We start from the raw sequence: 144,179 nt of genomic DNA, 5'->3' as shown, positions 1-144,179 counted from the left end.
TCAAATACCCCCAAACCACTGCAGAGAGGGACAACAGCAAAGAAAAATATGTTCATTAACTCTAGTGTCTTAAGCTCATGGGCAACCCATCTTTCTCCTATTCCCTCCATTTCTGGCTCCATATCATGCATGAAATTGGTCTTTCAGAACAGAGACTAAAGAAAAGGTCTTATGGTACCATCTCCATAAGAGGCTTGGTGGGAAATGAAATACCACCAAATAAAAGTATAAAGTATAAAATAAAAGTATAACAGCAGAGAAGGGAGCAGACAAATGGGCATAAGCGAAATAGGGGGTAAGGACCAGGGAGAAAATGCACAGAAGAATCTTTCTGTCTTTCAGATACAAGGAATAAGAAGTTAAATTTCAATGCTCCTCTACAGTAACATTTACATAGATACCTTCAAGGCAGATATGGAAATATCTACAAAAAGGTAGCTCCGAGGTGTGGTGCCTCTTTTGTAACAGTGCCTTAATAGATAGTGGATGTGTAAGATAGGAGTTGGCTCCGCTGCCTAAACTAGAGACATTAATTGTTTTGCAACACAGTAAAACACACATGGAGATGAAAGTGAACTGGAAGACAGAAATGAAATTTGGGGTCAGAAAACCGAAGGGCCTCTGTACCTGGGAGGAGGAAGGGTACATTAAACTCGGCCAAGAGCCTGGAGTCACCATGAGAGCCCACGCCACAAAGAGGCTGCTTTGCCAGTGAAATTCTCTCAGTTGTGGGTCTACCTGCTGACTCCACAACTGCATTAATAAAAGCAAACCGAGACAATTTAATAAGCTCACTCCTGCTGCCAATTCCTTTTCCTCCATTAAAAGAAATAACCCATCCCTCTGGTTCCAGTCTGCTAACCAGCTGGCATAAAGCCCAAGTGGGGCTCAGCTCTCCGGCCCTGAAAGGCAAGAGGTGAAATCCAGTCCTTGCTTAATACCAACAGTGTAAAGCCAATTTAAAAGTCTTTAAAAATCTATCTTTGATCGAAAAGAAGATGTTGTTTAATTGAAAAGTCTCCTTTTCTGGAACAGATGGATTTTCCTCAAGCAGCAGGCACTTCAAAAGGATTCCCAGTAATGTCAGAGCTTCTTAGGTTTAAACTGTCAGCATCGGAAGGGCTGCTACAGGCTTTCGTCTCCTGCAGGTTCCTAAAGACCTCTGGCGTATAAAGATCCATTTTAAGTAATATAAATGCTTTAAAAATACAGTAGGGAGGGAAAATACCAAGAAAAAAATTCCATCCAAATAAAAAGTTATCATGGTTTCTGCTGGGGACTAATTTCCACAGTAGTTAGGTATTTTTGTAACACTTTTGCTTTTTGTTCCTTCATTTGCATAATATAAACAGTAATGAGGTACCCATTGCTGTAGACACACAAAACCATGTTTTGGAATTGCTGCTTTACTTCAAATGCATTGCATTTAAATGAAGATGGAAAATGCACTTAGGCAGGCATTATTATTCAATAAAGTGTGCCCTGTCATGTCTCATCATGCTTGACTAAAACTTTGTAACTCTGGCATAGCTGGCATTAAAATAGGGATATGCCAGTATCTGGATGGAGACATAACATTCTCCTCCAGGGAGAGCAGACAGCAGTTTAACTGAATTGATGCCATACCCAAACTCCACTGAGCTCTCAAAGTAAGATGGACTGGTTTTTTCTTAAATTTCAGAACTGCCTTCTGCACCTTAACTTTCATGATCCATATGAGGATTTACCTTTTCAGCATATATAGCTTTAAATTCCTGGCACACACTTTCTTTAGAGATCAGCAAAAAACATAGGCAATTTGTTTTAAAAACAATTCCTCCACACAGACAATGGCAAGGTCTATTCAAAATTAAAGTAGATGAACATAGATACCCCTGATTCTCAAATCCACAGGCTGCTGAGGTTTAAGGACAAAAGATCTGAGAACACTTCAGTGTTGGACTGGGGAGAGATGTGCTCTGGAGAATGACAAGCACCAAGCAAGTTCAGTCCCCCAGTTCCCTCAACGCTGCCTGGACTCACACAAACCATATTCAGCTGACACGGATTCTACCACATCTCCATGCCCTGCTTTTCCTGCACCGGGGCTCTAAGATACTTTCATGTAAGTTCATGTAAGTTCATGTAAGCTTTGGGACTTTCCCTCCCTGCACTTAGCATCTTTAAGGTGAGGTCCTCTGTGAACCTCATCTTGCTGTTTCATTATGCTCAAATTTCTCACTTGCACAGTAAGAGCCACAGGACTTCAAGGGGTATTTTGTGAGGGAAAATAGGGCTGCGCAGAGTCTGTAGGAATGAAAGTCAGACACTGCAAAACATATGACAGGAAAATCTTCTAAAACATATGCACATATACAACTAATTTTTGGGTTACCCGTGCATCAGGACCCATAAGTAATCTTCCGTCATGTCACATCTTATTAGTTATAGCAGTGTATTCCCTTCACAGCAACAGAGTTGGCTGGTTTTCTGAACACTCATGTTTGCTATCAGTAAATTTGGGAGTGAGAGACAAGGGGTTAGATTAGGGCAATTAAAAGCTTATTTTGTTACCAATTACTCCTATTGCTATTGTACTCCTGTGCTATCTCTGGTGTAATTCTATTAAATTTTTGGAGTGGCAACAGGGACAAATTTGGCTCAGTGTACTTAATTTTTTTTTTTTTTGTATTTGATACTCGTCGCTGTATTTATATCCAAAGCAATATGTCTCTTATTACAAACATAAGTCTTTGTAATGGCATAAGCACTAAATGCATAGGACATTTAGCCCATAAAAATAACGAAGGTCTGATTCAGTCTGCATTGAAATCATCTAAAAAACTCTCATAATTTCTAATGGAAACAGAATCAGGCCCCAGCTTTTTTTGCCCTTTAGAGGGGAGAGTTGCATTACGAGTTAGTGGTAATATCCCCATATTGATGAGTCACTCACTTTGCAGTACATAACATTTTATGAAGTAGAGAATCACTTTCCCTAAGCAATTACAATTTTGAGACAGGATCTCAGGCACTGGCAAGTTCCTTTGTTTCGCAGCCCACTTTTGTGTGGTGCTACAGCCATTCTTAACATGCCTGCCTGGCTATTTGCTAGGGTAAATAATTTGTAAAATGTGGCTTCTGTGATAAGAAGAGATCCCAGCTGGGTATTAAAGTGTGGGTTAAGATCTCAATGAATGATGGTTTCCTTTAAACTTCTCACCCCATTTCTTCAGCTTCTCAGTTAGGGGCCTGTCAGTAAGAACAAGAACATCCACCTCTGAACCGTATCAGCCATCCTGAAAGGACTCCCCTTTAACCCTTTTCCAGTGTTGAGTGTGAACAACAAAAGCTTATCACATATGTAATAACACGAGCAAATGCAACTACTACAGAGATCTTTAAAAACCTATGCATGTTACCTCAGCATTGGCAGAAATATAGACATTCCTTCCACCACGTTTTGGGAAAAATTGCAGACATCTAGAAAAATCCTCACATCTCTCCAGCAAGACTGCTAAGAGTTACAGTGAGCTCTGCCCACAAGAACAATGGGCTGCACTAAGAGCATTGCAACAACTGAAATTTATGGCTCCAGCAGTGGGAAAAGTATGTATTGATATCAATAGCTTAACTTTGGTCATTGAAATAGGAAGATTTAGTTATTTGGAATGAAGGCTCCAAGCCACACCACTGTATTAAGAAAGAGAAAAGATGTGAAAATGGACAGACCATCTAACGGTGCTTGATAGGCTGCTCCGAGGGATGGCTGTGTTCTTTTCAACGCAGAAATATTTTGCAAGACTTAAGCAAAGCATTACGTTGGCCACTCGCGCTCTCTCGTGGCCACTGGGGAGAATAACCTGAGCCGTCAGCAGCATGTACAACGCTTCAAACGTTTCTCAAGGAGAAGCAGCTCCAGCAAAGAAACGCAAACTACTAGTTTTAAACAGAGAGCATTAAACACTTGATCTTCCACTCGGCCCTTTGTCTCCCACGATCACGCTGGGGAAGATGTAGGAAACAGGCCTGATTTTCTTCTAACAAACCTCCTTGAACTGCTCACTGAACTATCTGCTTCAGTTTCTGACATGGTCAAGGTGTCCTTGAGACGCACTGCTAACGCACATGCAAAGAAAGAATGACTTTCAATGGGAGAGAGGTGTGATTCACACAGGGGAGATCCCAGTTGTGGTGAGCTTTTACATGGAATCTTAGAATACAGAATAGAATCTGCTTGAAGTCCAAGAGCAGCAAAAATGTTGCTCCTAGAAATTAAATTGCTATGGGCTATGCAAAAATGTTCTTTTTTCTTTTTTTCTTTTTTTCCTTTTTTTCTTTTTCTTTCTTTCTCTTTTTTTTTTTTTTTTTTTTTTTTTTTTTTTTTAAGGTAAAGGCAATTATTATAATCCAACACAATCTTTTCAGCCAGGCTTTCTGATACGAAGTATCTTCTTCCTCTTCCACTACAGCTTCTGCTCTTACAAACTTCAGATTGCTCAGCAGCACTGTAAGTCCACTTCTAACATTTCCCAAGGAAGGGCTGTTGCCCTTTGGATTATATTCCTCCAAAACTGGAGAAGAAGACTTTTAAAATGCAAAGAAAAAACAGAATTTATAGATTAGAGTTTAAAACAAGCAGGAAAATAGATGCAAATTAAATGATTTACTGCATAGGAGTAATGGAAAAGACAGTGCCAAGGCTTTGGTTTTAAATGGAATACTTTCATTCCACGTAATTTTCTTAATCCAGAGATTGAAGTTACAAGGCACTACCTCAGTCTATTGTTTAATGACATTTATAACTCTATAATAGTATTTTGCAAAAATAACTGCTCAGGCTTAACATTTCTGACTATGGAATAGACAATACAGTGATGTCATGAATACAAAGTTAGTAAATTATAATCTGTCATTTGGCTTTAAATGTGTATTTCTTCAGACAATAGGTATGATGAACATAAGAACAAATGAACCATGAATCTCTTCAATTACTCTTATTTAGATTCATTTTCCTGTGAGTTTTCATTTAATTCCTATCACAATCTCTTTACCATAAATCAAAGGCAGGTTGGTCTTGTGGCAACATTTCTACTTAGTATAATGAAGAAACACCTACAGACATTAAAAATAGCGTTTCCGTGATCCAAGGTTCTTTTATAGCAGCAGAGTCTTGTGTTTCAGGCTATATTCTGGAGTTTGCAATAACGTCCCTTCTTCTCTACCATTAGATTGTTACTATCAACCACAGAAACTACATTTAAAGCCTTTTACCTTTAATACTAAACTCAGGTGACCTGGAGTAATAAGGATATGATTCTCCTAGTGCTAGAACCTCAGCTGATCTACCTATCAGCACCCACCTCTTGCCCTGACAGGGAATGAGTGGTATTATCAAAAGAGCCCATTCTGACTCTTGGAATCAAGCCTAAGGCCTATGAGATTCCAGATCCCGGTTTTCAGTTTAGGCAGATCCTCAGGGGACAACTCGAGCCTTTAACTGCATCAGTACTAATAAAGTTACTTAGTTTTTAGCTGTCCTACTCGAGTCCACAGTCCCCCTGAACCTGACAAGCAGCTGGTCTGAAGTTTCCCAGCCAGAATCCTTGTGCTCCATCTGGCTCATGCTGTCCTTTGAGTAGCAAACTGCACATTTGCAGCAGGATTCCCATGCTGCTCATGACACCGTAAAAACTTACTTCTGGATGTCATGATCTCAGCTGAGTTCATGACCAGTTGTGAGAGTACGTAAATGCATCCAAAAGACTCCTGTCATGCCCTCTGTTGGGAACCACTGATTTAAAGTCCCACACAAAGCCCCAGGGTCACACGGTGCAAAAACTGTGCCACAGTTCCTTTATGTTGCTTCTCCCTCACCTGTTTGCCTCCTAGTACCATATCAGGTTTTAATCTTCTGTTTTCCTAACCTTTGTAACACACAGTTGATCAGCTTCAGCCCACTTCCCAAGGTGATCCTGTTCATCCATGGAGCCTCCTGAGCCTCTCTCCTGACACTCTCCTATTGTAAGCCAGCAGAATAGGCAGAAGGCAAGGAGATAATCAGGCAGCCAATTTGGTCTGAATACGAGTCTCGTTATCTCTTTATGCATTCTCTCCTCAAATTGTATGACCTGCATTTCAGGCACCCTTGGGCTTGGGATTTACATTTTTAATATCAGGGGCTTGTGACGCTGTCCTCTTGTTGGTTAATTGGTATCAGAGAGCAAGTGTTTTCCCTTCCACTGAAATAAATCTCCCCTAAAGCTGCAATTGCTCATTCTTTTGTTCCATCCTCATTTGAAATGGGTTCTGCAAAGCCTCCATACCATGCTAAATAATCTTCAACTCTCACTTTTTAAAATCTGTTGGTTTATGCCTTAATGGCTTTGATGGGCTTTGCTATTCAGTCTTGCTACTTAAACCACTTTCCTCATATTCCTAAACTCTGTGTTTTCATTCATCCTTACCACAGTGGACTCTTTGAAGCTGAAAGGATTTATTTATTATCCAGAATACTTTTCCCCCTTGATTTTGGAAACATACCTTTTTAAAAGACAATGTGACATAGTTCAGGGTATTTTCTAGTTCTAGAATATTGAGTCTAAAACAAATGTATTTTGTGTTCCGATTTGCTGAAAAATCCATCCGTACCTCTCAGGGAATAATTTTTCCACTGGATCTGTGTCAGCTCCAAACAATAGAAATGTTGCACTCACCATCAGTTTAATGTGATCTGAAATAACATTCTGTCTGAATTCAGTAGTTAGTGGCGTTAATAAAAGCTAATCAGTAGCAATGGTGAATTTCTGGAAGATTACTGCACATGAGCTGTAATTCTCTGTCTTCAGTATGCATTGCAACTTTAAATTAAACTAATTTGGACACACATAGGAAATGTCAGTCTGGGTAACACTGTGTAAACAGACTGAAGTATCACAGAGGAGGATCAGGAACAAATAAAATTGTCTGTGTGACTTTGTTCTTAAATCAATGTTGACACTTTTGCTGCTCCTACAATGATAGTGTAACTTTCAGCTCTTTCTTCGTGTGCTGTCCTTATTGTGCAACCATGGAAATATTGAAAAGAGTAATCATCATTTTGTCAGTCATTTATTTTAATATTGTTCTCCAAATATTTGAAAATATCTAAAAACAAGGGCAGAATTTCCAAAGCTCATCTATCAGTCGGAGGCAGTCTGCTCTCCTTCCAACCCACACACAGCTTCTTCGAAAACTGGAAAGACATCCATGTATTTGAAAAACCGCCAGTTGCTTCCAGGCCAGACAGCTGATGTGCCCAGATTCCTCTACTCTCTGGGGGGAAAAAAATTAATCGGGAGCCGAAGTTGTTCTGTTTTCTCTTATATTTTACACTGATTACAGAAAGAAATGGTGTCACTGAAACATTTCAGTCAAAAACAGTTTTTCTAATGACTGAAACCATGATTCAGCCCCAAAAGACATAGACATTGAGCCAGCCTGAAACCAGAGCTGTCACTTCATCTGGCTTCTATGGGAAAAGAACTGAATCCACACTGAGCCCAAATTTCTGGGCCAATATGTAATAGCATTTGCCTAATTAGAGTCCAGCTGGAGGCTTATTATATAGCAGGATATAGTAGGCTTTTACTTCTTCAAATCAGTCATGGATACAGGCTTGGCTGAAGAACTTTCTTTCCTGTGATCTAACCAGGACATGATGGTATTTAATAGGACTGTGACTTTTTATTACAAGCTGGCCCCTGCAGAACTTTGACTTTCCCTGCAGCCGTGGTCTCTCACCTGCAGTCCTGAAATGCTTCAAGCTTCAGGCTGAAATACCAGTTTTAAGGGTGTGGTTAAACAGAGAGGCAAGAATCAAGGTTTGTATCTGCATTGGGTGGCCTGGAGTTAACCCACTTAACTACATGAAGGTCATCTTCCTAGTTTTACATGTAGAATTATACCACCTACTTTAGTATCTCACAGCAGGAGGGGGCACTTCCAGGTTTAGCTGGTGCTTGCAAAGTGCTCTTGAGGTTGTAAAGAATTTTAAGTGCCATTTTGTAAAGTTGTGTGCAGAACGTGACAGCACAGACCACTCTTTGCCTGGTCCAAGATGGATTTCTACAGCATCATATTTCCAAGTGATAAAGTTCCCTGCTCATACTGTGGCTTAGGTTTCACCACTGAAGAAATTGAAGGGATTCTGCTCGTGGGCACATAGGAAATTTAAAATCCCATGAGAGAAACTCTTCCAGAAGTCCTTCCAGATTAGAAACAGGTTTATGCATTATTGGTTAGGCAGGGGAGAGTTGTCACTAGGACTTGTGTCCTTGCACGGTGAAATGTTCCACAAGGATGAGAAGTATACCCTTGCTCTGCAAAATGCACCAGGGACTAGATGGTTTTGATGGCCATGGATCTCTGTGCTTCCAGGAGAACAGTAACTGGAATTCCAAAGTGCTGGCTCCATCCTCCAGTGATACCAACCAGTATCCATTAGGACTGAGGACTTAAGATTTGCTATTAAGTACAGCAAAAAGACAGCTTGCCTGCCACAGGTTTTTCCCAATTTTTGTATGATGAGTGAGTCTCGGACATCAAAAACATTTTCAAGACCTTGAGCATCAGCTCAGCAGTGCTAATTACCCACGCACAGATACAGAGTCTGAGGCAGGACTTCAACTCCTCTGAATTAGATTCATTATCAACAACAGAAATTAGCTATGTTCCAAGTACAGCTCAGGGACTAAGTGCTTGTGTACACGCATATTTACCACAGGTCAGACAACATGATTAAATGTATTATTCTCAAACCTGGTTGACACACTTTGTCTTAATTTCTTTAGATGTGGGATTTATTTCATAACCTAACAAAAGTAAAATCTACACACACCGTTAATGCTGACTCTTTATAGAAGAGCAATGGGTACAACTGCTACTGTTTTCCTATACCCTCTTCTGATCACAGAAGGCCTACTTCAGTTACTGCCCACCCTTCTACCTCTCACAGAAGACAGTAAGAGTGTAGGTCACGCCACATTAAGTTCCATTTTAAACAAGTCAGGCTAAATAATCCAACAGCAAACCCTAGTAAAAAATGACCCAAGTTAGAGGGATGAGCCTTGTTAACAATTGCTTAACTGAACAGTGAAGACTAAATCTAAGTGGGCTTGCTTGGACTTACACCAGTTCAGGCCGTGACCACACATACACTTCTGGCAGCAGATGGGATGGAAAAGGAAAAGGAAAAGGAAAAGGAAAAGGAAAAGGAAAAGGAAAAGGAAAAGGAAAAGGAAAAGGAAAAGGAAAAGGAAAAGGAAAAAGAAAAAGGAGAGGGAGAAGGAGAGGGAGAGGGAGAGGGAGAGGGAGAGGGAGAGGGAGAGGGAGTTAGACCCCTGTCATTGTGCCCACAGGTATCAAACTGATGGGAAGCTGAGAGAGGAGACTCCTTCAGGCAGCACAACTGTGTACCTTGCAAAGGGACGCCTGGCACAGCGCATTTCTTAACTGGGAGTCTCAGCAGCTCTACCTGGAATCTGCACAGGTCACACACCTCACTCCACAATTCCTGCAGCCACGGCCTTCCAGTGTTTAGAGGCCAGGTACAGGGAGCTGACTCTCAGCTATGACACTTCAGCTGCTGACTGTTCCTTGCACACCTCCTCTGCCCCAGCACCATAAGTCCAGCATTCAACTCAGGAAGTCTGAATCCAGAAAGAAAACAAGTCTATACCACCTAGGAGAGACAACATCTCTCTCCCTTTACTCACTGATTAGTACTTTTTAGCTGCTTCTATTCCCTCTTAAAACTTGCAATTCAAGAAGTGGAGAAAATAAGTCTTCTAATTAGCAATAACAGGCATGTGAAAAGAAAAAACAACTTGTCTCACTAATTATAGGCATTGTGTTCGCAGTCCATTTGCTCTTGATCACTTCTTTTCAGTTACTCCTTGTACTCTGCTTCATCTTGCTCAGTGAGTAGGACAGCAGCACAAGGAGAATATAGTAGCTCTTTCTGCTCAGCTTCTTCATTTTTGCAAACCGGAGGGAGGCCTTTTCAGCTCTCTCTCTCAGAAGATAATTAGGTATAGTGAGGGTTAATATCAGAAGTTCAGTAACAGCAAGTCCTGTATAATATTATTCTTTACAGCCATAGCATATCCTAAAACAGGCGAGCCAGCAGTAGTTTTCCTAGTACTACAGTCCACTCCACTTCCCAGGGAGTTTTCTCTGTCCCAAAATAAAAAGAAACCAATAACCTAAATCTAACAAGTCCCTTAAACAGATATTATTTCCCTGGTCATCCAAAGGAATGAGTGAAGACAAGATACCTCTGTGCTTAAGAAATTAAGTTAGAATAAGAGATGAGCTCAGCATCCCAAACTGGATAGGCAAAAAAAAAAAAAAGGACAATTCCAAACTGCTTTCTGTTCGTGTTGTTTGCAGCCAGACAAACCTCATTAGAGCTGAATTTCTGCAGAGCATCATAGTGACATTCAATGGACCACTTGCAAAGTATGCATTTCCTTCAAGTGTCCAGAACAAACTATCTGAGTCTGGAGCTGGGGCCAGACGTTTGTTAAAAAGCCAAGCTCTGGGCAAAACAACCATCCAAGCTTCCACACTTGCTCCAATTTGCCAATTAAACATACAAAACAAATAATGGGAAAGGGGAAGAAGGAGGAGCAACACCCTGTTGCTTTGCCAGAAAATGTCAAAATAAGCCGGAGATAAGAGCCAGTAGAGCTACTTACACCACATTATAACATGCAGAGCATTGCCTGCCTCCTGATCCCAATAGTAATTTGTCATTGTACTGAAGTCTCACTATGTTTGTTTCCTTTAAGAGAGACAGAAGTCTCATATGCCATCTTTGAGGGAGTGTGGTCAGGCTGCCCAGCAAGACATTTCAAGGGAAGGCTGTTATCCCCACCTTGGAAAACCTACACTGTCTCTGTCTGTGTGAAAACCTAACCAACACACCATAGCATGGAACAGTCTGTCCCAGCAAAGGGCTCAACTACTAATCCTCTCTGGTACTCACTCAAAGCAGCAAATGCTCCTGCTCTGGAAGCACAGCGAGGAATAGCTCTCAGCCAGGTCTCACAAGGAGTAAACACTGCAAAGAATGCCTTGCGATGCCTCTCCAAGTTTCAGTATCCGCCTTCTTCCTGCACCCAGAGGCAGGTAGCCACACATAGACTAAAGACAGGCTTGCGTAACACCTTCTATATTACACTCCTCTTGAGCTCCAATTTTGTTAGTGCGCCAAGAACACAGCAGCTGGACACCACTTACAAAAGAGCAACCCTGAAATCCTCTCATTTTGTCCATCTTTCTGGCACTCTCTGGGTTGTTTCTGGCTGGGAACTGTCACCTGCACAGATTCACTGGACATAAACACAAAAGGGGGGAAACATCATTGGGTCTCTGAAACCTGATGAGATTTGTTCAAGTCCTGAATGAATTGACTGGTGTAGTTGCCAAGCCACTCTCCATAATATTTGAAAAGCCATGGCAGACAGGTGAAATCCCTGGTGATTGGCAAAGGGGAAGATTGTACCTATCTTTAAAAAGGGTAGACTGGAGGACCCTAAGAATTACCAACCTGTCAGCCTCACCTTTGTGCCTGGGAAGATCATGGAACAGATCCTCTGAGAAACTCTGCTAAGGCACATGAAGAACAGGGAGGTGATTCAGAACAGCCAGAACAGCTTCACCAAGGGCAAGTCTTGCCCAACCAACTCAGTGGCCTTCCATGATGAAGTGACTACATCAATGGACAAGGGAAGGATTACAGGTGTCATTTATCTGGACTTCTGTAAAGCCTTTGAATTGGTCTCCCACAGCATCCTTCTCTCTAAATTGGAGAGAGACGGATTTGATGAGTGGACTGGTGGATGGATAAGAAAGTGGTTGGATGTTTGCATCCAGAGGGTAGTGGTCAATGGCTCAGAGTTGTGACAGACATCAGTGGTGAGTGGTGTCTCTCAGGGGTCCATATTGGGATCAGTGTGATTTAATATCTTCATTAATGACATGGACAAAGGGTTCAAGTGCACTCTCAGCAGATGACACCAAGCTGAGTGGTGCGGCCCAGAGGGACCTGGACAAGCTTGAGAACTGGGACCACTGGAATCTCGTGCGATTCAGTAAGACCAAGTGCAAGGTGCTGTACCTTGGTCAGGGCAAGCCCCGGTGTCAATCCAGGCTGGGGGCTGGATGGATGGAAAGCAGCCTTGGGAAGAAGGACTTGGGGGTGCTGGTGGATAAGAGGCTTGACATGATCCAGCCGTGTGCATTGGCAGCTCAGAAAGCCAAATCTGCTGTGGGCTGAATCCAAGGCAGTGTGGGTGGCAGATGAGGAGGGATTCTGCTGCTCTGCTTCACTCTGGTGAGATCCCACCTGCAGTGCTGCATCCAGACCTGGGGTTCCCAGAACAGGAAGGACATCAACCTGTTGGAACCAGTCCAGAGCAGGCCACCAAGATGATTATAGCATGGAGAACCTTTGCTATGAGAGAACTGGAATTAGGACTGGGGTTGGGATTTGAGATTGTTCAACCTGGAAAATAAAAGGCTTTGGAGTGACTTAAGTGTGGCCTTCCAATACCTGAAGGGCGTCCACAAAAAAGATGGAGAGAGACTATTTAAAAGAGCATGTAGTGACAAGGCAAAATGGCATAAAACTGAGAGTAGGTTTAGATATTAGGAAGAAATTCTTTACTATGGGGGTGGTGAGGCACTGGAACAAGTTCCCCAGAGAAGTTGTGGATGATCCCTCCCTGGACATGTTCAAGGTCAGGCTGGATGGAGCTCTGAGCAACCTGGTCTGGTGGAAGGTGTCCCTGTCCATACCAGTTGGGTTGGAATGAGATGATCTTTAGGGTCCCTCCCAAATCTTACCATTCCATGATTATGATTCTATAATTCTATGATTTTTTTCCACGGGGAAGATGCAACAAAGCAGTATGGACCTAGTACAGTAGAGCAGACCCCAGAGGCAGTGGCCAGGTGAGAAGTGAACCTGATACTTGCTAAGCCCAGGAAGTATAACTGTGTCAGGTGATGGGTCACAGCTTAACAAGATGGGGGATGGACAGAAGGGAGGAGAGTCCCAGGGTGACTCCAGCAAGCCGTGTGTACCTAAGGCCAGCTCTCAGCTCTGCACTACACTGTAGTTCTGCAGTACAGACATACATATTCCCTGATCTCAGAGATGACAAGAAAAACCATCAGTGACTGTGATTCATCTGTAATTTCCCTTTCTAGCTCCAAATGTGAAACTGCTTGGGAGTCTTTCTGTGTATGAATTAAGAATTGTACATACTTTGCTTCATTCATATATTTCTTTAATTATCAGGTGCCCAGCTTGTTCTAAGAAAGCATCCAATTGTCCTTAAAATATAGTTCATACCCATCCTTTATCAGAAGAAAAGCTGCAACCCTTACAAAAGACAAATTATTCCAACCCACCATCCTGTCACTGAAAAAATGTCATTGATAACTTGCCAATCAGTTCATTTTGTACACTAAAAGGGAAATCAGATAATTGCTTTGGCAAGACTGTACACTGCTTATTACACGTGGCTATTGCACAACCTTCAGCAAAAATGTATTTTAAAAAAAAGTTTTCAGAGACTCTTAAGCCTATCCTCTTGAGACCAGCACCCTCTTTTTCCTGCTCCAAAATCTCACAGCTTTACTTTATCCTTGACCGCAAAATCAGCATAAAAAGTGAAACTTGACGTGAATTGGGGGAGCAGTTTTTAAGTAAAGATGAAACAAATCTTAGAAGTATTTTAGTCATTTTTAAATATTTAAAGACTGCAACCACAAAATCTAAGTTTTGTGTTTCAGATACTTTTATGCACTGGTCTAACTAAAACCAGCTTCACATAAAATCACAGTTTTGCAAGTCAGCTCACTTCCATAAAGAGAACCATTCCCTTAAGCTACTGCTAAAAGGTCATTTGGTCTGCAGAGTCTTGCCCCCTTCTCTAGTACACTCCTCTTAGCAGAATGGGAATGACCCAGCATCCCATAAACCTCTAAGCCCTTGAAATACCAGAGGCACCCAAGTCAAAGAGTAAGAAAAACCATTAATTTGGCATTCATTCCCTTTTTAGATTCTTGGTGTAAGTCATTTCTGGACCTGGATCCTGCAAAGGTTCAAACACAGGTTTAAACTTTACACACTGCATGGGGTTCCATTTACTTCAACAATTGCAAACACTGGGAAGCTTAGGGAATTATAAACTGAAAACTGGGCTTCACTATCTCTTTAAAAAGGATCCCACCTATCTGGAAAGCCCATTTGTGGGGGGAGGGGGGCATGGGGAGAGGGGGTGGGTGTTGGGGTTGTTAACTTATTACAGTTACATTACACCACGCATTACACCGTGATTAGTCCACTGAAAGAAAACAGCAGGAAGGAAAAAAAAAATAGCTCCTACTTCCTCTCCACTCCCAAGTTAGTTTATTATGTGTATTTGATGGCCCTTCATGAAGACGCAGTAAGAACCTGAACCTGCAATGACCCCTGTTTCCACACAGAACATATGGACTTCAGTGCAGGGGTTTGCCTGGACAGGGCTCATTGTCAACTGAGACTCAAACATCCCTGAGCAAGCAGAAAAACTAAAGCATATTTTAATATTCCTCTTAAAAAAAAAAAGTCCAGCGGGGTTTTATTCTTCTGCTTCCATGAGACACTTCCTATCGTGTTGTTTTACAACTGAACACATCCCTATAGGAGTCGGATGCTCGGCAGAGACTGCACTATTTATACGTAAGGCACCATTCTGCAGCGCCTTGAGCTGTGTTATTCAGCACCTTCAACTCTTTCTGAACTCTGATTGAGATGGGGGCACTCAGCCCCTCTCTGCATGGCACACAAAACTAGCCTACTTTGATCTTAAGTGCTAGAATTGTTTGTGATTAAATCTAATTTCATTAAATCCTCAAATTTACTCATTCCCCTAATATTTGCAACTTCACTGAAAACAATACATGTACAAATCACTAGCATGACACATCCTAGTGAAGATGAAGTTAATTTACAGGATCTAGCCTTTAAAATACAGGGATTTCACAACAAATCTGTTGCTATAGAAACAGAGTAAGCTTATGTGAACTTCAGGCATTCATATTCATAGAAACTCCTGAAGCAAGACTGACTGTTGGCCATAACATCCCTATTCTTGCCAAGTTTCAAATAGTGCATGAATTATGCCAAAAATAAATGGGTGTGACTAATACAAGCACACAGAACACCAAGGGAAAAAGAAACACCCAAGCTTTTGCCTCTAAGGCAACATTTGTTGATAGAAAAAATGGGCATTTGGAGAGTATGCCTTTTGCTTTGCTGTATCTTTTTTCTTTACTTGCACATCATAAAAGCCCTACATGCACATTTGCCTGCCATAAATTGTACGACTGCTAGTAATCGCACATCTTTGCAGTCTATAGAACAAATCTTTTTTTAAAGACTTGCTCCCTTTGTACTCCCCTGGTATTTAAGGAGCACGTGTGTGCTGGAGGAGGAAAGTCAATCTGTTTTAACTCATACCTTTCTCTGTCACATAGCTGCAAGCAATTCTTTTTGCAGCCTCTGAAAAAAGCATGTCCAGCCTTAGCCTGTGACAAGCTCTGTGACATTAAATTCATCTCTCTCACATCCTCTCCTGCCCATCTCATCTCTGCACCCCAACCCAGCCTGCCCACTCTCATTTAGCAAGGTCAGATTTTTCCAAGGGCCAGACTGCATTTAATGTGCTGTATCCAGATCCAGAGACTTCCTGCTAATTACTGTGGTCACACTTCCTAATCCAACAAGCATCAAACTGCACAGCAGTCTCTGAAGTGGAATAGGTCACCTGGTGATGTGCTGCAGGTCATTCAGTTGGCAGATTTTTCTTGATGAAAGACAGTTGTGTAAGGTAGCTGTCCCAACATGAACAGCTATGTAGAGCAATTACATGTGATACACCCACTCTGACTCATGAGATAGCACAGAAGTAAGGGACAGAGGAAGGGGAAGAAGATGAAGAGAAAAAGGAAGAGGAACCACAGTAAGTTCTTAACTCACCCAAAGAAAAAATGAAACTTTCACACTTACCATTCTTCCCTAAGGCACAGAAAAGTTCTGCAAATTTTGGATTCCAAGATCTTGTTCAAACCAAGATGCAACCTCTCTTTTTCTGTCCCAGCTCCTCTGCTGTACAGCAGCTCCATTTCCCATTGCAATTCAGTCCAAATCACACTTCCTTCTCAGAACTCAGTAACTTCTTTTGGGTCTGATGGACTCTATAAAGGCTGAGCACATTGAAAACAAACAAGAAAGCAGTAGAGGCATCTCTCTGGCTTTCATTTCAGCCCATGCTCCCACAGATGACTTTACAGCCTTTCATTTTGCCCAAATCCTGATTTTTGCTTAATGATGGAATTAGCCCAAACATATGTTGAGAGAAGAATGTGTAGACATGGGAAGGCTCAGGAGACTAAGGCAGACCACCACGGACCAGGGGTTTTGCAGTAGGAAAACATAAATCCCTCTAAAAACTGATCTTGAAATTCAGAGTGGGGGATACAGAATAAGGGTTTCTTCTTTGCATGCATCATCTCAACACTTAGTCCACCTTTTCAGATCAAGTGTTAGGCCCTGAACCCACGATCTTTCCCAGCATGTTTTTGACAGAATGGTGACCTCCAACATGCCTCCTGTTAGGCATGTCAACGTGTTTTCCCTCTTTTCAGGTGTGATGACATCCCCAAAACTTCAACTCAGCAACAGAATTTTAGCCAGGCCTCAGGATGATCCCCTCACCTTCCCTGTGAGTTTATTAGCATAGTTATTTTCATTTATCTTGACAGTTAGTTAAGTTCAATTTGTTTGAATAGTGTTCATTAGAGAATCTCAAGATAAACTATTTGATAAAAGTTAGCCAGGTCAACAACTGAAAGCAAGGACATGCCATCTCCTCAGAACAAAAGAGTTGGCCCAATGGAGTAGATTAAGTAAGACACAACTTGTTGCAACAAGGTTGCTTCAGGAATGATGACACTTGGCTGGGTTTCCGTGCATGTGACCTGTTCTTGGGGGAGGTTTTACTGATCTAGTTACTAAGTTGCAAATGAAACAACTTAAGTGTTGCTTACTAGTTATAGTATCTTCTGTTAGCATGGAAGGAATTCTCAAGAATGGAAAGCTGTGAAATACGGTACATCGGTATGAATAAGGATGATGAGAACACAACTTGCTGATCCATTTTGACAGTCCACTTGTGCATGATAAAGAAGGCTGCTTTCAGTTTCCAGGATTTAGGCCTGGAAGCTGGGAGACCTTGTATGAACACAACAGAAAAACAAGGGGGAGGGGAAGAAGGTGAAAAATCACAAAAGCTACTCATGGTCCATGGATTATTTAAGAATACCTGTGTTACCTGAATGCTTGACCTTGCTTTGCCCTGGATTATTCATAATGCTGGCATCAAGTCACCACTTGCCAGGAAAATCGTACTGGGTTACTCACCATCACATGAGACGGGCCTGCCTCCAAACAGAGCAGATTCAACCAATGCTAAAAATTGCACGTATCCATAACCCTTTGCCAGTTGACTGCCTATTTCCCAGCCATAAGGGTTTTGGTAGTTTGGCCTCCAGCCCTGTTGCTAACAGCACTCAACTGAACAAAACAACATCTCTTCTGAGCATGCTGGGGCACTAGCAGACACCACAAAGCCAAGTATGCCCCTGAGGACTTGCTCAGAGCTCCCAGAAAGGCTTACTTTGGCTAAAATATGCCTTGGGTCAAACTCTGCTGCCTTATATCAGGATACAACGGCCAGGAGAGGAACCAAGAAGTGGAATCACCCACTAGATTTTACACCACCAGAAGCCATTGACTTACACTAAATTTGTGTTAGAAGTCGCTCAAATCTAACTCAGTCCTCCCTGTCATCTCATTCTGAAATGCTGGCTATGGATTTTGTCTTCTTGTTTCATAACTACATTTCAGACTCATTTGATGGCTTCTTGAACTCTCCTGCAGCACTTTGACTCTGACTTGGTCACAGCATAGTACGGTATCCCATGAATACAATTTCCTCTTGGAGTTTTTAGTGAAGGACTTCTGGAGCACGCAAGCCTGCCCTCACTCAGGCTCTAAACCATCCATCCTTTCAGGACTATAATGCCAGCACCCTGGGGCAGTAGAGACAGTCCCTGGAAAGGACTAGCAAGAAGATCTGAAACTTGCTTTCAGTTCTACCCATTACACATTTTTGATGACCAACACCCTTTGGGAGAAACACTAACTACTGGAAAGCAGAAGCAAATTCCTACAGCTTCACTCTAACAGTAGCCAAGGCTGTGTTGGTGGGCCAAGTAGTGGCCATTCCCTTTAAATGTATTAATTCTGCTTTTTAGAGAAACATGAGTCTTGGCAGAACAGGTGGTAAGATTTCAGAACAGTTATGTTATAATTCTATAAGCTTAGCTTATAGAATTACAGCTGTTCCAGATGTGGGTCACTATGTTCAAAGTGGTATTCTTAATACCAGTTCCCAGAACTGCTCAGGACTTGGAGCTTAATTTTCTTCAAGTTGAGATTAGTTGACTCCAGTGGAAACCTTAGTTTTTGTCCCAGTCAAGCTCTCATTTCCATTTCTGTCCTCTAGAACAGCTAAATTTATCTCAACCTGTTTGAACCTATTGCACTTCTTACTCTTTTCTTCCAGAAAGATGTTGGTTGTTTATAGCCTGCAGTTTTTTGGAGGGAAAGAGGTTTCAGGCCAAAAAAAAGCATGTAAGTGAGATGGTGGCATTTATAGCCAGGAAGACATTGTTCTGTGAACAATGAAAGGGCAGCCTCTGCAAAAGAGCAGGATCCTGGGCACCCCTACCAAACTGCCCACCATCTACACAGCCATGTCAGAGACTGCCTATATAAGCCAGCCAGGAGCACCAGCAGGCCTAACTACCTCTAGAAGAGGGAGGTTTGCTCTTAAGTGCCTCAAGGCTGCCCTTTCCTAGACATACAGGCAATATCCAAAGGTCCTTTGATACTTTGCTCCCAGGCAAATGCCTAAATTCTTCTGGGAATTGAGAAGTCCTCTGCTAATTTACAGTGTCAGAAGTTTGAGTGACACAGGCCATGCTATGTCTTAAGGCTTCCTGTTTTCCAGCTCAGGGGATTAAAAAGGCCACGTACTAAAATTTAGTAAAGACCACACCGACTTCAAGATGAACTATTAAGGGGCCAATAGAACAGACTGCCACAAATACTCCTAGATGTGAAACGGAGCCACTGATAAGGTTTTGTTGATGAGTTCTATTACTCGCCATAAAGGACCTTAACTACATCTAGAAGACAGGAAAGAAACTGCATTCCTAAGCACCGTTTTTAAAAACTCCAATGCTTTAAGTAAGAGCACTAAATATATATTGAAGCGTCAAATTCAGAATGACTCTGCTCTTGGTAAATGAAGGCTTTGGTTTTCCTGGTAGCAAGATGGAGATCTGGTACATAGAGATGAGAAACATTTCCCTCATTAATCTCTATGGGTCTGCCTGGAGACCCAAACCTTAAGCACATGCTTATATACTTGATTGAACACAGAAAAAACTTAAGCACACGTTTGAGTATTTTGATGAGTGTTGCCATATGAATTTCAACATGGCTTTACAGATCTATAGTTTGACTGACAGACTCAACCCTTTCAAACATATATTATCTAATTAGTGCCTGAAGGGAAAGGCCTAGATATAGAACATTTGTCTTTTAGCACACAACTCACACAGCATTTCATGATGTCTTGACAATTATTAATTGCATTCAGTTTGAATATAAACACTGTCACATGATCCTTAATCGAGCATTGGCTGAAATACCATAAACAAAGGATTACAAGCATAGAGCAGGGAGGATGTGTCTCAGGGGATGCCATGGGGAATTTTGGTTGTGTCCAGTCTTGTTCTCACACAATAAGGAAAACAGAATTATAAACAAGCCAAAATTTGTAGATGGTAGAAAACAGACATGAGAACAGCCAGAAAAACAGGTAACCTGGAAATGTTTGAAATTTGGTGGATAGAGAGAAAGAAAGAAAGAGTTGTAATGGAAAGGAAGTAAGAAATTTCTATCTTCTTCTCAGCTGGAACAAAGAAAATATTTTCAACACTTTCTGTCCAAAGAGTTAAAAAAACCTCCAAGGATTATCCAAAGTATGCACAGGACTCTAGTAGAGACAGTATCCCAGTATCATACACATCAATAAGACTGGGTTACTCTCTCCAGGAAGAAAGGCAGAAGTAGAAAGGTTCTGTAAAACTACCATGTCTTCTAAAAATCTCTAGCAGCAGGAATGGCACCAGCATAAACCCCCTTCCTGCCTCCCCTCCATCTGCCAAGATTCTTCCCTGAGGCTGCTCCAGCTTTGCCATCTCCAAATCTATGGACTACAGACTTCATTCATCCCAGCTCCCGTTACAGGATGGGACTTGTTACAGAGGCAAGACAAACTTATTTTCCTGGCTTGGTCATGATATCTGGGAAATTCCTTCCTTGCTCAAGCAATCAGAGCCTGGGACCCCAGGATGTGACTGCCACCAACAGGCAGTGGAAGAAGTGGATGATACAAAAGCACTCCAGGGTCTGAGACTCTCCTACAAGTGTGTATGACTTTGAAGGTGTTCACAAGAACATGGAAGGTCCTGTGGGATTGAAGGACAAGAGCCTAAACTTGCAAAGAAAACTAAAAGGACCACAAACTTTGGCAACCTCTTTCTGAATAAAATACACTCTACCCTTCAGCTAAGACGAAGCCAAGTGCTGGAGCCTCCATTGTGTGTTTGTAGAGCTGCAAGAAGCTAGTCTAAACACATTTTTTCACATTAGTTTGGCATTTGCTAAAAGCCACTACAGCTGCATTTATAGCAATACATTTTTTCAGATGACCAGAAGACTTATTTTCATCTGCCTATCAATTAATTCATTTATCATTTTGACCTTTCCTTTAAGTAAAAGTGTTCTCTCGTAACTTTCATACCATTGTAAATTTTTACCATGAGGGGGAATCAAGTAAAATTCACCAGAGCTTTCAATCAGTGTGAGAGAGAAAGAGATGAAGAAAAGTGCAGCAACAGTGTATTTCAGAGCAAAATAATTTATTCTGCCTAACAATAAAGCTCCTATCTAGAAACAAGACTGATTATTCATAATGCTACCCACTGCTATTACCAGAACTCTCAACAGCCCCAATAAGCTTCTATCCATGTTTAACAAGTCAAAGTCAATTTGCCTTTCCACGTGTGTATTTCATAGCATTACTTCAGCATACAACCAGCCACCCAAGTAACAAATCGAGTACACATTTGTTTGTATGTATTTAATATTACCCTAGCTCCTGACAGCTTTAAAAGAACACACAGATTAGAAATAACTGAGCTTTCTTTAGGAAAAGATCTGCCATGAAAAGTTCATTTTTCTCTAAGCAGCCTAATGGTAGAGGGTTACTATTTTAAAGTACAGATTGTGTAATTGTAATATACATATTGCAATAAACAGCATGATTTATAGCAAGAGTAACAAAGGACAGGGATATCTCCCCTAACAAACACCCTGCAATGGCAAACTCCAGATAACAGGAAAAATAAGGGATACACCAAAGAGCACACAGCAAGCAAACTGACCATACAGATTCAGCTCAGATCCATCAGGCCTCCTAACCCTTGCAACATCACCCACCCCAAGCCAGCTACTGGAATCATTGATAGCTCAAGTAAAGCAACAGTACATAGACATAGATCAGGTCCATACAGTCAGAATCAGAATTTTCAGCCCCAGTGACACAGGACCAGGCTGTCTCTGCCTGTACTCCCACTTCTAGGGGCACCAGCTCTTTCAGCTAACTGCTCAAGAGCTGTTTAACAGCAATGCCACCACTTCTGGCATCAAGCTACTCTTGAAAGATACGTAACTATTCTTGCTCCTGCATCTCAGCCAACACCCACCATATCTCTGCTCAGTTTGCCCCACGTCCGGACAGCCACTCACAGAAGTCTGACAACATCCTGCAAACAGTTTCATCTGCCCAAGAAGCACCCCAGCTTCAGCTGGAGTACCTGAGGGTATAAAATCCACCATGTCCTCCTCAGCCCCATGACTGCCCCCCAGCAAGCACATCCCCATCAGCTCCCACACAACCAGGGGAATTAACAAGGGTTCACTCACCCTTCAGAGAACAGCTTCTGCTGCCTGGTAGCCTCAGGATCCTGCTGCACCTCAAACACAGGGCCCAGTCTCCAGAACCCTCACAGCTCTCCCATTCCACTCCAACTGAGTATCTTTTTATAGCCCAGCCTCCTCACACTGCATAAGACTCCTAGGCTGACTGAGAGCCTCTAATGCTCCTCTGCCTGGTAGAGGGTGGGAATGTGCCTCCCCACATGGCTTTACAAATACTGAACAACTTCACATAGTCTCTGCAAAGACAGAGAAATTGTCGTGTCCCCAGTCAGGGAAACCAAGGCAGCAGTTTCAGCATCACCCCTGCTGCCTGTCAGCACCAAACCTGTGCCTTTCTTACATGAGCACAGGCAGCCAGGAACAGCTGTGCAGGCCATAAGCAGATCAGCTCCTCACGCACTGAAAAGCTTGTCTGAAGTGCCCAGTGCCAATGAGCTCTGAAGCCGATTTCCACACAGTACTAGCAGGGCTCCCTTTTGGATGAATCACCTTCACAGCCAAAAAATGAAAGCCTCAGGAAAGCTTATTATCCATGAAATGCAGACTTGCCAAAAAATACAAAGCCCCCAGCATTGTGAATTTAGCTTACCTTGGAGCATCCCTGCTATTTTAATGGAAAGACACCTAAGCATGCAAACACTGAAGTACAGGTTAAGAAAAGCTAGCTGAAATCTCTGGCCCAATTTTCTTCCTGCTCACATTTCTGAAACAAGCCCATTTGGGTCTGGGATATTCCTCTGCTTTCATATAACCAAAATCAGGACAATCTAAACTATCCCTGGACATTCAGCTTTAAAATACATGTATCCCTCCTTCACACTGCACACTGCATGTACCTGCTACCACAAGAGAATAACAAAAATCAATGGTTTTGTGTGCTCACTTGTGTTCTTCTGAATAAATACACAAAATACTGAAGATTTTCCTCTAAGTTACTTTGGGAGAGCTCCTGCAGTCATTCTTTTTGTCTCGTGAGCATTTCCTCTAATAAACGCAACACCCAGAAATATTGAGTTTGTGTCACAGAGACACTTCCTTACAGCTGAGAATCATCAGGCTTTGAATCCAGCTAAAAAGAGATGAATTAGCAAATACGGATGACATGTTACTATTTCCTTTAAGAGAAGGCCTCACCAGCACACATGATGAATTCTGAGACCCATACATGATATAAATAAATAGCAATGATTTTTTTTTAATTATTATTTGGAGCATCAGGCAAGCTTTCTCCATTTGAGATTTGAACAAAAGGTATCACACTTTTTTCCGTTTACAGCATATACCTTGGACAGCGCTGACAACAATTAAAATGAGGTAAAAAAGCTTCCCAAATACTTTGGCATTGTCTGGATGACCACTGAATTTTAATAACAATTTCAATTAATTAAGACAGGAGAACACCAGAATCATAACAACAGTGCTATTTTATTGGCAGGCTGTTGTGGGAAAGAGTATTCATCTGTTGGCCAGCAATAAAAATCAAAATAACTGCAAGTAGCCCTGGGGCTAGAATCTGCTCTTATTTACACCATCCAGGTAATTCCATTTATTGCAGTGGGACTTCTCCAGACAGATATTGTGGTTGTGCAGCTGTTTAACACCTCGTGCAAAATAGAGCCCTCCAAGGAAAATCTGGCTCTGTACATTTATGCTTTCTATCAGGCATATACTCATATGGGGCTGTAATGAAATGTTAAAAAATAAAGTAAAATAAAATTGGGAACTTCTGAATCAGGTTTTAACTCTTCCCTCCTGCACAAGGTTCCAACTGAATTACCAAGTTCATATTGTGCCTGGGAGGCACAAGAAAGTATAAGGGGTAAAGAGCTCATTTCTCCATTACTAATTCCAATTATTGTTAACTGGAGTGAAAAATAAGGTGGATCAGAGTGAAGATGTCAGAAGAAAAAAAGATCAAATAACTAGAACAGGCAATAATAGTACATTGACTAGCTATAGCAGCTGGATTACAGGTGTTAGTTTTTCCTCCCAAAGAACAGCTGGCATAGGAAACAATTTCTAAGGTGAAACAGAGGACACTAGTCACGAGAGCAAGAGAACTACAGTCTTTCAATGAACCCACCACTGCAGCAACACGGAAGTAAGACATCCTTCTGGAAGGAGGAAGGTAGACTTGGCATTCTCACGTGCCCTTATGTTTCCTCCTGCTCCCTTGTGTTTCTCAGGAGCTGTGGCAGAAGTGCCAGATCAAATGCATCACTGGAAGCGAGTGAGTGAGATGGCTGGGGGGTCCGTCCCCTGCAAAGGGCCTTGCTATCAGGCTATACATGAAGATGATGACTTTGGTTGAGGACAATGCACCAGGAAATATTGCCTTACAAGATTTCTCACATACCTGGAATAATGTACCTGCTTAAGTTTGAAAGCAGTAACTGTTTTGTACCTACACGACCCACTGAAGGCCAGGCAGACAAGCTTGTCTTTTGTGGACATGAAGGTGCAGAAAAGTCTCAGGTAAACAGCTTAGCAGAGAGAAAACAGTGTGTTCTTTGCACAATAAAGATGACATTTTTCTTTACAAAACACTTCAGATTGGTGGCAGGGTATTGGTACAGAGAAGTTACCTGTACTCGGTGACTAATTCACCTTTGCAAGATACCGCTTCTACAGCTGATAACAGACTCAGACAGGAGTCCTGCCCCTGAAATCATTTCCCATTAATTTCAATCACTCTGAAAGGTTCAGCCACCAAAAGTTTCCAAGTCAGCTGGCATGCAAATGTCTAGGCCCTGCCAATATTTTGTGATCCACTTACTGTAAACACATAGCTAATGAATGTTCATTCCCTTGATGATTATTTTGGAAAGTGGAGACATGTCTAAGAGTATTTACAAGGTATGTGGTCCTCCAAAAAATTGGTAAATAATCTGACACATCTTAAAACAGAGGCACCAATGCCTTCAGCCAAAGAAATAATGCTAATCATGTATAAAGACATGAGTTATCTCAGGAGCCTCAATATATTAATTTCATTACCTCTGAATATTGCAGTTGTTGAATATGCTGACCCCATAACTTGGAAAAGGACAGGAACAAGATTAATGCAGACGAAAATTGTTAGCTGTTGTGGAAACCTTTGCATAATTGTGATGGCAGTTTTGCGTCAGTCTGTGGATTACATACTTCCACCATCAGCAATGGCCATTGCTAACTCATAATGTCCACTTAGCAGGACCTGAGACTGCAGCTCTTCCAGCACACAGGATGCTCCAGCTCTGGGAGAAAAGCAGACCTGCAAGTCAAAATGAGATGTGCCAGGGCTCCTGTCCCCCTTTCCACAGAGGTAAGCTAGAATTTGGCAATGCACTAGCAATAGCCTACAAGAAAACTTGAATCCTTGATGCCCAGAGGGGCTGATCTTCTAAATATCTAGGCACAAGATAAAAATTGTTTTATAAATGCACTCCTGTGCAAACATACATGCATACCCTTAAACAGAAAGTTGAAAAATATGTTTTAACAATATTGTGTTAAGAACCACCAAGAAAAATAAAATTGAGGGTTTTTTTCACTACAACTCTCTAAAGGCAGATGATGAGACCCTCTGAAGACACTGAGAATTTAGCAATATGAAGTAACTTGCAGATGTTGTGTCTGACATAGCACATCTCCTGTAAGGCTGTACTCACTGACTGCCATCTTAAAAAGCTTCGAGGCGTCCAGGAAGTTGAATGCAATCTTCCGGTCCTCGGTCCTGCCACAAGATCTTGTGTTTTCCAAGGAAGGGAACAGGAAACGTGCCTCTGTGTGTGATCATGTTGCCATCTAGTGACCACAGCCCAAAGACCGCTCAAGCCCTGACACTCTTCCACAAGCACAGACAATGCCGTGTGTGAAGCAACTGGGTCTTGTATAACTGAGACCTCGGGGGAAATCGGAGCTGTTGCCAAGATATACAGGATTATTCCTCCTAAAGTTGCAAGTCTCACTTAGGCAGAAACAGCAAGTTCCTTGAGTAGGGCGATAAGGAGCTAAAAGCTCATAGAGGTTGCAGCTCTTGCAGTATCATTTTCGTGCCACCCTTAAGCTCCAGAGCCAACAGGGGAGTTCCCTTTCCTGAATTCACATGGAGAGTTGGCAAGACCATCCGCAACAATCAGTCGTGGCCAGCTGGTCTCTGCCATTCCTGTGAGATTCACTCAACTTGCCCTGTTAAGCACAAAGAAGAACAAAACATTCCAGCCTGGGTATTAAGAGTGCAAGGCCTCTTCTACTGCTCTTGCACCTGGATTCAATGGCAGATTTTCTGGGACGGGAAAATACAGTTATTTTCTGCAGCCCAAAGGATGTAGGTACCCAGCATTCTTTTGCATTACCAAAATATGTAGGCAAATAAAATATCAGTATTACACATGCAGGCACTTCTGAAATCCAACTCTCACATGCTCTTTAGGCACTTTTTACCAATCCTGGCCCACAACACTCAGTTTCCATCAATTATGATGGAAAACTTCTTTTTTGGCAGTTTGAGAAGGCCAACTTTCTTTCATAAACATGTCCATTCATGTTAGTAAGTATACATATGTGTGTGTGTGTGCATTTGTGTGTTTATAAATATATGTACACACAGAGCACCTTCCCCAGGGCCCAGTCTTTTTATTCTTTTCCTTATATACACATTGCTACAAAATAAGCTGTAAAAAGCTGAAAAAATATGTTGAGATGCCCTTATATGTGACTTCCTGAAGTATCTTTTGAGAGTTTTTCACCCTGCCTAATCACTACACATTACCACCCCAAAGTCTCTGGATCCTGAAAATTTCTTCTCCCCACAGTATCAGGGTTTGTGGCATTTATCCTTGTTTTTCCCCTCATTGAAAGAAGACCTTCTGTTTCCACCTTAACAGAGTCACACATCAATATGGATCAGTATCATCTGGATGGTTCTCACTATAAACACACACACACACAAAAATAGCTCAAGTGTCTTATTCCTATTACTATCAGTATTATCTCTTGCTTTTTCTTTAGGATCTGAAAAGCCACCAATTTGTTTTGTTAAAATATAAATAAATTTTAGGCCATGTATTTCCTGATCAAATACAGACAGTGAAAGACTAATTTCAGCATACTTTTGTCCTTAAACTGTTATAGAAGTTTCAGTGTGGTTTCCTGAGAGATATGATACACACAAGAATTGCTAGCAGATATTATTTACTGGCTCAAATTTATTAGAGATCAAAGAATGGGGAAAATAAGCCTCATCTTTCTTGTTCTTCTTGGCAGTGGAACTTTTGTACCACTGAGAAAACCAAAAGGCAAGAGGAAAAAAAAAAACATGAGGATATACAATTGCACTGGGGAGAAAAACATGATCACACTGAAATACCTAAGGGATCTAAGGACAGCTTCCAAAAGCTATCATAATAATTAAATGAATAAACCAAGTCAGATGCTGATTACCAAGCACAGTGGCCCCTATCGCCAACAGGCATAAAAGAATCTTGATGTAGCAATGCCATTGTGAAACAGCTGAAGATCTTCCTGCACTGTGGCAGTGCTCTAGGATTTTGGATGGGATAGTTTCTACAGAAAATGGAGGACAGAATGCAGCCCCATACATCCCTCTCTGGGAATTAAGGGAATCACATTTCTTAAAATGAACTCAGTGATGAAGCTAAGCTCTGCCGCTCCTGTTAAGTCTGCTCAGGATTTCCTGTTAAGCACGAAGAAAAAAAAAAAACATAAAGAAGAATGAAGAATAGCCATGTGCAGGATTCCTATTTTTGCGCTATTAGGCTATATATGATTCATGTAGCCAGTTAATTTTCCCCAAAATAACTTACTAGCTGAGACTAGAGACTGAAATTTTGTTCTATTCTTTCCTATGGGAACTTATATTCCTCAGGCAATCCCTTAAAATCAGGTTTTCTTTTAGTCTCTAGCAAAGTGTTTCCTTTCCAGAGAGAGACCACCCAGAAGAAAACAGGAAGTCCCATAGTTTCATATTCTTCAAGGAGCAGAATGTTGAGTTCCAGCCCCATATTTACCCAGTCACCAAGGAGTTAATGTGTTGAGCAGCTACTTCATGTTCTGCAGATATGTATGCACTGATTAGCAGTGGTTGGAATAAAAGACTACAGCCCAAGGAAGGCAGAGCATTCTCAGAAACAGCAGTCTGGCAAGAAGCTGTCAAGGGAATAGATCCAGAACCCCCAAGAAGAATGAGACGGACTGACTGGGAACAATTAAGGAAAATAATTTCATTCTCTATAAAGGAGAGAACAGAGCATCCTTCTGAATTTTTGGAGTCCCTGGAAATTCCCATTAACATGGGATACAGAAGGGAGTAAAAGACCAACAGACTGGACCACTCATAACCTATCGGATGATACCAGTAAAACCTCTCACGAGGGGAGTGGAAAGTCTTCCTTGGCATTACCTCCCTATCAAACATGCTAATGATGGCAACACTGCTTTTAGAGCAGTTTTCATCCCAGTGCAAACCATGCAGCTGCTGGCTGCTTGTTCTGGGGGTCAGTCACACATTACTACCTGGCTACACAACATTTTGCAGAGCAAAGCAGAATGCTCCACTTTCTCCATGCAAACCCTTATCTGACCAGAAGCTGCACAATGCTGCTAGAGAAAGCCATTCAAAAGGCAAAAGAGTCCATCCCCAAGCCCATTAGTTCTTTGATTACTGACAGTGTTAATGATTAGCAGTGTTAATGATTATTGAGAGATTTAGGATTGAATTGGCTGATTGACTGACAATACCAGCTCCTTTTATGCAGACATTGGAACAACCAAACCCCAGACCAACCTAATAATTTTATTACCAAATCTTACCTAATTCCAGCTAGGGAAGCAGACAATAGTAGTCATTTTGGAGAAAGATACAGAATTCTAGAAATAAACAATACTCTGTCCCCCATCCTTGTATTTGTACCCCACCTTCATTCCATCAGGTTTTGTATCTTATTCAAAAAAACATGTTATGCATAATGTATTATGAAACTGGTTATCCTAAACAAGCAGAAAAAGAGGTTTTCTTCTCTCTGTCTCTTGCAAAGTTTTGGTCCCAATGTAACCTAGCAGCAATGAGTTTCATAGACTAATTCCACAGTATGTGGAGGTCCCGGGGGCAGGTGCAATCCTTTCTACAAATCAGCCAGTTTGAATTTTTTTTTGTTACAGTGAGCATCACCTCTGTGGTTCTCTCTGCTTCTTTCTTCCTTCTGTGTGACCTCAGAGGGCATGGGCATGTTCCTGGCTGGACCTTTTAGTCACAGGGTGACAATCATGACACAAAAATAGCCCCCTTGCAAATCTATGTATTAAAACTAATAAATGATCCAGAAGGAAAAGTCCCCTTAAAGATCAGAGACCCAACTGGACCCACATTTCCAGCTGGAATGATGGGAGGTTTACAGACCCAGCTGATCAGCACTCTCTCTCACAAAACAGGGGTGAATGGGGGGCTGAGTCATGGAAGTCAGAGGCAGAGATATGTGAAAGGCGAGTGCAATGTGCATGGACTCAAAGGTAGGAGTCCCACTGCTGATGCAAAAGATGTGCCAGCAGGTTGTATTCCACAGATGATGGATCAAGGAGAAAATTCCTTTCACCATTCCTACACTATTCCTTCTTTGGGGAACTTTATCGCATGCCATCTCCTTGATCCTCGTAAGGCAAAGTAATCCATTTTATAGCAGTGACTCCCTTCTGGTCCATGGGGCCTGCACAAGATGAACGCCTTACATGACCTCAGCACTTTTGTCAAGTCCCTGTGGGCCCCTGTGGCTCTCTGAGGATGAGACAGGAGCAAAGCTTGTGACTTGCATCTTGTCAGTCACAGGTATTCTCAAATTCCCCTGGGAGTAGCATGCCTGGGGAGAGCACAAAGATAGTCCTGTTTTCCCAGATTAACACTCTCAGCCCCAGAGTGGAAAAGGCAAGCAAATCCATGGCCTGACTGTCAGAGGTGTCACAGAATCACATAATGGTTGAGGTGGCAAGGGACCTACGGAGGTGAACTTGTCCAACCCCTCTGTTCAAGTAGGGTCACCTAGAGCAGGCTGCCCACAACCATTAGTCTTGCTGTCATTGTTTTTGGTGAGAAGCACCTTGCAGGACAGTTCTCTTGCCTTAGGCATTCATTTTATTATGTAACAATATATAGACATGAAAAGCAACTGATAATATTTCACAGGAAGCAGTGCTGTGTGGAATGGTGATGGACTCTGATACAAAAGACTGTTTGCAAAGCAACTATTTCTACATACACAAAAAAAAAAAAAACAGAAACGTTTAAAATATTTCTGTTCAGGATTAATTCATAGCCAATAAAACTCTGCCTGCAATCATATATCAGAATAAGTCATCTTCCTATTTATTCATCTTAGTAAACCGGAAATATACAAAATAGCAAGCCACTCCCTCCCTTGAAAGAAAATAGGTGTTACTATCTCAGCATTGGAACAGAAAGAAAAGCAATCATCTTTGCAAATTAATTATTTAATTGAAATTCTTAAAGAACCAGTAGGAAACAGTTGTCTTAAAATAAGGCTTCGTAGGCCATGGAACAATTTAGTAAAGAGAAATCCTATTATTCTCTTTGAAAGGCCTTGAAGTGCTTTGTAAGGGAGTGCTATTAACATTACAGATGGGAAAGCCAAGGCCTTATAAGGTGGTAGGATTTATCCAAGGTCATTTTACAACCAAACAGTAGAAAGAGGAATATAAACTAAATTTCTTAATTCCCAGACCACTGCTAGTTTCCCTTAGCCTTAAGTCTATCACATGCATGACTGGAACAGCAGTTGATAACTAATCTGTTTACTCATGGGCCCTCACATTGAGGTTTTGTGAGAATCCATGTGGAAACCGGGTGGGATGCAACAACACTTAATGACGCTCAACCACAAATCACTCTCCCTTATGCAACTACAGGCAGCAAGATGCAACAGGGGCCCACTTCTGAAAAGTGAGGGCGATTTCATCCTAGACTCGAGTGAGATGACTCGCAGGACTCAGTATTGCTGCTCCCTACTTCTCAGTATTGCGGATGGTCCTGTTTAACATCTTTGTCGATGATTTGGGTTGAGTGCATCCTCAGTAAGTTTGCAGAGGACACATGTTGGGCGGGAGTGCTGATCTGCTAGAGGGCAGGAAGGCTCTGCAGAGGCTGGATCAATGGGCTGAGAACGGCTGGATAAGCTTCAACAAGGCCAAATGCCCTGCCCTGCATTTGGGTCACAACAACCCCACCCAGCGAGACAGGCTGGGGGAAGAGCGGCTTGAGAGCTCCTCAGGAGAAAGGGACTTGGGGGTGCTGGTTGACAGGTGGCTGAATATGAGCCAGAAGTGTACTCAGGTGGCCAAAAAGGCCAATAGCATCCTGGCCTGTATCAGGAAGAGTGTGACCAGCAGGACCAGGGCAGTGATTGCCCTGCTGTACTTTGCACTGGTGAGGCCACACTTAGAGCTCTGTGTCCAGTTCTAGGCCCCTCAATTCAGGAAGGACATTGAGGTGCTGGAAGGAAATCAGAAAAGGGCAAAGGACCTGGTAAAGGTTCTGAAAAAAAACCCTAAGTCCTAAGAGGAGCAGCTGAGGGAACAGGGTTTGTTCAGAAAACGAGGTTCAGGGGTGACCTTATTCCTCTATACAGCTCCCTGAAGGGAGGCTGTAGTGAGGTGATGGTTCATCTCTTTTGCCATGTCTCAAGTGAGAGGGTGAGAGGAAAAGGCCTTAAATTAAGGAAGGGGAGAGTCAGATTAGATATTAGAAAAAAAAACCCCACTGAAAGAGTGATTTGGCATTGGAATAAGTTGCCTGGGGAGGTGGTGGACTCACCCTCTCTGGAAATGTTCAAGAGGCATCTAGATATGGCACTTGGGGATACAGTTTAGAGGTGATTATGGTGGTGCTACATTGACTGTTAGACTTGACGATCTTGAAGGTCTCTTCCAACCTTGTGACTCTGTGATTTCCACCAGCGGCTCAGAGTTACCTGTGGGGAGCCACGGCAGAAAACCCCGAGGCAGAGGCGGGAGCTGCAATGGCGGCCGCACCCTCAGCCCGACCCGGGGCTGCCCCGACGGCCGCGCCACGCGCCACAAGATGTCGCCCTCCCCTCAGGCAGGGCCGGGCCGGGCCCGCCGGAGACCCCCAGGGGGCCGGGGCCGGGGCTGGGGCTGCCAGCGCGCCCGCGGCGAGAGCCAAGAGAACCGGGAGCAGAGAGTCGAGAGCGGCGAGAGCCGAGAGCGGCGGAGGGCAGCTCTCCGAGGCCGCCCGGGAGCTGCTGGGTCCCGCCTGCCGGCGGCTGGCGCGGGAAGGCGCCGCAGGGCCGCGGCCGCCATGTCGCGGAGCAGCTCGAGGGCCGCGGCCGGCCGTGGCCGAGGGGGAGGCGGCGGCCGCTTCTCCGCCCCGCAGATCCACGACCTCATGGAATCATAGAGTCGTTTAGGTTGGAAAAGACCTCTAAGGTCATCAAGTCGAACCATTAATACTGTCAAGTCCACCACTAAACCATGTCCCCAAGTGTCACATCTACAGTACTCACAGGGATGGTGACTGCCACTTCCTTGGACAGTCTGTACAAGTGATGGACAACCTTTTTGGTGAAGAAATTTTTCCTAATATCCAATCTAAACCTCCCCTGGTGCAACTTCAGGCCCTTTCCTCTCATCCTGTTACTTGTTACCTGGGAGAAGAGACCAACCCCCACCTTGCTGGAGCCTCCTATCAGGTTGTCAATAAAGATACTAACTAAACAGGAATGGCCCCAGAACTAAGCCGTGAAGACCACCTCACCACCTCCACAGCTGGTTCATTCTGCTCTATTCCTGTGACACCAATGTCCTTAAGCCCAACTTATTTTGCACTGTATCTTCTGTACAGTGAAAAACTCCCAAATCCAGCAGTCTAAGAGGATTCCTGGTATTTCCTGTTGCTAGGAGAGTGCAGCAGCATCTTGTGGTGACTAGGTGAATACCCTATCTCTACTGAATACCCCATATGGGCCAAGCAAGCAACCCTCCAAAAGTGACTAAATCACAGAAATCACAAAATATTTTGAGTTGGAAAGGACCCAGAAGGATCACCAAGTCCAACTCTTAAGTGAATGGTCCATATAGACATAAAACCCATGACCTTGGCATTGTTGGCACCATGCTCTAACCAACTGAGAATGCAAAGATTTACTCCTAAAACGGGTCTCTTGCAAGGCTCAGCAGACCCTGCTCCTTTTCACTTGACCCTTGGATGACAGTTGCAAGTTAGGAGTAAAAGACCTGGCTGGGAAGGCAACAGCTGCTCTGCTGGGAGATGTGTCCACCTCCCACTTACTTGTCAGCTCCCATCTGCTAGAGGGTTATCAGCTTCCCGACTTTATAGGTGGGATCACCTTATGTAAGTGCTGCCTACTCCACTTCAGGCACAGACAGCCTGGCCCAAGCAGTCTGAATTAGTGGGCTGAGCTCATTCAGTGGATGTTCCTTGAAGCCCTTTAATGGACAACTCCATTAAATTAATAGCAATGTTATCTTTCTGTAGATCCAACAGGGTGGAGAAAAGAATGAGTGTCCTTCTAGGCTGTCACTCTCCAGTGGCTTCCCAAACTGAATGACCCTTTTCAAATGTACCACTACCCTTTCTCTAAAGATGTTTTTGTGATCCTGGAGGACATCTCCTGTCCCAGCCACACATGACATCTAGATCCAGCCCAGCCCACACACACTGGTGTTCAGGTTCTGAGACTGAGAGCTACGCAAATGTGACCATAAGTGTGCAGGAGATGGGAAGAAAGAGGTCACCCACAGCAGCCTCTGAGCAATCCTGAAATGATGGTATGTATGTAAATGACATAGGAGGGTTCAGAGCAGGAATCTGCTCTCACAAAAATATTTGCCCTCTGTGACATGAGGAGTCCTGCTGATGTCAATGAAACAGGAGTGGCAAGCCCTGGTCCTCAGTAAGGAGTCAGATTTCCCTATTTTTTTATACTCACAGGATTATTATGAACATCTGGTAAACAAATTCTTTCCTAATGGTTGACAAGATTTTGACCATTTCCTTTTAGACAGCTGGCTTAGAGTAGGAAGACACAGACTCTAGGGTTTAGATTCACTCTTTTTTTCATAAGTAGCTTCTTCCACACAAGATCCAAGCAAAGATTCTGCTTACACATGATTGTATTCACCACCAAAACATAACTGCAGAGGGGGAAAGTTTTCCCTAAGGATCTATTTAAATCCATGAATCCCCCTTCCTTTACAAGACAGACGCAATGATACTAGCTTTGTATGTTCCAATGTTTGTTTGATACCTCTGGAAAATAAGATTTAACAATCCCAAAATCTGTGCAGGAAGTTAAAGAGTAGAGTTACATAGTGATTCAATGCACAACAACGAGATAATTAAACCTGGCACACAGGAGGATTCTTTCTAATTGACTTCCTGGATCAGATTTTGCTGGCAAACATTGGAAGTGGAGATTAAAAGAGTTTAACAGCTTCCATCTTCAAAAGGTGATTTTTAAGAGGAAAATATCATACTTCATTAAGAATTTCATTGGAGCTGCCATGAATTATGTTCTAAACAAAACATACTTCAATACTATCTTTGCTTACATTGGTTCTGTAGGTCCAAGTGCATTCTAGGGGAGCTTATGTTTTGTTACCATGGTGAAAATTATTTTAACTGTATGTGATCACCATTGCCCCCTCTGTTTGCTCATAATCTCTTCTACTCCTCCACTTTCCCCTTCCAAATATATAAGAATCAAGATTTTTTCCTTCTTCCTTTCACTCACACAGGTAACAGAAAAATGTTCTCTCAAGCAGTCATGACAGCTGTTTATTTACTTGTTTGGATAAAAAACAGCTCTCTTTGTATTCCAGTATTGAAGACAAATCAAAGAAATGTAATAACTAGATGCTAAACTCTCTTTTTTTTTTAGCCCGCTGAGATGAGGCTTATGTGATCCTTCTGTCTGTTTTCCTGTCCTTTCCCACCCTCCTCCTCCATTCAAATGCTTTTAAACCTGTTGGCCAATTCCAGCTAAATTTGGCAGAGAAGTAGAAAAATAATATCTTTGCAGTCTCACCAAGCCTAATGAGAATCAGAAGTGAGCTGAGAAGAGATGACTGCCTTGGTTTAGGAAAGACACTGTAACTCCAGAGTCACCCATTTGGCTGATAGGGTGACCCAGCAGCAAGCACACACTAGCCAGCCTCCACACTGGTTACTGGAGCTTTCCCACTACCAGTGTCTGCTGCCTGGCCAGCTGGCACTGTCGCATAGGAAAGCAGGTGGGACTCATATGATGGAGGAACAGAAGGTGCTGTGGGACTGTGCAAGTCACTGCATGAAGCTGTATTTAAAGGGTTGTGTGTACAGAGGCATGGGATAAAGATGCATAGGAAGCAGCTTTCACTGCATCATCTGCTCCCAGAACAACTACTCACAGTGACTGATACTACCCACTTGGTAATAGCCACCTTCAAATAGCACAGCAATCCAAACAGGCACGATTCTTTCCCCATGATACATTTTGCTGTTCTACATAAGCAATTTGGGTAGGATACATACAAGAAGGTTTCCTGTACAAAATGATAAACAGAATATTCCTTATCATTCATAGCCACTGCCTACAACCTATATTATGCCCTTTGCATCCTGGGTGGGAGCCAGGACTGCTAGAGTGATGAATCAATAGCATCCATAAGGAAAATGAAATGGAGGAAGCTCTTATTCAGTAGATTTTGCTTTTGTTAATTGTTGCTATATTTCATTCCAGCCCCACATCCTTTCAAATGGCTGGGACTGTGACTCAGCTTCAGCGACTTACATCCCCAGAAGAGAGAGGAGTCACCCTCCTGGGGCTGATTTCACTATTGCTTCATAGCTCCATTGCTTGGCAGGCTTGTCCATCACACAGATCCCTTTGCAGATCTCACATATCCCACATCCCACATCCCTGTCTTGTCTGAGGCAGCTGACTACAATGAGCAAGGACAGGGACAGCCACAGCATCAGGAGCCAGTAAGATAATCCTGCTAGCAAGACAGCTGCATAGGGAAATGCTGGCTTTGCTCACTTGGTATCATTGTCCTACCCTCAGCAGATACATCGTCTAAATGACAGAGCTTGAACTTGGCCTAGAGACAGAGGAGCAAGACCAACTCTCCAACCCTGCCAGCACCTGGTAGACAGGCAATCCAAATTAACAAGGGCAATTATGTCTTTGGCTGTGGCACTTCAATCCAGTAGATTTGGTTTGTCAGTCCATGAGTCAGCTCTGAAGTAAGCTTGTGCCTTCAAGGTATGGTATAGATGCTTCCGAGTTGACACCTCATAAGTCTCTCTGCATGTATAGAAAGCTTAACATTGCTGTTCCTAGGTAGCAATTACACTAGACAGCAGGTTGGGAGGAGGGGTTCACATAACTGGCAACCAGAAAGAAGGAGTCAAAATAAAGCTAATGAGATTTCTTTTTACAATAACTGCTGTGTCCTCTTTAAAATAGATCAAGGCCCCTTAGTTGAAAACTGAGGGAAAAGCATAATGAAAGCAAACCGAAAAAGCAATTAATAGCAGCAGGAAAATAAACTAGAAACATATGTAAAACAAAGACAGAGGCAAAACCAACAGGCCTTTCCAAGTCTCACCCTTTAAGCCCCAGGTCCTGGAACCAGGAGATTGCATATGGTGCCCAGTGTCATTAAAGAAAGTTATTTTCTTCTTCTTGCCATCCTCTCCAAAGAAGACTTCAAAAACCTGACATAGATGTGCTTTAAAGAAAATCCAGACAAGGCACCCAGATTTGGCCAGCAAGTACGGAGTCTTTAAAACCAGATCAATCTCATAATTCTTTGAGATTTGCCCCACAGTTTTTAAACAGCAAGGAAGTGTTCAAAATGCTGATAATACTTCATGGATTGGATTAATTAATAATAGTTTGGGCCCTGGCAACACTATACAATTATGCTGGTTTCTAGACATAATGAGACCATTTTAATTTTTTTTTTAAGTGCTTATAAAAGGTGTTTATGTGCAAACTTGTAACTTTCAGGTCAAGTTGAAGTCCAGTACCAGAAGGTAAACCACAAGGACTCAGATGTGGACAGACAAACTGAAACCTGTAAGCTCCGTATTGTAAGCCCAATGTTTCCCAGTGCTTCTGGAGACTGTACATTTATGTTGCTAAAAGCCCCAGCTCACACCACAATGACAATGGGACACTATAATGAGATTGGTGGGACACAATAATGATATTGGGAGCTGCCTGCAAGTCTTCTACTCCTAATGTTTTAGAATAGGTCAGACACCACAACCCATATTTAGAGCATGCTTTTCAGAGACCTTGGCCACCCACAATTCCTACAGCGCTGGGCACAGACACCAAGCCAGCAGCTGTAAAGTTCTTATTTCAAATGTTGTGTTTCCAGTCAACACACAAAGCTTAGGTAGGGAACATATTGTTAGGAATGCCTTCTGGGTTTGTCTTTTTTTCTTTTTTCAGCCTGTTTCCCACATAGTTTTACTGAGGAACAAGAAAATCAAATGACTTGCATGGAGGTCACAGACTGAGTCATCAGCTCAGCCCAGTGACGGTCAAATAATGCTTATTTGTAAGACTATAATTTTATAGTGCTCTACTGCATAGCTTTAAAAATGAATGTATGGGAAAAATACACCCACGTATGACAAATGTACTTATACTTTCTCTGCTTTGGGTGGACATTCTGTTAGTCACAGGGAAGCATCTGTGTAAAGCTTTTTTTGTTGCTGCTTTTTGCTTTTCTAGACATTTCATCAAATGGTCCCTGAGTCAGAAGAAGTGGGTTTTGCTATTAAAGTCTGTGTGGAGGCTGCATTCCAAAGCTGTTGGAGGATTCAAAGATAAATATTCCTACTTTGGGGAAAAATTTAAAAAAAAAAAAACCCTAACATCTTTGATTTAAACACAACAACAACAACAATCCAAAGTGAATGTAATGTTTATAAAGACAGCAGAAAACCAATGATCCTTCCTGATAGTCTCTGGAACCAAAACCCAAGAGGAGTTTCATTAAAGCACAAGTTCCTTTAAAATTGCTTTCAATTGTATAGCATATGCGCCTACTGCGCTAAAAAAATGGTATTGATTCATATTGAAACTAATTCCAACAGCAACAAAATATTAGCCAGCAACCTCACACAGCCACTGTGCAATGAACAAAGCTCCTTGGAGCAGGAGCCATCTCTGTTCAGTGGTTTGTATTTTGTGTGGTGAGGGTCGAATGCAAGCCTGTAATAATCTGTCTCAAGAAAATATTTGGGGGTGAGCATATATGCTATGGCTCCTTTGGCTGGCAATTTTGGAACCCTCATGTATCCATCCTTGCAGATACATATCGAGAAAGTGAGGGAGAGCTGAGCAGTGGAAGACAGTGGAATCACCCCATCCTGTTGAAAGTGTTTCCCATATACATATGCTGCACAGCACACTGGAGGTGTAACACAAGGAGGTCAGACTTCAACTTAAATCTAGGTATGTTGCTCACAGTAGCACCCCCCCTTAGTTCAGGGCAGCTGCTGAGCAGTACCTTCAAACCCACAGTTCTCCCTGCTCTGGTCTCCCATGAGCAGCAGAAATGACAAGGAAAGTCTGTGCTCTCTGTACATAGTATCTGTTATCATCCCTTCCATGTGGCACCTAAGTCTAGATGGGCTTGGAAAGATTTTTCCCTCCCACCTGAGCACATAGAAGGTGTTTTCTCTTTTGCCTGGGGTGTGCTGATGTGCAGGATGGAGGGACTGATTTGTTCAAGGACAGAGAAGCCCACAGCAAAGCTGGGCACAGAGGCTGAGTGCAGATTTGTCTTCTTACCCCATCCAAATTTGCCCATGTCCAGCAGTATCCCAATATCTGTTTTACAGTAAATTAATGTTCTGGATGATGGGAGGGAGTTTAAGGAATTCATCCAGCCTCCCCCACTCCTGTAGCTTTAACTCTTTCTTGCCTGGCTCAGCAGTGACTGACTGCAGAGCTTTGCCTTACCAGCTGCTCAGGGTGGAGCTGGACACAAGGGGAGGAGGTCTTCAAAAGTGGAGCTTTGCATAAGAAAAGATGTTGAGTGAGACTGCACAGGAAAAGGGGACAATTTTGTTTGAGCTGGCCTGTCCCAGCCTCATATTGCCACTGTGATCACAGTCTAGGGAAAAACAGTCCTAAAGCCACATCGATCACAAAATCACAGAATCACAGAATATCCTGAGCTGGAAGGGACCCACAAGAATCAAATTTCAACTCTTTGGCTTGCACAGGACAGTCCCAAGAATGACACCACATGCCTGAGAGAATCATCCAAATGCTTCTTGAACACAGACAGGGTCAGTGCTGTGACCACTTCCCCAGGGAGCCTGTTCCAATGCTCAACCCTTTGGGTGAAGAACCTTTTTCTCTAATATCCAACTTAAACTTTGCCCAACTCAGCTTCATGCTGTTCCCTGGGATTCTGTCATTGGCACTGTCCATCTGCTGCCCCTCACAAGGAACTTGTAGATTTCAATGAGCTCTCCCCTCAGTCTCTTCTCCAGGCTGAACAGACCAAGTGACCTCAGCCACTCCTCATATGGCTTCCCCTCCAGACCCTTCACCATTTTGGTAGCCCTCCTTTGGACACTCTTTCTTATATTGTGGTGCCCAAAACTGTCCCCAGGATTCAAGGTGAGGTTGCCCCAGGGCAGAGCAGAGCGGGACAATCCCCTCCCTTGCCCCCCAGGACAGGGGTGGCCCTCCTGACTTCCAGGGCACTGCTGACCCATATCCAACTTGCCATGGACCAGGACCCCCAGGTCCCTTTCCATGGCACTGCTCCCTAGCCTCTCATTCCCCAGTCTGTACATCCAGGGCTGCAGCATCCCAGGTGCAGAATCTGGCATTTGCCCTTTATAAATTTCATATGGTTGGTGATTGCCCAGTTCTCTCTGCAGGGTCTCCTTGCCTTGGAGGGAGTCAACAGCGCATTCCAATTCTGTGTCATCTACAGACTTGCTCAGTATCCCTCCCAGTCCTGCATCCAAGTCATTTATGGAGATGTTGAAGAGCACAGGGGCGAGAATGGAGCCCTGCAGAGCCCTGCTAGTGACAGGTCCCCAGTCTGATGTCACCCTGCTCACTGTAACCCTTTGTGCCCCACCCATGAGCTCACCCATCAGAGGACGTGTTTGTCCAGCTGGGGGATGGACATTTTGTCCAGAAGGATCTTGTGAGAGACAGTTTCAAAAGCTTTACTGAAATCCAAAAGGGTGACATCAACTGGCTTCCCTTGATAGCTGGGTGGGCTACCCTGTCATAAAATGAAATCAGGTTTGATAAGCAGGACGTTCCTGTCATGAAGCTCTGCTGGCTGTGACCAAGGAGTGAATTGTCCTTCAGGTGTTCTTCAGTTTCCCCCTCAATAATCTTCTCCATAGTTTGCCAGGCAGTGAAGTGAGACTGACAGGCCTGCAGGTTCCAGGGTCATCTTTCTTGCACTTTTTGAAAATTGGGACAATATTAGCCAGCTTCCAGTCAAGCAGGACCTCTCTAGCCTGGTGCATCTCATCTCCAATAGCCAGACCACCAAGGCAATTATAGCTCACATCCAAGAAAAACTAGGAAGATGAATGAATGAATGAATAAAAATGTTGAAATATTAGATCATCATCAGAACAATGAAAACCCTAAACAGATACAAACAATGTTATTGCCTTTTTTCTTTTTTTTTTCAACTTCAAGCTGAAAACCTGTTTGGGCTAGAATTCTTTGGAATCGTGCTACTGAATGTGCCTATAGTTAGGAGATAAAAAAAAGAGGCGTTAAAGCTGTTAGGAGATGCGATCATCACAATGAGGGACTGGTTGCAGCCTGCAGGAACCTGAAAAGAAACTGGTGAGTGCAGGAGTTAGAAGGCATTGCTATGACAACAAAGCAAACCACCTCTGAAGAGAATAGAAAATATGTACAGCCATGCCAAGATCATAAGCAAAGAAAAGTATATTCTAAGAGGAGGCAAATGAAACATTGGCTTGGAAAACAAAATTATGCCTTTAGCATGATTTCTTCTTTATGCATGGCACCTCTTCAGGAAAAGCATGCTTTTAGCAGAGGGAAAGAAACTTTCACTAAACCACCTTTTTGCCCAGTCCTTATGCTTTGAGGAGGTAGCAGAAAGATCTGTGCTCTGTTTGCACTCTCAGATTTTGGTTATCTGTGGTTAAGTTATCCATAAGACGGTCTCTATGCTTTTTTCCAACCAATACTTACTGTACTTTTGAATAAATTTAACTTTCTTACCTTTTCCCTCCTAATAAAATTAATCACATTTACCAGAAGACGCCTTTTTATTCACTTTCAAAGCTCAGAATACTCCATGGAGGGTTAAACCCAGAAATTCCTCTAGCATTCTGGCAGAGAAGGTTTCCATGTTCTTCTACAGCTGCACATAAGTCATTAGCAAGATCGGTCCAAGGAGTTTTCTGGACCATACCTAACAGAAAGCTCCCTGGTGACACTGATGCTTGATGACAGTCAACTCTTGAAATCAGAGCCAGCATGGATGTTGACAAAATGGTCCACACGTTGTGTGCTCAGCCAGGAGGGAGAAAATCCTCCATTCCCCAAAGTGAAGGAGCAAATGAGCAAGCCAGAGGAATACACTATAGCAAGAGCCTGCTGAAGAGGTGATGAGCAGCATCCAGGGTTTGTGGCAGAGAGCAGAGCTGGGCAGCTTTGTGCGCAGGATTGTTCTGCCGAAGGGATGTCCTATACTGGGGAATTGAACAGATACTGCTTGAAACAGAGCAGTATCAGGCCCTACCTAGACAGTCTTACGGTGACTTTTGAGACTTATCTTCTAATTTAGCTCTGGAGTGATAGGACAGAGAGCGTCTTATACACAGGCTCAAGTGAGCTGCCCTCTGTCTCTACAAGAGCCTCATGATGCAGCCCCCTGCCCCCCTCCTGAGCAGTTCTGCATTACTTTCTGGCATAAATACTTTCCTGCTTCAGCCTCAGAGCCTTCATTCCCTAGCCAGAGCCTGAAACACAGAGCTCTACTGTTAAAAACATGTGCTGTACCCCGTAATACATCTAGAACATCAGCAAACCAATGCATGAAAAACATTGTCCTGGGCTAGGAGGTATCTTGCACTAACAACTGCAACAACAACATAAGTGAAACTGTCCTTGCCTGTACTACTGCTGTGGAGGGCCGTGGGTTGAATTCCCTAATAGAGACCCGGCCTGTGCCACCAAAGGGAATTTCAGCCTACGGCAACGCCACCAACGTACCCAGACATGCTAAACTGTCAGAAACACTTATCTGTCAGCACAGCTCTGTCTACACCAGCACCTTGCCAGCAGTGGGGGAGTTCATTTCTTTCCACACCCTAGAATTACACTGGCAAACTCTGTAGGTTACACTAAGCCACAGAGTGCAGGCCACGTGTGCGTGCACTTTATTGGCCTTCATTTGATCCTGTGCATTAAAGGCAGCTGGGCTTCCTCTCTTTACAACTAAATAATAATTACACCCATTGTTCCCAGTGGGCAAAGAGACCCTGTTCACACATATCCAGAAAGACAAGACATATAATTAACACCTTGCTGGGATAGAGAGCTTTTGTTCAGATTAGTCATTATGTGTCTTGCAGCCCGAAAACAGTGCTTCTTACATTCATTTCAACTCACTTCCTCTGTGCCTCAGAGCTTAACTCCTTGCCTCTTCCCAGGTCATTGTACATGCATGTGTCCAGCAGCACTACTTAGTAATCTGAAGCCAACAGCTTCATCCCAATATCCAGAGCAGGGGGTCCTGAGCTGCCATGTGCATCCCATGTTCTGCACATTGGCGGGTGCCATGGCTGTTGCTGCTGCTACCAAACCCATTTGCAAAAAAATGGCAAAGGTTTCTGCCAAAGACATAAGGCAGAGGACAAGTCTCCTGCCTTGAGACTTGGGCTACAGGAAGAAAGTGAGGTTGCATGCAGTGGATGGGCTTAAATAACAGTTCATTGTTCTCCTCTTCCTCCTTCCTCTTGATTTGTTTTTCCTTATCCCATTTCCATTCTCACTGAACATCCCATTTTCACTCTGCATTCTGTCCCATCCCTTGTGCTGGACTCCACTCTCTTCTGATCAGTGTGGTCCAAAAATCTTCTTTTTGTGAGTGTGTGGATTTAGTTTTTTCTTTTTCACTTCAGGTTTCACTTTTATCAAGCCCTTGGTTCAATGCTTTCAACTGAAGGATCCCAAACAGGCTAAAGAATGGCACAAAAGGGGAGCAGAATAGCCACAGTTTAGGGCAGAAGGGGGGTGCACAGAGAAAGAGGGGTTGCACTCCCCTCTTCTAGCAGCAATGTGCCATTAGATCAGCTCAAGCTCTCTTCAGTAACTTTGACATTTGTTTTGCCAACACAGCGATTTGGGTGGCAGTGCTATGAGCACGTAGGGAAGGCTGAACTACAACATTTTGTCAGTAATAATGGTGCATAGGTACAATTACTGCGGCAAAGAATCACTTTGTTTTGGGGCCAAAATTGCATAGCTAAAAGCCAGAGCAGGGTCTGTCTTTATGACATGAGCTTCCCAGGAAGAGAGCAGGAGCTGAAGAGCAGAAGCTGCATTGAGGAACCAGAGCAAGTTTGTCACAATCAATACAAGTTTGGGCCACTGACTGTCAAAGGAGCAGCTGTGGCTACTGCCTTCCAGCAATAGGTCCTGGCAAGCAGCAGGGCTACCAACACCCAACCCACAGGCATTTGCATGTAGCCAGCATGTCATCATTTCACTTCAAGCTCGGTCCAGCTGGTACTACTTGATTTGGCAAGGTCTTTGCAAGCCCACGGTGAGGTTTTGCCCAATGACAGCTTTAACCATAAATACCCAAAGCACCATACCAGTACAACCTGAGTGAGAAGGAGCACTTACATCAGCTTAAAGACACCTAAATACCAAGTTCCTTTGAGGATGCCAGTGTCTGCTGCCTGTCATCAACACGAAGCTAGAGGTCAGCTCTGCATAAGAGCACTAACAAATCAGTTGGATTAACTTAAAACCCCTTTGTCAGCTCCATAAACTAACATGGTGCACAGCTGGGTTGGTAGCATATAATATTTTCACTGCCTCAACACAGATAAAGCAGCACTGCTTCTTTGAGGAGTAAATGTCTAAAAGAGACCATTTCACATCTGTACTAACTTAATAAAAAGAAAAATAGCTTTGTTTTGTAAAAGGAAAGTGCAGCCACACTCATGCAAGCCTGGCAAACTAAAAACTCCTGTAGCACACTGTTCTGTCTTCTTTTGCAGCCTCTAAATCCAATGGTGTCTAATTGCCTTGGGGTTTCAGCCCTTCCAATTAACTAAAGAGTTTTATCTGCCACTGGTGCAACTGAAAGGTGATTCTGTGATCACAAGAAGCATTGATTGCTCTTTTGCCCCCCTTTCCCTAATTTAAATAACATCCAGTCCCACCCTACCAAAGAGCCAGGTGTCAGGAGCTTTACGGAGGTCTGTACTTAGCACAAGGAGATTGCAGCAGACAGGTAAGCAATCGGGCAAAATAAGCCCCAAGTTCTTCTGATACAACAGCCATGCAAAGGTACTGTTTGCTTTATTTGACAGCTGCAGTATCTAGATGATGTAAGATGTTTAAATGGATTTGACATGTAACATTTTGTTAATGATCCCTGGTTTCAGGCCTCAGGTGCTATGGAGTAACATGAAGGCCCTTTGTGTACATACCCCACCAAAACTGGTAGGACCTAGACAAGCATCTAAAACCACCATGACATCAATATCCCTAAAACACGTAGTGGTGTTATTGAACTATGATTTGAAATGTTATTGTTAGAACTAACAGCTTAAAGCCTGATGTAGCAAAAACCCCAAACCATAACAAACCAAAACAAACAAACAAAAAAAACCCCCAGCTTCAGTTCTCCTTGTTTTCCAGTGCTATGCTTAACAATATTTCAGCAGCTGCCTCTGGAGAGGCTAAAATATCTCTGCAGGAGTCAGGCACTGCCAGGAGAAGGACACAGAGTACTGAAGATGCACACTTCTTCATTTCATGAAGAGAGCCAGGGCAGCAGCCAAAAGAGTGTTATTTTGGATCCTTCTGTAGCAGCAAGTAAAGAAAGTTCAGCAATGCCCAATGGGACAAGCAGAGGCAGAAAATATTTGTCCCAACTGCTCTGGACACTCCTTTCCTACTTTCTGAGGAAAGCATGGGAGGTCCCTAATCGGCTTTTGCTGCTAGTGGCTGGAGATAACAGTAGCTGTACTGCCTGAGGCATTTTCCTCCAAGATCTCATCTGCTCCTTTGAGTGAGGGCAGCAGATGCACTTCTCTAGGTCCTCTGTCCATTCCCTGGATGAAAAGTTACCTACCTTCCCAGTTATCTCAAAAAGACAGCTCTGGGAAGCATGGATTAACCCTGGAAAAGGCCCCGCTGTGAGGAGACAGGGAAAGTATGATTAAAGACAAAAGCAGCAGCAAAGCTGGACTACAAAATCTGATTGAAATCTCAGGTTTTACTCACAGTTTACTGAAACTTTCCCCCACTTCCGAATTTTCTCATGACAGAATGAATTGCTCTATCAACAAGTGTAAAAGGAAATGATTAATTTACCCCTCCCATCCAAACTGATTAGCAAGACTTCCATATCTTCAGGACCTGCGTAATGAATGAGCTTCCTGTGATTATAACCAGGCACACCGAGAGGACTTTGGTGTTGGCGTTAACGCCACTGGATCAAAAGCTGAGGACCACACAGCATATCTGTGCTCATCAGAGACAGCAGCAACTTCTTAGCATGGCGAATGGTAACCCCTGTAGTCTTTGACCTTGTAGACATTAGTAATCTGGACTAAAAAACAATTTAAAGAATCCCTGTTTCACACCACAAGATGCACTAGATTAATGGGAAAATGCTGGAGTCCTGGATTCTCTCATGCAGACCAGAGCAAGGGGAGCAACGCCAGCTAGGTCTTTCTTTACAAAATGTGAGGTACAGCTTACTGGGAGAAACACAAGAGGAATCAGAAGCTTCTATCTCTCAGAAAGACAAAATGCTGCCAGCAATTAATGGATGGTATCTTGCTTTCTTACACAACAAGCCTCACTCCCAGTGAGACGGGAATTCAGCGTGAGCTGGAAGCTGCAATTTCTGACAGCTCCTTCTCTTGTGGTGGCATGGTTCCCAGTTGCTGATCTTACCATGTGCCAGGCAAAAATCTGTCCTCCTGCTATCTTTGGCCTCCATGCTATCAAATGCTGACCTTGATTCAGAGCTGCTCTGGTCTGAGTTAAGTGGCATCACAGCCAGACAGTAGGGCTTCTGTACATTAATGTATTCCCTGTTGCTAACAGGGATGGGAAAACCAGGCTGGAGATCCAAGCAGGGACGTGATGGTCACCCTCCTCTGTTTTGTCCTTCAAATCAGATGTTGAGCCAAAGCCTCTTCTCCAGCTGCTTTAAAGGTAGAAAATACAAGCTGTCACTGTCACTCTCAAAAGAATAAAAAACGAAGCTCAGCCTTAGCACACAGGCCAGCATCCCCCCTTCCCCCTGGAGGAAAATGGTTTCTGTGTTAAACTTTCACAACTAAACCCGAAACCCAGAGATGTTTGTTTTAGGTTTTGTTACAAAGCTAGAACACAGGCCAAGTTTGGGAAAAAGAAAAAAAAAAGAAAAAAAATCCGGGCAAAGTTTCAAGCATATCAAGACCGATTTATGGTTTTGAGTGGAAACCCTACTCAATTCACTACTTTCACAGAGGTTTGATCTGAAACCAGGCACAGTCTGGCAGTCTCAAGCTGACTTTTGCTTCAGGTTACACTGAAAATCAAACCCAGCACATCTTCCCAAGTATCCAAGCCTGTAGGGTCCTTGTAAGAAGGAATCACCAGTGCTCTAGAGATCCCATAATTGCACAGCAGTACCAGTGTGTCACTCCAGTCTCACATGAGCAATGGATCTGCCATCAAAACAATACTGGAATATACAGTGAGAGTTTTTAGTATAGCAAGTGTTATACAATTCAAATTCTAGTCTGTAATTTTTCATTTGTTGGAGTTTTCCCCCCTCCATTTCCTTTAATTGTTTGTTTTGCTTTTAATCTCTGCTGCTTTGGTATAGTTGGCTTTTTATCAGATTGCAGACCAAAATTCTGGTGGTCTTGTGTCAAAGGTGGTAAGTTGTTTCAGTAAATGAGAACACTGTTTTGGCACTGATAGTAATTCACCAATTTTACTGAGCGATAAGGTGCATACCTTACTATGTGCACATACTACATTATCTCCGAGCTTTCTCTCCCTCTGCCTAACACTGATACTTGTGGATATGTCAAGCCTGCTTTCAAAATATTAAAGGAAAAGGTCCATTTGGAAAAAGTGATGGCAACTGTGCCGTTTCTAGATGGACAGCGCAGGAGTCAGCATTTCACAGAGGCAGAAGGAAGGCTAAAGTAAATAATGAACAACCAAAGCCATTATTTAATGATCCTGTGCCTGGCTTCTACCATTATTTCACATCATTAAATGTAACTTCTTGCTTCTCCGTTTCAGCCCTCCATTTTCCAAGTCCCACTTAACACCTTGTAGATCCAGACAGTGAGGGTTCAGGCATCCCTGAGTCTGAGGATACACTCCAGACATGGGAACATTCACAGCTGACAGCTCTAAGTCAGCACATCAGTGTTAGGGCCGTGCAGTCCGTGCCTTATACAGATGTATGTGTGTGCTTGAATACACACTGGGAGTAGACTTTCATGGGATTAGCCACTGGGAACACTAAATGCATGCTTAAGATTTTGTGGGACTGGCAGGCCTATCTATTAACAAAAGAAACAGATACATAAATATTACTTTGCACATATCCAGTCCCCCATCCTAATTCTTTGTATTTTAATCAGATTAGACTTTGCAGAAACATATTATTTCATGACAAAAACACCATAAGGAACAATCCTTTGTACAAGGTATCAAAGAACCATCTTGAGACATGGCTCCAGTTGAGTTGGCATGGAAGAGGTAAAGCATCCCAGCCACGAATCCTCCCCAAGCCGGCAGGAAGCCACAAGGAAGTTTGCTTGCTGAAGCCAGGCTCCTGGAAATGTGCTGCTCTCTGTAGTGGTTTTGACAACAAAAAAACAACAAAAAATATGACAGCAAGTATGATGGGCTTAGCATATGAGTCGTTCTCCATGCAGCCTGCTTGCTTTGCTTCAATAGATGCAGGCAAAATGTTTTGTAGCCCCCTTTTTCACAGGTCCCTGCTGAGCTGAGCTTTGCCTCCCAGGCAGCCCTTTCCCAGCGGGAGGATACGGGTGGGGCTGCACATCCTCCTCCAGCTGCAGCTGTGCTGGTTGAGTTGCTCCTAGTGCCAGGCCCCATAGGTCCCTTGATCTGCTCTCTTTAAAATCTGCTCTTTAAGCCACTTATCGTGTCCATTTTCACCTTTCTGTGACAAGGAACTGCAGAGAGGCTGGGAGCAGCAAACATCCGCCTAGACCATCACAGCCACACCTCCCAGTGGCCAGGGGAGCCGGATGCTTTGGCATCCTTCTCTGGGACACCTTGAGCCATGACAGCCACCTCTGGGCAGTCTTCTGAGCTGGGGGACCAGCCAGTGGATTTTGTCTACAATTCTTCACCTCTACATGGACTTTGTAGGGGGTTAAACTGAATTAGTGAATAGCCCAGCACTGCCAAGAAATCTGAGTAACCCCAGCCCTTGCCAGCCAGAGGGCAGTTTGTGTTGCTAGTCCTTTATGTATCCTTCCCAAATTTACCAGTCTGTGTGATCTTTTCAAGTGCAAATCACCTGAGGTGACTAAGGTTAGGAATGAGTTTCTAGATTTTAATAACAACGACTAGCTTGTGCATGGAGCTGCCAAGGAGCAGACCAAATTCCTTCCTAATATAATCTCAATGAAAGGAAGGTTATTCCAGCAGGGGTAATTCTTACTTCTTCATGCTAGGCACATGCCATTTCTTAAAACAAGTTTTCTATTTACATTTTAAGTATCCTCCTCAGAAGACAAGTGAGTCAGGCAGCCGTGCTGTCGACTAAGACTGACTGAAAAAATGAAAAGAGAAAAGTAGTCCAGCTGAAGCACAGCTGGACAACTTTTCTTGTTCTTATTGTTTGGTGCCCTTCAGGATATAAAGAAAGTCTGTGCTCCATTGTTCCAGTGACAGAATAAGGCCTGCTGAGACCCCACCACTTCATTACAAAGCATCTCATGATGGAGCAAACACAGAAGGCCACAGCTGGTCAGCTCTGGGAAAATCAGAAAAAGGGGTTTCTAACTTAAAATGGCTTGAATTCAGAATGTCTGTCCCCTGCTAGTCAAAGCACACAGCATTATTTCTTGGTTGGGAAGGAAATGCCTGTCACCTAAGCTGCCAGTTACCCTATGTCTGGTTTTAAAGGGCTACTGCCTCCACAGTGGATGTTATGGGTGGAAAGAGAAGCTCTAGGACTTGACTGTCCACTGAACATCACAGTGCAGCGCAGTACCCCTGGACCAGCTTCCACCTGTCCCTGCCTCACAGTGCCAACCAGTCAGGCAAACACTTGAGGTGCCAACCACATTCTGCTTCAGTCAGTTGCTTGGGTTGTTTCCCTCATGCCTATCAGCATCACCTCTCTTATCTGGAGTGAGCACAAGGCATTTTGTTCCTCCATAGATCCTGAGCCTGCCTGGAGAGTGAGCAAGCCCACATCTAGAGCAGAGGGGTAGCAGCTCTGAGAGCACCTCCAGATCCATAGCCCTAACAGGGCAAACCTATCAAAGGAGAGAGCCCTGCAGATCCCCCCCAGGGGATGGGGTGCACAAGAACAAAACTAGCCCTCAACATCCCTCGCATGACCCGACACATCTGCCTCTCTAGGGCCTGCCAGCAAATTGAGAAAGCTCGGGATGCAAGGCTTTGTGGTGGTGATCTGGTTGATGGAAAATCAGCCCTCCAGCAGCACAGACACTTAAAACTGAGCTCCGTAAAGCTGCACACATCCATCCCCTGTTGCCTCAACTCTTTCCTCACTGCTGCTTCTTCAGTAGCTTTGCTGGGAAAGAAGAGAGCGCTCCTCATGCTTTTGCCTTCAGCCATACACTGGCCTCTGCCCCAGGTGATGCTGTGAGCCCTGTCCTGTTCCCTGAAATCTCCCATTCCTCAGGTTACACATCTCCCTTTTGTTGTTTCTGCAGAAGCAATTCCTTCAGCAGGAATTGAGTAAGGCCAAAAAAAACCCCCTAAAATATCTAGGAAAAAAAAGACAAACCCAAACCATGCAATTTTGGAGTTTCCAAAATGAATGAAATGTGGCAAACATTTTCATTTGTACCCAAAATTTATGGAGGAAATACATACATATCTACATTTCTTGAAAGAAATTGTTTGTTTTGAAAATGCCACAGCATTTTATTTCACTGCCTCTTAAGCCCAACCCTCTGATTTGCTATTTTGAAGTGGCGTTTTCCACTCAAAAGAGACCTGAAATAAAAGAAAGTGTTAGAAACAAGAGGGGTTACTAACCTCAAAACAAAATGTTGCATTCAAAATGCCATTCGGGTTGACCCAAAATAACACATGGGGTTTTTTTCTTGTTTCTCCCAAGCAAAAACAAGTAAAAAAAAAATAAAAATTGCCATTTCTTTTGCTTTGACCCAATCTAGTTCTTTTTCTCTCTGTTTTCCAGCTCAGCCCCTGAACTGAGGCAGTTATTATTTCCCCAGGTCTTTCAGAGGTTATATTCTCTGCTTTGTGCCTTCCTGAACTACAGTGCATGGACAGACATGGAGCGAGCAACAAACCTTTGCTCCTTCAGGCCAAGCTGAGCCCTCAAGTGCCTCATTTTTACTCCATCCTTAACTTCTACATAAGAGTGTGTGAAGCAGGCAGGGTAAGGGCAACCTGTTCATATTTAATCTTTCCACCTCTGTCACATTTACAGTGTGGCTTTGGCGAGTTGATTTGCTCCCATGGCTCAGTTTACCTAACTCCAGAGCAGAAATGAGCTTTATCAGCACAGCAAGCTGCAGTGCCTACTCACGGGTGAACTCTCCTGAAAACATCACGTTAACCACTGCACTGGTGTGCAGCGAAGTTTCTTTCCCTCTACTTCACCATCTACAGAACACCAAAAGGATTTAATGGACTAAACCTGCCTAGCCATGTGTCTCTTTTGTGATGTTACTGTGCTTGCAAGGGCAACCAAGCTTTGAGAAAAACAGCTTCTTCCCTCCCCGCCTTTCCCCTTTTTTTTTTTTTTTTTTTTGCATCTTCCTCCGTGGGTTTCCGGCAGTTCCTTACAGCCCCACAACAGACAGCTGTGCTCACTGTACCTGTGTGTGTGTGTCTGACTTTTCCCCCCAGGAGATTTGTCTGCAAGATAAGCACCAGCTTGCGGAAATCCTGTGTCACCGACCTCAGGGCAGCTTTTCGTAGTGGGGATCCCAGTGACATTTTGTCCTTCTGGAAGTCCCGCTGACAGACACATCCATGTGTTTTGCACCCCTTGAAAATCTGAAGTAAAGGTTTGAGTGCTTTAGACCATCTCCACAAACACGGGAGGCTTCGCCACTGCTCTGTGGTTTTGCTGTGGCCAAGCTTTACTTTCATTTTCACATGGTGGAGGGGAATGTGGTGTCTGGGTTTTGGCCAGGGAATCCTGGATTGAGGTTCTGCATGATGTACCCTAAAGTCCCTGCACACACAAGAATGATCCCTCTGGGTGGGATTGACAGGGAACTTATCCCTTGAGATCTGGGAGAGCAGGGGTACAAATGCACCAGTTACAAAGCTCTTAGTTGGGTGATGACTCTGAAGAGAGAAAGGAGCAGTGAAGGGAGGATGAGTTGGGAAGGGTGGTGAGGTGGGTGAGGCACAATTCTCCTGCATGGAAGACTCCTGTCTTCTTGACATGGAAGAAGATCGGATCACTGCAGATGAAGAAGGGATTGCTGGGAGAAAAACCTTATCCAGAAAAAAAAATTGGAACTAAACAATATCACAAAGATGCATGTTAGGATTCCAGAATGGACCTGGGCATTGGACATCTGGTTGTCCTGAGTCAGAAAGAAGTGGGGTGCAGAGTCCCTGTGGTTTTAGAGGAGTTCATGGGCACCTAAGAGCACCTAAGGAGCCACCTTAGTGCCTGGAATTGCAGCCTTCTCCTTAACTTTACAGCAAAACTTCCCAAGACTGACTCCTAAATATTGATAACAAAGAAATGCAAATACGCACAAGAAGACAAAGCCAGGCTCTCCTTTTCCTGAAGCTGGCACTGCATATGAGACAAAGCTTTTCCAATTCCACTCCAACTGAACGGGTAAACATATGCATTTCTTTTCCTAGTTTAGAAAAGCAGAAAGTATTTCCTTGGCTTTTGTTTCAAAAATCACTATGCTGTGACATTTTTCAGCAAAATGTTTCAATTATGGTTTTATTGTTCTTTCTTTAATTTTTTTTTCCCAAGTAAGATGGTAGTATCTTGTTCCACAGACTCAGAAAGAGAGTAAATTAGAATTTCTAGGAAACTGGGAAGTCTCAAGTGGAAATACCTAAGTACAAAGCAAAGATTTAAGATTGGGGACATGGAGATAAAAACAACATTTCCTTTGGGAGAAGCAGCTCTTGTATTCATGGCTTCCAGTTTAAACAGAAATGTCTTCCCTCAGCAATTTTGCATTGCTGGCAACCTGAGAGTTGTAGCACAACTAAAAGAGGGAAATCCCTAGGACTCGATGACAACATTAAGGAATTCCAGAGACCCTCCTACAGGAAACAAAAGTCAAAAAATGAAAAGGAAAGAGGCCAACAACACCTTCCAGTTCAAAACTCTCTTTGTTTTACAGACAAAAATGTCAAGGGAGACAGTGTCTTCTGCTGGCAAATATTCCCATATTTCCTCTTCCTTGTGAGTTTGCCTAAGACATTTGTGTTGAGCCCAGTAACCCCGCAGGAGGCTGAGTAACAACATTTACTGAAATGTCTAGACACAGGAGAGTCTTGCGCCTCCAAAATTATCCCAGGATACTCTCCAACCACAGCACTGCAGGCGAGGGATTGCCAATATCCGATACTTGAAAGAGACTGCAAAAAAAAAAAATCTTTCCCTTGAACAGTTACAAGTGAAACTGACATTGAATAGAGGCAAGAAGGGAAGTCTCACTCAGGCTGACGTTTGGGGGTTCCCTCTGTATACCTGCAGGCTAATGAAGCTGATGGCTCTCTGAAGCTACTGTTTGGTTCCTGGGAGCCATGGATGTGGAGAACGAATTTGGCATTAAACCCATGTGAACCCCAAAAGGAGGTCTCTGGTTCTGCAGGAGTGCACAGTCTGTGGCAAGGTTTCCATAGCTGCAGGGAGAAAAGCTAAAGACCAGCTGCTGGTCTCACCATGAAACATCCAAAATAAAGGTGCAGTAGCCTTAATCCTGGTCTATACCACCATACCAGAGAGGAAAAAATTTTCTCCAATAGCCTTAATTAGGAGAAAGACACCTAGAGCTAATCAATTAATTCTTTACATAAGGCATGAGCAGCCCTTCTCAGCCTGCAAACCACTAAGCAAAGTTTTCATGCCATGGGGAGCCACCAGGTCCTGATCCCTGAGCCTGAATAACATGTGGAGGAGGAGCTGGGAGGGAGAAAGTGAGAGCTGCCCCATCCTTGAGTTCTGCGTCTCCCGGGGTCACACTGGGTGTTGGACCACAGGGGTTCCTGCACAGGCTCACATCCACCAGGCAGTCGACCACCCCCGATCCAGCACTGGGCTTAATTTTCACAGTCACATACATCGTCAAACATCTCTAATTCAGTGGGAATTAGAGGCTTTTAGATCCGACTTCCATGATTCAGGAGCTTAAAATTTTGTGGGACGTGGGTGCGCTTCCCTCACGTGGGACATCTGAAAGGCCAAGGCTTGCTCATCTTCAAAATTACATGTAGTGTTTGGATATCTTTCATGTCGCAGTGCAATTTCCAGGATGAATGCATGTGCTGCACCCCTTTATGGTAAGTGTGTTTTAATTTAGGCCTCTGTGATGTAAGACCCTGAAAAGTACATTAAAATTGAAAAGGCAGCTGGTCCTCAACACTAAAGGCACAAATATGATACCACAAAACATCTTCTGAAGGGTGTGACTTCTTCAAACACACCTTCATTAGAAAGGTTAAAATTCAGAAGAGAGACGGCACATGTCTTACAGTCATTATTAAAAAAAACAAAACCAAAAAAAGTCAGTGGGAGCATTATAACTAAGAATCTAAGTTTAGTTCTTTATCCAAGTTTCATGTTGGCACAAGTGCAAAGGAAAGGCTCTTGTTTAGGCAGCAAGTATTTGTAGGTGAAAACACTACTTTGAAGGGTGAAAAACGTGTTTCATCTGCAGAGTTATTTTTGAACTTGGAAATCAGGGCATAAAGGATTTTCCTAGGATGGAAATGCACACTGGAACACTTTTACTCAGGCCACACAAGGCAAACGACTACAACCATGTTCAGTTTGATGGGGCACCTTCACAGCAGCAATTCATTTTAACCCATGATGATATAAACTATAAGAAGAGAATTAGCAGTGTGCTATTTAGGCTTGAAGCATTTAACTTCGCTCCAAAATTCTTCTAAGTTCAGAGTAATTCTGGTATGTCTCACAAATATATTAGAATTTATTTCTGTCCTTTCCAATAGTAAGTTACAGAGGAATGGAGGGTCTCAGGTGATTTATGCACCACTTACAGCCAAGCAACTAGACACACATAAACAAGCACAGAGAATTAAACCTGAGTGGATGTTGTTTTCCTATCTTAAATGATTCCCAAATGCTCCTGAGTTCAAGTCTTCTTCCTGACACCCAGGTATCTCCTTGGGCTGTAGTTCCGTCTGCTGTAATGGAAGACCAACACTCTCCTCCACCCCTACAAATGACTGTGAAGGATACAAATGAAAATTAGTATATTAGATCAGACATGATTACACAGATAATCTAACTAAATCAAAAGTCACAATATATAATTTATTGTATTTTTAAATTGTTTTTTCAAGATCTCATGTTTCTCAGTGATTATCTCCAACCCAATACTTGAAAAATCAGTATAAGAAAATACTGTATAATGAAATGCCATTGTTAAAAGGTCAAAGCCCCATTTGGGGTAGTTGTGTGAAGCAAAGTTACTGCAGAGCTTCCACAGCTTCCTGCAATAGGAGACGTTATGATCAAAGAAAGCTCTGGCTGTGATTTTGGTGACAGCTAAATGGTAGTGGCACAAAGCCCTTACCACTGCTAGCATTCTTTAGAAAGCACAGAGCAACAGGCTCTGGTGACCTTTCTCAAAAGGTGCCTTGCTCATCCTGTTACTAGGGTAGGTCCATCTGCAGAGGGGATAGAATTGACCTTGCCACAGGAAGGTGGAAATCACCTCTGCTTTCCACCCTCTCAGGATTTAAAGAAGACAGCTATGCCTGTTTCTTTCAAGAAAACAAAGACTTGTCCTGCTTTTTTTGCAAGCCAGAGAGAAGCCAAAATTCAGACTGCCATCTCACAGGATTTTGATCAAGTCATGTGGGAGAGCTTTCACGTTTGTGACTTTCTTAGACTGAAAAAACGTCAAAGAGAAGACCCAAATTTCTTTAGAGCTGAGCAGGAACCAATTTATAGGAAGTGTTTCAATGTCAGAGCTATTCAGAGCATTTTGTGCAGTAACAAATTAAATACCAGTAGTGTGGCAATGTCTTTGGCACAAGGAAAAGCAGTTATGTGCAAGGTATTGCATCCAGACCACGTGGTTATAGAGCAGTTCTTTCACCCCTCAGTGAGTTTTGGACTACAACTCCTGCTGTATGGAAGGAACAGATCAGGCGGGAGAAAAGAAGCAGAACACAAAAATTAAAGGAAGAGCCCAGACTCTGATAGGTTTGATAAAGACAAAAACGATGGCATTAAAAAACTACTACCATTCACCAAAACGTCATCTTCATAAGCTCTCTACTCCCCTATTAGATTTTTTAAAAATGGCTACAAAATGCAGAGATTCATGTCCACACTGAACACGTGACCCTGAAGACATGCATGGTTCCAGCATACATGTGTGTTCTCCAGTGCATGAAATCAGGAGGCAGGAATTTACCATAAGTCACTGAAGGTCCATAATGGCTATTTAAAACAAAATATCTCTTCTGGATCATCTGATCCTGCTGCCACTGCCTTCAGTGGGGCTGAATCAGGCAGTTATCATCAGTGCCATGTAACTCCTCCCTTTCAAACCATCCCTCCAGCCATACTTTGCAAAGCTGCAGCCAAATAATTATCATGTGTAAAAGTACGTGCAGGAGGGGATGAAATTCTCTTCCTAAACATAGCTTACAGCACATCCATTTAAGTGTAAATGCTGGGGTTTCTAGACTTGAAGAGAAAAACAGAATCAAAGGCAAATGTTTACCTGCCATGGATCTGGAGGTTTCCTTCACAGTCTCTGCAACTTAAGCCAAGTACTCCTGGTTAGGGAAGTGAAGCTTATTTTTCAGAATGTCATCCATTTGCTATTTTCTAAATAATTCTTCTTGGTCACACTAAACCTTAAATTAACCCCGACTCCCACCCGCTTGCAATTTTAGCACGATGGCATTAACTGCAGAAGGAACAAAAAAAGCCCTTCAGCTGCCACTTTAGCATGCCCCATATCTTGGATTGTTTTTACTTTCAGCTTTTAAGGTCAGAACACGCATCCAGCAATAACCAGCCCTTTTTTTCCCCCTAAGAGACTGGAGAGTCTACTGTCTAAAACAAGGGAGTTCTGTGAGCATGATCAAGCTTGTGCTTTTGGTCTTGTAGGTGTGAAGCTCTCATAACCTGGGCTTGCTTTTCTGGGCTTTGTTAAGCCTGGCAGGAAACACTGCTGGGGATGCAGCTGGCAGTGAGCACCTGGAAGGCCTTGCACCCAGTACCTGCAAATGGCAGCTTCTGTTACCACAGCTTCTGTTAACGACCACACACAGAGCAGACCTGTGAGTCTTCATTCCCTTCTAGATGGATCTGGAATCCATACTGGAGTATATGTACAGTCCCCAAAGGTTTTTGTGTGGAGTGACTCATTACTTTTCTCCTTAGAACTGGGCAGGGAAGCATAATGTGTCTGTGATTACCAGAACATAAAAGGAGCATAGGATTATTTTCCATGGGAATCCTTGGGAACATCTTGGAGGGTGGCTGTCTAAGGAGGTGCTCTCTGCAGTACCATTAAACTCTCCTCCCAGTTTCTTCATCATGTGCTGCGACTTATCCCAAAGCTATTCAGTGGTGCATGGGGTTAATCATGAACCTTCTTTAGCTCTAACTCTCCACCTCTGAGTCCTTCCAGGACACTCATAAGCCATGTGCTATATTTGCCTAGCTGGAGTTGTTATGAGGATGTTGACACAAGGGAAAATATCTGCCTGGGGAAGAGGGTGGACTGGCACCCTTTGAAATTAAATATGGCCAAGCATCTGCAAAGGACTGAGTGGGTCAGTGTCACTAAGCAGTGCTGAAGCAAAGGGCTGGGTAAATGAGGATACAGGCAGGGTACATACAACTCATTTCCCCTGTGTACCATACACCATTAAACATCCGACCCAGCCATGTAGCATTTCCATATTTCGAAAGCTTAATTTAACTCCAGAAGCCTTTCCTGATTGATACCTGTGGGGGGGTTTCTCCCACAGCCAGGTCTGGACTGGGTAAACCTGCAATTATAACCCCTCAGACACTGAATAGGACCCTGTAGTCACAGCAAGACACCAGGTGAGAAAAGGAGGTCAAGCCACAAAAACTGGTTTTGCCAAAGTAGTCAGTCAACTGTTCATGTCACCTGCTGAGGCTGATCAAAGAGCTCTGCAATAAAGGGGACGTGGGTGTTCAGAGGGGATGGTCTCACAATAGCTGTGAGAGAAAGGGAGGAACACCCAAGTGAAGTTTGGCTATCAGAAGGCAGCTTTCTGAAATACACTTCAAGGTTTAAACCTAATTCAAATAACCCCCAAGGAGGGGAGGAAAAGGTATGCACAGCTCCAGTGTTTTTCCGAGATCCATCCACTTTTGTGCTCCCTGAAGTAAAACCAGATTATTTGGCATCTGTTCATTCAGTTCCCATGAGGCCCTGGAAACAGCTGTATCAAAAATGCAGAAACCTCTCAAGGGTGGAAAGGCATCTCAAGAGAAGAGCAGCCCTTCCCTCATGCCAAAAGTAGCCTGGATTTAGGACTAATCCTGAGGTTGCAGTCACACTTGCAAAGTTCCTGCACACTTATTTTTCAATTTGGTGGGCCAGGGCATGCTGAGCCAGGAACGCACAGGAGCAAAGCACTGCTGCAGAACTGGCAGCATGCTGTAAGTGAAGGTTTTGTAGCAGTTTTTCCTGCCAAGCATTCAGCACAAAAAGGTATGCAAAAAGTTCAAGAAGCAGTTGTGGACCCATCTCTTGTTGAGTCCATGCCAGGGACTTGACTCTAGTGGGACTCCCAAAACCATCATCCTCACCACTACGTATGAAGGAATCGCCCCCATCAACACTGCTGTCTCGCTAAACCTGCTAATGCCACCCTCTCACCAGGGTGGAATTTGGGAGTGGGAAGGCTGAAGTGTTGAATGCAAGATTAGAGCATTTTCCTGCTATCTGCATCACAAAGACAATGTGTCATGTGCTTGGGAGACTACAATCTAGGTTTGTTATCATCCCTTTATATCAAAAGGAAGTTATGCACACAAAGGAAACACCAAACCACCATGTCAGGGGGGCTATAAATCACTTACTGCTGAATATTAAGAGGGCAACAGTGCCCAGTAGGAAAGCAAACAAGGTTTTTGAAAGGAAAGCAAGGGCTTTGAAAATAATGCTTTTCCTCGTCATCTCCCCATTTCAATAAACTTTGATTTTATTTTGGGAGAGGATGAAGGAGAGCATGAGGTTTGATGAACACAGCTACAAATGACACCAGATTTGTCCCACAGGAATGACTCATGCCTGACTGCATGCACTGGTCAGTGCCTTCCCAGCCATCAGCACAGTCATTGCTGTTGCCCAAGACGATCCCATGGTGTCCAGGAAAGCCATACAGGCAACAGCACCGACATCACCTAAACGTTGCCACTTTCTGTCCTAGTAAAATACAGGTTTACAAAAACCAAAAAATGGAGAAGTGGGATAGTCAGACCATTTGGCAGCAAGGGTCCTTTCTGCTTGCCTGCTCTGGTCTTACCAGCTTCCAAAAGGACATCCTGGGAAGACTGCAAGGAGCTCTCCACATCCTCTTGCCCTGCAGATGCCCAAAAGGATCCCAACAATTCTCCAAACCACATGTGGAAATCCCACTCCTGCTGAAAAAAAACTTAGTGTTTCCAAACTTTGTGACCTCCCAGAAAGTGTCAGCCCTGAAAGACTTTACTCTGACTGCAAATGTTGCAAATTGTTTCTGTAGCTCTTAAATTCTGAGCAATTATGATGGGGCAAAACACGGATGTAATCACTGCTTTTAAAATATGATTGCTGCTTGAAAGAATTATTGGGGAGGGAGGGTAATTGTCTGGAGGATGGCATGATTCAGGACTGCTGACTTCCACTCCTCACTCATTCAAAGTCACCAAGTGAGTCAGTGGAAAAATCATTGAATTGAGCACAGTCAACAGGGTACCAACATTCATATTTAGGTTCCTAAATCAACAGTGTGGAAGATTTCAGCTCCAAGGCTGAAAGGTTTTACAAGTGAGAGTAAGTGAAGGTAGAAGGCTACATTGCAAGCCTGCAGTAAACGCCATCCTAAACTTTGACACTTCAAATTCCAGTGGTTCTCACCCTAAGTAAGTGCTAGCTAAAGGGGTAACAGCACTCAGGGAAGTTTATTCCAATCCAAGCCGACTCAAGGTTCTCTGCAACAGCTGAAGTATCACTCTGCAAAATAAATGTTTCTTTTGAATATAAAACACAGGACAGTCATAGCAGGCAAATCGTTAGTATGCAGGAGCTGCTGCCTTGAAGCTCTGCCACCAAAGGCTAATTAATTCTAGGTAACGATTGCATCACAGGGAAGCGCTATTCTGTGTCTGAGCAGAAGCTCTGTATACAAACAACACAACACACAAACAGAAATCACACCTCTGAGAGAGAGCCTTTTCATTCAGAAAAGTCAGTCAGCTCAAACACGCTACTTACAAGAACCGGCACAGTAACCTGAATATTAGAAAACTAAAATTCAATACTTCGGTGAAAGTAATAGTAAGAGGGTTGTGCAGTGAGTGAGAGAAATCATTAAGAGAATAAATCACTTAGCAGCTTGCAAACTGGCAGGACAGTGAAAGCAGAGATCAAATAAGAGATCTTGCAAATCCACAGGAAATGACTCAAGAAGCTAGATCAAGTAAAACTTCAGCTTCCAAGCCTCAGATACATTTGCTTCTCGCCATCGGGGTAAATATGTGCACACACAACATAAACACATAAAAATACATCCAGATCACACAGACAAGCTCTCAAGTATTAATCAGACAGTGATTAATACCCAGTCCTCCTCAGAGGTATAACCATTATAATGGCCTTTTAATTACATGATTGTGCCCTGGGTTTTTCACATGGCTATAACTCTCCCCATATTCTGCTTCTGTAGTAACCAACTGCTAAATACCACACTCCCCACTTCAGGCGCATCAATGTTCCTGCTAATCACAGAAATTTTTGGCATGAAAAATTTTGAGCATGTTAGAAGTCTGTGCAATCTCAGCATCCTTTGGGAAAAAAAAAAGACATAGGATGGGTGGAAATGTCAAATCATTACATCTGGTCTTTTATTGTACAGCAGCTGAAGACGTTCCTACCATTTCCTTGTCCCCAACCCCTTACTCCTGCCCTGACACTTCCTTTTGCTGCCAGCTCAGCTTTTCCAAGATGTTTATCATGCCATTCTGCAAGCTGGATCCTTGAATAACTTTCCAAAAGAAAGAGGTATTGGGGGGTATTATTAGCTGGGACCATTTAGCAGATCCAGCAGTGTCACTCCTCAGTGGGGGATGCATTAACACAGCCGAGGGGGTGACAAACTGTGATTTGCAAAGGAATGGGTGGGAAGGGGGTGGGGGGACAGGCAGCATTGCCACCCAAAAGAGCACCCACAGTCTGCCAAGGGGAGGGCAGCAGGCTTGCACTCTCACACATTATCTGGTGTTATGGCCGAACCTCTAGCAGTGACTGGAGCATTACTATAATATTGTGCCACAAAGCTGCAGATTCTGGTACCACCTCCAAAGGCCATGCTGCTTCTCCCTGGGGAGAAGACCTCAAAGCTTTCATCAGCTCTTGCCTCTATCTCATTACTAGCAGTCCACAGATTTCTCTCCGGGATTCCATTTCTGTTCCTGAAAAGAAAATTTACAGCACTTAGAAACTGAAACCCAGCGGAGCAGAAACACAATTTCCACACCAAAATCTGAAAGCCCCTTTAAGACTAAATACCATAGACTAGACTTGAAAGATAAATCAGTATGTGACTCCCTTAGGAACTGCAGCCATATTGAGACTGAATATCCCTATGCAGTGAGAGCAGAGATGGCACATCTCCCTACCTTCAGTGGGAAAGGGATGCTGCAGTGGAGCGGCCTGCAAAAGCTGGAGGGCAAGGTGATGTGCTTAGGTGGTACAGACACATTTCTTCTCCCAGGATTGCCTGATCACAGAGGACCTGATGGAGTAAGCAAACCCAAAACTCACAGCTGGTTCCTCAGCTTCATGAGCCAAACTTTCTTTTCCATAGTTGGCTCCTGTTACCCCTCCTCTGTGGACCAAGCAAGTCCTGAGGGCAGATCTCATGCTGTAGCTAGGAACACAAGTTGGGAGAGTGTTTACAGTTATGACACTGTTCATTGCAGCAAAAAACATTTGAACTGACCTACGAGAAAAGTTGTATGATGTTACAAGCATGCTAGCTAGCATGCACCCCACAGCAATTCTGAATGCGACTCTAAGGGGCGATTTGAGCTCCTGTAGAGGGCAAGGTGGGGTGGGAAGAACACAAGGGTGGTGAGAAAACAGCACCTGAACCTCGGGATGCACTGCTGTGGGGGCAACATTGGCTCCCCAGGCTTCTTTACTGACCATCTGCCAGACCACTCACTGGGCACACAGCACCACAGTACGGAAACGCTTCCTGGGGGTCTTATCAGCCACGATGAGGAGCTGCGCAGAGCCAGGCTGCCCTGGGCTGGGCCAAACCCAACCAAGCGGAGCCAGGCTGGGCTGAACCCAGCCACCCTGGGAGATGTCAGGTTGAGGTGAGCCAAGATGTCCAGAGAAGGTCAACAAAGTTGATGACGGGTCTGGAGCACAAATCTCATGAGGAGCGGCTGAGGGAGTGGGGGTTGTTTAGCCTGAGAAAAGGAGGCTCAGGGGTAACCTTATCACTCTACAACTACCTGAAAGAAGGGTGTGGCCAGGTTGGGGTTGGCCTCTTCTCCAAGTCAACCAGTGACAGGACAAGGGGATACACTCTTAAGCTGTGCCAGGAGAGGTTTAGGTCAGACATTAGGTGGAATTTCTTCATAGAATTGGTTATTAGACATTGGAATAGGCTGCCCAGGGAGGTGGTGCAGTCACTGTCCCTGGAGGTGTTTAAGGGAAGACCAGACGTGGAACTCAGTGCCGGGGTCTGACTGACACCGTGGTGTTCGGTCATAGGTTGGACTCGATGATCTCAGAGGTCTTTTCCAACGTAATCGATGTGACTTTGAGCGCGGCCCGGCACGGCTGAGCCAGGTCTTGCTAGGTCCGGCTGCGCAGGGCTGAGCCGGACCGGGTGAGGCTGAACCCGGCGAGCCGAGCCGAGCCGGGCCGGGCCGCAGCTGGGCGGGCCCCGCCGCTCCAGCCCGGCCGAGAGCAGCGCTGGGTGGCGGGCGGGGCGCGGGGGCTGCGGCGCGGGGGGCGGCGCCGGCGGGCGGAGGCGAACGCGGCGGGACCGCACCCCGGGCGCTGCGCTGCGCCGCGCCGCGGGGGCTCGGGGGGCCGGGCCGGGGCGGCGCCACAGCCGGCCGCGTCTCCTCCTTCCCCGCCGCCGTCGCTGCGGCTCCCTCCCTCCTCCCGCCCGGGTCCGGCGCTGCCCTGCCCGCTCCCGGCGGCCGCGGCAGCGCCGCCGCTTCCTGCCGGGGCTGCCCGCTCCCTCCCTCCCTGCTCCGCCGCCCCCCGCGGCGCCCCGCCATGGCGTGATCGCGGCCATGGGGCTGGCCCGGCGCCGCCGCCTGCCCCCGGGCGCTGCGCCGCTCCCCCGGGCCCGGACCCCGCGCCGCCGCCGCCGCCGCCGCGCCCCGCCGCGCCCCCGCGGCGCGCTGACCGCCGCCTCTCCTCCTCCTCCTCCTCCTCCACCCCTGGCCGCCGCCGCCCGGCGACGAGTGCGGCCGTAGTCCCCCCTTCTCCCCCCCCCGCCGCCGCCCGCGCTCCCGCGCCGTCGGGCCCGGCGCGGCCGCCAGCCCCGGCCCGCCGCGGCGCGGCCTCCCTCGCCATGTGAAGCTCGGGAAGATGCGGAGGCGCAGCCCGGCCGCCCGCGGCGAGGGATGAGCCTAGACGGGGAGAAGATGACCGAGGAAGCCTACCCTGACGAGTGAGCGGGGCCGGGGGCGGCGGGCGGGTGGGGGGGACGGTAGAGGGGGCAGCCTTTGTTGCCCCGGCGGGAACCGGTGCGGGTCGCTCACCCCCCACACCCCGTGCACGGACGGACAGACGCACCGGCCGCGGGCGGACAGAGGGACGCGGACACGCGCGTTCGTGTGCGCGCCGCCCGCCCGCGCATCCGCCATTTCGCGCTCCCCCCGGGCCGCGCTCATTTGCATACGGCCCTTTCATTCATAAAAACCCCCGGGAGGGCGGCGCGGCCCCGCCGGGGTGCGGAGCCCCGGGGCACCGCGGAGAGGGGGCGCAGCCCCGCGCCGCCGCCGCTCCCCGCCCCGGCCGAGGGGCTCGGGGCGCCCGGCGGGGGCGGTCGGAGGCGGAAGCGGCTGCGAGGGGGGAGGTGAGCGGTGTGCGCCCCCACCCCGCAGCCCCGGGCCTGGGGGGGGTCGGGACGCGGAGCTGGGGGGGTACACACGACGTCGCGGATCCCCGCCCCGGCCGCCGCCGTTTTGTGAATAGGAGGGCGGCCACCGCCGTCGTCACATGACGCCGCATTCATAAACCCGGTCACCGGCGGCCTCCCCATTCACCGTCACCCCCCGCCGCCCACCCCCGTTCCGCAGCCCTCCCGCCACCTCCCCACTAAGAAACCCCCCGAGAGGCCGCACCGTGGCTTTCAAAATGCCTGGCGGTGCCCTTTTCCCTTTTTTAATGCTTTCTTCCCCAAAATAAAACCTAAAGCTATTGCAGTGGAATGGCAGGAAGGGCTCTTTCACGCCGTGCTGGCCCAAGGGCTGTTCCTGGCTATCTCCTTCGGGGTTTTGACAGTCAAGAGGAATGACTCACTGGCGTGCAGGACTGGGTTGGTGCCAAGCGCCATAGGATGTACCGTGCTTTAAAACGACTCCTTGCAGGGCTTATAAAGCAGCCTAAGAACTGTGCAACTTTTTGGCTCGGTTTTGAGGTCCGAAAAAATCATAATTGGTGGTATGTGCCACGCTTACACCTTCATCATGGTAAACTTATTTTAGGGCGATTTACTGGAGAAATATGAGTGGTGAAGGAAATGGCTTCTGCCCCCAACGTGCATGTTGAGAGGAATTGTTATTTTGGCAGCTCTTAATGAAGAGACTATAAATACGTGTTTATATGTAGCTTCTGAAATTGTGGTTATTTTGAAGATGGTAAGGTTCTTGCAACAAGAAAAAAATACCCAAAACAAACAAGCAAAAAAAGACAAACCAAAAAAGAAGTGGTTGAGATTCTCACATGCATATTACCATGACCTAACAGGCTGGAAAAACGTAGCCAGCTCATTTCCAATAAAAACCTTCTGGTTCTTCATTTGGTTTGGTTTTTTTTTTTGACTTTGTAAATTGCATGAGAGGAAGAGAAGTGGGTCCTTGTCTCTGCATTTGAGAACACGAGGCCAACTGTAACCCAGTTCAGTGGACAAAAATCTGGTGCTCACCAGCCTTTATCTTGAGGCAAGATACTGCTCTAAATGTGTTTTCCTGCAGGGCTCAGTGCAGAGGTGAGTGTTGGTGTAAAACACCGAACACTTGGCTCTGATGGTTAGCTGGGGGGGTTTTTTTTTCCCTTAATTGTAGGCTGCAGTTTGTTTTGGAGTGAATTCTTCTTCCACGTGCTGCTGCACTGCCATGCTGACAGAGGCTTCAGCTGATGATTTTCATCTGTGTGGGAGCTATTGGGTCACGCCACATCTCCTGGGGTCGCCTGTCAACCCAGCAACACTATGCTTTGGTCCCTCGGAGGTGGGGAGGCTGGTGACCGCAGGGAGCCTGGTACCCAACCCATTCCCAGGCCACTGAGAGCTGTTTTGTTGGGATCTGGGTGTGTTGACTTTCAGGGTCAGTGATGCCTTGTGGTCCTTACATCAGTGCACGTCCCAAGTGGCTCTTCTGGAGGCCGTGGTTGGGCTTGTCAGAGTTTAGTGCAGGCCTTGGCTTTGTAGGGCACGGCGAGGCGTTTTAGGTAAGCCATGGTTTCCTCTGTAAGCTCCTCGCTTCCAGCCTTGCATTGATTGATAGCGTTGCTGAAGCCGGTGACTCATGGGTTGTTTTTTCATTTCAGTGGTGGGTGAAGTGATTTGATTTTTTTTTTCTCCAATATATATGGTGTTAAAAGCAATAAGGACAGGCTCTCCTGATAAGTTTTCTCAAGCTGTCAGAACAATGGTAGTATAGCGTGCTATTTGCCCTAGATATCTGGATTTCATTTGCATAGCTATTCTTGTTTCACTGAGTGCACTGTGAGCAAATGTTAACAGCCAGATTACAAAAAAAAGGACCACTGTCAGGATGCCTTTTAAAATAACCCTCTTCAAGTAAATAACAAGGAGTTCCTCCCTCCCCTTTTTTTTTTTTTGCCTTTTTTTTAAAGTAGCTTCTTGAGAACAGCTCAATTAGACTTTGAGCTTTGAGATAGTTTATAAAACCGAGGAGGGAAACAAATAGGGCTTAGGATGCTGGAAACTCATCGGTCCCTTCAGAACTGCAGCATTTGAGATCGATACTTAGAGGTCAATTTGTCATTGCCAAGCCAGCGCCTCTTTCTGCATCTCAGCCTTTATTTCTGCTTCCCTCCTTCCCCCTCACCCAGCCCGTGCTGCCTCGCACGTTGCAGGGTGGGGGGAGAATGGGGATGCCAGGTAATAAATCAGAGGCTCGAAGCCGCCGTGCTGGGCGTAAGCGGTGAGGGGATTTCGGGCAGCGCTGCTTGCACCCAGAAGATGGGCGGCTGTGGGGGACCCTCTCCGAAACCATCCCGGATGGGCTGCCCGTGGCTTTTCCGCGGGTGAGGAGGAGAGTGGAGCTGAACCCTTAAAGTGATTTGGATATGCCCGGAGGCTGCCGCCTGCTCGTTCCGATGCATGGTTCCAAGAAAGTCACAGGAAGTAATTAAATGGAAAAGGTCAGAGAACGAGGAAGTGCTGGTCCGCAGCCTTGTGCTGCTTGGGATGGAGCCGCGATGCCCGGGCTGAGCTGTGTCCCGGGAGTGTCCCCGCCGCTCCAATGCATGCTTGGTTTATTCCAGCGAGCTGGGAGCGCTCCTGCCAAGTGTTTGCAAGTGGGACCTGTCCCCCGGAGGTTTTTAACGAGCTGGGTTAAGTGGGATATGTGTAGGGTTGCTGTGGTGGTGTCCGGGACAGCAAAATCCAGCGTGAGATCACTCCGATGCATTTTTCCAGTCTAGGGAAAGAAAATTAGACTTAGCTTGCTCTTGCTGGTTCTTTTGCTGGTCCCAAAATCTCACTTCCCTCCACCGCTGAGCAGACACCAGCGATGTTTGCTCTAAATACTGAGTCTACCAATATTGCAGTTTGCCCTTTGTGCTGAAAAAAATGTTTCCCCCCCTTCATTTTCACTACATTTTTGCCCCATTCTGATGATTTTTCTGTAGATATCAAAGGCAGCTCATTCAGCTAAATTATTTTGCTACAAGTTTCAGCCAGGGAGGAAGGCATGGGACACAATGTGTGTTATGACATTATCGCTCACAAATAGGACAGGAAATGAAGGATTGCCAAAATATAACTGTTTATTTCTTGGCCTGAAAACATGCCTGTTTAAAATATGACATGTAAGTAGCTGCTTTGTTCGGTCTCTGGGAGAAGTTGTTGTTTATAAGGGAATAATAGATCTGTCAGATGAAGAAGAGGGCAAAAGAAAGACGGGATTTACCCTTTCTACTCTTTCTACTTCTGTTTTGGAAATGCCTTGATAGAAGTTGTAGGTGGAAGATGTATGGAGAGGGTGTTTGGTCAGACAGCTGGAAGGGAAACCTGTGGGAAGAGGGTTGCCACAAGTGGAAGGGAGCTAGATTTTTAATTTCTCAGCAGATTAGGCCAGGCTATGGCCCCATGCAGCCCATGGATAACCCGGATTCTGCACTGAAAAGGGGAAACCAAACCAACCTGCCTTTGGGCCAGAAAGTGAGGTTTTTTGGTGCAGCTCCCCTCCTTGAAGAGTGTGGTGGGGCAGTGGTGGTGGGACAGTGTTTGAGTGCGGCACAGATGCTGCACCAGCAATGGAATCATCTTTGACCTGGTTTTGCAGCCTGTTTTTTATCTCACTGAGGCACACCCTGGAGCGTGGGTTAAAAGGTAGGTTTTATCTACCTGTTTAATTAAATCCTGAGGCTGCAAACAAAAGTACGTTGTGTGGCAAAGCTCACTCTTAACATGGGCTTGGTTTGCTGTTAGCTGGATTTAAACCACAAAATTGTTTCCTGTTGGCCACCAAATTGCAGGGAGATGATGGTAGTTGTCCTCCTTCTTCTGGACCAGGCTGGAAAATAGGAGCTGAGGAGTAAGACACAACTTAACTATTGGTTTCAATCCCTCCTTTTTCTTTCTTACATGCTCTGGCATGCTTGAGGAACCGATAAATTCAATTTCCTTCCTTCCAGCAGAATGGATATAGGAACTGCTCACTACAGCAAATTCATTGAAAAATGTGGCTTTTTTGTTTTTCCTTTTTTTTCCCCCCTTTTAACAGCACGAGGTGATCTTTCTTTCAAGAGCTGTGCAGGGGTGGAGAGGGCACAAAGATCAGTGAAACTAAAAGTACAGTTCTGTAGACTGTGTTTTTGATATATGCCCTTTTTGCTAAGTGGAGCATTTGATTTTTGGAGGACTTAGGCTTCTAAAGCAGTGTAGAATTTCAAAAAGAAGTAAAATAGAAAAGGTCAGTTGACTAAAAAAAGGCACAAATAGACTGTGGAGTTGATTGACAGGAGATAGGAACTGCAGCAGGTCCCCATTTCTGTAGACTACCAAATGCAAGCAAGAAGCTGTTGTCACATAAATCCCAGCACTGGAAAGAGAGGTCTGCTCCAAGCCTGGCAGCAAGCAGAGCACGGCAGCATCTCCCAGCATCTTGCTTGCACTGGCCATTTCTTTCCACTTTGGCCATGGGTAAACTCAGCTGATGGTTTCCAATGATTTCTTTTTTTTTCTTTTTTTTTTCTTTTTTTTGTTTGTTTGTTTCTTTTTTTTTTCTTTGTTTCTTTTCTTAACCTATTGGTTTTCTGCCAAGATCTTCTGAGTTTTCCTTCCTTCCCGTTTCTCTACCCACGTCCACCCCCTTTCCTTGTCAAATTTCCTTTAATCATTTATTTTTCTGGTGCTTGCTCAGTACTGTAAACCTGACTCTCTCAAGCTGCAGAGAAATGCAGCTGGGCTGTGCTGGCCGCCTTCTCTCTGCGTCTGACCCTCACCTTGGGTTTTGCATCAGCTCTTGGGGGTAAAGGCTGGGTGTGCCCATGTGGTTTCTCAGGATTTGGTTCCTTGCAAGGCAAGGAGAACCATCTGCTGGCCCCCACTGCTGGATGAATGGAGGGCACAGGGCTGCAGGATGGAGCTGGGGTGAGGGGCAAGCCCTGCTGATGCAGTAAGAGTAGCAAAGCAATGCCCTAATACTGCACTTCTGCCCAGCAGCACAGCAGTTTGGGGAGGTTTATCACCATCAGTCTTGGTACCCGCAAATGCTCCCAAGCTCATTTTTCTGCTCCCCCTTGATGTCAGACAAATGTTGCATGGGCAGGTGGACATCGCCTCAAAGTCCAGGAGGCTGTCTTCACTCCATCTCCTTTTCTGTCTGCATTTCCTTTCCCCCACACTCTTGAGGGTATTCTTTTGCCTCTTGCCTGTTTTATATCTATTCCTTCATGTGTCACACTTGTCTGGAAGCAGGAATTCCGCTGTCACCACAACTCATGTTCTCCTCACATCAGGGGAAGGTGATCACCATGAACCCAATGTAGCAAAACACTGTCTACCCCATGCAGTAGATGTAGATGCTTCACCTTAAAGTAAGGTGTTTTATCAAAAGCACTATTACAAAGTCTGCTTTCAAGGCTGTTGGAGACCTTTCTGCCAACAGCCAGCAGGTTCTACCTGTTGCAGTAGGTCTACAGTGAGATTTAACCCAAATTACTGTTTTTGTCTCCAGCCTGCTTGTTCTTACAGTCTTTGAATAACTTTATTCTTTGACTTTCTTTGCTTGCAGCTTGCACTTCAAGGACTATGTTTTGGGTGTTTGTTTGTGTTCCCCCCCTCCCCCCCCCCTTCTTTGTTCTCAACTCCTATGTATATAATCAGAGGAGAGATCTTGAATCTATCAGCTGAGTATTGCTGATGGCTATTCCAGCTAGGAAGGAAACTTCTTACTGGCAGGCGTGGGGAGGAGGGTTTACGGGACTTTCTAACAACAGAAGTTGATTTCCCCATCTGTGGTGTGTTCAAAAGTGGGATTGCAGAGTTGCCCGAAGTGCTTGGACTTGGACAGCAGTGCCTGGCAAGGAGAAAAGCGTTTCATGACCTGAAGACTGCGGTGGTGATGGAGCTCGTTCCTTGCTAGGTAGAGCTTTTTGTCTGAGGTACTACAGAAATGAGGCAAAATGCAAGCCAGAAATAACATCTTCAGTGAACTACCCAAAGAATAAATGGGCTTTCGAAAGTAACATCAGGGCTCGTTACCTGTGTACATCTCTCCTTAGGAGCAAAAGTGTTTGTCTCCTGTTGAGAGTAACCATTTCCCCCTGTTTTTAAGTAGAAAGGTTGAGTTGGTCACTGTTCCACCTCTGCTGCTGCTCTTTGCCAGGCTGGCAGTGATGGTGCTGGGAGATGTGTTGTAAAACCTGATAGCGTCTTTTGATCCTGCGTATGGGAAACACATCTCCCAGCTTGTAAGGACCTGTGCTGCTGTGCAAGGACAGGAGCATGTTCTGCACATGCACTCAAGTCCAGAGGAGGTCTGGAAACACTTAGGTTGTTGGTTTTTTTAACTGCATTATACATACATCCTGTTTGGATAGTCCCATTACTTCTTTTCTTTCTAGCTAAAAGTGGCAGCTTCCCTCCTGTATGTTAAAATGTAGAGCATTGCTTGCCTGTTTGAGTAGTTGAGAGCAAGATTAGTTTCCACTGCAGTATTTGAAATACACTGAAGGCATTTGTACAGCAGTCAGTTTCAACAAAGCTTCTTCCCTAAACACTGGAGCCTTTTGCAGCACCGCAGTTTGCTTACCAGCTCCTTCCTGGTCCTCCCCTCACCTAGAGAAAAACAACATTTCTTAAATGATGTGGTTTTGTAGGAATTAAGTCCATGTTTAGGATTAGTTGATGCCACTAGCAGCAATTAGTATCTGAGCGAAAGCACACCTGTGTAATTTACTTTTTTTGTTCGAGTCTCTAGACTGTTCATGCTTTTTATTTATTTATTAATTCCCATACTGGTGGTGGAAAGCATTTTTCTGGGGGACAGACATGAGGTGAAAGAAGGGTCTCCCACAGCCTTGTGTATATCTGGTTTCCTCCCTTTTAAATATTGGCAGCACTTGCTTTTCTGCAGCTGTAATGACTCCCCTAACCCATAGCACCTTGAGCAGGTCCCTGTTTTGAGGGGGATGCTGCCCAAAAAGATACCCATCATGTTCAGCCCCCTGGCTAAAAGCAGGGAGCTCAGCTTACCTCTGCTCACTGCATTTCTTTGCTGACATGTCCAAACACTCCCACCTGGGCTTCCAAGTGCTTGGAAGGCATGCTGGCTGTTTACCTGGTTTTATGAGTGGAAAGGTATGCCCTGGAGCTGAGAGAAGGTTACTAACTAATGATTCAAGTTGCAGCATAGAGGGAAGCGTGTGCCTTGCCTCAAGTTGGGACAGAACGAGGCGAGGGGCGGGTGAATAGCTGGGATCATGCCTTGGTAGCGATCGGCGTTCTGGGCGGCTCGTCACCGCATCCATCTTTGTAAAACCTTGAGTGCTGTGAAGGGGAAAAGTGTCCAGGTTTTAATACTGGAGAGCTGCTTCTTTTGTTTTCCAGTGATCCAAGGGATGCCATAAAAGAGCTGCTGGAAGGCATCAGCAGACCTGGCGAGTACAGTCGGCTGCTGCTGCGGGCATCTGGCTCTGGGCTTGCAGTTATTTACAAACTGTCTCGTTCTTAAAAATTATGTAGAGATCTGAATGTATTACCTGGGTTAATTTAAAGCATGCTTGGAGGTTTTTAGATGTGTAGCTTAGTTTTTGTTCAATTACTCACTTTTGTTTCATTTATTTGTGCGATAACTGTGATGCTTGGATCTTTGCACCTCTCCATCATTCATCCATACTGTGTAGGTGAGGGTTTGAGGTCAGAAGTCCAGTGGTTCAGTGGGATGATGAATGCCTAATTTTGCCTGATGTCCCATGCAGTGGCTCTTGATGAAGTTGACAAGCTGAGAAATTCACCCTCCTCTGCTGCCAGGTTGGCTGTGGAAGAGCTGCAAGGGAGAGCACATTGCTGAAAGTGGGAGCCAAACCTAGACCTGCCTTCTCCAGTTTTCTCCACAATTTCAACACCACCGCCACCTTACATGATCGTATTTCTAAAACCCAAGGTGCCTGATTCCTTAGTGCTGATTTCTTTTTAAAATCTTTATTTTCATATTTTACATTGTATTAAAAGCCCTGCTTGCCTTGGTGGCAATGGAGGGCCGGCGTACAGGAGGCCCTGTTAGACCTCAGAGTAAATCTCTGTATTTCAAGAGCTTGTTATGCTCCATGTATTTAAAGTGTGTGTGTTTATAAATTACAGAAAAGCCACTGATGCTTCAGTGGTGTGCTTTTTTATTTTAAATACTGGTGAAATTACAGCAAAAACTTTATCACTAGAGGTTTATAATGCTGCCAGCATAATTCATCTGTGACTGAAATTTGGCATGGGAGGTGTTAAGCTGGTTGCAACCCATCATTGCTTTACATGTTATTACTGTATGTATGCAGTTTGGTGGCTGTAAACATGAAAAGGGTTAGGAAATGGTATAGAGTTTTATAAAACAGTAATTCTGATACTTGAATTGCTTGAATGACCTTGTGTTTTTAAAAAGGCACCTGGTGTTTAGCTGGACTAGGAGGAAAACAGAGTGCAGAGCTTGTGTTCTGTGTTTAAAAGCAAGAATAAAAGGCTGCAGTACAATTAAGCCATTAGAGCTGCTTAAGAGAAAAATTTCCTTCTTTCTTTTCTGTGCAAGTATTTGGCATTTTGGTGTAGTAATACTTCATGAGTGTATTGAATGGCTGGAAAATTACTAAGCAGTGCTGGAGATGAGCTTCCGCTTGTTATCTGAAGGAAGTGAAATGTAGAGTTAACCAGATTGGTTAGAAACAATAAATAAAATGGAAAAATTTAAGGGGTATTGATAGGAGGGAGGGGCAGGCTGGTGTGGAGAGGGAACTGGAGGTGCACAGAGAGTGTGATCTCACAAATGCAGTCAGGAAGTTCTAGAAATACCCTTTATAAACACTGCATCCTACAGGAAGAACCTAAAAGCCCAAATAAACCATTTCCCCTGTGCCTATGTATACATAAACTCCACTGGTTTGGAAGATCTTATCAGGTCAGTGATGTGCCTTTTTACAGTAGTTCCTAAGACAAGTTACATGATAAATACCAACTTTTTTTTTTAGCTGTTTATCAGGTTTGTTTGTGCTTTTATCAATTATTAAAGTCTGTGTCTCCGTCCCCCTTACCCAGAAGTCCTAAACCTTCCCAGGTCAGTCTGCCTGGATAAGTGACCATTTTTGGTTAATATCCTTACAGACTCAGAGTTGTGCGGATGGGCAGAGTCAGGAGGAAGGTGAGGGATTCTATCTGTTCGACTTGATGTGTACATGGGGGAGGATGATCTTCCCCCACCTCAAAGTTATGATTATAGGAATGTGGTACGCGTAGAAATTGTTAGCAGACAGCAGATACAGGGGAGACAGAAATAGGCTTATTTTGATGCTTTGGATTGAACTGCAAAAGAGTTTGTTGATCGTGGGATTGCCATGGCCATCTCGCATGATGCTGGGCTGGATGATGTTAAAATATGTGTGCTTGCCTTACTCTGATGTTTTTACCCAACTTCTCTCCTGTGCTTGCCCATTAAAAATCTTCTTGCTTCTCTCCCAGGCTTATTACTGGGTCCTAGGAATAATTGTGTGCCCAGAGGCCAGGATCAGGATCTAGCCAGGGTCTCCCAGTGTTTGGGTGTGGAGATAGCAGTTGGTGTGCCGGTGACCTCAGCTGTGCTGATCCTCCCCCAGTGAGTAGCTGAGTAGCCCTTTAAAATCACAGCCTATGAATGAAAAGAATTACAGCTTAACAAAGTCTGCCACCAACCATTCATTTGGTTTGGTTCTGCATGCGTGCCTTTAAAAAAGAGTCCTGAAATAAATTTCCAGTGCCTGCAGAAAAGCCCCCTCTTCATTCCAAATCCCTATAAGCAGCAAGAGCGACTGTTCCCTAGAGTTAGCAGCCACATGGACTATTTTAGAAATGGTCCTGAAGATCCATAAATTAAAACACAAAAAGCCCCCATCTGAGGCATTTTTAGCCTGGTTTGACTATGGAGCACTGAAATTCTGCAGTGCTTAGTGCTTCTACATCCGTGTACTCTATATTTTCTAGTTAGGAGAGCTCTGGGTGAACTGTAGACTGGGTTAATTTGTTGATAAAATTTGCTGTTCTGCCCAAAAGTTATTAAATAATACATCTAGCAGCTTTGTTGCTGGTTGGGATGTTTGGTGGTTTGTTTTTTTTTTCCTCCTTCCCTTTTCTATATCCCTAAGGAAGCGTGAGCTACCTTTATCAGAGTATTGCTGGAATAGCTTCCCCAACCTTTCATAAGGTCAAATAAAAAAACAAACAGCCCTTCATAAGTGAAGGAAGGGATGAGGAAAGAAGGGTGTTTGTGTACACTTTCCCATTCATGTTTTAAAGAGAAAATATATAAACTTCTGGAGTCAGTGCCGCGTATCTCGTGCGATTATAGGAGTTGAGAGTTGGAAGCTTAATTTGCATTCTCAGTGCTGACTTAAACAAAACCAAAGGGGAATAGCAGTGAGCAGGAGAGCACTTTGCTGCTTTGGGTTTGCCTCTCTTGGCCAAATGCACTCCATGTTCTGCAGTGATTGAAGCAATAAAATCACAGGGTGCTTTTGCTAATCCCTTCTCTTTGGATTGTGAGTGCAGCTAAGGTTTCTGTGTTGATTTGGTGTAAGGTGATACAGAGGAGAAAATATGTCCTTTGTTCCAGCACTTGAATGTTGAGATTTTAAAAGGCATACCTTTTGTGCAAATTTCATATAAAGAAAAAAAAAGTAATTAAATATTATTAGACTGTTTTCCTCTTTTGCTTGCTCTCTGCTGCAGGAATGGGAGGAATATTTTCTAAGGAGACAGGTTTTGTGGTTCTGCATGAGTTTAGTACCCTCCTGAACATTGTCAACTGCAAGTAGTGCTTGCCTGTACATATTTTAAGAAGGAAAAAGTTGCTCTGATTTCTGTGCTTGGGGTACGAATGGTAGAGGTGGGACTGAAAATGAGCATTCCTGGTTGGACATTCTTCAGATGATCTTCACTTTGGGTCACAAGCAGTGAACCCTGGCTATACCTGCTCATAGTGTGGGTGTTTAAAACAGCCAGGTGCTGCCTTTGTCCAGTATTAAAGAAACCCCTGCCCTTACAGGAGTAAGCAAGGGTTGGAAAACTCAACTGCTTTGCAAGAGGCATCTGGCTCTGTCATCTCTGACCAGTTGTCTATGGAACAGTTAGAGGCAATACATAGGATAAGCTTTTTGTTGTGATTAATGCTGTAAAGAACTCACTAATGGGCCCCAGAGATCTTGCTGAAAGCTGCTGCTGGTGGTTGCAGAGAAGATGCCCGTGTTTGGAAGAGGTTGTCTCTTGAAATGGTCAGCATTAACTCTCCTTCAGTTGAGAACTGAGCATCAAAGACAGATCTTTCACATCCTCTCTTATCTTAATATGAAAGTGACTCTCCAAATCTTAGCATGCGTTAAAAAACACTTGGTAAATAGCTACTGATGTTACTTCTGGGTGTGGTTAGCACTAGATTTATTTTACAGTGGATGTTGAAGTAAACATCCCTGTGTGTAATGAGAGCAGTGGGGAGAAGAGGCAAGAATGGAATGGCAGAGAATTTTATCTTAATTGGTGATGGGTCAGCAGAAGAAGTACTATTTTTTTGGTACTGATTAATTTCATATCATGGTTTTATTAACTGCCATGATGTGAATTTGGGCCAGCTGGGTCACTCTTTGCTACAGAGGGCACAAGGAGGTGGTGACTATTTTTCTTAGACCAGTAGAAGTGAATCTTCTTTGTGCCTGCAGATGGTGTCTTCCAGTGTTAGATGGTGAGAATCTTTGTTAGCTTATTGTTGAGGGGTGCATTCCTTACCAGATACAAAGCACCTGGCTGTTTTCTTACCTGTTAAGCCGTATCATGTCTTATGTTCTGCATTCTGCACTCTTTTAAGCTCTTGTTTCCTTAGGTGGATGGAATAAATGTTGAACCCCTTTCCTCGACTTCTGCCAGGAAGAAACTTGTGCTGCTCCCTAAACTTCTGAGTAAAGCCAGCTTCTCAGGACAGAAAAGGGAAACTCCTTGAGAGCACTCTCCAGCGTCGAAATGCCCCGCATAAAAGCACGTTTGTACATTTTGTTACACGAAGGAATTCCTGGCCTTACCCAGCCCTAAGTAAATAGCCAGGGAGAGGCAACTGAAGCATGACGGGTGGCGGTGGTTGGAGAGCAGGGACGTGCGGTGTGGAAGTCTGCGGTGCAAAGCAAACAATGCAGGGACCCGTGCTGTGTTCTACAGAAATGGTGGTGGTGTTAGGAGAAAACTGTCCAGTGCCAAAACCTCTCCTCAAGATCACATGCAGCAAGTACAGAAAATGCTGAAAAGTTTGTTGAATTTTTTTTTTTTTTTTTTTTAATCCATAGGTAAATTTTCCTGTTTCAAGACACTTGAAAATTACAAGTATTCACTGATGAAAGAAGTAACCCCTTTGGGGTGTTTTGCTGATTTGATGTTTAGCTTGAAATTCTGGACAGCAAAAAACTTGGAAAGTTTATCTTTTTTTCGAAGTTGCATTATTTAAGGTCCAGGGAAGTCCTACCTGTAAATTGCCAGAGCTGTCCTTAGAGCTCCCTAGGTTAGTGAGATGGCAGAAAACCAAGGAGGGTTTTCCTTGGATGGCTTCAATGGGATTGCCCTTGGTTGAGCACCTGTTTCAGGCATCTCTTGCTGTATAATTCATAAAGGGGATTTAGAAACTCCTTTGACACCAGAGGGAAGGCTTTGAAACCCAGGAAGAAACATATGACTGGAGAGAGGGCGAAGTGTGGCTTGTTGGAAGGTGCTGTGTTCCAGGGAACATGAATGAGTTTCTTCAGTTAATTGGATAAAGACAAGTTGAAAGGTTTGTTCTTGTTTACAGCTTGTATATGTTCTTGCTATTTTATATTTAACTTATTCTGAAAACTAAACCTTAAATAAGGAAATAGCTAAAAGGCTAAAATCCAGTCTCTGTATATTCATTTTATTTTGGAACATTTTAAATATAGGAACTTCTTCTGCAGCACTGTAGCTTTGTCATGCATGAGCTAATTAAGATGTTAAATATACTAACCTCTTCTGTGCTTAAAAAAGATCCTTGCTTCTGTATGTGATGACTTCCCCTCTGCAGGATAAGCCTTAGTTTTGTCAAGAGTGCCTTGTTGGCAGCTCCAAGGCCTTGTGCAGGCTGTGTCCCCACGTTGCATAGCACAGCACTCTTGGCTTGTGTTGTCCATGGCTGTACCTCTAGTTTTGTGAACACTTCTTGACATTCAGCGCTGCTCTGCCTTATGGGTCATGCATATACTAGTCAGCTCATGTCATGAAACAGAGTGGATTTTTGTTTTATTTTTGTTTCTTTAGCTAGGCAGCGTGCTGACTCTGTTCTTCCTTTTGGCTAAAATTAAACCTTCTCCCCACCCCACGCTGCTCTCCCACCCTTGGACTTCCATTACAAAAGGCATGAGGGACATGCAGAGCAGACCATAGGTTGGCATGAAGTTTCAATTGACTATTAAGTTTTTTAGCTAGGGATGTGATCTAATTAAGCTTGAAGAGCGTGCTTGCCCCAGGTGAATAGAAAGCCTGCCCAAACAAGCGTTGTGGCACTGAGCAAAAATTACTCCCTATCAAAGGAGAAGCTTAATTTTATCCCTACAAATCTAAACAGGATGTAGCACCTTCAGCAGCCCATGGATGCAGGTTAAAGTTAATAAAGCCAGCTATTTGGAGATGGTGTGAGCACCTCTGGGCTCATCAGAGCCATCTGGGCCTATTCCACAGCAGCGTTTCAGGAAAGCAAGCGAGGTGCCTCTTGGAGCTTGCAGTGCCACATGCTTGGCAGAGGGTTGTGAGGAAGCCCCAGGTGCTATCCAGGAGTGGGATTTTTGAAATAGTGCCTGTGCCATCCTCCATACTGGCAACAGCTGGTATTATAGGCATGACAGGTGTCTGGGGTCCCTGGCACCAGAGCTCAGCCTTCCCCATCACTACCTTGGCAGGACTTGGTTCCCCATCACTTGGTTGGCAGGACAGTCCAGAGTCTGTAAGTGCCATGAAGATTTTTGAAGCTGCTTGAATTTTATTGTTGTTGCTGTGATTTTGTTTGATGTCATTGGTGTGCCAGGTACTGGTGGACCTCAAACGCTGGTTGATTTAATGGATAAGGCAGAAATGCCTCATGCAGCCAGGAGTGTGCAAGGCGAAGAAGCCATGAGATGTCCCAGAACAAACAACGTTTTCAGCATCATCTGGCTTACAACTGTCCTGGACACTGTGTCCTATCACCAGAGCTGCCAGAGCTCAGAAGCTGGATGAGGCACCCCTCATTTTATTGTGCTTTGCTGTTACTTCTTACTATTTTTATATGCTTTGAAGAAAAGGACTTGAAAAGAGCCAGTCCATGACTTCTGAAAGTGTCTCTTGGGTATTGGCAGACAGTGGAGGAAAACACTGTTGTATTTTGCTAGTTGGCTCTCTCCTGATGATCTGCCTCAATGGCAGGAGCCAGAGTTCGGTACTTCTGTGGAAACATTGCACAGGGGTTTTTGGTGGCTCATTCCTTCATCTGGAGCAAAGAATGGGTGAAGTCAGAATATCTGGGTGTCATTTCAGAGTTGAAATGACTTTCCTGGGTGACACATCAGGGTGCAAAACACAGGAAGCCTTGGCAAGCGCTGTATATGGGCGCAGCTCCTTGCCACCACCTCAAGTACTTCATTAGCCAGAGAGCATGAACCTTGATAGTGCTCCCGATAGTGATTTCCTAGAAGCTGGTGCTTGTGGGCTCCGTCTGTTGTTGTTGTTGTTATTATTATTATTAAAATTTCTGCTTGTAACTGATGTGAGTTGTTTAATTACCAATACCAGTACTTGACAGGAGGAGCTACGATGTGGTGTAGAACATTTGGTCCCATAAAACCCTGGCACACGAGCACACGTGTGGCAAACAAACCCAAAAGGTAGCAAAGGTAACAACTGGTCTATTGAGTTTGCTGCAGCTCAGCAGGATTTGAATGTGGAAAGGGAATGTGAATTGGCAAAAGGCAGGTGCCCACTGATCACCATACTGTTACAGGCAGTCACTGTCCTGCTTGATACAAAACCAGAAGGCGTGTGGCTTGGTGTAGTGCGTGTCAGACAAATAGCAACTGCTTAATATTTGATCCAATATATAGATACGTATATATTTGTATGCAATAACCATACAAATAACATCTGCATCATTGTCACAGTTGTGGTAGAGGTCAAATCCAAGTGGAAAGCAGGGCTGATGGTATTGATGGTATTTTTAATGTAGATAATTTCCTGCCTGATAGTTAACTAACATCCACTAACTAACACGGAAATTTAATTGTATTTCTTAAACAGTGAATGCCCTAGTTCAAAGGGATGACTTTCAGTGGACAAAAATAATTCAGCTATAAATGGTACCGAAGAGCGAAGTGATGAGGACATATTAGGAGTATAAATATTTAAACCTTTTTTTCAGGTTAAGTTAAACTTATTTTCTGCATTGATGGCTTTCAGTGCTCTGGGAATTCTGCAGACGGATTTGAATTCTGCTCTTAGGTTGGCATTGAGTACACGTGCATAGCTTTGGTTCCAATGGGAATTATCTAAATTTCTTGCAGGCTTGTGCAAGAAGAAGGTGGAGAAGTTGCTTGAAAAAGATCCTAAGTGAAGACAAATTGATGTGGGGTCCCTGTCTCCTACTCTCCCCACCTCCTTTAATAGCAGAAGACCTCTGGACAGTGCTGTGCCTCAGCCTGACTCACTTAAGGAAGATCAGTTATGTATGATAAAACAGGAGTCTGAGGGCTCCTTGTGGTGCTGCCATGAGCAAGCACAAGACGTTTCTGAGAGAAGTAAAGTTGGTGCCTCCAGACAAAGTGATGGGGTCTGTTCAGCTTTGGTGACTTGTGATGGTCTGAAAATAGTTGCTCCACCAGGTTGGTGCAGAAGTGGTGGTTGGCCTCAAGCACGTCCCAGCTGCATCCTTGTCATTCACAGCAGTGTTGGTTTTATTTTCATTTGAACAAAAACTTAAGGCAGGAAAGTCGAGAACAGCTTTTCTGTTTGTGGCAAAGCCCTTCATTTCCAACAAGTGCTACCTTAATATTGTTACGGTAAATGCACCAAAACACATATCTGGAGGGAACGCCTAGCCCTGTGGCTGTGGGGGAAATGCAACAGCAAAATAACTTGATTTATTGGTGTCAGCTACAGAGTATTGTCCATGCATCAATTCATAATGGCTTTAGATGAGGTGAGAGCCGAGCAATGGTGTTGGTTAGGGAAACAGTAGATCAGTAATGTGCAGGATGGCCTCCCCATCTGACAGCTCTGGGGACCTGGGTGAGGAAACTCACTGCAGCTGCTTTTGTATAGAGAATAGTGTGACTTGCAGATGGACGTTTTTGCTGGTATCTTAAGCTTCAGAAAAACAAATATTCCCTCAAAATAACATTAAAAAAATAAACTTCCACTTCTTCCTGTTTTTATAGTTTGCTTGTTTCCTCAGTGTCATGGTTTTGTCTCCAGTACTGTAGATCATTAATCTTCAGAGGATCAGGACCTTCATAGAAGTATTTCCTGTACATGTTTATCTGTCTTTTTAACAAATTAGTATCTGCTTGTTCTCCTCTGAATTTTCCTGCAAATAATAGGAAATGCTCTCCTCAGTAATAAGGCTTTTTGTTAGAAAAAGATATCTAGATAAATCACTGCCAGGGGTTAAAAGTACCTTTTTTATGATTTTATTGATGGCATCCTTTAGGACATCTGCAAGTAGCACCAAATTCCAGAGGTCACTGTGTTAGTTTTGGCGAAGCATTGTTTCAGCTAAACTTCATTTACTTGGTTGTGAGTGCGTATGGAAGACTCCTGTCCAAGTGTTAGCGGGAATTCCAGAAGAGGCATGCTGCTACATCCTAGGCTTTCTCTTGAGACAGCCACAGATTTCCACCTAATCCTTTAGCAAGGTGAGCGTTGGCCATTAGTCAACAGGGAAGTGCCTGTTTTCCACATCCACATGTTGCATTGCCTTGTTATAATGGGATGGAAACAATCTTCTCAGCTGCTACGCTACTAACTTTTGTTACTTTTAGCTAATCCCAACACAGTTTGTAAATACATGCATTAAATGTGTAAATATATTCCTCCTAAAACATGCGTGTGTGTGTGTGTGTGTGTTGGATGGGGACTTAACTCCCATATCCTCCCTGGACTCATTGCAGCCCAAGCACATCTGGACAGGGTGAAGACAGGAGAAATGTGATTTCTACCCTCTCAAAATTGATGGTATGCATCATCCATGCATTTCCAAGGGAGAGCATTGGATTTGGATGAGTAACCAACTTTCCCCCTCAGCTTTCTGTTTTGAATGGAGCTGTCGTCATCTGACTCCATCTCTGAATCCGCTGGAGCTGGGCCTGTAACTCAGAGCTCATTCTGGCACTGCCTCACGTTTCCACAGCGGAATGCACTGACTTGTGTTGATATCCACAGCATCCTCCTGGCACTGGCCTGGTGGCTCCCAGGGCTGTCCCCATGGTGGAGGAAGCACAGGTTGGGCACCAGCCTCCTCATGGTGCTAAAATTAATAAAAAAGCATCCCTGGATTTTGCAGGTCCTTGCTCCACCTTTCAGATTAATGATGGAAATAGCCCTTTATCAGACTCGGAGAGGCCCAAGGGAGTTTTCTTTGGTTTGGGTTTGGGGTTTTTTCAGACGTTTTGTTGACTTGTGATTTCCCATCATGGTGCAAACTGTTTAGCAGAGTTTGTACTCACCTTGCTTTTGGGCAGTGAGTGCATACATCTCTCCCTTAGAAGGCCATTGCTGTTTTCTCTGAATATTAATTTCTAGTGGAAAAGGAGGCCTTGCGGGGGAGTCTTGACACATCACTCTTCCACTGCCATCTTGTCTGGGAGCCAAAACATCACAGTGGAGTGCTGGGCATGGAGCTGCCCTCCCTTTGCACAACTACAGCAGAAACCCATCTTCAGACCAAGGCTCTTCCTTGCTATAATTTCTCTTGCTCCAAGGTATTAATGGACATAGTGGCAGAGACAGATAAATCCTAAAGTCAGACTTACAGCTGGATGAAACTGCCTTAAGGAAAAAAAAACAAGTTTATAGGTGGAGCATCAAAGGGTAAGCATGCACCTCCTGTCAACCTTCTGTCCTTGTAGTTAAAATCCTGGTTAAATCTGAGTTTAAGGGGAGGAAAAAAAAAAGAAGCCATTTTGGATTGAGATAAACATTCGCGGTTTCATTATCATGCGCTGAACGTGCGTAGAGTGGTTGTTACACGGCTTGAAACAGAGAAAAAACAGTGTGAAGTTAGGGAAAAAAAATCAGGGTATATCTTCTTCCTCCTTTGTAGATACTTCAATAATTTATTGGAAGTCGATAGTATAGATTGGGCTTTACCCAAAGATAAAAGGTGGATGCTTTTTTCCCACAAATCTTTTGCAAGAAGATGATGTTGCTTCTCTTCAGTGTTCGTTTTTTGATGTTTTTAAGCAGTGCTGTGGCCATTTAAATTAATAAACTGGCATAAGCTGTTAGCAGGTTTTTTTGGTCTGATGTTCTGGTATTCCCTAATGAATCCAGAAGATTTGAGGTGGCAGCTCCCAGCTAATAGTGAGTGTACCAAAAACCCTGATGGGTACAGGATGAGAAGCTGCTTCACCATCTTTGCTGCTAAAAGGAAAGACCATGGGAGTCTTTGATCTCCTTCATATATATCCGGGGACTCCAGCTGTCCCTATGCTGAACCTTTTTGGAAGGAATGGGTGTGAGAGCATGAACATGCAGTGTGTTGAACAACTCATCCTTACCTGCCAGAATGAGAAAAGAGGATGACCCCAAGATGTTTCCCCTGATTGATTTCTCTGCTGTGTGCAAGCAAAATCCCTCTTGCCAGGGACACATTCAGCGGGCACTTGGCACCACCCTATCTTTCAGCATTTAAAAGATTCTGCCTATTAAAGCAGAGCACAGGAAATGCAAGCCATTAAACGCATGTGACAGTGTTGTGACCAGGCGAAGGACAGTGGTAGGGAGAGAGGCACAGGCACGCAACTGCCGGCATCTTGAGGAAACGCTTGTTTGTTTGTCCTTTTTCCAAAGCCCTTCGGCTGTGCACGGGAAGCGACGGCAGAGATGTAAACAGGAAAGCCGGCTGCAGGGAGAACAAAGTAGGGGTTAGGAGATGCACACAGTTGGCCAGAGGAAACTGAAAGGTACTGGTGAGAAATCTCTGCCTGCTATAGGACTTTAATAATAAAATCACTAAACTAAGAAAGAGAATCGTAGAATCATAGAGTGGTTTGGTTTGGAACGGACCTTAAAACTCATCTTGCTCCAAAGCCCCTGCCATGGGCAGGGACATTTCCCAGTAGACCAGGTTGCTCAAAGCCCCATCCAACCTGACCTTGAACACTTCAGGAATGGGGCATCCACTGCTTCTCTGGGCAACCTGTGACAGTGCCTCACCATCTTCTGAATAAAGAAATTTTTTTTAATATTTAACCTGCCTTCTTTCATCTTAAGGCCATTCCCCCTTGTCCTGCCACTGCATGCCCTTATGAAAATAGTTTAATGCTGGATGTCCTGATCCAGGGCAGGCATGGTGACACTTGCAGTACCCTTTACAGGAGGGGAAGCCTGCTCTGTGTTGTTTCTGTGCTCCGAAGGAGGTAGATTGTGAGGATCACTGTCATAAATGAGCAATAAAATAATTCCCACATTACTAAAAATGTAAGTGGAGTCATAAGCGTTAACCATCTTCCTTTAAGTCTATAAAATAGCAGCTTGTTCCCAAGAGTACTGAAAAGAAGAGCTGGACAAGGTACATTTTAAGGGCAAGATAATGTTTTACTAACACTGACAGGAGAAGCAGAGTGATCCTGAAAACTTAAGTGGGTTAGTTCAAGTCAGTCCCCAGCAAAACAGGGAGCTGGCTGACAGGAAGCACAGTCAACATCAGATTGAGAGGATGAAATTGGAGCTGCTCAGCACGGTTTTATGGGAGTTTTCAGTGATTTTAGGAATGTAGGTGGATAAAGATTATCGTATCCTTGTGTCTGCCTCTTGGTCTGCAGGTGGTTTTACCGTGGAGTATTGAGTCGTGGCGTGGGGGCTTTCCAGAAGATAGTGCCAGCCCTGAGAGAGCAGTAAAGATGATTTGAAATCTAGAGGGAAGAAATTGGAGAAGACACAAGATGATATATCTGGTTTAGGATGTGCATAATTAGTCTGAGAGTACTCGCATGGTAAAAAATTTTATCCTAAAGAAAGGGAAAGCAAAGATGCAGTGGATAAAAGATTCACACTTAAGTACCTCTACTTTGAGCTAAGTATTAAAGTGCAAAAAAAAAAAGGGAGGAGCAAGGCCTTGGTTTTTCAGTAGCTTGTTTTTTAAACCAGTTTCCTATCAAGAAAATGAAAGTTTGCAGCGTGCTGTGTGATGATTGAGGCCATGTCACACAAGTAAGGCAAAGTACAGGGTTAGCTTTCCTGGAGTATATTACAGCTGTTTGTCCAGGTATCAATTAGGAGCCATGGAGGAAGGGTTTAATTAGAAGAAAAGCACATGAGGCTTTTCCGGCGTGGAGGAGCTCGGTGCATGTCATTTGTGTAACCTCTTTTCTGGTCGTGGATGTTTATTTGGAGTCAAGTAAGACGCTCTTGGCGTTTTCCTTTGATCTGTCTGCAGGGAAATGAAATCCATATGGCCTCCACCCAGATCCTGGCTGGGAATACCCATCTATGCTGGGGTCATTTTTTTGTTGTCATACATATGTACAAAGGTCCGTTCATCTATGAGAATGACATTCAAAATAGGGAAAACATGGTCATGATATGTAGGGAGGAGCATTTTGGTGCTCCCAGAATGTTCAGCAGCCTAAACCGTATCGTAAAATGTCTGAAGTCCTTCCTAAGGATCTACTTTTGTGCTCTTTTTCCTATTTTTTTGCCATACTTCCTGCTCTTCCCTACAACACAGCTTAATAAACCCGGTATTCAAGAAAGCTTTGTAGACAACAGGGACAGCATGAGTGAAACGGGTGTCTCTCAAGTGCTGGGCATAAAACTACACTGACCATGTTTATGAAGTCTTTTGTTTGGGTTTGTTGTTTGTTATGGGGGGATTTTGATTTGTTGGGGTTTTTTTTGTTTGTTCTATTTTGGGTTTTGTTATTTTTTTAAATTTAAACAAAAATGGAGAAAAGTGACCTTCTTTACCTCTTACAAGGCACAGCAAGCAGTGCTCAGGCAGTACTGCTGTGGTTAATCTTGAATGCTACACCTAAGGTGGGTAGCCTGGTGTTCCCAGAGGATGAGGCATAACAAGTTTCAGTATTCCCAAAGTGGACCTGGGCCTACAGATACTCAAACACCTCACACTGCACTGGAAATGAGTGCAGAGACATCTTTGTGCCCAGTTCACCACTGCCAGGGCTTGGTCCCGGGCACTCTGTTAATGTTTTGCTGCAGAAGTTCAGCCCATTGACATGACTGCTATTAACAAGGTGACCGAATTTCATTCTTCTCACCACAAGTACTCCAGCAGCTGCAGTAAAAATGGGCTCCCCTTGCTCCAGCCACTGTCTCAGCTCTTTGAACCATGCTTGCAGTTGGCTGGCGGGCAGCAAAAGGCAGATCCACCACCTTGCTGGCTCCCCAGGTGCAATGTTTACTTAAGATTTCTAACAGCAGAGCCCTGTAGCGGCATGAATCTTGCTGGGAAGTGGGGAAAATATTCATGTGTTGGCACAGCCACTCTTTGATCCACACTAGGAACTGCAAGAAAGCTTTAGAGGATATTTCACTGTAGCACTGAGCTAGTAGGGTTGGGTGTGCAATCTACTGGACAGGGCAGTATTTAAGGGGAAAAATAACAATTATTTTAATAATAATGTTTTTTTAAGTGCAGCATCATTGCCTGTCTTGGAGCTGAGGTTTGTTAGCTTAGCCTTAAGGTTAAAGAATGTGTGCAAAGGTGAGAACCCAACCAGTGAGTGATTCAGTTGATGCTGATCCAGTGGCTTGATATCTGCTTCCCTTTGGAGAAAACTGTTGGGAGCAGGGCTTGAAGCCAGCTGAATGAATTGGTGGTTCTTCTTGACAGATGCAACAGCTTCTGGGAGTAGACGAAAGGCAAGGGCATTATTTCCATCCCTATGGATTGAGCATGCTGTAACATTTTAACAGAGAGCTTTTTTCCGTCTTGCATTTTCACTCGCGGTGTTTGTCCCCACCTGCCCCTGACCCTGTGCTGACCAGCAGCTTTGCACAGGTTACCCAGGTGGTGGCTCAGCCCAGTCCCATGAGCTGAGAGCTGCCCCACAGCAGCTGCGAGACTGTGGTACCTGTACAGTGTGATGGCTTTCCTATGTAATTGGTCATGCTGGAACTGTTTGTTAATGTTGCTCATTGGTAAGAACCTTCTGACAGTCCCAAGTCTCTCTGTGTGCTGAGCCTTGAGTTTTTGGGAGGACCAGTGGCAGGATGGTCTGCGGACCAGTAGGAAGGCAAGAAAACAGACAAGCTTTGGGGAGATGTAACTGCTCAAGATGTTGTTTCAAAAACATTGTTACAACACAGCTTATTCAAGGATAGTTTTGTCTTACACAGGGAGGCTAATTTCATCTTCCCCCATCCCTTGGGAGAAAAGCTTTAGAAACTGGACTTGCAGCAAAAAGTGCCAGACAGCTTTCTTGAATTTTTCTGGCTGACGTTGCTTTGGGCTTGTGTGCTGAGTTCTTGCTGGAGACAGATGAGGATTGAGCTGATGGGTGCTGCATTAAGCATTTGAAGGTAAAAGCAGTGTTGCTGCAGAGCTTGAAGAGGAAAGTGAGGTGGCAGATTCCGGCACATCTGGATAGGATGAGATGTGGACTGGGGATGTGCAATTAAAATCTAAAAAAAAACCCCACCTATTGTTTTAATTACTTGCATAGCATGATACTCTGACTGATGAGTTAACCCACTGGTTGCAAATGCACTTCTACCAACACAGACTGCCCTTTGGCCATCAAATTAAAGATCTTTTTATGCTGTATATTGAAATTCAGTAAATGCAGCTGTCCATTGATACCACTGTAACAAATTTGACATGCTGCTTGTTGCCTTTGTGCATCAAGGTCATCAAGGGCTTTGGACTGTGGCTTGATTCCACTGTCATGACAAAATCCAGCCAAGCTGCAAATAGGTGCCTGCAGCTGCACCTGCACAAGTGCTCACTGGGTGCTGGAGAGAAGCAGTGAACAAATGTTGGTGACTTGGAATGTCATGGAATCAAAATAGTTTGGATGGGAAGGAACCTCTAAAGGCCATCTAGTCCAACCCCCTCTGATGTCCCAGCATCCTCCATGCAGCCTGGTGCCTGCTCACTGAAGCTGGGTTCAAGCCTCGTTGGTCCTTAGCTCAACATTTCCATGGTCCAAGCATGAGGTTTTCAGGAGCACATGTGATTTTAGGTTGCCAGTGTCTGTAAAGTAGGGATGTGGCTGTCCTCTAAAGGATGCTTGCAGGCAGCATCACCTTGGTCACCATTCTCCACCTTGAGGAAAAAGGGATTTTTGTCCCAAATCAGGATTGAAACCGTTTGGGTTTGAGGCAGACAGAAGCAGCTGAGCCTGGAAACACTTAGTTAGCTTTCTTCTGCCCTCATGCCTAATCATCAGCATAGATTAGTTCAGAAACTGGACAGGTATTTTTAGAAGCTGCTTTCAGAGCCCCAGTGTCACAATTTTTATTCTTCTTGTTGGTGCTGAGGCATTTCTTGAGCAACATTTCTGCTTTAATGAGAATACGTTGGGGATCATCATAGAACTTTTGGGGACATGCATGGCACCCTGGCTGAGTGGGGGGTTCCAGCAGTTGTGAAGGTTTCTGAGCAGCAAGGGAGCATTTGAGACCAAGTGTCCAAAACGAAGCTTGTGTGCAGGGATGTCACTGTTGGCACTTCAGCTGTGTGGGCTGCCAGCAAAGGTGGGGTGTATGAGGATCTATAGCTGATACCAGCTCGTTGCCCACTGGAAGTATTTAAAACCCCATTAAAAGTTGTGATGGAGGCAGACACATTGGGAGGCTGAGTGCTTCCTCCAAACCTTTTGAGTGGTTTGGACCCTTGGTCCCAGTGCTGTGTTGGCAGCTTTTGGGAATAAAGTGCTGACAGGCTACCAGAGGAAATGACACCTGCGTTCAACTTTGGACCTGTTTGCAGCCCTGGGTGCGTGGGTGACATGCCTGCTGGGCTGGGGCAGCCTGTCGGCAGCACGTTTGCCCCATCAGCTGCTGCTAAACACCCCCATCATGAGTTTATGGCAGCTGTATCATAATTATTTTATTTTTTTCCCAGCCTATAACCGGGGTGGGGAAACAAGGATCTTTGGTCGATGTGCTCTTCCGAGCCAGGAGGATATTGCGAATGAGTAATGGTCCGGCTGGGGCTGTAATGTGCAGAATACCTCTGGGATGACTCACCCCGCACAATGCAGCACATCCCTCAAGGAGACTGAATCACGAATGGGGGGAAGCCGCTTGCCTGCCCGGCAGCAGCCAGCTGGGACACGGGGTAACCAGTGCAGGCAGGGAGGCTGGCGGTGGCAATGGTGGTAAAATGGAGCAGTAAAGGTTTAACATGTAGAGGAAATGGCATCCTCCAGCAGGTAAGTGTGCTCTGGTTGCATATGATTCCATATTTTTTACTCCTGGGGTTTTTTTTCCTCTGCCTTCCCCCATCTGCCCCCACAGCCCTTCTGAATGTTGTCTAAATCAGCATATGATTTATCAGTGAATATGTATGAATTCTTCTGTGAAACACAGCCTTTCATTTATGGTTACATATCAGGTTTTTTTCAGAACTAATGGTTCAACATTCACCCTTTCTTTAAATACCAATAGGAAAAATAGATGCTGCCTGGGAAGCTGCTTCCCTTATTGTCCCTCTCCATGGACATTTGATGGAGTAGAGGATTTAAAGAGAGGTTGAAGGCAAAAACAATGTGCATGCTGGTTTTGATATAGCCAAGAATGTCTTCTTTTTTATGTTTATTTCTCTGGCAAAAGATGAAAACCCTTTAGATTTAGAGGCTTACTCCCTCACCTCTCCTCTGATACAGACCCAGCTGGAATTGAGTCACAGAATTATTTTATTTCTTTAATATTTGCAAAATATTATCTACTCTTCATAGTTATAACATACGTGTCATTGAGGATGTTTACAGAGGGGTAAATATTGTTGTAGTCTCCACTGATCAAAATGGAGGAGAGTGGGGGAAAATTCAACTTCCTTTGGGTGAGCGATTTTCTTTCTTTTCTTTGTAAACTTTGAGTTTACAGGAATACTCTGTATATGTTTGTGTGCAGACATAATCATTTTTCTGGAATGCAGTTTCTGTGGTTGTGTGTTGGGGTGTTATTTTGCTAAATATTGCTATTTATTAGCTAACATAGGATAGCAGTAATGGAGTGCTTATGGTCAGTTTATGCTAGGAAAAAAATTAGGGCAGAACTTGGTTGTGGCTTTTTTTTGAGGTGGGGGGAATCAATTCAGGATGCAGATCTTATGAATCTACCTGTTTGGCTGGCTAAACTTCAGTGTGATTTTTGCTTATCTTACACGTGATATAAAACAAATACCATCTGTCATGCAACAACAATTTATTAGTCATTACTGTAAATGATAGTGCTAATTAGCTTCCTTGTAATCTTAATATTTTGTACTCTTGCACGAAAATAGGAGGACTTGAGGCTGCAACTCTTGCCTGTACTGCGTGAGGTGCAGGGCAAATTATTCAAATTTATTATGCTGCCCCTTTTAACTTTTCAAGACGTGCCACCATGTGCAGCTATAACCATTTGTTGCAACAAATTTGAAGGAAAGTCTTTTTTGAGAGCTTCCCTTGAATGGTTGCTCATTAAAAGTTTTGTCATTAGTGTGCATGTCCCAGTGATGTCATGGCTACCTTTTAGCAGAAAAAAAATCAAAATACTGTTTTGGGTCTTTTTGTAACAAAATTGGCTGTGGCTTTTGGTAGCTCTAGCACAGTTTCAACAATGTTACATAAATGCTTCAATACAGACACAAGTCATAAGTTAATCTGCCCCAATGCCATTAGCCTTTAATTTTAATTCAATATTGTTTGTGTAATAAGCTAATTTCTGGGGAGAGACTTTAAATTCTGTGCGCTTGAGCTGCATCAGTGAATCTTTGCTTGCCTATCAGCTGGCTTGTAAGCCAGCTTTTTTCCCTAAAAAGCTGCTTCCAATTCACTTGAGGTTTTCTCCACATGTACAGCACTTTGTGGGGATCACTGGGCAAGTCTGGCACAGGAAAAGATGTTATGCTGGCCAGAAAAAAATTGATTTAATCCATGCAGGACTACATAATACATATATTTTTGAATATATATATGTATATATGTATTTCAGGAATGAATTCTCATGTACTTCCTGGAAGGACCTGAACTAATTACAGGATTATGAAATCCCATTTGAGCTAGTTAGGATAGAGCTGTTTCTCGTAAACTCAATAAAATCGGCCTTAAATGTTGAACAAACGTTTTGGTGAAAGGATTCCTTTGTTCCTCACTGCCTCGACATTTAAGGGAGATGTGGAGGCGGGCGGCTGGGTTGTTGCAGGTGTCTTGGTTTTTTGAGAAGTCCTTTTTCTTCTGGAAAAAAAAAAAAAAACAAACCAACCAAAACTGCTATTAGTTTTTCCTATGGAGGATTTTTGGATGCACTGCAGTGCTGGAAGCAAACCCAGTCTTGCTGAGCACTGGCTGTGGAGACCTGACCCCTCTTCATTTTGCCCTTGGGGCTGCTCTAGACTCAACCAGCATCTCTGGAGCAAGAAATGTGGAGACTGAATTATTTGTACTTACTCTGACTGTGTGGAAACTAAAATTTCCCAGATGCTCTTTTATTCTGCTGGTATTGGATTTGAAAGGCAGAAAAATACAGGTTGCAAATTGGTTATACAAGAGTTGGGTTACAGGTAGAGTGGTTCTTTGTTCCTGACATGATGCAGAGGTGAGGGCAAGGAAGACTTTTGGGAGGTTTTCCATGGTTTTCTTCAGATTCCATTCTAACATTTGATCTGGCCAGAGAGACGCAGATGTCTTTTTTTCTTGGTTATATTTAATGAAAAAGTTTCAAACCTGCTGGAAATCTAAATGGTATGGAAATATCAACTTAATTTGCTGTAGCTGCATGCACTCAGAAGGTTTCTTTCAAAGAAATTGGTAAGTTAGGATTTGAAGAAGAAAATGCTGGTTATCATCTGCAGATAATCACCCTTGCTAGAAGGTTCACGAACCAACCAACAGATAAAGGAAGTGGGACTCCAAAAATGGCAGCTTTTCATGTCTTCCACCAAAATGTCCCTGCTTTCTGGCTGTGGGATGAACTGCAGAGAGGATCCTTACAATATAACCTGCAGCAATCACCTGGGCAGGATGGGATGGCTTTAACTCCAGCTGTCAGAGCTGCTGGGGCAGGGAAAATACCTGGCGCTGTGAAATACATCCAGGTCAGCCAGAGACAGGTTATGCCCCAGTAGTTGTAAAGTTACATTTGTTTGGATCTAGATAGTTTAAATTGTGTTTATGTGCCTGGTTCAGCTGAACAGCTTGACTTTTGCTGCTGTTCCATTAGCAGCCTCCTGCTGTCCTTTTGGCTCTTCCCTGAAACCTGGGATCTGGGAATGTAGATGCGTGCATTAAAAGACAGAAATCCATAATGTTGAAACCCATTATATGCAATTACCTTTTTTTCTGAGACCTGAATCTCTCCTGGCCTTGTAAGCTGTTGAGTTGGGAAGGGAGGAAAATACCAAAGTGCCTTATGGCAGCAATAGCGTGGAAGTTTATAAGCTTATATTTTGATCAAGTAGCTTGGCTAGAGGGAAAAACATTACTGAGTTATGGAAGGTGTCTGTGAAGTGTTTTAGATGCTAGATGTGACTCAAAAAAAAGTAGTAAATTTGGTGGGTTGGACTACTTTTTTTTTTCCCCCTTGGGATCTTTAGACATCTTGGATGGTATTTGCAGTTGCTGCTTTGGAAGCAAAGTGGAAAAGAAGAGCAGCTGGTGGAAGGGAGTTGTCTACTTTGACCCTCCTTTTACGAAGACAGTGGTGAAAATAAAGCCTTAACTAAGGAGTGAATTGCTTGGTGTTTAGTCCTGGATGAAGGATTGCAGCCATAAGCCCCCATTGGCCATCCAAGGGGCTCATGTCTTTGTCCCCCGCTGGTGTTGCTGGAGGTGATGTGGCTCATGTCCGAGAGCACAGGATGATGGCAGCCACTGTGTGCATGCTGGGGGGCAGCACTTCTATCAGCTTTAAATGTCACCTGTCTCTTAGGCACACAGACGCTCTGCGAGTTGGACTTACAGCTACTGCAGCCAGGGTTCAGTGATGACAGAGGTAATACTCAGTTCCCTTCTTGTTTACGAAAATTCTGTGTCCTCCGGAAGAGCACTTATACATGCACACACTCTTTTCTACTTTTGTAGATATATATGCATACCCACGAGCTATAATTTTTAAAGAGTTCTCTCTTTCCTTCCAATGAAAACAACACGTGCTTTTCGGTGCTACCTTTACTCCCCAAGTTCTTTCTGGTTTTTTTTTTTACTCAGGGCGGGGCAGGCAGACAACCTGGAGCAGCCCTGGAACATACTGGCTGCCTGCCATTGCAGCTGGGTAATCCCTTCAGATACTTTCTTCCCAAGCTTTTAAGGCTGTTGAAGACAAATCTGTAGGGTTAAGATAGCATTTAAGACCATAATTAAGAATAGTTTGCATGAAATAAATCCAACAATTAGTGCAGTCTTAAAAGTTTCAAGGATCCAATAAAACAAGGGGAACTAAGGCTACTGTGGGGTTTTCTCTAACTGTTTCATTTTTAGCTGTCAGTATCTCATTAGTTGTAATGGACCAAATATTTTCACATACCTCATTAACCATTTCTTGTGAAAGAGTCAAATTGCACAGCTGCCATGCCAAAAATGCAGGTGGATGGCTTGAATATGGTTATTCTGCTACTCCAGTGCACCAACATTTCATCAGTGGCACGCACATGGGATTTGCAGATCGCTCCTTTGCTCTTCAGGATTTGGAACACTTGGAACCAGCCAGAGCCTTGATGCAGTTGTGTAAAATTAAATAGCAAAGAAAATAAACAGCTTTTACACTAAGGAAGCGAGATCCTTATATGGAACTGAAATATTTGAGTACCTCCCAAGTATTTATCAACACTGGCATGAGAGAAAGAAGCATTGCCTATTCTAGGCTTGTGGATGGAAACAGCAGGCAGGATTTAGACATAGAAGACTGGAGGAAGCTGTGTGTAGGCTTGAAAATTCAACATGCAGCTTCTGAGTCCTAATCCAGTGATTAAACCAAGATGTCAAGCCCTAAGAACCCTTAACAACCTCCTTTCCTTCTACCTTTCCTTTCTTTTTTCCGAGTCCCTTGGCACAGGTTGCGCTTTGGGAAACATGCCTGTGGCTGGAGCAGAGCAGGAGTGGGGACGGGGCTCTGCAGGGAGCCCAGCGTCACTGGTGACTTTTGATCGTGCAGGAAAGCGTGCCAAGGGATTACGTTAATGGAGCCAGAGCTCTGCCTGCCCTGCCAAAGGTGAACCCTTCTGCTGGACAAGGCTCTTGTCTAATAGGGGAACAGAGGTCGTCTTGCCATGGCAGGGGAGTGGAAACTAGATTTTCTGGCTTAATAAACTTAAGGAGGTTGCTCTTCGGGATGGGAAGAGCACAGTTTAAATGGTGTTCTCTCAGCGTGCAGTGGCAGAGTTTGTAAGGGCCACAGGTCATGGATAGATGTGGATATGAAGAGGAAAACCGTGTGGCTGTGTGCCCCACCAGGTTGTCGTTATAATGGGCAGGGATGGTCAGGGCTCCTAAGTTTAATGAATAGGTATCCAGTAATACTCAAGTGTAATTGTGAGCCTAGAGAATTAACTGAGAGGTGATAGAAATGTGTAAATAACTGGCAGGAGTCACAAAGTACCGAGTAGCTGCTACTTGCTTAATTTTCCTTTAAGTGGACAGTTTCTGCAGCAAAGTAACTGAAAACAGCATTACTTTTGGGGCAGCCAAAGGCTCCAACTGCTGCCATAAAAGTGAATGGTAAATCCAGCAGGAAGCTATAATGCCAGTGGCAATTTTCTAGTGTGGAAGGAGAAGCAGCAGTTTCTGCGGATGACTTTTGTGGGAGGATGGGAGGGAAGGTCGTATTGAGTGGCTCCGACTTCAGAAGAGAGCTAAAAATAAGTCCAGAAAGTATCCTTGGGGAATAAGTAGAAAGATACAGAAATGTATAGTTGGCTTTCTTTTTACTTCATCTGCTAATTGCTAATCCTTATAGACCATATGGGAGAGGTACAGAGAAGAAAACAAAAACTGTCTTGGATGGAAGCAGCTCAATTTTTGCACAGTAGGAAATTAGCTGAAGTATTTTGCTTATTTCTGAGTATCAGGAAGTCAGGAGATTAACGTTGCTACTGTAAAATCTAGAAACAGGTTTTCATTAAAATATAAAAAGGTAACGATCTATTTATGGACACATTTGCCCTGTTTACTGTACCAGGAAGCTGCTTTAAGGACTCAAGCAAAAATATTCTTAAAAACATAGTTTCCCAGTTCTGTGAATACTTTGTGTGTTTCAGCTGTGGCTGTGTATCAGAGTGTGTTGGAAAGCTTTTTATCAGCCAGTGCAAAGTACTCAGGCAGCAGGGGATGAACTTCTAGCATCTGTGCACTGCTGTCATTATGTAGGTCCAGCGAGAAAGTTGGCACATCCATAAAATAAAGGCTGTGAAGAGAAAATTGCAGCATGTGTTTTGTGAGATCTGTGTAGCTGCAGAAGAGATAAGCTGGTCCCAGAAGATGCTCACTGCTTCCCTTGGTTTGTCCTCAGACTGCCTTCAGGTAGGATCCATGAGACTGCTTGCTTAGATGCTAAATCTGGTCGTGTTAGAGAGAGGGAAGCTTGGAACTGAAGAGCTAGCACCTGAATTGCTGCAAAAATAATGTCTGAAAATGAAGCAGTTCTACCTGGTGCAGGATGAAGAAAGCTACTACTGCTTGTCATGCTGTACAGGATGCTGGGAAAATACCTGGATACAGAGCTTTTCTCAGGAAGGAATTTCTTTCCATAAAGGATGATACCTGTCGTTTTGAAAGGCTGCCTCTTGGAGCCCTCTGTGTGTTGATCCTGCTTCTCCTGGGGAGGTCACCTGGTAGCCTGGAGACGGACAGTCCTTGGGCACTTTTCTTTGCACATCCCTTTTTCTCACCCCTGTTGATGTTCCCAGGTTTGAGGGTCCTGCAGCAGCTTTGTGGGCACCTTTGGGTGCCTCAGCAGCTCTGCAGCTGACAGTGCCATGGTTGTGCATGGCTGCCATCCAAGCACGTCGTGGTGACCTCCCTGCCAGGGCGTCACAGCTGGCAACGCTGTCCTCAGCATCTTTGTGTTAATCAGTGTCCAGCCCGTGATGGGCAGCACTGATGCAGCGTCAGCATGAGGACAGAAAAGCTAATTTGGGTATTTCCCAACAGTTCTGTGCTGGGGACAACCCATTTTAGCTTGCAGTCTGTTGCATATTCCATGCAAGGTGTGTGGCTTTTGCTTGTGTTCCGTAGGGGCTTTTCTGCTTCCAAATGACCCTGGTGATGTCCCCAGCAGATAATGGAGTGACTGCTTTGTGGAAAGGGTACAGGAGGAGGCCTGGAGTCTCCCACTGTGGGGGCTCTTCTGAGCCCTTGTGGTGAGCATCTGAATTATCCCCAGATTTTAGGTGCTTCCAGAATAGTTTCTTGTGAGGTTATGACGCTCTGCCTTTCTCAGCCCCTTGAAATGCTGGTGAAATTATTTCAGGGACATGGTATGGTCCTGATGGCCTGAGCTGAGCTGATTCCCATCTCTTTTCATCTGAGGTACCAGCTGGAGCCACATTTGTGGGGTTTTCCCCATAAAACTGTCCCAGATGTGGAGGAATTTGAGCATCATCTTCCAAAGCCCACCTCACAAATTTGATCACAGAAACCTTGAAACGCTTTGCTCATGGGTTATTTGAGCTCCATGTGTTCTTCCAGCACTTTGAAAACCTAATGTCCCAAAGTGGGAGTTGGGCCTGGGGTGGTGCCTGGTTCACCCCGGTCCCTGTGTGTAGCTTCATGAGGCAAAGAGTGTCAGGGACCATGGGTTGTTTGATCTGTGTGTTGACATCTGAAAACCCAGCAGGTTGGTGGGTCTCTTTCCTACGGTAGCTTGCGTGTTCCAGGCCATCCATGACAGAGGTGGACTTCCATCCTGGGCAGAAACTCTTCGCTGGGGTCAGCACAGCACCATCTAAATACCACCCTCAAGAAAAACCACTGCGATGTGACTGTGATGCTCACAAAAGGTTCTGTTTTTGTTTTGTTGCCATTGCAGTGACAGCTATATTGTGCGAGTCAAAGCTGTGGTTATGACCCGAGATGACTCCAGTGGGGGATGGTTGCCGCAAGAAGGAGGCGGTCTCAGTAGAGTTGGCGTCTGCAAGGTCACGTACCCGGAGGGCAATGGAAGAAGTGGATTTCTAATCCATGGTGAAAGGCAGAAAGACAAACTGGTAATAGACCCTAATTCAACTTTTGTCTGTTCTTATAATGAGAATTATCCCAAATCTGTTGCTATTGTATTCTTGTGCAAGTTTTTTAAAAAAAAAAAAAAAAACAAAAACAGCCATATGCAAGTAATACCAGATTGGACAAAACCAACCCATCCTCATCTAGAATTGCCATCTTTTGCTACCTAGGCTGGCATAATGCCACCTGGAAGGAGCAGGTAAATTTTTGACATCCACGTGCAAAGATCCCCTTTGAATGAAAGAGGGCCTGTGGCTTTTTCCTTTTTTTTTCTTAGACCTAGCGCGGGGGTAAGTGAGAAGTGAATTGAAGTGTAAAGAGCCCATGAAGCCAGTCACATTGCACTGAGTAATGCAGTGCGAGCCTTTTAAAAGGGCCATGAATTATTTATGCTGTGTGCTGTTCAAGGTTTGAACAAGCTGAGTGAGAATATGAAGACAAGTTGTCTCTTATGAATTGACACACTTGGTTTCTCCTGGTAGCTGTTTATCTAAAAAGGAGCTCTCTTCTATCCCTGCACAAATCAAATTAATAAAGCCTTTTCCTGATTTCCAGGGGCCACTTGAAATGTTATAGTTTGCTATCTTGTTTTTATATATTTGATTCTTCTGAAATGCACTCCTGTGAAGATATGGGTTAGCTTAAAAACAGCACTCCCTCCACAGGCTCAAAAAATACCTTATTTGAGTCAGAAATGATCTTGCTTTCAAAAAGACTGGTGTTTTAAAGCTGTTTCAATTATGGTTTGTCTTTTGCAATGCTGTTTTGCTTAGGATGATTCTTTTGACATTATTTGGGAGCCATGCTTATGGTTTTGAGAGGTGGAGTAAGACATGACAAGCTATTCCTGTTGTCCCTGAGCATCACTCTAGAGATGGTTTTTGGCACAGCAGAACTTGAGATGAGTGTCTGGCTGGGGTGAACAATTTAAAAACAGTGAGGGGAGTGTTGCAGCACCTCCTAAATCTGCTGCTGGTGGATAAAACTTCTGTTGAGCAAAATTATTGAGGGAAGAGGTTGTCCTTCCTCCTGAGCCCCCCGCTAGCTTAACCTGTGCCACACTGGGTCCAAAACATGCTCCTGGGGTAGGGAACGAGCGCCTACTCAAAGCACAAGCAAAAGATGAATGTGCAATGGTTTTGAGAACAATTACTGTGTCTGGTGTTTATTAGTCATCATTTGGTAGGGAAGGATGTTCCCCTATGCGAGGCATGACTTGGCTTGCTTTTGGGTCCAGCCTGAGACGGTGCTGGCTGTGTCCTTGGGGTGGGAAAAGTGACTTTGCTCCTCTTTTGGGGCTCACGCCCTCCCAGGTGGTGCTGGAGTGCTTTGTGAAGAAGGACCTGGTGTACACGAAGGCAAACCCCACCTTCCACCACTGGAAAGTTGACAACAGAAAGTTTGGGCTCACTTTTCAAAGCCCCGCTGACGCTCGAGCCTTCGACAGAGGAGTGAGGAAAGCCATCGAGGACCTCATCGAAGGTAGCGTGGGGGTGGACACTTCCACCCTTGGAAGAGTGGGCAGGGGGTTTGAGTCAGGGATGTGTTTAAAATCAGTTCTTGGGCTTGGAGTCTCTTGTGCATGTGTCCAAGTGTAGCTGGGGAGCCCTTATCCCACAGTGAGCAAACCCCAGCTTTTAAGAACTGAGTTTCCTCATCCCTTAGAGGAGATAAGGTGTTTCACTCAAGTATTTTTCAATCCTCTGTCCAGACTTCTCCCCATTTTTTATCAAGTTTGTTGTTACTGCTTTTTTTGATAGGCTTGGGTTTCACACTAGTGATGGCAATTCAAACAGCCCAGGCTCTTTATTTGCAGTCAAATCTCATCTTACTGAGTCTTTGTTAAATCATAGGATTTAATTCCTGCCTGGAGTTGAATAAAACTTCGGTTTGTTTTTGGTTTTATTTTGTAGTAATTAGTTTTGTCTGCATCCTCTTAAGCTGAATGGTAGTTCTTGAAGACTTTGTTGTGTTTTGGGGTGTTGTTTTTTTAATTCTGTAAAAAATGCGTTTGAATTGAATTGTCGGCTTTGAAGTTGTCATAAATTTTTCCTTTTCACATTTCATTGCAATCAGGCAATCACAATACAGCTATAATTCAGTTGTATGTTATTTTAATGAAATTTGATTCTTCATACATTTTTTTCTTGATTTTTTTTTTTTTTTTAGCCATACTATTTTATGTAGGGGCTTAGTAATCGAAAGCCTTTTGCCTTCTCTTCCAGTGTGACCAGGGTATTTTTATACACAGATGGTACATTTTCTGAAGATACTAACTCAGATGTATGTATAGATGTATATTCTTTTTGAGTACATCAGCTCCATAAGACAACCTAATGTTCTGGATGGTCTGTCCTTGCTTTAACATGAACACGGTAGATGGCTGGGAGAGAATTAATCCCCCAGGGCTCCTTGCTGGTAAATACCTCGTCAGTTAGAGGAAGGATCTTCTCAATTCATTTGCTTTTTTCTGTGCCATTAACATTGAGAAGTTACAAGCAGACTTTCTTCTTCTGGTTAAAACTGTGAAGCATTCTGAGTCATAAAAGTGATGTTTTATGTAAGTGGCATGGGGTTGTGCAGAGTTTCAAGGAGATAATAACTCAGCTGTATTGAGTAGTATTTTGGAGATGCCAATACTTGGCAACTCCTGTTTTGCTCTTCTTGATCCATTTTACAGTGGAGGTATTTAAAATCAAGTTCTGCTGTATCTCAGATACTTCAAAATCAGCAAATCTATATTTATCCCATTAACAGTCCAGGCTGATCCTCATGAATGTGTTCCTCCTTAAATTCCAAATGAGGCTTTCTGAATGAAAAACAATAACTGGCTCATGCACGCACAGCGTCGGGCAGCGGATTTCATTTACCATTCATTTTTTGTTCACATACTTGATCAAATTCATCAGGTAATATTAAGCACAACTAAGTGTGCTTTCAGAACTTCACTTAATCACTGCTTTATTGTGAATATTCAACCAGTAGTTCATTCCTTGTAGCATCAGAAGTTTGGGGCACAGGTACAAGAACCCTATGCAGCTCCGTAGAGCTTCAGCTTTTTTAATTTTAAAGCTAATGTAGCAAATGGCACAAATGTTTCCACATTACTCAGTGTTTTAAGTGGGCTTTCACACTTAGCTCTGCACATCTTCGTGATGATGCAACTGAGAGCAGCCAAGGGTGGTGCCAATAGCATTATATAAAACACGTTATTTTAACAAATTTCCAGAATGAAGGCAGTACAAATTGTTCTGCCCTGTTGGTCAGGGATGTGATGTGGCCATAATTCAGTCTAGCAGTGGGCTTCCATCAAAAAAATAGACCTTTGACTTGAGGGTTCTCCCCCCCAGCACATCCTCTTGCTGCATCCTTCCTCCTTGGCAGCCTTAGGCAGCCAGGAAGGGGGTCTGGGATCTTGATTGGGTACAGGGAGAGGAGTCACTCCTTTTTAGGTACAGCATAAACTTGGTGTCAAGTCCAGCGATGGCGAGTGCCCCCTTCCCTGAGGCCTTTCTGTGGCACAGGTGCTCACCAGGCTCTGGAGCGGCTCCACAGGAACACCTGCGGGGTGAGGAAAGCTTTTTGATATGCTTTCCTACTTTTCCAGAAGATTGTCTAATGTACCTAATGAAAATTGCACCCCAATATTTTTCTCTTGTCTGTGGTTTTACACATATCAGCTCCTTTCTAATACTTTGTTTATGTGGGGCAAGGTGATTCTCTGAGAAGTAGGTGATAACAGAGATATAACAGCTTCCAAAATTAGAAGGAAAAAACCCAATCTCACTCTTCATTGTCAATGTGAGGTTCATTTTTTTTTAAATTAAAGGTTATTTTCCCCCCCCAGATTTAGGGAGTAAGTGAAGAAAAACTCATACATGGTTTCTTGACAGCTGAGAATCAGCCTGGAGCAATGATTAGTACATAGCTTTACCATTCTTCAGAAATTAGTCTTCTGTAATTGGAAATTGTAACTGCTATTTTTACCATTGTTAATTAGCATTGGCAGCCACACCGTTGCGTTTCAAGAAATACTTTCAGATTTTACCTCTCCAACCCAGCTACCAGCAGATGGGTTGTTCTTCCTTAATTTGAGCCACTTTCATGTATCTACAACACACAAACCTGTGAGAATCCAAATGTTTAACAGCCTCAAAAAAAAAAAAAAAGTCTCGTGGCAATGTCGTGTGTTTAAAATGCTGTTGGTTTGGTTTTTTCTAGGATCTACGACTTCCTCGTCCACCCTTCACAACGAGGCCGAGGTCGGCGATGATGATGTCTTCACTGTAAGTACCTGTCACCCAAGGTCCTTCTCTTTTATGTTCAGGTTTACATGGTCAGGTTAGAAGGGTTTTTTTTTTTTTTTATGCCTCAGGGTTGGCGTTCAGCCACCATCATGTTTGGCCACTGGGTGTGTTTTATTTGATGGAAGTATATCCTCTACAGAATGTGAGGCCTCCTGTTGGCCTCCCGTCACCACGTGAAAGGCATGTCAGAGCAGGTGATGTCAGGGGCTAGAAGTGAAGAAATAATCACCCTTGAATTTCTTTTGGCTTAGACTGAGTGGTGCACACCCCTGCTAATACTTCTCTCTGTCCTTAAGAAGCTTCCTGCAAACTCAGGTACTTAGCAAGGTGACTGCTACTCAGGTACATACTCAAGGAAATAAGGTTTTAAACACAGTTTAAATCAAAGTCACAGTTTTAAACAAAAGCCAACTCAAAAGATGTTTCACCTGTACATGGAAACATAGAAAGTTCAGACAGGTGTTCTTCGGGTGGAGGAAGGCACAGAAGGTGTGGCGTTTGTCTAAGCAGCAGTGACTTAAACAGGAATGAGCTGTTGGAGGTTTTTCGTGCTGTTGTGTAAAATGCATTTTGGAGCTTTACTGGAACTAAAGCTGCTAACCTTGCACACTTCAAAAGGAAAGTTAAAAAGCAAAATAAACTTGTCAGGTGAAAATGTGACTGATTAGGGCTATTCCACGGGCTGAAAACAAGTTGCTCACATTTTATACATTTTTTTAATAAATTTTTTTGCTAACCTTAATTCAACCCCCCATGTGCATTTATATAAATGCTTTAGTTACCTCACAAGTGCCCTCCTTGTCCCCTGGGGCCCAGAGGGCAGGAAAGGGGAAGGTGGGATATCCTCCGTGCAGCACCAGCAAACTCAAAATTGTCTTTGGGATACTTCCCTGGATTTTTAGGGTGAAGGAGGAAAAAATCAGTACAAGCATCATGCTGCTTGAAGAGAAGTCCCAGGAAGCATCCAAAGCCAAAAGGTGTTTTTGAGGGTGATGTTTGGCCAGCATGGGACCATGTCAGGTTCCCTGCTGAGTTTTGACCGGATCTTCCCAACGGCTGGCGAGTTGTCCGCATATGTCCTTTTGTCACGCTCAGGGAGACAAACAACAGCAGGCAGGGTTAAAAGGTGACTTCCTGCACTCTGCAGCAAAACTATCATTAGCAGCTGCTTCCCAGCTACCTGCCAGAAGTGATTTATAGGCACTGGGATGGGATGGGGTGGGGGGGGGCGAGGGAGGCACCAGTGGAGCCAGAGCCTTTTACCGATACGTGCTGCTTTGTCCCCAAATTTTCTGGAGGAGCTGTGCTCTGCTGGGGGTGGACAGTCACTCTTGATGTGTGTGTGGCTCTTCTGTGCTCATCGGAAAGGGGATGACTGTCAAAATCTTCCTTGGATGGGTGTGTACCAGCTCTAACTGGGTTACACATTGGAATACTCAATGCTTAAACAGTGATGAGTGGCCTGTGGAACCAGGAAAGTGTATTTTTGCTAAAATCCTACTGGCTGATGTTTAGGGACCTGGGAGTGCTTCTGAATTTCTCCACAAGCTCAATCTTGTGTTGGTTTTTAAAGTCGAAGAATGCTTTTTTGCAAGGAGAAAGAACTTGTTGCCTTTAAGTAGGTGTTGTTTTACATTGGAAAATTTGGATGAATGGTGCTCCAGTTGTATCAAAATCACTCAAACTCCTGTGTTCAAAATGAAGAGCCAGAACTGCAGGAGATTTTTCCCACCTACTTGACCCTGGGGAGGTGACAGGTGACTCCCTGCCATGCAGACATTTATGGGTAGGATGCCTGACAGAGAAGGAAGAACAAACTGCTCAATAGCGTTAGCAAGGAGGGAAACCTCAGCGGCATCGGCATCTCGTTGGGACCTGGGAGAACAAGTTGTGTCCTGCCTGGCAGCGCTCCCTGCAGGGTTTCTTGATCTCCGGAGTGCAAGAAGGACCTCACTGGTGGTGGGACCTCGCATGGTGCTGTTTGTCAAGATCGCACACCAGGCAGATGTGTTGTCATACTCCAAAAATAAGGCTTTGGGGACATCTTCTTCCCCAATATTTCTTTGGTTTTCTGGGATGAAGTCTTTCCTTTTCCTGCAGTCCTTAAGCTCTTCAAGCTCTCAACTTCCTATTTATCTGGTAGGTTATGGTAGAGTATGAAGACTGCATACGCCAGAAATAACTTACTGAAGCATGGAGCAGTTTAAAACTGGAAGAAATTGATAGGGCTGTGAAATGTTTTATTTTTACCGTTCTGTTCCATTCTTTCTTTGCACATATTTTTGACTTGTGTATCATAGTCCATTTGGTCATCCTTCCACGCTAAACTTCTGTAGAACTTTCTCTAAACTCTTACCGAGCCACAGCAGTGGATTTTTTGGGTTTGGTTGGGGTTTTTTCTCTGTTTTAAAGAGAAAGTACATTTGTTCTTTTTATTTCCTAAGGTAGTTATTAAAATCTTCACAGTCCTCCCCCTCTCCCACACATGCATGAATAAACTTAACTGCGTGCGGCAGAATTTTCAAAAGCATCTGCATGATTGAGTCATTTAATCAGTCATTTACCCGTCTCTGAAAATCTCAGCCATTGCTGCTGCACTGCTGCCTCAAATATTTGGCCCGAGGTCCTGCTCTTCTTGAAGATGTTTCAATCTGTTCAAGCACAGCAGTCCAAAACTTCACATTTCTGAGGCTGCTTTGTGGCCGGCCACCCCGACGTCATCGTGCGCAGATGTTTGCACCAACGTGATGCTCCCAGCTTTAGAGCAGCCCCCCTCATTGCACACAAGCCCTGACCCCGATACGGCTGTTGGCCATTGATTGACACGGGGCTTTTATAAAGCCCCTGATCCTGTTAGCTCCAGTATGGCTCCATGGGATGTGTGTAGTTTTGTGTGTGCAACTGGTGCATCATCCGTTTCGTTTATTCCTCAGCCAGCGTGCAGCCCTTCCAGGCATCCAGCAGGTTACTTCCATGGGAAAGAAGAGAAGGTTTGCCCCAGAGGTAGAGCTCTCCTGCAGGCTATGACTTTGCATGGCTTAGTGGAGGACCATTTTCTTGTATCAGAAGGTGGACTTTTTTGGGGTTTTGAATTATCTGCAGCTGTGGCTGTGAGAACATTCGCTTGGTGTCAGTAGTTGTCTCCTCCCATGACTGTAACTTGCAGAGCCAAGATGGTAACTTGGGCAGCAGGATCCTGCCCTATCCCTATGGCATATGCTCGCCATCCATCTTTCTGAAGCATGGGTTATATGTTTAAAAACAGGGCTTTGCCAGCTAACACTTTTCCTGTGGCTTAGACCTACAGCATACAACCTGTTCTGAAATTCATACCTGACAGGGCAGGAAACAACAGTATATAGAACTAAATGTCACAGACTCGAGTTGAAAAACGCTTATTTCTAGAATGAAATCTCCATTTAGGAGTTTTAACAATATGTAGTTGTGTTTCTTGAGTTTCAGATCCTCTGAAGAGCCCATAAATGTTTTCCATATGTTAGCAAATAAATTTCTTCTGTCTTGTACATTATAAATCGTCCTCTCAGGAGATGCAATCTGAGTAAGACTGGCCATCCGTTCTGTCTCCATTGGGGAAACACTGTCGTTGCAATGGGCTGAGATTGTTCTGTTTGTCTTAATCCATCCAGCCTGCGTCTTCAGCCTTCTTTAATTAACATTCATTTCAGAAGTAGGGTTTGATACAGACTGAATGCATTCTGGAGTTCCTCAGCCACAGAATTTGCCATATAATTGAGTTTTTGTGTAAAATTTTTTTCCCTAATCTACACTTCTACTTTCAATTACAGATAATAATCCCACATGACCACGAAGTGAAAAATGTGAATTGATTCCAAGGAAAAAAGGTCAATGTCTTCCAGAGTCTGCAGAGTACCTGAAATGGTCTCTTTTAGCATCCCATCTGAAAAAGCAGAGGTGTTTGTTCTGAAACCTTATGACCAGTTCAGCTGAAACACCACTCATGTGTTTTTCAGATAAATCTGCAGCCTTGTGCCTGCTTTAGTGCTAAAGAAAAGACACCCACTGGCAGGAGGAGCAGCAGCTCCCATGTTTGTGACTCTAAAAATGACTGCAGTCTCCTTTTGCTTTAAGAGGAATGTAAGGGAGAAAACAGCAAAACTCAGCCTCATTAAGTTTGGTACGCATGTTAAAATCACAGCTGTTTTATATAATCAATAATATTTTTTTAAAATCCTAGTTTTTGTTCTATGTGAGACCTTCAGAGTTTGGCAGGTTGAGCAGGCAGGATCTAGCACATGGCTGAGCAAAAGTGGCTTTTCAAAGTGCACACACTCCATCCGTTGCTTCTCTTGTTGACTCCTGGCTAAAAGCTTACTTATCTTGGTTCCCTGACTGCAAGATGGGGGAAATATTCTCCTGAACGTGGATTCCTGTGCTTGGGGATGTTTGAGTTAGGAAGTTTGTTATGTGGCTTGGACACTGCTGACAGTCATTTCAGAGACAGACACAATTTTACCTCTTCTCCACCAGAAGGGTGCATATTGGGGCAGATGTTTGCATTACAGTCCCTCTTGCATCTCTTCTGCTTTCCTAATTAAAAAAACAGATTTATCCCTGCTGCCTTTCCTTGAAACCTTTTGTCTACTTTCATCTCCCATCTGGGCCTCAAGCATGTTACAGCCTCACTATTAAAATTTATAAGATTTATGTTAGTTAGATAAACAGTAAATGTAATTTTTCTTGCTGGCTTGGTCATTTCACATTCAGCTGGTTCTTTTGAAGAATAACTGTGGCTTTTTTTCTTTAAAGTAGACAGTAGAAACCCAGTCCAAATACTTTGGAATATATTTGTAAGTTCTGTGGGATGCTGGAGCATCTCTCATCCCAGCCCTCTATGGAAAATGATGTTGCTGAGAGTAGAACAACAAGTTGCAAGATGTGTTTCAGTCAGAAGTTGTGCTCAGGGATTGAGGAGCCACAAGAGCTTGCAATTTCCTTTTTCTTAATGCTGTCCTCGAGTAACAGAAGGGGAAAATGCCTTTTGGAGGCTCAGAGCTCTCTGTGGGAATGATGGGGTCGTCACCTTGAGCAAATCTACCTTCTTTGCTCTGTGAGGCTGAGCAGAGCAACGTGGGGATTGTTACAGTGACAGGACATGATGGCCTTACTTCTGTTCTTCTTCCTGCCCAGGAGCCAGCTGTGCTCTGTGTGAACAGCCAAAGGGTTCATTGCTGCTAGCCACATCCTCTGATGTCTGGATTTTGGGCTTGCATTGTAAACCACAGCTATTCTAATTCAGATTTTAAAGGGGAAAAAAAAAAAAGTACTTGCCAAGAAGAGAGAAATTCACACACAGAAAAACCAGCAGGCTCAAATCCTTCCCTCAAAAACAAACAAACACAAAATAGCCATTGCTGGCTTTGACCAATGAACTGGACTGAGATTTAGTCATGTTCTTTTATACAGCTGGGTCACTCACATTGTGCACAGGGCTCTGGGCACCCCTGCCCAGCACCTGAGCAACCAGTGCAGCCCCACCTCAGCAGCTCGGCAGTGCTTGTCGTGTCTGAACACAGCTTTGGCTCTTCACACCTCTTCTCACGAGAAAAGCTGCCTAGAGCTGTTCCAACAGGCTGGCTACCAGGGTAGTCCCAGAGCCTGAAGTTACTGGTTTATCTGTGTTTTAATTGGGTTTTTTTCTTCATCCCATTAATCCCAGGCTGTATCAGGAGGTTTTCAGTGGAATTCTTCCTGCTGGTCTGCCGAGGGTCAGAAAGCAGGAGAGATGCCACTAAAACACTGAAAAGGTCCTGGCTTTTTTTAGCAGTTTTAAGGCTAGCTGCGCTTTATCTGTTTGGGTTTTTTTCCTGCCTTCAGGTTAACTTTGCCCACACAAATTCACATCACTCAATGAGAATGGATACCAATGCTGAAAGAGATTTTTCAGTAGGGAAGGTCAAATGGCAAGTTTTTTATCTGGCTGTCAGGTTTATTTTCTAGTGTTGTATTTCTCCGTTTCTTTCAGGATCTCCTGCTTCTTTCAAGTGGTGCTGGAAATTAACCCATTTATTTTCTTGCTCTTTCTGCAAATACAAGCAAGCTGTACTAACTGATAATTTAATATTATTGTCACTGGAACAGTGTGATATCATCTGGAAAGGCAGCTGCTCTTTTCCTTAAGTCCTTCAAAAATGTAGGGGCAATTATCATGTACTTCAGCCTATAGATTGCCCTTGCTTACTCTTACTCATAACTTGTCATTTGGACAGAAGGAAATACAAAAATGACTGTGGTGCGGAGGTACACAGAACATAAACTCTATTTATTCTTGTGTATATAACAGATTCATGAGATGTAAGTGAAGAGCTCAGGGGAGCTGATAGGAGAAAGACTCATGGGGTAAATTTGAAGCTTTATGTCCTTCCTTTGAAAGAAAGGAGAGGGGCTAGGGGTCTCGCACAGTTTATGTATTGCTTTATTGTATTTATCATGGGGTTTGTTTTTGTGTCACTCTCTGATAGGTAAAGCATGCTTTTCTTGCTGCAGATCAGGAGTAGGCATTTTAACACAATTCCCAAATGGACCAAATTTCAGTTGCTTTGGTGTTGTTTCACTCTAAGTGAATTACAAATAAGAAGAACAAATTATTAAACGGAAAGTATCTGTATTGCTCTCAGATATTCTAAGGCTCACTGCTGTGTAGCTTTTATGTAGCTAATTATAGCAACAACTGGGATGTGTTGAGCTACTTTGCTGAGGGTAAGCAATTTCTCTTGTCACAATTCTTCCTCTCAAGACCATTTTTTGTAGTGTATTTTTTGGCTCTGTACCATTCCCACATACAAACACAGTTGATTGTGCAGTGGGATTGGGATATATCCTACAGGAAACGGAAATTTGATCTTTTGCTGTGGTGGAAGTTTCCTTATAGCTGCATCTTGCCAGAACTTGTGTTGTAATTTGTGCACCAGTTAAGTACTCAGTTTTGTTCAGTTTGCCCCAGCAGTTCAAAAGAGATTTCCTTCTCTCCTAATTCTCTCCTTTCCTTCTCTCCTAATTCTCTCCTCTCCTTCTCAACACAAATTTTGCCCTTTCCCTGTGCTTGGATGATGATATGTTGTAGTATTTCAGTGTGCCAGCTCTTTACATTTTATACTCTATTTAATTTTTGTTTTGTGTAACCAGACTTGCATTAATTTAAGTAATCTTCAGATTACTGAAGGCCTTGTTTTCTTGTAGTATGAGCCTTTAAGATGAAAAGGGTCACCAGCAAACCTGCCTGTGGGATTCCTTGTACAAAGGTGACTTGACTGGTGCCTCTCTAGCTGTAGTTTCTAAATGGTGAATTTGTGATCAGAGTGTGTTGTAACAACATTTCATGCTTGCAGTCAACAAGCTGCATGTTTGTCTTCTGAAAAAATAACTTGGCTGTGTAAGTAATGTACTTAAACTGTGTGATGAGTTAAAGTGTGAAGCCATTTATGAGCGTGTTCCCTTTTAGTTCATCGGGAGCTGAGTGCTGTAGTGCACTTGTGTGTTTAAGGCACAAATGTGTCAGAAACAAAATACAACCAAGAGTAAACTGCCCTTTCTTAACATACAGTAAAACAGAGGGGGAAAGGATTTTTTTTTTTACTTTATTTTACTTTTGCTTTTGTTCAGCCATGGTTTCCAGGGCATTTCTTTGGTATTATGTAAGGGGGACCTGATTTGAGTCAAGATGCCTGTGAAAAGCAAGTTATTTTCCAGCCAGCTCAGTTCCCCCACCTTGCTTTTGCAGCACAATCATGCCAAGAGCATGATTGATGTGGGGGAGCAGGATTTGGGGTTGCAGGAGTTATTTTAGCACCTATGTGAAACCACAGATGACGGATGCAACTTGACTGATGTGTCTTTAGCCTCAGTGGAGCAGACAGGGGCTCCTCCATCCCCCTTTCCCTACCACAGCTGACCCTGTGCTGAGCCAACCCAGGGAAGTGAACCAAAAACTAGCCCTATAAAAGAAAGCGAATACTTTTCCGGTGGTTTAGCTTCTGGAGCCAGCTCACTGTAGGGCTGGAAAAGCAGAAGTGCTGGCTCAAGGGAAGCTGTAGCTGATGGGCTAAGCGGGAGGCAGAAAACCTCTACCACCCCACCAGTACTCATCGTGCCACCTGAAGTTCATTGCATACCCCGGCCCTGGATACATCACCTTCTGCAAGACCTCTGCTGTGCTGGTGGTACAAGTAAGGTGGTTCTTGCACTTGTGTCTGGTTTAGGATTTATGGTATTTTCCTCCTTAATTTCCTGCGTTGCTCCTTCATGTTTCTACTCTGAAGTTCGTCCTTCAGTTGAGACAAGAAGGAGATGCCAGGATAGCTGAGGCAGTGTTGATGGGGGTGTGTTATGGCCAAATGAATGCTTTTACCTTGAAAATACATGGTTGATAAGACTGTAGCTTTCCATTAGATTCCCTCTTTAATCTGGGCTATGCAGTCAGCCTTTGAAGTGTATAGGCCTTTCTTTCAGCTTCAGGGTGCTTGAAAATTTCACAAAGGCAGAAAATGGCCTTTTCCATTACTTGCATATTCAACCTGAGGAAGTGGCTTTCAGCACAGCTATATTTGTAAGCTGCAGTCTCACTGGCTGCTGTGTTGGAACAAAATGCCTTGTCCCAGGGCACTCGGAGGAGGAGGCACCAGAGACAGCTAGATTTGGGGTGTCTTGGCTGGCCCCAGGCACTGCCTTTGAAGGTGACAGGCAGAGCAGATCCAGCACGGGGTGTAAACACTGTTGGAAGAAGGCAGCCTTGGCCAGGGGGAGAGCGATGATTGACAACTTCCTGTACTGCTGCAGAAAGGATTAGGGAATGGCTGCTTGGCACATAACCCGGCAGTGCCGTGGGACTGCAGGGATGCAGGTCTGGAGTGAGCAGGCAAAGCTGGACTGTGGCCTCTCTGAGAGAGGGAAAAGCATTTGGCTCCTGGTGCTGAGCTGGAGCATCTGTCTGAGCAGTGATGGGAAGGGAGTTGAGTTGGAACTGTGGGGCAAATGACTGTGTTGCTCTTCCCTTCGTGAAGGAACCTGTAATTCCCACCTGCTGTGTAAACACTGGCAAGTCTGATTTGAATCTGTTGTCTTGTGTAACAGACAGAAAAGAAAAACCCAAAACAAACAAGAGAGTTGAGGCTGCCTGGAGTGTGCCCTTGAATTTTGGATCCTCTCAAATGGTCAGGGTTGGGATTTGTTTGTTTGTTTGTTTGGGCTTTCTTTTTTTTTGAGAGTTTGGAAAAAAAAAGGAGGAGTTTGGTAAAGCTTAGCAATGAAACATGCTTTTATATGAGGCTTTAAGCTTTTCCTTTAAGTTGACAGACTCCCCCTCCCACCCCTAGGAAGAAAAAACCAAGCAAAAAAGAAAAGCTGTAAAGAACCCCCACAACCTTCTTCTGACTGACAAAATATTGCAAGATGGTGTCCCCTCTGCCCCCAGGATGTGTTTGGTAGTAGCTGAGGATGAACAGAGAACACAAGTTGGGGAGCTCAGATTGGACCTCTGCCCAGTACAGAAATGCATTATAAAGAATTGCATCTAAATAGGCCTGTTTCCTTCCCTCACCTGTCTAATGTGTTTTGTTAAGGGTCTGCTTGCCCTGTATCTCATAAATACTTCATGAAAATTAAATCAGGAGTGATTATAGGAAGCAGTTCGTATGTCTCTGGCTCTTTCTGCAAAATGAGAAGGAAAGACAGAAGTAAATAAGTACCATTACATTTTTAAGCAGAGCCTGACATATTTGCAGTGCATATGAAGAGGGTATTTTAAAAGTTTTCATCAGCTGTTGGATTCTATTTTGGTGATAAATTCCAGCTAAAATATCATTGATGCTCATAACTGTGGGAATAAAGGACCCCTAACTGACTTCTTAAAATATCGTATCAGTCTGCTGTGGGAAGTTTGCATTTAACTTAGTTTTTTCTTCCTCTGTTTGTGACCTGGTGTATTATACAGGAGGACCACTGCTGAATTTAGAGGCTGCAGTGCACATAGCAGAGACATTAATGATGGATTAGGTGCATCAATTCTTTTAGCTTGGCTAATTTAATTTTCATTAGCACTTCCCCCCTCCTTGAAAGTTTCTGTATAGAAGAGCTGAGATTCAGTGGTGAGTTTTGTGGAGCCATCTGTTCCCAGCTGCGCTCAGCTGTCCAGTATGTAACACCCCCTTGTGAACTTTCCTTCTTTATTTCCTAGCATCCTTATCCATCTTGCAAAAGGAATGCTTTTTGGCAGCATTGGATGTGCTAAGTTCCCTGTCAGCACCTGAAAATTCGGAGCACCCCTTCCAGCCTCCCCTACCTCTGCTCTCCGTACCTCCTGTGCCACCACATGGATGGTCAGCTGAGGTCAGGGAGCTGACGCACAAATGATTTTGGGCTGCATTCCTGTGGTCCTGCACCCACGCATGCCCACAGAGCAGGTGATGGGACTGGTGGGGGGGAGAAGCAGCGACCATCGCCTCTCCTCAGCAGCTCAGACCATGGTGGCCATTCTCTTGGCCTTAGCAGAAGACAGCTGTGGTAATGTGGATAATATTGTTAGAGAAAGGAGCTTTGCTAATCTTTGCCGAGCTGTACAAGCACAAATGTTGGATGCTGGAGCATCCCAACAATGCTGTAGTCCGCACCGGGATGTCATTTTCAAGCCTCTGCAAACAGAAAATGCCACCCTCTCTCCCTAGATGTTTTTTAAGCAATTGGTTAGCTTAAACAGTTGCCAGGTTTAAGTAAAAAGATCCTGTTGAAGCAGTGTAGCTTGTCTCAGCATGGAGAAATCCAATCAGGCCACAGCACGGAGGAGTTGCAGGAATGAAGAAGGAAGCGTGGGAGTCCTGGTAAGGAGAGGCACTCCACATGGATGAGGACACAAGCGCCTTGTGGGTAGACAGAGCCACTCTGCTCTCACCACTGTACTGTGGGATTGCTGTGCTGCCTGGGGAAGCAGCCCTAGAAGCTGGGCTTGTGGTTTGGGTTTTTCCCCCCCCTTAAAACATTCTGGTTTTCCCTTGTAAGTACCTGATGCAAAGACTTTCCTTTCCATCAAAGTGGTGCTCTAGCCCAGTGGTGCAGCGAGAGGGAGGGGTATCCTGGGAAGGAAGTGTTGTATATACCTGCTCAGAGCCTCTGGTCCAGGTCTGAGTCTGAGCAAAATGGGGTTCTGACTTGCTTCAGTCCTCCTCTGACTTTCTCAGACAAAGTTTCTCTTTGTATCTCTTCAAATGCCTGCTTTTGCAGACGTGTCTGATGGCTTGTATGAGGCAAGTAGTGAAACAGGAAAATCTCCCTGAGGTTTCCCCCTTACCACATCTGAGTGTTTGTCATGTCATTTAATCGTGTCTGAGTCTCATATATTCTTTTCACTTCTTGAAGTGAGCTGTTAAGCCACATCTGTGGTCCATGCAGAACTGCCCAATGATGCCAGAGTCGGGTTTAGCAGGAGTTTAATGGAGATGATCTTGGTGCACTGAATTCTTGTAAATGTTCCTTAAGTTTTGCTGACTTCAGCCAGCACAGCCACCAGCATCTTTCTGGCACTAAAAGCTGTAACCACAAAAACTTAACATAAAAAAAGGTAGCAGTGAAAAATTGCTAGCCTTCTGCACTTTATATTGGCATTTGTTTAAGGGATGACTAGAAAACAGTCCAAACATCTGAGAAATTCGAGTCCTGTTCTGGTGTTGGACAAGCCTGAATTCATGCTTATTTTAATGCTTGTGTACAGCCAATTAGTCTTTGAACTGAACTGGAATATGATCTAACATGAAGCTTTTCCTTCAAGACTTTCAACAGAGTAGAACTATGTTCAGCTCCAGCCATCCCCAGTGGATGAGAGTGGCAAAATGTTTCCAAAATGTGTGGAAGCAATTTTCTGCAATATGATTTCTGTCTTGTCTTCAGTGATAGGAAACAAACAGAAATTTGACAAAAGCATTTCATCCATGGCTTTGTCTTGCCATGACAAATTAAAAGCTTGTGCTTAGGAGACAGGAGTCTCAAATCTTAAAAGATTTTTTACACTGAATCTTTTTCTTAATACTTGGATAATCTAAGCTCCCTTTGAAATGGGCTGTCTTGAATACACAAGGCACACTTAGAGATGGATGGAAAATGTCAGCTGTTCCCTTTTCTAAATGTCTTGAATAGAGAGAAAAAGGTGTTTTGAGACAAAATTTAGAATTTGTGCTGTTTACTATCCGTGAAACTCAGAAGTGCTGTATCTCTTTAGGCTTTAAAAAAAAAAAAGCTGGAGGAGAACAGAAGGACTTGTCCTGGTCTGGCAAGATTAAGCTGAGGGAGTTCTGGGAGACTATATTTTATCTTAATTTCTTTGGAAAGGTGGATGTTTCTTTGCCATGCATCCGAAATAACTCTCAGACTTCCTCTTTGTGAAGTTCCTAAACAGCAGCTCTGTAGATAAGCCCCAGGCCAGCGCAGAGCTCGGTATCACTCGCTTGCTGTGCTGTTTCGCTGCCTTTATCGTTCTTCCTTTCCGTACTGATAGCACAGCTGTGCCTCCCCGTGTTCCAGTGAAAGGAAAGGGTCAAGTGAAGAAGAGCTGCCTTGTGCCGGGGCTCCGAAGGGATTGCACCTGGGCAGAGCACACCAAGGGCTCCGGCTGCCAGTGGGGAGCCCACTGCAGAGGTCTCGGCCCGGAGGTGGTCGGGCTGTGGCACAGGAGGATGCAGCTCTCTGGCTGTCACTTTTCCAGGCTCATCCTCAAGCCATGAGTTGGTGTGGAGCTGGTTTTCTTGTCCTGGGAATGATGGGGATGCCTTCTCTAAAGATGAGGTGATGCTGGGCTCTTCTTCAACATGTCCAGGCTTCTCCAGGTGAACCCAGGAGTTGCTGCAATGAGCTTTGGCTATTGCAGAGGGATGCCTTCTGTAAAGATGAGACTGTGAGCCCTACCAGGTTTTGCTTTTCTGTGCTGCGTGTGAAGAGGCCCTCTTGGATCTGGATGTTGTGGTGTGTGGGCTTGCATGGCAGTGGGAGATGGGCAAAGTGGAGGGGGGCAATAGAGAGCAGGTTGCCTTGTGCTTTATAAAGGCCAGGCTGGCATGAGTTTTTGATTCCTTCAGGACCATTACTTGCAAAGCTAATTGTTCAACATCATGGTACATCAGTTCCCCCCCCCTTCATGCAGCCATTAAAATTCTAGAGAGGAAAAAAATCATCTTGTCTTGCTTGACCCACAATTATTTTTGACAGTAAATCCTTTAGCTGGCAGAGAGCACTTCTGGAAGTTTTAAGTGACAGAACTCTATAATTGCCCTCTGGCAACCAATTTCTGACAAGCTGCCACGGATTGTATTGCTTCATAATTCTGAGAGGAATCTTTCTCTTTTTTTGTAGTCAGCCTTGCATGTTGCATCACACAGAGTGAACATATTCTGTGAAGCCGTTAGAGGCTAGGTGATCAGTCCAGTTCAGAAGCAGGAGAATGCTTCTTTTTCTCATATTTTTTTCATACATGCTCATCTATGCCTATTGCTTAGGTATCTGATTAGCCTTCTTGTGTAACAAATCCATTTCAATGAGAAATAAACTGCAGTAAATGATTAACATAATCTTCTTTACTAATGACTGGGGTTTTTTAATTTAATGAGTCACTTCTGAAAGTCTGAGGGGGAAACAAGGACATGTTTTTCTTTTTTTTTAAATTACCACAGTGCCACCATTTGCCAGTAGAAGCCCAGTGTTGTTTCTTAAAGCAGCCATACCACACATGCAGTACATGTGCTTGCTCAGATATGTCCAGCTTGCTTGCAACAGGAAATGTGTTGCACAGGTTTTATAAAATTACTCTTATGGTTGTGATTAATGATTTTGTTATCCAAGCAGTGAAACCACAAGAGTTTGTGACCGCTATAGCAGTCAGAAGGTTCTGGTACAAGCAGCACAAATGTCTCGTAATTGAGCGTTTCAGGGCATGTTGAAACAGAGTTTCTTATCGGACTGCCTGTTCCAGCAACTTTAGTTTTGGGTTCTTTTCTCTTTTGTGACTACCGGGCATGTTTTCAATAGTTTCCTCTCAAACCCAAATGCTGGAGCTGGATTGGTTTCAACAGGTTTTAGAAGAAGATGGTGTTTCTCTGAAAGACCAGTGGCTCAGTGGTTTGGGACCTGCTTTTCCATCAGTGAAATAGCCTGGCTCTGGAGACCATGTCCTTTCTAGATGTATTCCTGTAGGTGAGTGTGTTGTATTTGGATGACTTGCAGCAAACCTCTCATGTCTCCACCCTTCGCCCCCCTCCCCAAAATTTTCTGTGCTATGCTGATGATAGAAAATCCCAGCCAAGTCCCAGCGTTGTTGTGGGGGACAGAAATTGTTCCCTGCTTCCCTCACTGACGAAGTCTTGCCATCACTTGTTCTTAATGGCACTTGGCTGAAGATGAGTGTGCCTTTTCTTTGAGAACATGCCTGATTGTCACTGGTCACCAAGTTCAGGTTCAGTCCCAGTGGAGTGGCACTGAGAGAAGAGTACACCTTCAGAGGCCTGAGGCATCATCATGCCTCTAATCTTTGGTCGATTACTTCCTTCTGAGGGCTTCCCTCTGACTTCTTGAACTGCGTTTTAGCTGTGGGCACCATCAGAAGTACCTCCTTCTGCGTGAACCTTATTGAGCCTGTTCCAGTGAATGCCTCATGATCTTCCTTTCTGAAGGATGCTAGAAGAATAATCCCTTCCTGCTCACGTTTCTATGGGACTCACAATTCAGTAGAGTTCTCATCTTCTTGTTCCCTTCCATGATCTCTTTCCCAGGCTGGAGAGACCTAGGATATTTAGTTAGCTGTTGTTGAGAAGCCATCCTATGTCCTCTATGGTCCTGGCCATGGCTCTGTGAGCTTGCCATGGTGGAAGTACCCTTATTGGACCAGTGTGGAGGACGGCCAGCACCACAGAGAGCTTGGAGAAGCACAGCAGATACACGCAGTGCCTCGGCGATTGTCTTTGTGGCTGCTGGTTTTTTTAACCTGTTGCTGGGCCACCAAGTGGACACTGTCACAGAGCTGCCTATTTTAATCCCAAGACCTCTTTCCTGAACAGCAGTAACTGGCTCAGAGGGCATCATTCCATGTGTCAGACCAAGGTGTTTATGTCACACTGCACTTTAGGGTTAATTATGTTCAGGGGTTTTTTAATATCTAGCATGTTAAAAGTCTTTCAGCATCATGAGATTCTTAAATAAGTTTTCAGGGTCAGCTTTCATTTTGACTCTCATGAATAACTTTAGTTCCATCAGAAGACTGTGTCATCATCTTGTTCATCTCTCTCCTCATATCATCGATGAGTGTGCCCACCAGCACAGGTGAGGAGCCTGTGGGGTTCACTGGTGACCTTCTGCTTGGAAGGCCGGTATTTTCTACCTCTTTTTTTTTCTTCAATCCTCAGACCACACATTCATGTATGTTGAGAGCACTCTTCTCCTATGTCAGTTTGAAACTTCAGTCAGGGAACCTTGGTGGAAAGTACCAGTGCTTATCCCAGCTGATGGTCAGCAAGGTAGCTCTGCAGATACTGTCTTTGTGAACCAGCTACTGCCTTTAATGTCACCAACCAGGAGTCAGCATAAACTTCTTTGTGGACGGGTGAGCAGAGACCCAATCTTGGATAGCTTGATTTCCCCTTTCTGGGTGCTTAGAGTAAGTAGTTGTGTTGGCAAACTGCCCCTCTAATCTGGGGACATTGAATGTGGAAATGCAGCAATTTTTAATAAGGTGAAAGCGGAGAGCAGTGTCACAGCCTCCGGTATGCTGCAAACAGGTTCTGTAGCCATGTCAACACATGTGGAGGAGAGGCTTGGTTGCCCTGACGGGTCTAAAGGAGAAGAAGGTGTGGAGGAAAGCAAAGGTAGATACAAATCGGGCAAGATAAAAATCACTACAAGCTCTTTTCTGTTGCCTATTGCAGAAATGCTGCCTTCCCGGAGAGGCAGCAAATAGCACAGTGCTTGGAGGGCTGGTTATAGCTCCCAGCTGCCCTGCTGAGATTATCGAGGAGTTATATCCAGTTTGGGTGGGATTTTTATTTTCATCTAGGACAGGGAGGCAGTTGCAGGACAGTATGTGCAATGACCTCCCGCTGGGTAATTTCCCCAGGCTGTGTTGTTTGGACCATGAGCACCCATAATGTTTTCGAAGTGTATCCACAAAAGGCTTGTCCCAGCAGGGCTCAGCTGTGGATACAGTGAAGGGTCCTGCCTGCTGCCATGGTACCATTTTAAGGCCCTGCCTCTTTTTTGCTTCATGCCAGTCGAAGTTTAACTTTGAGACCAGGCCGGGGCTGCCTGGGCCATGGGGTGTGTTGTGTGGCTTTCTGAGGAGCTTAAATCGCAGCTCAGCATCCTGGTCTGTACCACATATAGAAAAAAGGTACTTGTGTGAGTGCCATCGTGGCTGTTGTAACTAAATCCTGACTCTTCTCAGAGTTTTCAAAAGGGTTATAAGCTTAATGTTACTACAAAATGTTTGTAGGAGCTGCTCATTTTCTTTTGAAATGTCTCCAAAATGTGCTAGATACTGTAGGACCTGAAGTTAAGTGCACAAGAATTAGTTTGGAAAGGTTTAAACTCCAGCTTTGAAATGCTTTTGTCTAATAAAAGTTACGAAGACTGAGCTGATGAAACCTCTTTTTTAAAAGAGCCTGGATATTGGTGCAGTTACACTTCAGAGGTGTTGTTAACTATGTTTAGAGTTGATCTGCTTCTATGTACTTGTTTAAAAAAAAAAAACCTAAAACAAACACATGCATTAAAAGTCTGTTCTTAATGGGAGTCAGCCATTCAAAACTCATCCTGCTTGTTGTACCTCTCAGATAACCCAGCCTGGCTTTACATCACACTGCAAACAACTGTGTATTTGCTTTCAACAAAATAAGTTGGGAGCTCGGTGCTTTTAAAGTGCTATAAGAGTTAAAGAGAACCAACATCTATTTTTGTGTTGCAATGCTTCAAGGTGTTCTCACCTTTGGACAGAGTCTTTCAGAGTGCTGTTTTCAGAATAAACAAATATTAACAATGAGGGTTCTTTTATTCTTGGAGCAAGAAATGTGTCTAGTACGATTTATTGGAAAATAGTATTTAGAGAGTGCATTCTTGACAAGGAGAGAAGCTTTTCAGGTAAAACCAGTCTTCTGCTACTGCTGATACAGTTCTTCTCTGCTCTTGAGGTTGTGTCTCAACTGACTGCAGTGGCAATCGGGAACCTTTTCCATGGACTTGTAGCTGCTGCACATCTTGTTTGTTGAGATGGGGATGGGGTGGAGATGTTTTTTTTTTCAAGCACCAGTGTTTCAGGCATGTGCAGTGCTACAGCTGTTTTGTTTGTTATGCATGGAGGCTCTCCTTTTCCTGCTCTTGGTTTGCTGGTGCATTTAACAACTGTCCGTTGATATTCATGGTAATATGAAAAAGCCCAAAACCTACAAATAGAATTAATGGGCAAAATCCTGAATATTGTACGGCAACTGTTTTAACCAAGGGAGGGCTATGGAGAGATGATGGCTGACATTATTACCCCACTGTGTGTTTCTGCAGGAAGATAAATATGATTGTTAAGAAGCAGCAGGTATTGGCAACAGCATGTTCTTGTGTGATATTTCACCCTTTTGTGATCATTGTTGCATAATGATGTGGTTAATTAACCTAAAGAAAGTGCTCACAGGGAAGCCAGGAATGTATAAAAACACAAGTAACATTTATTGCACATTAATTGCGAGTGGCTAAAAAGTGACAAAACAAGAAAAAAAAAATCCTGAAGTTTTTAAAGGAAAGCTGATTATTCAAGTAGCTTGTGATGAACTGGAATTCAGTGAGTGTTTGGAGAATGTGTAAAGGTTAACAAAATTGCCAGTATTTTTGTAGCCTGGGTAACTGGTGGGGTACAGTGTGGACACACAGATGCTCTGTCTGAGCCTGCAGGACCTGCAGGATTGTGTCATTTCCCAGGGTTTAACTTTGCTCTTCAGAGGTAGCTCCTGGTGTAAACTCATCATCCCACCATGCCCAGGATAACAAATAACATGCCAAGCAAATACGAGTGGTGTTGGTGAATATGTCACGGGCAGGCTATGGCATATTATTTTTCCATGTGTGTGGCGACAGCTTTTATGGCCTGGCAACAGATCTGCCTCTTTCAAGTATTTTATGTGAAACTTCATGAAGCCTCCAGCGGTCAGGTGTTGCCAATATTGCAGGTGTGCGCAAAGTCAGTGAGTAGCAAAACATCTCTTAATGCCCTGTGCGGTAACAGCTGAATGTATGACGATTTTTTTCCGCCCTTTCCGCTTAAAACAGAATGCTACAGATAGCTCCTCCAACTCCTCTCAGAAGAGGGAACAGCCTGTGCGAACTCTGGCTTCTCCTGCATCCTGCGAACATCGAAGAATTTGCACTCGTGGCCACCTTCACGACCATTACAGCTCTGACCACTACCATCTAGAACAAGTAAGGTTTCTTCCCAGTGTTGCAACCTCTGTCTGCCAGAGCTAAGGCTGGTGGTTGGTTTTCTTCCGCATGCCTGAGAGATAACTCCCTCCTTCTGCTCTCCCTGTTTCTTTCTCAGTTAGTTTTAAATGGCTTCCTGTTATTAAAAAAAAGGGGAGGAGAGGAGGGATGACACTAAGGTTTAGCATGTTGTGTTGTACCACGAACACACAGGCCAGTGTAGGACTGTGACCGCTGTGCTCCCTCCTGAGCCAAAGGCTGAAACTCTGTGATGGATCACGGTGAGGGGCATATAAAGAAGGAAAGACACAGTTGTTAAATATTGGCTCTTCATGAAGCAAGGAGACAGTGATTACCAGTAGCAAAGTAAGCTTATTTCTTTTTTCTCCCTACTTCCTACTTCCACAGTCAGTACCACGATCCTACCGGCATGTCAACTTTCCAGACGATGATGAGGAGATAGTGCGCATCAATCCTCGGGAAAAGATTTGGATGACTGGATATGAGGATTATCGCCATGCCCCAGCACGAGGAAAGAACTTTGATCCTGATGACATGGACTCCTACGTACGTTTTGCCAAAAGCGAGGCCTCGAAACACGAATACACTTATCCTTACGTAGACAACTCAGACTTTGACCTGGGTGAAGATACCAAGGGTGCTGTGATAAAGACTCAACCTGTCAAATTCAAGCCCAGGCGGAAGGAAGATGGTGAGAGGTCGCGGTGCGTGTACTGCAGGGACATGTTCAACCACGAGGAGAACAAGCGGGGTCAATGCCAGGATGCTCCAGACCGTGTCAAGACTTGCATCCATCGAGTGAGCTGTATGTGGTGCGCAGACACTATGCTCTATCACTGTATGTCCGACCCAGAAGGAGACTATACAGATCCTTGCTCGTGCGACACCAGTGATGAAATGTTTTGCCTCCGGTGGATGGCCCTTATCGCCTTGTCTTTCATTGCTCCATGTATGTGCTGTTACTTGCCGCTTCGGGCTTGTTACCACTGTGGGGTCATGTGCAGGTGCTGTGGTGGAAAACACAAAGCTGCTGGATGACTACAGATGCATTCAAAGTGTTAGGTTTTTCCTGTAGTTCAAGGAACACGTTGGTTTTGGAGCACTGAGGTCACTCACTTTAATGCAGCCACTGTGCCCGACAGCATCCGGAAACCACCAGTTTGGATCACTTTACATTGGGTCATCTGGGGCTCACACTGCATTGATTTGCTCATCAACTGTTCTAACTAACTAACCTACAGCATAGACTTTTGTATTATTAATCTGTAATCAAAACAGACTGTCTTGTACATGTTTATATATTTTTTTTTCATTTAAAATGAGTTTGAGAGAAGAACTGCTTTAAATGGTGGTGGATTGTAGAACATCTCCAGGTTGTGTCTGTCTTGCCTCCGCTTGTGTGGTACCATCAGTGTGTTAGCAAGCTTTGGCATTTCTAGAAATGGGGCGGTGTAGTGAATGAAATCTCACTTGGAAGGTATTTTAACTTACCGTCAAGCTATTGTGCGTGTATAGAAGGTGTGCTAGTAACAAACTTGTACCACAACAACAGTATTTCTGTCACTGGTTTTCTTTGGGTTTTTTGTTCTGTTTTCCAAAGCTAAAATAGCCATCTAAGCTGCAGTTTCTCTTCTAGGGTCCATCGTCATTTCCTTCAGCAAACATCTTAAATTATTTCTCTGTTCGTAAACCTCTGTGAACAGAAAGTAAGGCTCAGTTACCATAGTCACATAACCATTGAGAATCTGGTAGTCCTCCTTACCTGTAATCATTTCAGACCACTACTTGAAAGGGAAACTTAAAATTTAGGCTTTTCTCTTTTCCCTAAATAACATTGGAAAAATAAAACTGTGTTTTCAGAGCTCTGCCCAAAAAGAAAGGGAACGTCTTCATTAGCCAGCAACATAGTGATCTGTGAGTAAAACACTAAGGTTCCAGATGAGGAAGATTGTTGATATGCAAAGAATTACTAACAATGCAATGTCAAAAGCACTATTATGGCAGTTCTGGGGAAATGCTGCATTAAGTGGTGGATTGTATGGAAAATCGTGTGTGTTTGTTTTCTGTATACATGAGCACGAGAACATTCGCGTCCACTGTAGTAACAACATTTAGCAATCTAAGCAGGTATTTAAAAATCCAAAGCCAGGATGTTAACTACCACTTCCAGTCTGTGACCTGCGGTCCCAATCCTCCAGATACTTCCACGTGTCCCAGCGCATTGCGCACGCGGCCAGCGTTGCTGTGAGCCTGTGTGTGGGATGGAGCATGTGAGTCTTTGCAGGAGCCAGACCGAGGCATCTGCCTGGCTTTCCCCCTCCCCAGTTCACCACCCAGGTTTATCAAGTGGATGCATAAGGTGCATACAGCAGGATAATACTACTTTAATTTTTTTTTAATTATTTTTTTTTAATGTCATGTTGTCTTGTGTACAAGGCTTGTAATTAGCTTGGAAAAAGAGTATTTTTCTAATATATTACAAGGAATAGCCAAATAATTTTTATTAAAAAATAAAAAAAATGATTTAGCGCAGTGAGCTCTAACTAGCATAGTACAATCCGAATACTTTGAGGCAGCTAGGGATTGGCTTGTCAAAGCTGGCACTGCTGTTCCTGCCATAATTTCTTTCTGCAGTAAATTGCCAGTGGACGCATGTCCTTTCCCTCCCTCTATTGCACATTGACATCAGTCTTAAAAGAGAGGAATTTTTTTTTTAAGAATTAATTTGCCAAATAAATGTAAAAGGAACGCTTGCCATTCTTTCTTGGTGGAATGTCCCAACGGTTCCTCTGAGAGTTAATCACAGCTTTTTAGTCAACCATTAATTAAGTATGCAATGTGCTTATTATACACTATAGAGTTGGGTAGGTTTAATTCATAGCAGTTACTGGGGATTTTTTTGGTTGGAGAAAAAAAAAATGAATGATAGTGGAAAAGGGATGGAGTGTTACACTCTGGGTGATGTGTCTGGGTTTGCTGAATGAAATACAAATATTTTGTGCCTAATAGCAGTTGACAAATCTCTCAATGGTGTCTAGTAAACATCAAGCCAGCCTCGTAAAAAAATAATTAATGAAACAACCTTTTCCTTTTATTTCTGTTCTCAAAAGTTGTTTCATGTAAACAAACATCTGTAAGATCTTCTCTCTATAAAGCACAACACTACAAAAAGATCTTGCAGTTTTTTGTCCGGTCTTGAAGTGCCCCTATTTATTTAAGTAAAATAGACATACGCCAAGCCTTTCTGTATGTCTGAAAATAAAAGTTATAAAAAAAAAGTCCCTCTTTTTTATTTTTTTTTCTTTCCCTCCTCCTTCCTCCCTCTTCTCTTGGGTTTTTGTAATACTTGTAGATTTTGCTGCGTACGTTATTTGGTTCATGATGGCAGTGGTGTAAGGGCACAAGGATAGAAATGGGTGGTTTTTTGTAAATATTTCTCCTTAATTTCCACACTGCTGCTGAACAGTGTGTAGCATTCTCCCAGTCAGCTTTGCAATACTGACATCAATCATTTGAGAGAAATTATTCAGATTTTATTTTTGTATCTGTGGTAACAAAAACATTAACCAATTTTTTTTTCCTGTTGTGGAAAGGTTTTGGTTTTTTGTTTGTTTTTTTTTTTCCAAGCTATTGCTCACGTTAACAAATTAAAGTGCCTGAAGCCTCATCATTATGTATCTATATACTAAAAGTTAAAACCCTGTTGTATTGATTTTTATAAGCCTTTTTACCTCTGTGTAAAAAAAAATATATATACAAGTGTATGATGTACATTTTAGTTCTTAACTTCTTTTTTTATTGTTTCTAATATGTATGATCAGTGTAGCTATTGCTTTAAAATGTACCATGTAAATATAAATACATCATATCAAAACGATGCCATTTATTGTCAAAATGATGCTGTTTATTCTTGTTGAGGTGGCTGGGAAGTGAGGGGGAAACAGAATGGGGGCATTTCCAGAGCTTGGGTTTTCTAAGGAAAAAAATTGCTTTATTTTACGATTTTGGGTGGCAAAGGCTGCTAAGCTTTGGGCACAGGCCATTCTCATGCGGACACAGCAAGGGAGGCCAAGGACAGGTGGGTTTTTTCAGGTGATTTTTAGGTGTTTTTCAGATGTTTGGCACATTTGGCAGGAGGATGCAGCCTGGTGGCACCAGGCCCTGGCAGCCATGGCAGCGGCCAAGGCTCCCTCCTGCTCTCCCTGCTCGTCTCCCCTGAGGCCTCACCCCACACACAGCTTTGGGCTGAGTTAGAGATGCAGCAGGGCTATTGTTATTTTACCTTGTTTCATCTCAGCAGGGCTCCAAGGAGAAGGGGGGAACAGGGAAAGGCTGCAGATGTGGCTGCCGAGCAAGGGCTGTCCTAGTTGCTGAGGGCCCACGGAGCAGGTTTGCAGCCGCTGGGAAGGAGAGATGTCTGAGGTGCCTGGCACTGCCATCCCTGCTCAGAGAGGTTTAGCACGGAAAGAGAAGGACCCAGTTGAAACGGATACCAGGCAGCTGCCAATCGACTGGGAAAACCAGGGGGAAACCAGTGAGTATATCTGAATTTTTGTAATTATTTCCAACAGCTTGGTCAGGCCAACACTGACCACATCTGTAGAGCCCAGGTTTATTTTTCTGTAGGTAAGTGCTAACTGAGCTGTTGCTCCTTTTTTATGTGCTGCTGCTTGTTTTGCTGTTGAACAACAAAGCTGCCTCAAGCAGTATGTAAGGGAGGAGGCAAAGAGCACACTTCTTATTCCTTTATATTTGTGTTTACATAATCCTAGAAACATTATATGCTCATATAAACAAATATTTCTGTGTACATTTATTATACAACTAATGGTATGTATATGTTAGATGATTTTAAAAAGACTTGCCGCCCTCATGAGAAGTGCTCACTGTGGGTATGGTGCTGTGTTCAGGACTTGGTGCACACAAAATCACTCCGTTTGTGTTGGTGTTTGGCTCCATCCACAGCAAAGCTGCAAAGTGTTGCTCACAGTCCATCACACTCTCTTGACTAATGGAGAAGAACTCCAACCCTATTCCCTGGCCATTTGGATTTAGCTTGTCCCACAAAATGCCTGGCTAAACCATGTTTCTTGCAGCCTGCAATGTCCTCTTCTTTTCATCCATGAATCAAAGGTGTTGCTTATGCCTGGAGGTTTCTAAACTGAACCAGAAAATACTACATTTGGGCACTGGATCTGTGGAAAATGCAAGTGTCATCAAGATAGGAGGCACCATGAACATCAACCAACTTTCTGCAACGTAATTTACTCCTGCTGTCTGTCTGGGACAGGTACTGTCCTCTTGGTAGGATGCAATCACAGATACTGTAAGCTTGCAACCATATGTTGAATATTTTATGGTTTAATAAATCTAGTTCACTAGTAAATTTATTAAAAAATACATTTTAGAATAATGTCCTTACCCAGACTGAGTTTTAGGGCCTGTCAAATGCAGCTTGGCATTTTCTAGCAGGGACTTAACGAATGTGCTGCTACCATTGCCTGGGTCAGAGTGGCTCTCTAGGCATCTCTTTACCCTGCTTAAGCAGCAGCTGTGCTGACCCCGTTCACACCCAGGCTTTTCCTGTGGAGAGGCATCCTTTGGGTTCAGACAAACACAGTTCCACCTGTGTGAATTGTTCTCCTTGTAGCTTGTGAAACTGAGGAGTCAGAGGGTAAGGAGAGGATTTTCTTGACTGCTCCCTCAGGAAGCCTACAAATGCTTCTAAGAAGCCTCTCCTCATAGAAGCAGCATCAGGTCAGGAATGGCAGAGTGAGTGGAGGGCAACTGCAAGGGATAACCAGTCTGGATCCCTCCAGCTCTGTTCTTCTGTACAGGGACCAAGGTAACAAGCATTTCTCAGGAATGCAGCTGCCTAGCGTTGCCTTCAGGGGCAGGGTGCATGAGAGGAATTCACCTGGCCTCCTTTAATCACTCGGTAGGAAGTTTTTCTCACTCTGCTTGGAGAGCTTGTAATTCAAATAGGCAAAAATGACTTATTCCTGTTGAGAAAACACGTCCAAGAGTTTGAATGACTTCCATAAAGTCATATGGGGGTTTTGTGACACAGTCTGGCCTGGAGTATCCTGAGCACAAGTTCACCGCCATCTTCATCCATTCTCCTGTCATCCTGGAGATTAATCAGGAAGTTCAGGCTTTGTCAGGAGCCTTGCTGCATGGAGCATAAACCAAGCTGCCAGCAAGGAGTGTGTAAATCTCCTTGCTCTACTAATTCCACTTAAAAATGCAAATTTGAAGTAGCTGTCAGGATGCCTGGAAACAAGAGGTTTTGCATGTGTTCTCAGTTCTTACCACAGAAAGAACTTGTCTTTTGTAATAAAAGAAATGCAGCCTTTTTCTGTGAGAGCAATGAGGAGATGCTTTCCTTTGTTCAGTGCACGATGTTAGGAGAGTTAACATCGTCCTAACTCCTTGTCCTTTTCCAGGATGTTCAGTCTATTGGTATTTTCTTAACATTTGTACTTAGGCAATTAAATTCCTTAGAATCTTGATGACATACGTGGAAATAAATAGAAAAATGTTTGGCTTCCGCCCAGAGACAAGATATTTCAATGGTGGAAAGTATGTGTGTATTTTTGGGGTCGTATACTTAGATCCCCACAAATATTTTTAGTTGCTTCCCTGCATTAATGCACAACCATCCCATGCCATTCATCTCATTCCCTCATTCCCCACTTGTAAATTCATTTAGGAAGAGTTGACAGACTTTGGTTTGGCTTCTGTTAGATTCCAAGCCTGCTGCCTAACGCCGTGTGAGACGGGATCTCACGGCAGCGCTCTGGGTGGTTGTAAAGAGAAAGGTTTGTGAGGACTGTAACGCGTCCCATCTCTCTGCGTGAGCCATCCGAGGTGGCGAGGAAAGTACAAAGTGATTTTCAGACTTAATGTAATTCATGTAATCACCTAAGAAGTCACTGATGTTAGGAGTAAGTATCATTGCCTGAGGGAGTGAGAATTAATGCATACTTTGGGATGGATAAGACATTGCCAAGTCATACACAGCCTTAATTCTTATCTAGATTACTTAATTATTATTAATTATATAGAAAATGTCACACGAACTGGCATTCCCTTTTTTGCATTTTCTGGGGTTATGTCACGATGAACTACTGAATTGGCCAACATCTATTTTAAGGCAAGTGACAGGAGTACTATCAGGCTTAGTGCTTTGAGCAAGCACTTTGCTGATTTTCACACTCCTAATTTCCCCACTTCAGTGTTGTGCCAATGTTATCTTATTAACTGATAGAGCTCTTAATGTGACATTTCAGTTGTAGAAAAGAAGAATAGGGATAGGGAACTTGTCAATACAGGGAGACCCTTGAAGTATCAAGTCTGATATGTTTCCAAATGTACCCTATCTTCAAATCTGAGATTTACAGTATGCAGATTACATTTAGCTCCGACCTGATTCAGAAACTAAAAGCTAGGACACTTCTAAAATTTGAAGTATTATCATCCTTGTGCCCCAGAGAGTAATTTCCAGCTTTAAAAGCCCAATTCCAGAACAACTGAACCCAAGTGATTTCACTTCAAAAGTGCTTACTCTTTACAACTTCCTGAGAACAATGAAAAAAGCCAGGTTACAAAGTATAACTTTCAACCACATTTTGCAAAAGTGCTGGCCACAACTTACAGCAGAGAGTATTTTGGTGTGGGCAGCCAAAAGAAGCAGTACTCCGCTGGTTTTGTTCGGGAGTCTGAATATTGCAAAATCCAAATCCCAATAAACTTGTTTCAGAAAACTCTGAACAGCTGAAAAAAAAAAAGGAAATACAAGTTAGGACTGAATGCAGATGTAGGATATATGGTTCATCCTAGATATGAACATAAGAAGAAATACAATCTTTTTTAAAAATTTCTTTTGAAGGATACCTAAAAGGAAGCTCCCATTGTCACAGTAATGCATGGGGTATGGGGCCTGATGTTCAAGCTGAAGTGCCCCCAGCAGTTTCCATGTATTCCTATCAGGAAGGGCGCATGGTCCTTGCCTCCAAGAGGAGTGTTCAGACCAACACCGGGGCTCAGGCTGTCGAACTGGTAATGTATATGTACATACGGATATGTATGTGAATATCCTTTTGGAACAGAAATCCAAAACTACCAACATGATCTAAAAGCCTGAGTGATAGCTACCCTTTAAATAAATAAATAAAGAGGTAAAACTCCAGCTGTGTGGCTGACCTTGGTGGCTTGGCAACAATGAATGGGGTTTTCTGTGCAGTGACCCCAAGTCTTGAGGATGGCTGCAGGATTTCTCTGTTCGCTCAGTGAATAGATCTCATTGAACATCCTCATCTTGAGCAAAACCCCAGAACCCTATTAAGTGGTTGAGCCAGCCACAGAAATGAGAAGGCTTCCAAATAGCAAGCAAAATAGCAATCGGATGAAGCAGAGAGATATATTCTGCTCAGAGGAGTTTTCTGCTTTGCTGTGGCTCAAGGGTCATGTGCTGGATGGTCAATGACGCTGTTTCTTGGGGGCCATTGACTGGGCTCTGGGGAAACCATGGGCATTTTGGCAAGCAGGAAAGCCTGTGCATTCATTCATCTCTGAAATGGAGGGGTTTGTGGCAAGCCATTTGGCCAGAGCAAGGCAGCCATTGCAACAGTGCCAGTTCTACAGTTTAAATACAGTTTCTGCCACAAGGCTGAGACATAGTTGTACTTCCACATGTGGCCAGAAATGCCACGGGCCTGGAGCAGGCTGGAGGGTGATAGGAGTCCTCACACTTAACCCGTCTTTGCAGAGAGATTTGAAGGGCTGCAATGTCCCAGAGAGGTAGCAAAAAATACCACATATGTTTAATTTCAGAACTCTAGCAGCCATCACCAATGCAATGCTATCTGCTGCATTTGTGCTTCCCTAGACTTTGAATAAATGGACTGCTTCCAGCAACAGGCAGGAGACAACTGGAGACTGTTCTCCAGTTCCCTGCGGTAAAATCCTGACTCTACTTAAGTCAATGGCGAAAGACCCATACGCTAAAATGAAGCCAGGATTTCTCTCCTGGGATCTGAAGGGTTTGGATGCCAGTATCTTAAGGTTTGGCACCCAAAATACCTTCTCGACTGGCAGCTCTCTGAGGTGAACTTCCCATGCTGAACTTCTTGTTCAGCCTGGAGGAGACTGAGGGGAGACCTCACTGCGGTTACAACTTCCTGTGGAGGGGAAGCAGAGGGGCAGGCACTGACCTCTTCTCTCTGGTTACCAGTGAAAGGACCCAAGGGAATGGCCTGGAGTTGTGTCAGGGAAGGTTTAGGTTGGATATTAAGAAAAGTTTGTTCATCCAGAGGGTGTTTTGGCACTGGAGCAGGCTCCTCAGGGAAGTGGTCACAGCACCAAGACTGACAGTTCAAGAAGCATTTTGGACAAGACTCTAAGGCACAGGGTGTGGTTGTTGGGGTGTCCTGTGCAGGGCCAGGAGTTGGACTTTGATGATCCTTGTGGATCCCTTCCAACTGAGGATATTCCATTGTTCTCCTTCCCCCATCCTTCTCAGGGACACTAGGTACAATGGCAGTCTACATCCACAAAAAGGGATTTCTTGTACTACACAGTGCACCAGTTCCCCAGCTCTGTCTTAAAAGGACTGTTTGAAATGGGAGCCGCTTTCTGCTCCTGTAAAGGAGCTACTGTCCTAGTGACAGCTGAGGAAGGGTTTTGTGGGACCCTAGGATCACTGATTTTAAACTTAGCACCTTGGCTTGTCACCCATTTTTTCCTGTGTCTGATTACCAAAACTTGCCATTTACTTGGACCTTCACAAAAGAAATGTAGCTAGGAGGAGTAAGCAGTTTTGACTTAAAAAGTGACAAATTGGCAGGGAGATTCGCTCAGCCACATTTCACTCATTTTTGACAGCTTGCAGGGTTTCAAGCTGGCAGCAATTATTTCTGATATTAAGTTGAAATTCCAATCAAAGATTTTAAAAAAGGCTGAAAGGATGCCTATGTACTAACATTCATGACCAAAAGGTCCTGCAACAAAGAAGTACCTCTAAAAGGACTGTGTTTTCAAACCCACTCACATACATAACATTTTAAGAGCTGTCACCATCAGAGCACGTTTTATGGCCAGTTCCTGAAGGAAGTGGTTGTAAAGATGTGGCATGAAGAGCAGCAAATCCAGGTGCTGAGCAGAGAGCTTTTGAAATTAGAGCAAATGCGTGATGCTTTTTTCTAACCAGAACAACTGCTGTTTGTGACCATCTGAACTTTGAGCTACAAGAAAATGTCTTTGGGGTTCATCAGGCTGATATCCTGTCTCTAACCACAGCTTGTACCAGATACTTCAAAGGAAAAGAATACAAGAAACTCTGTATTGGAATCATCTGCTAGCAGAGGAAATTTCTTCTCAACATCAGACAATTTGTCATTGATTTATCCCCTCAAACAGGAAAGTTTGTGTGCCTCTTAAAAAAATATCCAGCTGAATGTAAGTGTGATGTGAGTTTATTCATTAACCCTAACAAAATTTTATTTGAAATATGTTTGATTTCTCTAAAATAACATAGCAACCCTTCTACCATTTTCTCTGGTTGTTTTCCTAGTGCTGAAGTGACAGTTTGAGGCTTTTTTCCAGTCACTCTTTTGTACAGATCACCCTTGAAATGTGACAATGTTCAGGAGCTGCAGCCCTATGGCAGCTATTTTGCAAATGACAGTGTCTCCTCCTCCAAATCCTTCTCCTGGCAAGAGATTTAATCCCCTTTTATGGATCCTATAATTGTCATTTCCTTATTGTTGGGATGATACTGCGTTCTTATTGTTGTACAGTTTCTCTGGAGCCTCCTGTATATCAAAGACCCAAAACAGATTGAGGGTGTGAGGCAGGTGGTGAAAACACAGCAATTTATTGGTTTGTTTATTTGTCAGATTGCTGACATTGAGCTGGATTTATAATATTTGTTTTCTAGAACTCAGATACTTTCCAAAGCAGCTGTGCTGTAGCTGTGAATGTAAACTAGGATGAACGGGGTGTCTGACAGGAAGGTGTAAAGTCTGTATTTAGGCTCGATGGGCTTTGCTCTGAGAGGTGTTGAATGTCTTAATTTTTTCTGAAACCCATATGCTTGGTAGGTGTAAAACATTGGCCCCACTGAGGTTAGTGGCAAACTTCCCACTGACTTTAGTAAAGTATAATCACCGGCAAAATACAGGGTTAGAACACTCTAATTATTGGCAGCTATTTCTCTAAGAGCCTGGCTAATGCTCAGAACAATACCAGAATGCCTCTGTGTGCTTCATTTCTTTGTGCAAAGGTCTGTGCATTTTCCCAAAACCTATAAAGAAATACAGGAAAATTCTGCAGCCTAAGTTGCCATCACAATGCATTTAAGGCTCATTTATTCGGTCTTAGTCACAAACAACACAAAGAACTGCTTTGCTTAATACAAGGCCTGGACAGTTGTGCAATTCAGCCAAATAGTAGAAACTTGGTGGTTCTGATGCAGAAACTCACTGGTTGATGTTTGGACTCTAATGTGAGACTTCTAATTTGGTTGTTTAGTGAATTTTAATTACTTCAACATGAAGTACAGATGAGCAGCACCTCCGGAAACCAGGCCACAGATCACTGAAAATAGTAGGTACAGAGCTTTCTAAGATGTGGGTCCTAAGGCTCTGCGCCTCATTGAATTTAATTACAGCTTGGAGTAAAAAGACACACACGAATTCATCTTTGGCTTGGTTTCTTACAGATTTGTATTTGCACCATTAATCTTCTGCTTGTCCTGCTCCAGTAATGCTTCTTGAGCCACATGTCCAGGGAACGCCAGACTGAGGTCTCAGAGACATTAATTTCCTACAGGCTTAATAAAAGTAGGCGGCTGAGTAAAACAGAGAGCTCTTAGTACTCTTGCTGAGCTCATCCCTGATTAGACACTGGGCAAACAGTGTGGGAAAACCCTTGTTACAAGTGCCTTACCTGTGGTTAAACTCAGCTGGCAGTCATGCCCTGCTGGACACTAAACAGCCACCCCACAAGAGCAGCTTTGCTTTCACACCATACCTGGTCTCACTTAAACAGCCAGTCGTGCTCAGACACATCCTTTAGAAACCAAGCCCTGTTTATTTCATCGCTTGCGGAATACTTGTTTTAACATATACCAGTGATATCTCGGAGGGAAGTGACATGTTTTCCCAATCAGAGCAAATAAATATGTCGAGTAATGTCCTGGATTTTTTCAGTCTGACTCTTAGCTGCTAGAGGGTCTGCTTCACAATTTGTCAATTCAGCTGCGAGTGTTGGCTGCATCTTTGAAGGACTGTAGGTGGATGATTTTTTTGTTGTTGTTGTCAGATTAAAGTCTGCTTTCACCTTTTTTTACCACTTTCTTTTGCATCAATATGAGTATCTTTCCATCATGCAGCTAAATTATTGTAGCTGGAAAGCCAGTGATTCCAAGAGATTTCCGTGGGCTTCTGCTTGCATGATGAGAGAGATTCCAGTGCTCCAAAAGGCTTTAAATAACTTAAAATACCTTGCTAATAATAACAACCCAAAAGGGAATAGTCCAGCTGACTGTATGTGGGCCAGACTTAATCAATTAACACACTGAGATAATGACATGCCAGCCTATGGAGCCTTCTAAATATAATCATGTGTAAAGAAGGCCACTGACTACAGGAGGGCTTCACGAGTTAAATAGCACAGAACTGCCAATATTTAGATCTGGGATTTCAGGAAGGCCACACAGAGACGGAGAGCAACAGCGACTTTCTGAAGAAATGTGCATCTTTCCGTGTTAATATCTCTACTGAAACCATGGTTCAGGGGACACTGACACCAGAAATTTATTTCTACTGCCGTCCTTTATGGCTGGTGGTTGCAAACTGATACCTGTTGGAGTTGTTCAGCCAATGGGATTGTTCCCACGTACATCATTGCAGAGCACACGGAAACTTTGCTTGCCTTGAAGGTTTCGGTCGTATGTGCCGCTGTATTGTTCGAGCTCATGTGAGCTGAAGTTTGCATAACAGCTCTTAAAAAAGTGGGCCTCAAAATGTCAAAGGGAGCCCCCTTTCATGTAAAAGATGAAAGCCACATTGTCTTGGCTGAATTCCAGCATCTATCCTTGTGTGTTCGAGCGGATGATGGAGGATTTCTGGTGGTGCCTCCTGAACCGGGTGCCCTTTTACAGCCAATAAAGCTAAGTCGATTTGCCTTGATTTTGCCGTGAGCTAAGTTGCGTACAAAGGGGTTACAGTAACCTCTTAATTGGTGGCTGCTTGAATGTGTGTGTGAGCCCCCAGTTCACCCATGTGTACAAGGAAGGCAAAAGAGGGGTGCCTTCCTTTTTGATCCTTTTATTTAATCTGGTTTGATTGTAAGATCTTCCAGGCAGAGATTTTTGCCACATGGTTGCACATTGTCTGCTGTATTGGGGACCCTGGTTCCAGTGGTAAATAACAGCCCTCAGCAGTTACTCTCATGTGAATAAAATATGACCAGCAGACTCATCTGAGTCATCTATCAAATAACCCACAGCTCCACCCGCATACAGCTCCTCCATATGAATCCTGAGGTTAATTAAAAGAATCTAAAGAATGATAGGTTTAGAGTGATTTTGGTTGAGCACCGAAGATTGATGTAACCTCACAAGCTCCCCATGCTGTTCTTCCAGGCTTGGGGTTTTGCATTGTTGCTGGCTAGTCCCCAAAAGACCAGGACTAGGTTTCTAGCTGCTCTGTGGAGGCTATGCCAAGCTACAGGTTTAAATATTCATTGCATTCTTCACATGCCAAATCGTCTAAGTTGGAAAGCAGGAGTCTAAGATTTTGCAAAGCTGCTCTTGCACAAAAAGACCATTAAAAATTCATCGTGACAGAGAAAAAACAACAACATTGCCAGTAGTAGGGAACTTTCTGTTGACTTGGCTAATGCTGTGTGGAGCTAACCCACATTAATCCACTTAAATGGAAGGGTGAGACTGATCCAGTAAAAGCAATAAATCCTCTTTAGAGCTGACCAGACTCAAGTTGCACTATAGGAGAACCAGAATGAATGGCAAACAGTTGGCAGGAGGTAACTGGATGGGGCCTGAATTTCCAATTCACCAGGTAATTTAACCCACAGCATCCCCTTTCCCTTATATGCGCAAACCAGTTGTGGGTAGGACCATATCCCAAAGTTCTTGGTGGAATAATAGACTTCAGGATGCGGAAACTCCTTGCCAAGACAGAGCTGGAAAGACTGAAGTAGCTCTCTGTCATCACAGGGACTGGGTACCTGAGATGCCTGTGTCGGAAGAGTTATTGTCCCAGGCAGCTCAAGCAAAAGGGGTGAAATGCAGGGAGCAGAGATGGACAGAGAAATGCCCATCCTGGAGCTGGTGGGGCTCTGCCTTGCCTCGGAGGCAGCTTGCAGATGTTAAGAGAGAATGGCCAGCTGCTTGCTGCCTTGGGACTAATTGGGTTGCTGTTAAACTCCACAGAATTACATCCGAAGCTGAACTGGCTTGGGAGCAAGTGGATCTGTGTGCCTGGGAAGTGGCTGTTACTATCAAAGAACACTTTTCTCAAGGCTGACCTAAGACATGGAACTATATCCAGACTGGGTGAATATCTCTGTTTCCTTATTCCTCTGAGAAACTGGGCCTGAATTTAAAAGGCTGTTTAACACTTTGAAGCCACCCACAGTTCTGTCTTTGCCTCCCACGCAAGCTCCAAGGAACTGACTCATTCCCACCGTATTTTCAGCTGTGCATAGATCCTGCTCACAGCTCGGGAAGTTCCCCGTTCAGCCAAGCAAATCAAGTGCACATTGTGACTTGAGTTAGCTGAGCTTGAAAGGGTTTTGCGACACCGACTCACAGCCGACCGTATCTGAAGACATCTGGCCTGCCTTTTAAAGTCGAGTCGGAGCCATATTCTTGAGTTAGCTGTATAATTTATGCCTTATCTCCTGTTCTCTATTCATGATGCTTCTTTATGTTAAATAGCTGTTTGTGAAAATAAGTGACACTGTCATCTGCTGTTAAATGAAAAGAGGTCTGCTCACAAGCAGGCATTCACCTCTCCTCTCCCCTTCCAAGTGGCAAACTCTTGTTTCTCTCTCCATGAGGACACTGCTTTGGGTTTTGCAGCACTTTGAAGGGTGTGAGTGGTACATACAGCTCTGGGTGGTTTGTGACTCAGGAAAGCTTTTCTGCGAGGGGAGATGTAGGGTTGTCCCTCTGTCTCTTGCCAATCTGGTGAGCTAAAATGTTCTTTCCAGTTTGGACTAAAGTCCTGACATCCCTGGATTTCTAGTTCACTCATTCTTTCACTGCTGAGGAGAATAACTCACTTCTTGCTGACATCATGCTGTCCTCCCGCTATGCCATATCCACTGTGAGTCTTTAAAGCTTCATGCTATGCCTGAACAATTACACCCACGTTTTGACTGGGAAACAGAGACAAATGAAGGCAGTTAGAAGGAGGAGGTGGGAGCCTTGCCTTCTATTTCTGTTCTTCACACTGGGCTCATTACTGCTGTCTTTCCCCCTGCCTGGTAGCAAATTTCCAGCAAATGTATTGGGGTCACCACTCCCTGCTTCTCTGCAGAAAATAACCCTGGTCTATTTGGGCTCTGGACCACTTCTGCATGCTGTTACACCACAGCACAGTCTTTACAGATAAACATTTGCAGGTTTGTAAGCACAGACCTACTCACTACATCATTACAGAAGAGATGGGGAGTAAACATCCTTTGCAGTACAAAGGAATTGTCAACAAACTCAGAGAAGGGGAGGAATATCCAAAGGCACCCTCCATTTTTGTCTTGTTGCATTTGGTTTCTTTCATGCAACTCACTGAATGTTTGCCCCCCTCTGCAAAAATCCAAGGCAATGGCCTGGCTGTTGTCTGCACTATTAGCTAATGAAGTCAGGAATTTACCTCTGTCACCACCTGGGAACTGAATAATATAAAACCCAGCTCCTCCAGCCTACTGGCACTGGGCTGAGTTCCATCAGCTTCTGAGGAGCTTTTTGGAGTGCAGAGTCCTGACCTGCTCACAGTGGCTAGTATGAGCTGAGACATGAATAAACAATAAAGGAGATAAAGGAGAGGCTGGGTTGAAAGCAACAGCTGTTTCCTATGGACTCCTGAATAAACTCTAGCTCCTCTTGCTGATGGGCTGGGCTTTTGTCCTTGTGCAAAGGAATGAACTGCTCTGGGAATTGCATTCTGATGTGAGAGTAGTGGTATTTGTGTATCACTAAGTATAAAGGGTCTGTTCAAAAACTTCTAAGAAGAAAAAAATGTGTATTTTAAAATGTATTTATTTCAGGTAGTTCCCAAACTTTTAGCTGTGTTATCTAACTTCAGCTGTGGTTCCAGAACAGAATTACACACAGACTTGCACATGTAGCTCTTATATGGCAAAGAGGAAAGTCCTTAGCCCAAGAAAGCCTTTTGCTGACTCCAGATGTGTTCCTCTGCCATAAAACACTTTCGAGGCCCAGCGCTACATTACATAAGCCACTCAGTGGTTTTGACATTCATTTCATCAGGAGCAATCCCTTCTCTGTGTAACCAAGCAAAAGGTTTAGCTTGAGCTTGTTGCTATAATGAATTTCTAAAGCTGGACTTGTGGGAATGACTCCATCAGTTAAGCATGAACCTCTGCTCTGCTCTACCCCCAGGAGTTCACATCAAGTTTTGGAGCTTTAGGCATTTGCTCCTGATTTCCACCAATGGAGCAGAGAGATGAGCTTGGCCAGGAGAAGTGGATTTTCCTCATACTTCTGTTGTGTAAGCTCATCCCATTTGTTTGGAAATCAAGCATTTTTCTTCTATAGAGAAGCAGAGGTTTTGGTTATCTCAGTAGTACAGCAAGAGGAAATTCTAATATCAGATCCAGGAAACAGATAAACACAATATATCTTAATGCAACAATGTCCTTTGCAGTTTACTACTAGCAAGTTACTATATCTGAAAATTCTTTAGAAAGTCTATTCACTCAAGTAATCTCTTACTTTGGTGAAGGCCTGGTCACTTTTGTTTACATGTGTAAATCCTCCCACAAATTATTCCAGGTTAGTGAGTTCCCTATCCTCTCTGTGTCCCAGCTGCAGAAGGGTGGCCGCAAGCTGCCGTTGACATTGTCACTGCAGAGACCTTCCCCACAAAAATAAAGATCATGTAGGGAGCCAGAGTTTGAAGTAGACCCATTTTTAATTTTTCCTCCCTTTTTTCTTTTTTTTTTTAATTTTTGTTTTCTTTTTTTTATTTTTAAGCAGTGTGTATAACCTGTTTGAATATGTGAATAAGCAGAACCTGGAGTGGGTCCAGTGGTGTATCTCCCTCTTCACTATGAGGCACTTGGCTCCAGCTGCAGTGGGAATTGAGGGCATCTGGGTCTAGTGGGCTGTACTGTGGGGCTATTTTTGACTCTCTGGGGTGGCTGCAGGGTACCTGGGCTGCTGGCAAACTGGCCAGCTTAGGAGAACAGAGCATACCAACCCCGTCTCCTCAGTGAACAGCAAAACGGAGCTGTGACTCCATCAAGGTTGTCTGTATCTTCTGTTTTTTTATAGGGGAAGGGTAGGTAAAATCCTGGAAAAGTGAAATCTAAGGGCAATCAAGCCTCAAAACTTCTATTAATATGTTTGAAATGAGTAATGCCTTGCCTTAGAGCAAACCTAAATATATAAAAATACAAACCCACTAAATTTCTAATGCTGTTTCAGAAGACAGTGTGTTTGTTTTAAAGTTTAATATTAGTTACAAGTCAAGTCAATCCCTTCAATATTTCCTTTTTAATTTCTATTTCTCTTTTTCACCAAGTCTTGCCCATCTCGACGGCTTTCCTGAGGCTTTTTTCTGTTTATCCTACACAATTTCCTTCCTTCCTTCAAGTCCAGACCCCCTTGCTCCCCTGGGACTTTGTATGATAGCTAGGCACTAATCATGTACTTCTGCCCCAGAAGCACAGATAGAGGCTTCCTCCCCCTGCTTCCAGTCAAAGGAGGATGTAAGGCATAATGGTAATCTTAAACAACACTGCTATTCATTGTTTGGGAGATCTGGGAAATATCCTTGAATTCAGCTTGCTAAATTAGCTGCTTCTTGAGTAACCCACAGCTGCTGTGTATCTGTCCCATTACATTTTACAAAAATGCAGCAGTTCTCATTACACATGATATTCTCTCAACATATGGACCTTCCACTAGTTTATGTCTCTGTGTAGCTGTTGCCATGAATGTACACACAGAAACATTTTCTTTTGTACTTTAAAAAAACCCCAAACCCAACAATTCTTGAAAATAGATTAAACACAGGCATTTGCAATTACTCAGATGGAGCAAAGATGTTAGAGCACTTCAGAATACAGCCTTTGTCAGGAGCCAATACTTAGATTAAAATGTTGCTTCAGGCAGTAAAAGTGTAACTACCAGTGGTTTTAAAACTTCATCCTGTGTGTCGTGCTCATGAACATCTCCCTTGAAATTGGCAGGCATTGCCCTGTGCTTGCAGATATTGAAAGTCAAGATGGACTATCTTACACTACAAGTGATGCTTAACTGTCTATATGAGGCAATGATGTGGGGTTTGGATTTGGTCTTGGGTGTTTGCTCCTTCACATTGATTTACAGAGGAATTTGGTTTGAAAGAAAAAGTATTTCTGCTGTTAAGTGTGTTTACACTTCCTACCCTTTAATATCTTCTCTGCATGAGCAGAGAACTTGAGCAAATCTTGAGAAGGAAGTTTCTATGTCTCCTCCCTCTTGTGCAGTTTTCTAGGCTTTGCCCTTCAAAATGGAGCAGCAACCTTGAGGAAAACCCAAACTTCCATTTTCCCTGTGACATAGCTGGTTCCAACAGGGAGTAATTGAAGCATCAAGTACTTTAACTAAAAATGCAATGCTAGAACAAGTGAAAATTTTTCTTGGACCCCTAGAGCTCTGTTCAATGCCCCTCTGGTCCCATTCAGGGCTTATTTCATCAATTTCAGGAGGAATCTGACCAGGGATGAGCATCTACTGTACTCTAAACCTTGAGAGAAGTGCCACACATTTGCACATTGACTGTTGTCACCTCACACAAAACAAGGGGTGACAAACCACGTACTCTGTAGTGCATACTTGGGCTATGCTTGATTGCGTGGTCACCAGCAAGGGCCAGCAAATGTTTCTGTCACAGTGTCTTGACTGTGTAAATTATGGGTAGTAAGCCAGTGGTATCCATCTCATTGCCTTCCCTCCCTCAGTTCCTCATCATCTCTTGTCCCTCTTCTGTTTTACTTCTCTTTGCTCCTTTTATAACTAAACATGTCCCCTCAAACATACCCACCTGAGTACAGGTACAGCCTGATTTACTTCTGTATCTGAGCCTTCCTGCAACACACATTTATATCCAAACCCTGCTTAGTGATTTGGTGCTGCAGGAGGGGAGGATCATGTCTCTCCAGCAGCAGCTACAGAGCAACTGGAGATCTGAGTCTATGCAAGGATGTGGCTTTTCTGCAGCCTGAGGGAGCTGCCAGTTCTAGGGGCTCTCAAGTACCTCTTCCATGCTGGTGCATGTGGGAGGGTGTGTAATGTGTCCCTAGGAGTTGGTCAGCTATGGGCAAGGAGCTGCCAAACCGTGGCAAATCGGAGAGGTTGAAGACACCAGTGTGGCCCCTTGAAGCCAGCCAGGTGCTTCATCCTGTGTTACAAGGAGATGTCTCCTCCTCATCAGGATGCACAGGCAGGAACTCTGCAAGAGAGGCCCTTCTCATGAATAGAGGAAGAGGGTTTGGGTTTCCTTTCAGTGGCCTCTAAATCATTTGTCCAGAGAACAGAGCTGTCTCTTCCTGGAGATATTTAGGCTCATTTCTTTAGAAGTCATCTATGATTGTGTTAGTATTTGTGCATAAATGAATATTAATGGTGAATGTGGTCTGACTACTGGGCCCATTTCCTCCCACAGCTGTTTTTTGTGAGAGACCTGATCCAAAAACATCTTGAGCACACATCTTCCAGCCTGGCTCCTCCGCAGGCGAGCTTGATGGAGAATGCTTTGCTGGTTGTGGTTTAGGCATGGACACAGCACATAGCTGCTCAGTGCTGTCAGGGTCTCAACAGATCCGCATTCACCTCACAACAGACATTTAGATATCGAGGGAACTTGTGTTTTAACTGGAAAAAAGCTTATGTGCCAAAGGCCTTCTGTTGTAGGGGAGGTTGCAGCTGAGCAGAGGTTTGGAGGGGCTTAATGCTGGAGTTGGCTGATCCAGCTGGCAAGGAAAGCCCACCTACAGCTCAGGTGGGAACAGCACCTGAAACCAAGCATTGAAACACCTGCATTATAGCACTTTTATTTTATCTGGATACAATTCTGTGCAGTTCTACGATTATCTTTTTTTGTGGATTTATCCCAAAGATAGTGCTGGGAGTGAGCCTGGGATTCTTGCAGAAAAAGACAATCCCAGAGATAACAGGTTCTGAGAACAAATACTCCGAATGCCCCATTTTTTAATCATTAAAGGAGTATATCCTTAGAGATGTAGATTGATTTAAGTAGGGAAAGGGATTTGCTGTATGACTCATGTCTAAAGTATTGCTACCCATTTTTTGATGTAAAACTCTCTCAACTGCTTGCAAATTATCTGCAAAGGATTTGTGTGCTCAAAAACTCTTGAGCAAGTGACTTTGGCTTTGAACACTTGAAGAAGTTGTTTATAGATGATGCACATGCTGACCACTTCTGTTGAGAAGGGGCCTAATTCAGAGTATACAGCAGGCAGCAAAAAGGTTCCCATTGCCCCAAATTAGTCACAAAAAACTTGCCTGCCTCTTGGTATTAATCACATGATCCAATTACGATTTAATCCCATCAATATGAAATATATGTTCCCACCTTTGGTTATTTTCTTGGTGTGGAAAGCTGCTCACAGCCTCATGCCCAGCAATGAGTCTGTGTTTTGTGCTCCTGTTGCAGAAGAGGGAGGGGGACACAGGAAGGCTGGCTGGGGAAACAGGCAGCTTGAAAACTTTTCTTTCAGCCCAAAGTGGGAGCAGAGAAGCCCATGGAGATACTGTCACAGATCCAAGCAGGCTGGGGTTAAACAGTTTCCTCAGCTTTTCTTCCTAAATCAATTTGAATATTCTTGGCAAGCTCTGTTACTATGCATGGTGGGCAGCTGTGATTCAAGCAGGGAAATTTTTTTCCTCTTTCTACTGTCTCAGTCTTCCTGTCTTGTGCAGATGTGATCCTTTCCCTCTGTCTGCCTAACAGCTAATTATTTTACCAGATGAGCCAATAGTCTGAAGAAAACAGACCATGCATATTCTTGAAAGCAACAACTGTGTTACAATGTCGGGGGGGTGGGTAATTAAAAAAATAAGGAGTCACTTCCTTCTGACCCACTCCACTCCTTAAGAAAACCTCCAGGAATAGCAAGCATTCTGGTTTACAAGGGATCAACCTACCTCCCAAGTTAGTACCCCCCACATTTAACAGCAGAAACTTGCATTATGCTTTTTGGGAAAGTAGGGGAAAAGTCAGTTTGAATATGTAAGACATCCAGCTAATAGCTCTGCAATCAATGGCAACCCAAAAATATACACACCCCTGTAACTGCAAGAATGTGGACAAGAGTGCATCAGCTGCTCCCCAGAAACTGCCTGGGTGTCGCTGCACTCACTGAATTTTCATTCCTAATCCAAATTATGCTTTTCTGATTAAAATCATTAGTCCCAGGCTCTGGAAAGGGCAGAAATTCTGCTTCTCGTGTTTGGTGGTTATGCTAGAGGGGGCTTTTCTGGTGCGGTAGATATCCGGGCTTTGTAGCTCGCTGCGAAGCCAACAGTTCTAAACCAGCGTCTGCCACGGTGTCCCAGGTGTGAGCTGTGAGCTACCAGAGAGCACCATAACCACGCAGGTGTGTTTTATAGCCTACAGACTGTGTTTTGAGAATGCCTGCAGGATCGGGTTACACAGGCAGGACAGGCAGGGGAACGCTGCATTTCCAAATCCCACAGAAGCTCAGCACCTGTTGCTTGCTGGAGCACCGCTGTGAGAGACGCTGAAGTGTGTGGTCCTGCTGAGCCACGCCTGCTGTCCGCCTTCATCTCACTCCAGCACCCCAAGAACAGCAGCTCAGCAGTGTTGGCCCTGGAAAGGCTGGCATGTCCCTTGTATAGGGGGGACCCTGGTTTAAGCAGTGAGGGGCTTGGTGTTCTACCAGGGCAGCAGTAGCATATGAATGCTGAGATGCAGGAATGAGAGCGCCAAAGGAAGGCATGTGGCTCAAGATGAGGTAGGGGCTGTCTGGTACTTTTTGGAAAGTTAAATTAGGGCCTAAGATGCTAATCATTGTCAGATTTGGCAGGATAAGGGTTTTTACAGAGGTCTACTACTGCTGGAGCCAAAGCTGCAGGGTCTTCAATCATAGAAAAATGCCACTGCTTTTTTTTTTGACAGGCAGCTACTTTTCCTAGGTGGAAGCACCACCCCTCAATATGGGGTAAAACCAAGGCCTGCCCTCAGCACACTACACCCACACCAAAGGACCAAGTGGTCCAGGTACCTATCTTTAAAATTCTGCACAAGCAAATGTAAAAGGTGACCCATACTGCTCTGAAGGCCAGCGTCGGCTGCCTTCCTGGGTAACCTGGGTCAATGAATTCTCCTTCATTCTGAGTTGTAGCTCAAGAGTTGAGGTAGTTTTGACTAAGCAGAGTACTCTCCTAAAAGCAAGCTTCCTGCCTCAATCCCTGTGGCAGGACGGAGAGAACTCAGTCCATCCTGGACTATCTCATTCACTTCTCAATGAACACATGACTTTGCTGACAGTAATGGAACAAGAGCCAAAAGAATGAATTTTCCTCATTTTTTGGTTGCCATTTTAAGAGTGGATAACCATTTAATTAGTTTTCACCCTCTGGGGCTGTAAGTTCTTGTATAATTAGATAATGAGCAATTATCATTACCGCATTTTGTTCTCACATGGCACTATGTGGATTCCAGCAGTGACCACGTTTCAGAGGCTTGTGTTCCAGGTTATTACCCAGCAATGCTATAAGAAGCCCTAATACCTCTTTTACAAGAAGAATTTAGAGGGGACAAATCTGTCAGTTATTACAGGTGCTAGCATAAATCCCACCTGCTCTTACTGGGCTAGTCCCACATGATTTGTGCCAATACCCACTACAACAGGAAAACCCTAAAATATTCCAGGGAGATTATGTGGTTGGGTGCTTCCCGAAATACCGCCTTTCATGTCCTTAATGCCACCCTTGCTTTTCCTGCTTTGGCAGGGAAAGCCAAAATCAGGGTTACACAGAGTGGTTTAGAACAGAAAGTTACAGGCCAACGCTAAGGTTTCAATTTGGAGTAGCCCCCAGACGTGCTGCTGCGCTAAGAAAAGTGCCTGATGTGAGTCAGGACTTACAGGATCTACTTGCATTGAGGTCAACAACTGGCAATTAATTAATTCGTTAAAATACCTGGAGAGATTTAAAATGGGCACATGGTGAGAACATGCGTGCAAGAGGAGGATCTTGAAACCACTTAAGCTTTAGGGCAAACAAAAGCCAGATGGGAGATGGGTGCGGAGATTAAAAGGTGTAGGCAAGGGGCCCATATCAGTCATTATTCCTGCAGCTACAGTTTAATTACTACTCCTAGGCTTTAGGGAACAGAGGGGTTTTCTTAATAATAATTTTTAAAAAAGGTATGTGAAGGAACATGGGTTCTGTGGCTGAAGATGGCCCTTAGTATCATTCCAAGTCTCTGCTAAGACTCTTAATATGTTTTATTTATGACCCAGAATAGAAACTGTTTCCCTAATCTTCAATGTTAAGGTTGCTTCCAAAGAGAAAAAAGAAATTTCAAAAAACCCAAACAAACCAATTGGGAAACAAAGCCCCATCCTGCTTCTCCCCCCTGAACTTCTACTTTTTCCAGCAGCACCACAACAGAATTCCGCATGAGGCACAGAGAAGGCAAGAAACTCTTCGCCGGCTGTTTCGACAATAAGCAGATATGCACAGAAATCTTGTTTTGTGCAGTTGTTAGTTGGTTCAATGGGCTGCAGCACCAGGTTACAGAAAGGTAAGCAATTTACATGGAGGATGTTATTAAGGAACTATTTTAGTGTTGCAATGCAGTGAAGGTAAGAAGCAAAATAAGCAGCCTGTTGTGGATGGAAGGGTTTTTTTCTTGAGGCCTATAATGGCAAAGTGGTGGTGACTTACACCATCAGGACAACAAACCAACCCATTAAGAAGGAACAAGCATGACATAGTAGGGCCCAAATAAAGCAAAATTTTAGCTTAAATACTTGCTGAAAAAGTCCAATTTTTTCTAATACCATTCTCCCCAGAGTTAGAATGTAGAAGCAGATATATTTGGGTTTAAAAAAAACAACAAACAACCCCAAACCAACCAACCAACCAAAAAAAAAACCCCAAATAACAACCAAAAAATCCCTCGAAACTAGATCTTTCACAGTATTGAAA

The 144,179-nt window shown here is 44.0% G+C and overlaps 1 protein-coding gene and 1 long non-coding RNA gene across 3 annotated transcripts; one reads left to right on the top strand and one right to left on the bottom strand.

Annotated features, from left to right (window-relative positions):
* Positions 1–54,873: 54,873 nt before the first annotated feature.
* On the bottom strand, positions 54,874–64,117 carry LOC116441536. Its single transcript, XR_004239120.1, has 3 exons — positions 63,827–64,117; positions 61,811–61,926; positions 54,874–61,603 (listed from the first exon to the last, which is right to left on the bottom strand). It is a non-coding gene; the product is annotated as an uncharacterized LOC116441536 (long non-coding RNA).
* On the top strand, positions 63,670–123,600 carry SPRED2 (sprouty related EVH1 domain containing 2). 2 transcript variants are annotated; one of them, XM_032103561.1, is made up of 6 exons: positions 63,670–63,834; positions 96,739–96,916; positions 98,246–98,414; positions 101,154–101,218; positions 119,552–119,701; positions 120,110–123,600. In XM_032103561.1, the coding sequence occupies exons 1-6, from the start codon at positions 63,788–63,790 to the stop codon at positions 120,758–120,760; spliced, it is 1,260 nt and encodes a 419-aa protein (XP_031959452.1). In that variant the 5' UTR covers positions 63,670–63,787; the 3' UTR covers positions 120,761–123,600. The 2 variants fall into 2 exon arrangements, with proteins under 2 accessions (XP_031959452.1, XP_031959453.1); XM_032103562.1 differs by lacking the exon at positions 63,670–63,834 and adding an exon at positions 88,915–88,946.
* Positions 123,601–144,179: the final 20,579 nt, after the last annotated feature.

Source organism: Corvus moneduloides, chromosome 3, assembly GCF_009650955.1.
Source record: "Corvus moneduloides isolate bCorMon1 chromosome 3, bCorMon1.pri, whole genome shotgun sequence".
NCBI lineage: Eukaryota > Metazoa > Chordata > Aves > Passeriformes > Corvidae > Corvus > Corvus moneduloides.
Note: the sequence above shows the minus strand (reverse complement) of the source record. Positions and strands in the feature narration are given on the sequence as shown.

Excerpts from the sequence above, each read along its gene's own strand:
- SPRED2 (XM_032103561.1), top strand. The coding sequence starts at position 63,788 with ATGAGCCTAGACGGGGAGAAGATGACCGAGGAAGCCTACCCTGACGA. Across the intron at positions 63,835-96,738 it reads GAGGAAGCCTACCCTGACGA|TGACAGCTATATTGTGCGAG; the intron begins GTGAGCGGGGCC and ends TTGCCATTGCAG. Across the intron at positions 119,702-120,109 it reads ACCACTACCATCTAGAACAA|TCAGTACCACGATCCTACCG; the intron begins GTAAGGTTTCTT and ends CTACTTCCACAG.